We start from the raw sequence: 144179 nt of genomic DNA on the forward strand, positions 1-144179 counted from the left end.
CATTAGAGGGTCGGCTCAAGTTGGACGGTTGGGAGACAAAATCAGAGAGGCGAGACTGCGTTGGTTTGGACATGTGCAGAGCAGAGATGCTGAGTATATTGGGAGAAGGATGCTAAGGATAGAGCTGCCAGGGAAGAGAAAAAGAGGAAGGCCTAAGAGAAGGTTTATGGATGTGGTGAGAGAGGACATGCAGGTAATGGGTGTAACAGAGCAAGATGCAGAGGACAGGAAGATATGGAAGAAGATGATCCGCTGTGGCGACCCCTGATGGGAGCAACCGAAAGAAGAAGAAGAAGTAACTTAACTCAATAATGAGAAAAACTATACATAATAATAGATTGAAATAGCACAATATGAGCAAATATGAAATATTTACGAATAAACAAACATCACAGTTACCATTTATTTGTTGCAAAAACACTAGTAATCCTATGTAAGTTTGTTTAGGATCTGAATACTTTGAGGAAAGACGCTGCTGAGATGGTATGTAGTATGGGTCAGGATAGACCTGTTCCTCCTCTGTGTTGGCAATTTTTTTAATGTTGGGAGATAACAGCCAATAATTTTCTCAGCTGAACAAATCACCTGCTGTAACTGAGTCCTAATAAGAGAAGAGTAAAACGGAAACCAAACGGTGACAAAGGTGGTCACAGTACTCGCAATGATGGCTAAGCAAAAAGTTAACAATATCTAGCATATCAAGATATGGTAAGGTTTTTAAGTTTGCAAAGGAAGAACAATCTCTGCTTGGGTTTTTTGATGATGGAGGTAATGTGCTTGTCCCATCTTAATGTATTAGTGAAAGCACTTCCCAAAAATGTAAGCAACTGAACCACAGACACAGTCTGGCCGTTAAATTGCAAAGGTGGACAGTTAGTGACTTATCAGTGGAAATCAGTCCTCTTTTCCACTGTCTTAATAGCAAGTTGTTACAAGAAGACCATTCCACAATCCACTGTATAAAGGTCGGCACATGCATCCCTTAATTATCCAATATCTAAATCTTGAGAATTTTCAGAGCAATATTCTGTTGAACTAAATCTGGTGTTCAAAAACGTAGTTTTGTTAAAAGGATTCTGATATTTTTTAGCTTAGCATTTAGGATTTGTTGAAAGGTTGTTTTGAGTTTCCGGTTAAGAACTTGATCATTGAAAAGTCATTCTGTCCCTCTGCAGACAGAACAATGGGTTTATTTTGGGTTTGGCATCAAACAGGATTATTTCCCATTGCATGTTTTTAATAAAATAAGTATTAAGAAAGTTATTTTTAGTTAGCCAAATTGCATAGCCAAGATGATCAGGGCCATGGCATCATCCAATGTGATGTATAAATAGGGTTACAAGTTTAATTTATTTTCATCCCCCAGTGAATGCAGTAACCTGTGCTTTTTATTTTAGTTAATTTGAATTCTAAGTAGTGTCCTTGTGGTAGAACTGATTTCTGACTTTCAACTTGGCTCTTTTTGACTCACAAATGCGTCATCTTGCCCTTTGTACTTCAGTTTTCTGGTTTAGTTTGGATTCTTTAGTTGTCTTGCCTGCCCCTGACCACGTCTTGCTTTGCGTTTATCATCTCATACTGATTTTCAACCTTACAATAATCTTTGGACATTTCTCAGTGTCCTTAACAACCTTTAGTTATCACTGCAACAGCTATCCCTCTCACATCTCTTATTATGATATCATGTCCTTCCTGCCGTCCTCATACCAAGCAGCTTTTGTTTCTACCTTCTGCTGTAAATTCAATAAATAGTCAAGATACGAACCTTTGCTGCCATCATGGAAGTGTCTACTGTATACCTTTTTAGGCAGATATTTACAATGAAGGTTCAGGCCATGCCCCTGGTATACTGATAAACAGGCACAAACAGATATAGTAAAGCAGTGTTTCCCAACCTTTGTTTTGTGGTGGCACACTTTTTGTGACTAAAAACATCCCAAGGCACACCACTGTTCTACTAACCCAAAAACACAATGTATCTCATACACATGCTCAACAGAGAAGCCAGTAATAAAATCAGCTCTGAGATCAATGTTCTATGACCTGGTACTTATTGAGCACTTTGGGGGAATCTCCCAGATGCTTCAAACCTTTCCCACCCCTCTCTACCCTTAGAGGCAACTTGTATGCCTATAATCCACCTGCCTTGTGAGATTCACATTTGACCAAAAACCCAAGAGACATGTCCGAAGTGCTCTAACATAGCAATCGTGGAGCTACTTTAATGCCAGCTTCTCTAGGTAGTCCTGTCATTCTCAGACAGGTCTCAACCACCTGCAGACCTTGTCCTTCTCAGCGCTACATAATTATTTCCACAGCACACTTGGGCAGCTCTCACAGTGGCACACTGATTGAAAAACACTACTGTAAAGCAACTGGGGCATCCTGTATCTGGAGTAGATTTTTGTGAGTACAGTATGTTTCTTTCAGCAACAGAGAAAGATGATTTTCTGTCTTTTGTTCATTTTATTAATACTCTTTTAAAGAAAAACAGTCACAAAGTGCTTTATGTATTCCACAGCTTGATGTTCACAATACAATGTGCCAGAGCTAATCCATCCATCCATTATCCATCCCACTACATCCTATCAACAGGGTCACTGGGGTCTGCTGGAGCCAATCCCAGTCAACATAGGGTGCAAGGCAGGGTGCCAGCTCACTGCAGGCCACAGCTAATGTCACCTATAAAGTGCAGAGAGATTCACTTGAAAGAGGCCCCAAATATTCTGTAATAACTCTCGCTAGAACAAAGCAATCTGAACGAAACAACGTGCAATGTGCTTCTCAGTATATGGAGGTTCGAACAAGCTGGGATAGCGATGAGGTAGGCACCGGACAGCCGTTGCAATGTCTAACCTCCATTTGTAACTAATGGGTGCATACTGCCCATACCCCTTCACTCAGTCACTCAACTTCTCATCAGTATGGTGGTGTACAGTATTGAGCTGCGCGTCTTCATGGAGTGAACCTGTTGGGTCACCAGTTCGTTTAAGTGATGTCAGAATCAACTGGATGATTGTGAGTTCATGGAAGGTTACTTCCAGCAAGATGGAGCAACATGTCACACATCGGCAAAGAGCATGGAAGAAATTGAGTCCTTCTTCAGCAACAGGGTAATTTCAAAGGCCACCACGGTCACCGGATCTGATACCACCAGACTTCTTGCTTTGGGGTATGCTGAAAGGAAAAGTCTATCAGAACAAGCTTCGCATTGTGAAATATTTGAAGGAAAACATCCAACGCAAAATTTCTGCTATTCCACCTGAGACACTTGCCGATACGTTCAGGAAAATGGAGCGCCATGTCAAAATGTGTCTGGCAGAAAACGGAAACCACTTCCAGCAACACATGTAATGCAATCGATTACACATACGTCAAGGTATATAAGACGTATTGTTTTGGTTCAGATTGCTTCATCCTAACAGGAGTTACAACAAAATATTCGGGACCTCTTTCAAGTGAATCTCCCTGTACTTCATAGCAGGAACAAATAATGCAACGCAATAAAACAAAGTGGTGCAAATGTATTGTATTTATTGTCATTTAGGAACTTAATGGGAAGAAGACAATCCTTAACTTCATGTAAATGTTATGACTGAAGGAGCCTCACAGATGGACCATGGGAAGGGGTCAGACATAGTGAGGGAGTCCCATAATGCTGCCAAAAAACTCAATGAAGGGAGCGTAGTGGACCGGTGGTCTAATAGGCTTACAAGAGGCAGGCAGTTTATAATCTGCAGTCGTTTATTTTTCAGAGCTTTGGGAGCGAGTCACATTAACTTGATTATTCTGAAGTAGATTAAGTGATTATACATTTTTTATATATGTGAGAAGCAAGAATATTACATTTCATGTACATTTAGTTTTATACAGTGAAGTGCAAAGAAGCTGAGTATCTGCAACAGCTTAAAAAATGTAGGCAAGAGGAATGGTAATTATGTCTAAGGTCATTTAATAAACTCTTTTAATAATATGGTGCTACAACCAAGAATCAATTGGGTAAATATCACAAGTTTCTTAATGTATAAACTTAAAGGGTCATTATTGTCACTTATTTATATATATTTTATATAAAAATTGAGTAAGAGTTAATTCTGCAGAATGGAGTATTTGAACATAACAAATTCAATGTAACCTAAGTACAGCACCGTCACCATCTTTTAGTCATTGTATTTTTCTTTTCACATTATCTAACGTAATAACATAAGGAGGGCAACAATTTGATGAACATTCATCTCAGCCCATGAAGCGTTTTTCAACACTTCTTCTGCATCCATTAATGTCCAGACATGGAGGGGGCTCTTGTGCAAGAGGTAGGCAGGCAGAATGAGGGAGGACTGAAGCACCAACTGTCAAGATCTGGATGAAATTAAGTTTAATTAAAGAAAGTCTTTTTTACTCTGTAGAAGTCTTATTGATTTTCTGTGACCAGCAGTGAGTGGTGCAGCACCCCAAACCTTAGAAACAATCTCACCAACACAAGTCCTGGTTTGAATACGAAGTCTATTTGCCCAAATACCTTACAAAAAGGCTTCAAATGTGACATAAACACAAGTATTCTTTCTTCTCTTCCCTTTCCTCCCATCTGAGCCTTATACCTGGTCCACCGAACTCCAGTTCATCTGAATGAGGTCAAGCGGCTACTTTTATGTTGAAGCCAGAAGTTCTTCTGGTGCCATAGCACTGAATGGCAGAAGCGCTTCCAGGACTTACGGAAGCCCCATGAATCAGGGAGTTCTTCTCCTTGCAGCATCCACTGCCAGCACCCAAGGACACCAATAGGGTTGTCCAACAGGATTACAAATCCCATGGATCCCAGTATGATTGCATACTGGGGCCATACCAGAGGAGCACTGCCATCTGTTGTATTGGGAAAGGAACTGATCTTGACAAACAACCTCCCCAATTCTATCCATTAATCTTTCACCCCATGTTGTTGATGAACTCATTAAACTTATTAAAACAACAGCCTCGATCCACTAATTCCCTTCATAATTTTAAACACTTCAATCATGTCACCTCTTAATTTTCTTTTGCTTAAACTGAAAATACTCAGCTCTTTTAATCTTTCTACAAAATTTACCTGGAGCCATGGAATGAGCATAGTTGCTATTCTCTGGACCTTTACTAGCACTGCTATGTCCTTTTTGTAACCTGAAGACCAAAACTGCACAAAGTACTCCAGATGAGGTCTCACCAGTGCATTATAAAGCTTCATCATGACCTCCCTGGACTTCTACTCCACACACTATGCTATATAAACTAACAGTCTGTTAACCTACTTAATGGCTTCTGAACACTGTCTAGAAGTTGATAGCATAGAGTGGACTACATCTAAATCCTTCTCATATGGTTTACACTCAGTTTTCAGACCTCCACTTGTGTATTCAAGCCTAACATTTTTACTTCATATATGTAAATGTATACATTTATTGACATTATAATCTTCTTCTGCCACAAATCTGCCTAAGCCTGTAGGTGGTCAGTCTCTTTGTAATGATTTAACGGATTCGAGATTATCTGCCAATCCACCTATTTTGGTATTACTGTATCTGCATTTGTTACTTATATTCCTATCCAAATTATTTAAATATATTAAAAATAGCAGCAGCCCTAGCACTGCCCCTGTGGAACATCACGCTTAACATCAGCCAATTCTGATAAGGTTCCTTGCACCATCACCCTCTGCTTCCTGTACCTGAGCCAATTTTTCACCTCTCTCTACACCACACCCTGAACTCCCATTTCTTTTAGTTTGATTCCCCACTTCTTATGTGGCACCTTATCAAAAGCCTTCTGAAAGCCCAGATAAATAATATCATATGGTCAACTTTAATCATACCCTTTTGTTGCTTCCTCATAGAATTCCAGCATGTTAGTAAAACATGTCCTCCTTCTTCTGAACCAGTGCTGACTGCTCAGAAAAACTCTTGTATTTGCCATGTGCTGCTCAATCTTATCCTTAATGAAAACTTCCTTTCATTTTCCTGTGATTCACGTTAAGCTTACTGGCCTATAGTTGCTTGGATCTGCCCAGTCACCCTTTTTATATAACAGAATAATATTTGCGATTTTCCAGTCCTTCAGAATTTCCCCTGTGTGCAGTGACTTTGTAAAAATCTATTCCATAAATTATTTCATCTAGCTCCCATGTTTAATACATGCTTTAATGCATTTCATCATGAAAATAATATCAAATACTATTCTAAAATCCCCAGAGAACTGTAATATCATGAATGTAATGTATTCTGGGTGGAGATCAGTGTCTGTGTGCTCCTGTCGGCGTAAGAGAAAGTCCATTTAGTGATTCATGTACATAGAACACATAGAATACGAAGAATTTAATGTGCTACTTTAGTTACAATGAGATTTTAGAAATTAAACATCGATTTTACAATGAAGTTTATGACATTCTACTTTAATGACAAAATAAACTACAAGATTAAAGTGTAAATTTTGAGATTAAAATCAACATTTCAACCTTTTGTCCCTATTTTTTTCTTTTCTCTGCACCCTAATACACTTCCGTATGACACTCAGATGGTGGGCTACGACTTGCCTTTTCACAGTGACTTTGATATCTGACCACTTCTTTTTTTATTTTGGGCACTTGTGTGACTTTCTGAACTTAAACATTCAATCAACTTCTTTTTGTTGCTTATACCACTACTTAAGCCAAAAAATAGTAGGTTTTTCCTTGCCTTCATTTTGCATTTGCTGAAATTCTTTTTTCTCCGTGCTTTTGCCATTGTCTTTCACAAAATGCTGAACTTAAAGGGCTATTTATATTGATTTTTATATTTAAAGTGGCAAAATTCCAGGAAGAGTCAGGGTGGGGTGGCAGGCGCGTGCATTAATGTTACATTTCATGCTGACCAGGATTTATGGAGCAGTAGTGTGTGGAAGATGGCTTACGCACAGTTTTATGCATCTGAATATTTTTTCCATATGCCCATTTCCACTTTTACCCCTATGCCATGTTTTAGTGTGAATTCTAAACACGGCATTATACATGAGGCCTCAGGAGACTGAGATTGAGTCTTATCCTAATCACTTTCTGTCATGGCCTCCATGTTTTTGTAAGGAGTTTTTATAATAATAATAATAATACATTTTATTTATATAGTACCTTTCCCATAATCAAGGTGCTTCACAGAGTCTCAGAAAGAAATAGCAGATATAAGTAATATTGGATAGAAGTGTTTCCTGAACAGAACACTAAAACAGATAGATACAGGATATACCAAGCATTAAATAGAATAAAAGACAATAACCCAGAGTAAAATACTAAAATAAAGCCTAACAAATAACATAATTTGTGATATAACACATAAATAAATTATATTGAACATCTGAACAGAGAGGCAGAATGGTAGGTTAAGTTTAAAGCCTTCCTGAACAGGTGAGTTTCAAGTTGTTTAAAGAATGAATTGAGTCAGCAGGGCGGCACGGTGGCGCAGTGGGTGAGCGCTGCTGCCTCGCAGTTAGGAGACCCGGGTTCGCTTCCTGGGTCCTCCCTGCACGGAGTTTGCATGTTCTCTGTCTGTGTCGGTTTCCTCCGGGTGCTCCGGTTTCCTCCCACAGTCCAAAGACATGCAGATTAGGTGCATTGGCCATACTAAATTGTCCCTAGTGTGTGCTGGGTATGTGTGTATGTGTTTGCGCCCTGCAGTGGGCTGGTGCCCTGAGATTGGCTCCAGCAGACCCCCGTGACCCTGTGTTAGGATTTAGCGGGTTGGATAATGGATGAATTGAGTCAGCTGATCTAATTAGTTTAGGGAAGTTGTTCCAGAGTCTGGGTGATATAAAGCTGAAGGTCCTGTCACCCACAGAGTACGGAATAGTGTGGGAAACAACAAGATTGCCAGAATTAGAGGACCTCAGTGGGTGAACAGGAGCATAGTGATGGAGAAGGTCACTGATGTAGTCCAGTGCGAGGCCTTTAAAGCTTTTTAGGTTAATAATAGAATTTATAGAGAATAGAACAGAATTTACATGGAATCAATGGAGGGTCTGATCGGGGCTCTCAAGAGACTGAGAGAGTAGTCTGAGTGTCAGGGCTTGTGAATGTCCTGGATAAAAACCAAGATCCAGGCCTTTAATTACCTCTTAGGCGTAGCTATCAGCAGTGTCTCTGTCTGTGGAGAGAGTGTTTCCTTGTCAAGAGGTTTACTTACCTCGGCAGTGACATTTGTGTCTCTGGTGAATCTTCCTATGAAGTCAGTAAATGGATTGGGAGAGCATGGGGGGGTTCATGAGGTCGCTGGAAAGGGGTGTGTGGAGCTCCCAATATCTATGCAAAAGGACAAAGGTCCAAGTCTTTAGCGTCCTGATGCTTCCTGTCTTGCTATTTGGTTGCGAGACATGGACGTTCTCCCATGACCAGAGATGAAGACTGGACTCCTTTGGAACTGTGTCTCTTTGGAGAGTCCTTGGGTACTGCTGGTTTGACTTTGTGTCGAATGAGCAGTTGCTCATGGAGTCCCGAATGAGGCACATTACCTACCTTGTGAGGGAGCGTCAGTTATGGCAGTACAGCCATGTGGTGCGATTCCCCAAGGGTGATCCAGCTTGTAGGATCCTCATTGTTGAGGACCCGAGTGACTGGACCAGGTCAAGGAGACACCCACATAACACCTGGTTGCTGCAGATAGAGGGTCATTTTCAGAGGGTGGTACTGGACTGTGTCTGCCTGGGGGGTTGCTGAGCTGGTTCGTTGTGTGCTGGTTGCAGCAACGCACTGTATTAGTGCATGCTCCCCAGCCTGACCTGACCTGACCTGACCTGACCTGTAAAACACATGGAGTTAGTGGAGGTGAAGCAGGTTGGATGTTATATGCTCGCTGTTGCTGGTCTGTGTTTGGACTGTTGTAGCAGAGTTTTGAATCAAGGGAGTTGTGATATAAGATTAGAAGCAACATCTGCCAGTAGGGAGTTACAATAATCAATGTAGGATGTCTTGTTTTAATCTCAAATATATCCGTGTTTAATTAATAGAAAGTTCTAAATTGGCATCATGTGTGAGTGTGGATGATTCCTGTAATAGACTGGTTGACGGTTCCAAGGTTTGAATAGGATTTGGCCTCTCATGACCACATATTTTGTTATGTGGGTTTGAATATGTTGTGTTTATTTTGTGATTATTTTGTGATTCTAAATTTCCTCAGTTTAAATAGGCGTGTCATGCTACTGATGCTGGCCAGAAGAGACTGTGGCTCTGCACAACACTAATATTGAGTGGGTAAGGTTAGACCATGGATGGATTGATGCGAAGATGGCAACTTTAACCTAATTATTGTATTAGTAACATCATCTAAAAGGAAGATGAAATACACAGGACATGTAATGTATGGGTCAAGAAGAAAAGAAGGGAAGAATGGATGGAAGTAGAGGAAGAAGAAGAACCTGGATCGAGGACATCATGAAGAGGTCATAATTAAGGAATTAGGGCAAAGTCATAGATAGATAGATAGATAGATAGATAGATAGATAGATAGATAGATAGATAGATAGATAGATAGATAGATAGATAGATAGATAGATAGATAGATAGATAGATGAAAATAAATAATAATCTATAATGAAACCCAGGATGGGATTGGTTGTTAAAATGTATTCTTAGAGTATAGAAGAGGTGTGTTAAATAGTTTGGTGAAGGTCAACTAGAGCATTGGTGGCTGGGTACCTGTTCTACCACATTTAATTTTAGATATTACATAACATGATTTAAAAAATTAGGCAGCCCTTTTCAATAATTAAAACTGAATTTTGTTCTTCAACTATAATTAGAAACATGGCTTTAAAAATAGTTTTATAGTACACAGCAGAAATATCATAATTAAAGAATGATTACTTGGGTCTTTTCATCCCACCACTTTTTTTATTGAACAGGTAGGTTGTGTCTGCTACTTAAGGTCCCCAGAGGTTTGTCTCCTTTATTCAAATCATTCTGCAGGTTTTGTTGTCCTAATCTCTTCATCCACCATGTCTTCATTCACTAACATGTAAAATATGTTATTATTTACTTTTCTCTTGCATTTGATTGACTTTTTCTATTGGTTAATGGTTTTGCACATGGCAGTCTGCAAAGTGGTCTTCATCAGTTTTCTTTTTTTCCAAGATTCTTCCAACCATCCTCTTCAGAGTTCTGAGTGTCTAAAATCTGTCACATAAACTTTTGTTGTGGTGTTGTGTAGGGTTCATTTTAATACTTGTTGCACAAGCTTGAAACAAGTAATCATATGCAGAATGCATATTCGGAAATATCATCTAAAGAAAACAGTTCAGTTTACAAGGATTACACTCTGAAATGCTTTAATTAAACAAAGCATTAATTTAAGTTTTGAGTAGGTCTTTATCTGATTATTTTAAGCTCATTAATATACAGTCCTTGAAAAAGTAACAACATGCCAGCATATTTGTAACCACAGCCAGGACAAAAGAGTTTCACTGACTGGCAACTCGGAATTCACTCAGTATGAGTGAGTATGAAGATATGCATGTGTATGCCCTGTAAGTTGCTTGTGTCCCACTTGGGATTTGTCTTCTGCCTTGAGCCTTTTGCCAGCACGACAAACTCTGGCTACTGCACCCCTGGAATGAATTAGGCAGAAAGGATGGATGTGACTGAAAATAAATTGAGAAGTAGATAGTTGCTACTGTATCTATGCACTGTTTCCATGAAGCATGTTCAAATGGAATTCACTTTACAAAATTGTAATTACACATAAAATTTTCATAGCTACTGCTACTGCAGAATCACAGTGTTTTTATGAGGGTTGATGGACAGGACTAAACTAAGCTCTGATGATCTAATTAAACCATTAAGTTTTGCATTTCTTGAAATTTGATCAGATTTTTACTTATAAATTTTGTTAAAGCTGGAATGCATTTTCACTGTCCTCCAGAAATGTACACTCTTGCATGCCTTACATGTTTAACTAGGCGCAGACATAATGCACAAGTGTTTGATTATATAATACCATCCCACCCCCTATTCAGTTTAGTCTTTCTGAAGGCAGAGAAGAAATAAAGTGCGCTTGTTGCCTGGATATCACTGAATAGTCAGGGTTCACATACTTGAGATTCTCTTCTTCATTGCCATGGAGACAGATGATGCCTCATCTCCTGTGTTTTATTAAGAGGAAAATCAATCTTATGATGCTGTAAGATACGTTTCTTACTTTATAGGTTTATAGGGTTATTACTGTCACATGTACAGGATACAGTAAAATTCTTACTTGTATGTGCTAATCAATATGCAACACATCAGCACTTTCCAATGCCATGATTAGTGAGTATAACTACCTTACTTTGAAAGTTTGGCTTTTCTTGGAAAATCTCAGAACAGAGTTTATATCACAATTTACAGTTAGGACACATGACTTCATTCCCTACAACTTCAACATGCATGGCAATGAGATTGCAGACTCTGTGGTGAAGGAAGGCACCACAAAGGAGCAGGTGGACAGATTAACCATCTACTCTGAAGTCAAGACTATCATTAAGGTCAAATATCACAGCAAGTGGTAGCAGCACTCTCCATACCCCAGTTTTGCCCCCTACCATCTGCTGGCCAGATGAGAGCAGTAACAATATTCAAGCTGCGGACAGGTCACAACCGCCTGAATTATTAACTCTACATAAATCTCCACATCGACCACATAGACGAGTGCCCTTGCAAGACTGGCAGCCAGACAACAGGACATACTAAGAGTAGTTAATTATAATTTTATAGCATTTTTGTAAATCACTTTAAGTGCCTTACATAGACAGTGGGGAACTACTTCAACCACCACCAAGGTGTAGCATCCATCTGAATGATGCCATGGTTGGCATTCTCGAGTGCAGTATACTTAACACACATTAGATGTTAGGTGGAGAAGGGGAGAGAGAAAGATAGATAGCCAATAAGGGACAGAGGATTATTAGGGGGCCAGACTGACCAGACTGTGGTGGGTAAATTAACCAGTACATCATCAAACACTCCACTGTTTTTGAAGGATGCCCACAGAGAGATAAGACCTCGGTTTTATGTCTCATCCGAAGGAAGGCACCAATTTTTACAGCACATTGTCCCTGTTACTGCACTGGAGCATTGGAATCCACACACAGACCACAGGGTAAGTACCCCTTGATGGCTCACCAACACCTCTTCCATCAGCAAAGAAAGCTTTTCCTAGATGGTCTCCCATTCAAGTACTGGCTAGGCCCAAACATTCTTAGCTTCAGGTGGATTACCTATTCTAAATTATGGCTGCTGGTATCTGCTGCAGTCCTGCCCGCTTAATGAGGCACTGAGGTGTCTACCTCGCTGGTCCAAAAACTCCATGATTGCCTGGAGGACTAGCAGCACACTGTGGCCCTCACATGGGAGGCACCATCTAGATGATTAAAAAAGAAGAAGAGATGCTGATGATATTAAGTTGTATTTCTCAAAAGGACTGATTAGCACTTCTTCAGTGCTTCTGTTATTACACAGCACAATAGGAGCTTGCATTTCCTCTGCTAAGGATTACTGTTAATATTAAAATAGTAATACTTATTTTTCTCTGTCTTCAATCCATCTTAGTTTACTGTTAACTATTAAACTCAATTAGCTTGTTTAATGCAAAGCACCAAACGGATGATTTTAATTGGTTCAAATACAATATTGTATCATTTAAATTTCAGATTATCAGGAAGAATGACAGAGGATCAATATCCATTCCATCCACCCAACCATCTATTAATTTTCTGATCCTGTGAATACTGTGTACATTATGATATTACATAGATCATGAGGAGATTCTGTAGTCTACCCAGCAGCTTTTGGTGCAATGAAAGAACCATCTTTGGATGGAATGCTTTCAAATCACAGAGCACACCTTTGCACACTCACTTATACTGAGTTGATTTAGAGTTGCTGACTAGCATTAAATGTACATCTTTGGAAAATGGGAGGAAACCAATAAACCTGTAGGAGAATCCCATGTGAACATGTGGAGAACATGCAAACTCCACAATGAGTGACTAAGTCACTGTTATGTTCCTGGAACCATATGCAGACTTTCCTAGCCGTTGTCCTACTCAAAACCCCATTGTGAGAGGGAAAGGGGATTTACCTGATCAGAACCAACTTTAGATATGCAATGGTGTTCAAATGTTGGCCCAGCACCATAGGCCAGCACAGTCAAACCCCAGAAAGAAAGAAAGAGACATTGACTTATTGGGCATTGCCACATGCAAGTTCTTTCAACTGTGCCAATCAACACAAACCAAGGTTGACCAGGTCATATTTTTCTAGTCCTACATGTCAACAGAATTCACTCCGTGATTTATTGTTTTTATGTGGAATGGGACATGGTTGTGTCTTTAGCTGCCGTAATCCCTCAATCACTATGAATTTGTGTTTTCTGCTGTGCCTCCTTCAGCACTACTATTGTACTCAAACAGGCACTTGTGCCACACAACTACATCACCATTGACTTGGTTCCCAGTCTGGCCACCGTTTTTCTTTGAATATTCCAGTTTTTTCCCACATCTCAAAGATGTGCATGTAAGGTTAAGTGATGACACTAAACCAGCCTGGAGTGGATGTGTACACTAGGTCATGGTTTTGTTCCAACATTGCTGAAATAGGCCCCGGCTTCCAATGACCCAATATAGTATTATACAAATTTAAAAAATGGATTGAAATTATATGTTAGTATTTGTGCAGATTGCACTGGGTGACACCATCAGAGGGAGAAACACCGAAATGACTGCCTATTCAATTTTTGTGCAGCATTTCAGACTGAAATCAACAAGGGGAACAACCTACATACACCTCACCAGAGCTGCATATCATTAATAGTGGAAATTACCATGCTGAATTAAACGGCCAAGCATCTGCGTATTGCATCGTTTAAAGTAAAATTAAATCTATTCGTCAAGTCCCCCGGGTGCCTGTGAGCGTCTTAATCTGGTCTTGGTACCACATTAGGTATCACCACCCCTTGTGACACCACTGCTTGTACTCATCTGGTTGCTGACTGTTACACTGCTTAAGGTATGTCTGTCCATCTACTCTATAGGTTTATTATTGATACGTGCAGAATGCAGTGAAGTTCTTTCTTGCATGCAACACTCTGGTGACTGGACTAGTATATAAACACCTTACCTCGAAACTTCTGTCTTCCTGTTAATTAACAGCATTATAGACAGCAAAGCTTCTGTTAGCTGGATGGGCATTGTTTTCCATTCTGTGCACATGCAGGTACTCAAGAATTATTGAATTATTGTGAGATACAATGGGAAGAGGAGATGATACCATAAAAATAGTCAGACAGGCAGAGATCACAACAGGAAAGACAAAATAATACAAAGTTACAAGTTAAAGGGAAAAAGCGATAAAGAGAGAACTCCTGAAAATTAAACTAAAGTCAAAAAAATCTAAAACAAAACTCTACTTGTTTTATAAGCTAAACTACTGAGAAATACAAAGATGGTTTTCTTTACAAACTGAGAGATAACTCCATGAGTTGACTCCACCATATTTATACATAAGCCATTGTTATGTCATTGATGCAATTGGAGAGATCACATAATGACTAGTCAGCAACACATACTGTAAACACAAAGGAACATTAAATTAATAAAAATTAACATGAATAAACCAGGTAGTCTGCCACTTGCTCTGATGAAATCAAAGAGGTTGTCGTAAGGGTGTGCTCTGCATGCATGAGAGCTAACAACCAGAGAAAAATGCATGCTTGAGTGGTACAAAAGATTTTGAAAAGGTCGAGACGATCTTGAAGATTATGAACACCCTGGATGCCCACGCATCTCAAAAAATGACCAGAACTTGCAAAAAATGAAAAATTTGTTTGAAATCGTGGGATGACACAGCACCAAAATAATAGCAGAAATGGTCCACATCGACAAAGACAATGACAATCTGAAAATGACAAAAGTTTGTGGCAAAGTTGTCCCAAGGCTTCTGACCACCATCCCAAAAGAAAATTGCAAGTGAGTCAGTGCCAACATTCTGGGGCAAAATGAAGCAAACCCAAACTTTTTGTAAAAAGTCATTATTTGCAACAACACTTAGATCTTTGAGCATGATCCAGGGATGAAATGGCATTAAGTGCGCTGGAAAACATCATTGTCACAAAGTACAAAGGAAATCACAACTTTTAAATGTATTCACTTTGAGAAGTTTTTTTTTTCTGTTAAAACAAATTTTTTTTAGAACAATAAGATACATGGGAATATGGGTTGTTTTTTCTGTATAACTTTTCTGTGTGGTTCCAGACATTATAATGTTTCCTGAATATAGTGATTAATTCATTCATGTAGCCACATCATTATTTTGTTTTGCAATTGAGAGCCGCCATGTTATAATTCCCATTACTGGCGCTTTGCTTTCAGCTGCCATGGAAAATTGGTTCAGATGTCACCATGCGTTGCGTCATGAGAGTAACCTTTTAAGTCAAACACAAAGATTCATTCCTTATCCGCGATTTAGGCAAAAATACTATCAAAGTTAGTTACGTAATTCCTTCTCCAATTTCTGGCTGCAATCTTACTGTTTTCTCTCTGACTTTGATTTCTGATTAGAAATTAGGCTTTGGTATAAAAAGGTCTGGTTATTAAGGTTTTGACTTGTTTCTGATTTTGACTACGTTTTATCTCCAACTCCTCTTCTCGACCTCAAGCAGAACAATGACAAAGCAAGTCCAAATGCTTTTTTTGACATTAAGAGTGTAATTTTGGAACAATGGGTTCCAAATGGAATACCAGGGAACCAACACTGCTACAAACAAGTTCTGTAAACGTTAGAAGAAAGTGTCATAAGAAAGAGGCCAAAGTTGCAGGAAAACAGTTTCATCCTTCATCAGGACAGTACACCAGCCCACTAAATGAGCTAAGTGAAGCAGTTTCAAGCCAAAAAATGCATCTCACTGCTTGAGATGTATCGTATGATTTCTTCATTAAAATTAATTAACAGCATCTATATATTTTGTCACACACATGTGTTTGGGAGTCAGCTTTAGGGCTTGTTAAATGGTAATTCCACCTCAAGACAAAGGTTGGCACCATTTCATAATGCCTCTCCTCTGCTTTCTCCCCCAGATATGAAAACCGGCAATGGAAAGACAGATGACATCACTTCCAGGTTCTGGACTCCTGAGCCCGTCTCTTCTGCTTTGCATGCCCCTTAACTGGCTTTTCCACTCTCTTGACTTCAGTCTAGTTGTAGACTTGCATCTGTGAAGACATTTCAAAGATACATGTTAAAAACTGTGTTTGTTATTTTAATTCAATTATACAAGGTTTGCCCAATGGCGTTACAAAACTTTCATTTACTATATATATATATATATATATATATACAGAGTCAGGTCTATAAGTATATGAACAGAGACGCAGTTTTCAGAATTTTGGCTCTGTATGCCACCACAATGGATTTGAAATAAAACAATCATTATGTGATTGAAGTGCAGACATTCGGCTTTAATTTAAGGAGTTTACCAGAGATATCATATGAGCCATTTAGGAATGACAGACATTACTTTGCCCCTCCATTTCTAGGGTCTCAAAAGTATTTGGAGAGACTAACTTAATCATAAATATAATGATCATTTTCAAAATCTGGTTGATAATCCTTTACAGTCAATGACTGCCTGAAGTCTGGAACCCATGGCCTTCTCCAAGTGCCAGGTTTCCACCCTAGTGATACTTTGCCAGGCCTTTACTGCAGCTGTCTTCCATTATTGCTTGTGTGTTGGACATTCAGCCATCAGTTTTGTCTTCAGTTATGAAAACTGAGTCACTGTCCAAATACTTATGGATCTCCTACATACTGTATATACATACAATTATGTGTATATATATATATATATCTACTGTATATACATATATACAGATATGCTGCATTCTATTTATGCTTTTCAGTATGTGTATACAGTACATGTGTTTTTGTTCATACTGTGTTATATCACCGTCACCTTATCGGGGTGGAGGGGTTTGCGTGTCCCAATGATCCTAGGAGCTATGTTGTCCGGGGCTTTATGCCCCTGGTAGGGCCACCCAAGGCAAACTGGTCCTAGGTGAGGGATGAGACAAAGAGCGGTTCAACAAACCTCCAATGAAGAATAAAAACCTTGGACGACGCTTTCCCTTGCCCGACGCTGGTCACCGGGGCCCCTCTGGAGCCAGGCCTGGAGGTGGGTGGGGCTCGATGGCGAGCGCCTGGTGGCCGGGCCTGCACCCATGGGGCTGCCGGGCACAGCCCAAGAGGTAACGTGGGTCCTCCTCCCCATGGGCTCACCACCTATGGGAGGGGCCAAGGAGGTTGGGTGCAGTGTGAGTTGGGTGGTGGCGGAAGGCGGGACCTTGGTGGTCTGATCCTCGGCTACAGAAACTGGCTCTTGGGACGTGGAATGTCACCTCGAAGGAAGGGGAAGGAGCCTGAACTAGTGCGCGAGGTCGAGAGGTTCCGGCTAGATATAGTCGCACTCACCTCGACGCACAGCTTGGACTCTGGAACCAATCTCCTTGAGAGGGGCTGGACTCTCTACCACTCTGGAGTTGCCCCCGGTGAGAGGCGCCGAGCAGGTGTGGGCATACTTATTGCCCCCACTGGAGCCTGTGCATTGGGGTTTACCCCGTGGACGAGAGGGTGGCCTCCCTCCGCCTTCGGGTGGGGAAGGGTCCTGACTGTTGTTTGTGCGTATGCACCGAACAGCAGTTTGGAGTATCCACCCTTTTGGAGTCTCTGAGGGGTGCTAGAGGGCATACCTTCTGGGATTCCCTCGTTTTGCTGGGAGACTTCAATGCTCACGTGGGCAATGACAGTGAGACCTGGAAGGGCGTGATTGGGAGGAATGGCCCCGATCTGAACCCAGCGGTGTTTTGTTATTGGACTTCTGTGCTCGCCACGGATTGTCCATAACGAACACCATGTTCAAGCATAAGGGTGTTCATATGTGCACTTGGCACCAGGACACCCTAGGCCTCAGGTCGATGATCGACTTTGTGGTCGTGTCGGACTTGCGCCATATGTCTTGGACACTCGGGTGAAGAGAGGGGCGGAGCTGGCAACTGATCACCACCTGGTGGTGAGTTGGCTTCGATGGTGGGGGAAGATGCCGGTCAGACCTGGTAGGCCCAAACGTGTTGTGAGGGTCTGCTGGGAACGGCTGGCAGAGTCCCCTGTCAGAAGTAGCTTCAACTCCCACCTCCGCAGAACTTCAACCACGCCCCGAGGGAGGTGGGGACATTGAGTCCGAATGGGCCATGTTCCGTGCCTCTATTGTTGAGGCGGCTGACCGGAGCTGTGGCCGCAAGGTGGTCGGTGCCTGTCGTGGCGGCAATCCCCAACCCGTTGGTGGACACCGCGGTGAGGGATGCCCAAGCTGAAGAAGGAGTCCTATAGGACTTTTTGTCCTGTGGGTCTCTGGAGGCAGCTGATAGGTACCGCAGGCCAAGCGAACGGCTTGGTTGTTGCTGAGGCAAAACTCGGGCATGGGAGGAGTTTGAGAGGCCATGGAGAACACTTTGGACGGCTTCGAGGAGATTCTGGTCCACCGTCCGCGCCTCAGGAGGGGAAGCAGTGCAGTGTCAACACCGTATATGGTGGGGATGGTGCCTGCTGACCTGACTCGACGTTGTGGGTCGGTGGGAGGAGTACTTCAAGACCTCCTCAATCCCACTAACATGCCTTCCACGAGGAAGCAGAGCCTGGGGACTCTGAGGTGGGCTCTCCCATCTCTGGGACTGAAGTCACCGAGGTGGTCAAAAACTCCTTGGTGGCAGGGCCCCGGGTGGATGAGATACCGAGTTCCTTAAGGCTCTGGATGTTGTAGGACTGTCTTGGTTGACACGCCTCTGCAACATCGCATGGACATCGGGACAGTGCCTCTGGATTGGCAGACGGGGTGGTGGTCCCCTCTTTAAAAGGGGACCGGAGGGTGTGTTCCAACTATAGAGGGATCACACTCCTCAGCCTCCCTGGAAAAGTCTATTCGGGGTTCTGGAGAGGAGGGTCCGTCGGATAGTCAACCTCGGATTCAGGAGGAACAGTGTGGTTTTCGCCCTGGTCGCGGAACAGTGGACCAGCTCTTCACCCTTAGCAGAGTCCTGGAGGGTGCATGGGAGTTTGCCCGACCGGTCTACATGTGTTTTGTGGACTTGGAAAAGGCATTCGACCGTGTCCTTCGGGGAATCCTGTGGGGGGTGCTCCGGGAGTATGGGGTACCGGACCCCCTGATAAGAGCTGTTCGGTCTCTGTACAACCGTGTCAGAGCTTGGTCCGCATTGCCGCAGTAAGTCGAGCCCGTTTCCAGTGAGAGTTGGACTCCGCCAGGGCTGCCCTTTGTCACCGATTCTGTTCATAACTTTTATGGACAGAATTTCTAGGCGCAGCCAGGGTGTTGAAGGGGTCCGGTTTGGTGGACTCAGGATTGGGTCACTGCTTTTGCAGATGATGTTGTCCTGTTTGCTTCATCAGGCCGTGATCTTCAGCTCTCTGGATCGGTTCGCAGCTGAGTGTGAAGCGGCTGGGATGAGAATCAGCACCTCCAAATCCGAGAGCATGGTCCTCAGCTGGAAAAGGGTGGAGTGCCCTCTCAAGGTTGGGTGAGAGATCCTGCCCCAAGTGGAGGAGTTCAAGTATCTCGGGTCTTGTTCACGAGTGAGGGAAGAATGGAGCGTGAGATCGACAGGCGGATCGGTGCGGCATCCGCAGTGATGCGGGCTCTGCATCGGTCTGTCGTGGTGAAAAAGGAGCTGAGCCGTAAGGCAAAGCTCTCAATTTACCAGTCGATCTACGCTCCTACCCTCACCTATGGTCATGAGCTATGGGTAGTGACCGAAAGAACGAGATCGCGAATACAAGCGCTGAAATGAGTTTCCTCCGCAGGGTGTCTGGGCTTTCCCTTAAAGATAGGGTGAGAAGCTCAGTCATCCGGGAGGGGCTCAGAGTAGAGCCGCTGCTCCTCCGCATCGAGAGGAGTCAGATGAGGTGGCTCGGGCATCTGATCAGGATGCCTCCTGGACGCCTCCCTGGTGAAGTGTTCCGGCACGCCCAACCGGGAGGAGGCCCCGGGGAAGACCCAGGACACGCTGGAGGGACTATGTCTCCGGCTGGCCTGGGAACGCCTTTGGGATTCTCCCGAAGAGCTGGAAGAAGTGGCCGGGAGAGGGAAGTCTGGGCCTCTCTGCTTAAGCTGCTGCCCCCGCGACGACCTCGGATAAGCGGAAGAGGATGGATGGATGGATGGGTGTTATATCATTGTCACTGTATTGAAGAGAATATGCACATGCACTTGCTTAAATAATGTATTTAAAAACCACAGCTTCCAGATGAATCTGATAAGCACCACTTAAAAAACATCCCCCTTTAGGTATGTAATGACTTTACAGTTTTTATTGATTAGTTCCGTCCTCTTTGGACTCATTTTGTTCTTATTCAAATGGTTATCGTTTTTGGCAATGCTGTTTTGTTTCTTGTCATAATATGGTTGATGCCGTTTTGTATTGTTCTTTCACTGAACAGTATCATCTCCAGGCAGAGGAGTAGCTTCAGTGACAGACTTTTGTCACTGTCCTGTTCCACTGACAGACTGAGGAGATCGTTCCTCCCCCACACTATGCGACTCTTCAATTCCACCCGGGGGAGTAAATGCGAACATTAATTTTATTTTAATTCTTTTCATTTTTATTACTATTTAATTTAATATTGTTTCTTTGTATCAGTATACTGCTGCTGGATTATGTGAATTTCCCCTTGGGATTAATAAAGTATCTATCTATCTATCTATCTATCTATCTATCTATCTATCTATCTATCTATCTATCTATCTATCTATCTATCTATCTATCTATCTATCTATCTATCTATCTATCTTTTACGTGGCAGCAGATTTATTGTTTACTTGTTGCTATGCCTATTTCCAGTCATGTGACATGGAGGTAAGCTCATCTCATTCTGCCTATAAAAGTTCACAGCACATAGCTTAGACCAGTGGTCCTCAAACTGTGGGGTGGGCCACCCTAGCAGGGCGCGAAGTAACAAAAAGGGGGCACGAAGATGTGAAAAAAAGAAAACAAGAATCAAAAATATGAAAAATACATCTATTGAAACCAAAACAAATTAACTTAAACTACATTCTGATACTAGAAAAATAAATATAGAGTTAGATAAATGCCAATAAAAGTTAAGTAGGTATAATAAAATATGCATCTATGATATATCATTAATTAAAAAAGAACAAATTGGTATTGGTGGGCTCCTTTCAAAAAAACATTAGGGGGGCGCGATAAAAACTGTTATGAAAACTTGGGTCGCAAATACTTAAAGGCTGAGAAACGCTGGCTTAGACCACCCAAGTTTTGGATCCCGTTCTAAAAAGTTTGGGCTTTTGTATTTTGAACAGATAACCTAAAGTGCACTTCTAAGAAGTAATTTGTGTCAGAACCTTTGTTTTCTTTCATATATGTGTTTTCTTGCTTTGGGCTTATAATCTGGCCGTTGATTTCTTTCACGACTCCCTGTGTTTAGTCAATTTGCCTCTCCCTAACCATGATTTTGCTTATTCCTGTCAGTAAGTTTTCCCTGATTTTAATATTTTTCTGACCTTGCCTCCTGGCATTCTTGCATTCACAAAAACTCATGTCATAAGTGCCTCCAGCCAACCTTGGATTTGCTGTGTTCCTAAAATGCTGTAAACAAAGTGAAGTGGAGACAGTCACAATTTGTGTTTTTCTTTTTTAATTGCTAATGAGCATAAGAAACCCAGACAAAAATGCTTGTGATTGCATAAACATATCACACTCCTTCACTAATCAGTTTTTCTAATTCCTAGCCCTGCTGTGCTGCCCAAGATCAGTGGATGTAATGGTGCCACTCATCTATCATTTATATAAACTAAAGCTTTGTGAGTTTTGTCCTGTTTTACAAATTGAAAAACTGAATATACTGAAATCATATTGAAATGATGTCCATCATTATCTTTTATCATAGGAGCCTCAAATTCCAATCCTGGAGGGTCACAATATTTGCAGATTTTTATTTCAGCCATTTTCTCAATTAGTGGTAAATTACTTTAAATACTCATTGATAAGGTCTCCCGTGGATAAGTAAGGAGTTGATTTTAACGTATAATTTCTGGAATTTTATAATGTCGTCGTTCATCCCTGATGGAGGATCACAGGAATCGTGGGAAAGAGGGGTCTTTCATCGGATTGGCTGGCCCAGCACTGTTTCAGCCATGGAATGGCCAAATGAGGGAAGCAGCTTGATGGATGAGGTCTCCAGGACTCTAAACAAATCCAAATCATATTATGTGATGTTATCCATTGTTAAATTCTGCTACGTACTTCTAAAATTTTTATTTGTATACTGTATTAAGGATTTGTTCTGTTCTGTGTATTGTACTGTATTGTATTGACCCCCTTCTTTTTGACACCCACTGCATGCTCAACCTACCTGTTAAGGGGTCTCTCTTTGACCTGCCTTTCCCAAGGTTTCTTCCATTTTTTCCCTACTAGATTTTTTTTTGGGAGTTTTTCCTTGTCTTCTTAGAGAGTCAAGGCTGCGGGGCTGTCAAGAGGCAGGGCCTATTAAAGCCCATTGCGGGACTTCTTGTGTGATTTTGGGCTATACAAAAATAAACTGTATTGTATTGTATAAGTCGAATGTGGAAAACTCATGCTATTGGTCCAAGAGATATGCTAACGCCCACCTGAGAGCGTAACCACGGAGCACACAGCCTTTTTTTTCTATATATTGCGCCTACATGACCACACGGTAATACTTGAACTATTCTGAAGCGACATTTGCACTGTTTTGTGTATTTGGTATCTAACCCTAACCCTAACCCTAACCCTCATACACCTTTATTGTAAGAGCATCCCTTATGTACAATTTGATCCGAAGAAAATATGAAGCTGGTTTTAAATTAAAAATCATTGAAGTGGTGAAAGAAATTGGTAACTGTGCTGCTGCAACAAACTTCGATGTGCCAGAGAAACTGGTGTGAGACTGGAGGAAGCAAAAAAAAATGTAATTGTCGCATTTTTGAACTGGCGCATAAGTCGGGGTCAGATTTTATGATCGATTTTTTTGGGTTTCAAGATCCGACTTATATGTGAGTATATATGGTACTTCCACTGAAGTAACTGGAAATTATAACTTTTGCATTAAATTTACTTGGCTTGCTTTTTAGATTCAGAACCCTTAATTGTTTCTTTTTTTCTTTGAACAGAAGCCAAATGATAATAAGTAAAGCAAACCAGTAGATCACCCATCCCATTTTGTCTATCATATCTGACTACTGAACATCTGAAAAGAAAATAGAGAAGGCCTGAAAAATACGGATGTGTTTTGGTCCACGAAACCTTTTGATGGTGCTCTGGTGTGGCAGAATGTGAGTATTTATAAGCCATTAAAATAATCAATATTTTTCATCAACTGCAAGAATTTGCTTCCAATTAAGAAGTTGGCTAGAATGAAAATGATGGCCCTCCAGGAACTGAATGTGAGATCCACATATTGGTTAACAGAAAAAAACTGTTTGTGGCCAGTTGCAGGAATGACTGGTCTCAAAAATAAAAGTGGGGCGTCAACCTGGTCATCCCATTTAATTTAACAGAAAATTTCAACAAAAAATTGATGCCTTTTGCTGTTTAGGTGTCTTGCTGTCAATCCTTTGAATAAACAAAAAGGCTCAGCTTTAGCCACAGGTTCATGGTCTGCTTCCACCGAAGCACTGTGTGACGGGCTGCTCTTGCTAAAAGATGTCTCCTTCCAGGCAGTCGGGGCTCTTATAGTTGGGGGGAACTGGAAGGTGTTGGGCTAAGTGCCCTCACTGGGCAGTTTCTCAATGCTGCAGGGACAGAAGGAGAAGACAATGTTAGTGACAGCGCCCCATCTTGTCTCGGTGGGTTATTACATACCTTGATCAAGCCCATGAGGAGATCTTCCGACACACGTGTGACAAGTCCTATTTCTTTAAAATGAAAGTCAATTAAAATGAAGGCAAAATGCATATTTTATTTAACAGCAGTAATTGGTTTCTAACTGAGAAAGTGGCAGAATGAAAACCTGCAGCGACTGTGGCCCACTAGGATCTGAGTTTGATACATCTATTTTACAGTATTTAATGGAGAGCCTTCATCCAAAACAAGTTACAAAATCAACATCTAAAAAATACTGTATATTTGAATGATTATAAAGAAAAAAACAAAGTACTGATGAGCATAGGTTGCAGCAATTTTGACAGCTAAATAAAAGCAAATCATATGGCTGTTTGACAGCCTCGGTCATATGTAACATGTAGAGATACTATAAATACAAAATTGAATGAAATTTTCTGAAAAAAATGTTTGTTTTCTTATCAATTATTACACAATTACATTTTTACATATTAATACATGTAACATGAATCATTATTTAAATTATACACTTCAACAAAAGTTAACGCTCATATCACTCAGAAAGCTCTACCTAGAATATTATGATACTGTGAAACAGCAAAAATGAGAGCATTGCTGATGTCCCAAAGACTCTATAAAGATATTGATACCAAAGTCATTAAAAATACAAAAGCAAAATCAGGCAAATGCATGTCATTCACTACTGTCATTGCTTAGAAAGGAGTCCAGCTGCCATTGGCTTGATGCAATGGATGTTTAAAAGTTCCAGAATCCAACAACAATAGTGTAGGCACCCATAGGTTCAACAGCCTGTGGGGCAGGAACATATTTTTAGGGGGTCATAGAGGAATATTTAAAAATCAGGCCAGGGCAACCCTTTAACTGTACATGCAGGAAGAGAGAAAACAAACCAAGCTACGGTATATAAATACAACAATAATGGGCCATGTTTGGAGTAACACAAGACCGAAATTAATGTAGACTGCTGCTCTTATACATTCCACTTTTAAAACAGTCCAATTACATTCAACAAGTTCAATTTGATCTGACAGCCGTAGGTTGAGTGAGCCCTGCAATGGACTGGCGCCTGTCCTGGGCTCATTCCCGCTGGGATAGGAACCAGTTTCTTACAAACATGAACTGGATAAATAGGTTGGAAAATTAATGAATTGATGGTTTATTGCAGTGATTTTACAGAGCCACATTCCCAGTGATTGTTTATAAGGATACTTTCCATTTTAATCTGATAAGTGAGGGCAGTAAAACATTAAAATCTTCTCAAACGTAAAAAAAAAAAAAAAAGTTTCTCTTACAAAAGCAAACTAGAAAAGTTTTATTAAGTGACTGTGCAGATGTCAGAAGAAAACAAAAAAGACAGAATGTAGTTGTATACTTGTGTATGGCAGGCTTCACCAGACAACATAAAATTGTTCATAGATTCTAATGAGCTAAAGTAAGGCTCCAGTTGTGACATGTCGTGATCACACAGCACTCTTAATCAGTATAAAAGGCAAGCATTGAAATTAAAGTTACGGATGAGTGCACATGACTGTTGGGGTCTTAACTGTAATTGTAAAACAACTTTTAATTGGCGTTATGAAACGATTTTGGAAATGAGTGTAGGTATATCTGAAATAAAACTACAAGAAATGGTTTTAAGGGTCCATAATCAAAATTATAGTGAAAGAAAATTAACTAACCATTCATTTTCACATTCTAATGTTGTCACTCAGGTTAATTAGGGAAGCTTAATTAACTGAAAAAGTATGAATATGTGATATGTGTTAATGTTGTCATCTTGCAAAGAAATAGTTCCCGGTTTAGATAGATAGATAGATAGATAGATAGATAGATAGATAGATAGATAGATAGATAGATAGATAGATAGATAGATAGATAGACAAAGCCATTATGCTTCAGCCCAAAAAAATTGTGTAAAAGTAATGGTTTAGATCGGGGGTCTCCAACCTTTTTCCCCCTGAGAGGTGCTTTTACAAAATGAAAATGGCAGCGAGCTCCTCATGTTTTCTAACATTTCTTCTCATAGCTTATTTTACCCCAAACAAACTGAATAAGCTTGTTTTGCCTGAACATTTACAAAATGTTGGTGTCCACAACTCACATTTTGTGTTAAAAAATATTTAGTTCACCTGCAAGTGCATTTTGTATGTCTGTATGCATTTTCTAGTGTATCTCACACTATTGAGTTAAAACATGAATGCCGTCAAAACAAAACAATGCGATTACAAGTACACACATATTACTTGCTCATTTGTCATTTTGTTAGATGTCGCTGTTTCACTTCACATGTCCAGTTGCATGTGTGATCTGTTTTTTTAGTTAGTGAGATGACTGGCACTGCATGGAGTCAACAAGAGAGGTGTATGGTGGAGTGTAGCCACTTAGGTTCACTCTTATGGAGTCATTTCAATGTTCATCTGTCAGACTTGTTCTGAACTTTGATTTCATGACATTCGTGTTAGAAAAGACAGACTCACAGAGGTATGTAGACCCAAACAAAGCAGACATTTTCAGAGCTGCTTGGTGAAGATGCTTATAGTTATCTGGCTCTGCTAAGCTCCAGAAATGCTGAGAATGCTGTTGAGACTTTCACTGCACATTTTTTTGAAGGTTTACTAATATATAAAATCCAGTGTCTGTCTGTCTTTATGTCTGTCTGCTTTAAACAAGAGAACCACTTAACGGACTTAGATTGGATTTTTTTCCATAATTTGTTTGAACATTCTGGTTGATTTTGTGACTTCTCTCATTTCGCTATGTATCATAGTCCACTTGCGGTAGCGATTTATTTGCGTGGATCTGATACATGCAATGGGCCAGGGGCTGGGGCCTTCCTCACTCACTCGCCAGCTTCGGGGTGTGTTCCATAACCCTGCTTAGCTAATGAACAAGAGAACAATTGAATTCAACTTTGTTTGATATTCAAAGTAAATTGTTACTTAGGTCTTGATGAGTTTGAGTCCGGATATTCTCTTAAGTGTATGCCACATTGAAAAGATAGATTGCAATTCAGATTGTGGATCGTGATTTTGTGTTAAATGGATCGTCATATGAGTTTTTGGAAAGATCGATGTTACAGACGGCTGGGGGTGGAGCCAAGCCGGGACGCCCGAGGGGACCGGAGGAGGGCTGGTGCCTCCTCATGACCACGAGGGGCCAACCACCTTGGTTTTGTTGGTTTTTCTTGGAAGCCCAACCCTGTAGGGGCCCGTGGCCACCGCCAGGCGATGCCCCGGTGCCTGAAGAAACCTGGAGCCCAGCACTTCTGCCACACCAGGAAGTGCTGGGGGGAAGAAGACAGGGGACACCTGGAGGGCTTCCGGGTGCACAGCCGGCACTTCTGCCACACTGGGGCGTGTCTGCGGAGGAATGCCGGGAAGTAGCTGGAGCCCATCCGGGGTGTGATAAAAGAGGCTGCCTCCCTTCATTCGAGTTGGGAACTCGGGTGGAAGAAGACGGAGCTGGAGAGAGAACTGGAGGCGGCCTGTAGGAAGCCATAAAAGGGATTGTGAAAGGCCCGGACTTTGGGGGATCGGTGCTGGAGGCACTGGGTTTGTGCACTGACTTTTGTAAATATTGTACATAATAAACATGTGTTGGGTGGTCAAATGATGTCCGTCTGTCTGGGTCCGGGTCCCGTTCACATCGCCCACCCCTATATTGACTAATCAAGTTTTCAAATTTATGTAGGATTCATTAACCCTTTGGCGAGCTACTTGGAAAGGGGAAAAACAAAATAAATATATCTAATTGTATCTCTTAAATGATAAATGTTACCAAGTAATAAAAATAACAGCTTGGTCTCAGGTCTGATACAAATGCACATTACCATTAGTTTGTTACAGATGAAACTGATCATATTGCTTTTTTATATTTTTTTTTTATTAATTGATTAATAAAATGTATTCCATTTCTTTCTTCTCTCAGTGTCCATTGTGGTATTTGGTTTGCTTTGGAATGGATGTTTTGTCACAAGTGATAAACTGTTTTCAGATATTTTGCATTCCATTGAATTTTATTTTTTATTGCAGAGTAGCCCTTTTTAGAATCAGGCTGACACAGAACAAATGAATGTCCCATTTGCACACACACACACACATACATATATATATATATATATATATATACAGTCATATGAGAAAGTTTGGGAACCCCTGTCAGCCTGCATAATAATTGACTCTACTTTCAACAAAAAAGATAACAGTGGTATGTCTTTCATTTCCTAGGAACATCTGAGTACTGGGGTGTTTTCCGAACAAAGATTTTTAGTGAAGCAGTATTTAGTTGTATGAAATTAAATCAAACTAGCCAACCCGCAGCGTAGCATACGCTGCATAATCAGGCCGCTTTTTAAATGATTTTTAAGCACAGAGGAAAAAATAAACATTTGAAAAATCCATAATTTAATAAACCACCAAGAAAAGTAACATTGCAACAATGCACGGTACGAACCAACATACAATTGTCCGTGACTGAAAACCGGAGGAGCGCCGTCACGCTTTCTCCTTCCAAAGCGAAGGACGGGGTTGAACGGCGCTCGTTCAGTACGCACTGCCCGCTTACATGCCTGCCCCCAACTCCCTACCTGAGTCACTTTCGTCTGTGTACAGTCCACACGCACCTGTGAGTCACGTTGACTGTTAATTTTCCAAACACCGCCTCAGTCGGTATCCACGTTGATTTTTCATTGTTCTTTGCGGTTCTGGCTGCTTTTTTTTATATATATAATCCACCAAGTCACCCGACCATGGGGGGCTTTACAAAGGGCAGGGACGTAATCAGTGCGAGCGTATGACCCGCACGTACTGCGAATTTCTCGTTCGTGGGGAACAATTGGAAGCCATGGTCTCCATCACGAATGGGGTTCAAAGGCCTCCCTGCACCGGGGTAGACACACGTTGATCCATTCAGTGTAGTGCGCGTGCAGTACCGGACATACAAGTGCATCACAGACCTGTTAATGCTCAATCTCACGTGGCTGAAAGCCACTTGTCCCTCTAAGAATTTGGACGCCGACCGCTGTTGGGTCGTGTAACTATTTAGCAGGCGGGAGTCTCGTTCGTTTTTGGAAATAACCAGCCAAATCACTCCACCAACTAAGAACTGCCATGCACCACCACCCACAGAATCGAGAAAGAGCTATCAATCTGTCAATCCTGTCCGTGTCCGGGCCGGGTGAGGTTTCCTATGTTGAGTCAAATGAAGCGAAAGGCTCCACACCTGGTGGTGCCCTTCCGTCAATTCCTTTAAGTTTCAGCTTTGTAACCATACTCCCCCCTGAACCCAAAGACTTTGGTTACCCGGTTGGCTGCCGGATCGCCTGTTGCGGGGCCTGCATTGGTGAAGCAGGTGAGATGGTAATGAAACAGAGGCACGGGGCTTATTGGTTTTTAAAGACTGCTTCCTTCATTGGATTTTAACCAATGCACAAAACGAACCAACACACAATCGTGCGTGCGGCGCTCAGGGTGGAATGGGAGGAGAGGAGAAGGACATCCACTCCACTCCCTCCGTCATGCTAGTCTGCTAGTTTCTCGTTCAGCATACACTGCCTGCTCATGTGCCCACCTCCAACTCGTCACTCGAGTCTTTGTACAGTCCAGATGCACCTGTGACTCACGTAGACTTTTCATTGCTCTGTGCGGTTTTGGCTGCCTTTCTATATATAATCCACCAAGACACCCAACCACAGTGGGAGGGGTGTGTGTACAAAGTGCAGGAGTATCTAAGAAGACGCATGTTTGTCGTGGATGCGAATTGCTGTATGTAGCGTGTAAAACAGTTTGCTATAGTGCACGCGGTCGTGCATCGTAACCAAAAACTCGTTTTTTAAAGACTGCTCACTTCATTGTGTTTTAACCTCAGTTGTAAAGGAACATTTTAGGGTTCCAATGGGATACCCCTCGTAAACAGTTTTACACGCCGCATATGGCGATTCACCTCCGCGAGAAACATACCTCTATTAACAGTCAACGTGGATCGGAGCTGCATGTGACCTCTATGACAGACGAATATAAATGACACCGGTTTTTCTGTGTCGTCGCGTCCGAGTTGGTGGGCGTGGCTCTGTGAGTTGTCGTCGTATCCAATAGTCTTGGAGTTGGTGGGCATGGCTCCTTCCTGCGTGCGCCATAGGTGTCTCACTTGTCGCCACTTAGTGAATCCACGCCCCTTTCGGCGTGCTTTCCATGGTTGTCTTGCCTTAGAGAATTATATATATAGATGTGAAAAACTGGCTGTGCAAAAATTTGGGTACCCTTGTAATTTTGCTGATTTGAAGGCATGTAACTGCTCAATACTGATTATTGCAACACCAAATTGGTTAGATTAGCTCCTTAAGCCTTGAACTTCATAGACAGGTGTGTCCAATCATGAGAAAAGGTATTTAAGGTGGTCAATTGCAAGGTGTGCTTCCTTTGACTCTCCTCTGAAGAGTGACAGCATCGGATCCTCAAAGCAACTCTCAAAAGATCTGAAAACAAAGATTGTTCGGTATCATGGTATTAGGGGAAGGCTACAAAAAGCTATCTCAGAGGTTTAAACTGTCAGTTTCAAATGTAAGGAATGTAATCAGGAAATGGAAGGCCACAGGCACAGTTACTGTTAAACCCAGGTCTGGCAGGCCAAGAAAAATACAGGAGCAGCATATGCGCAGGATTGTGAGAATGGTTACAGACAACCCACAGATCACCTCCAAAGACCTGCAAGAACATCTCGCTGCAGATGGTGTATCAGTACATCGTTCTACAATTCAGCGCAATTTGCACAAAGAACATCTGTATGGCAGGGTGATGAGAAAGAGGCTGTTTCTGCACTCACGCCACAAACAGAGTCGCTTGTTGTATGCAAATGCTCATTTAGACAAGCCAGATTCATTTTGGAACAAAGTGCTTTGAACTGATGAGACAAAAATTGAGTTATTTGGTCATAACAAAAAGCGCTTTGCATGGCGGAAGAAAAACATTGCATTCCAAGAAAAACACCTGCTACCTCCTGTCAAATTTGCAAAATGAGGCTCAACTAAGTATTGATGTATTATCTCTGTTCCCCAAATGTATTATCTCTGTTGCCCAAATGTATGCACCTGTCTAATTTTATGATGCATATTGCATATTTTCTGTTAATCCAATAAACTTAATGTCACTGCTGAAATACTACTGCTTCCATAAGGCATGTCATATATTAAAAGGATGTTGCTACTTTGAAAGCTCAGCCAAAGATAAAGAAAAATCCGAAGAATTAAGAGGGTTCCCAAACTTTTTCATATGATTGTATATGTGCATATATATATATATATATATATATATATATATATATATATATATATATAGTGGAGCCGACCTGGACACAGACAGGCAGACATGTTGTTTGATGCCACCACACGTATTTTATTTAAAAATATATGCAATAAATGGTCACTCAGACCCAGTCCAAATAGTGCACAAACCCCAAGACACACAGTCCTGGCCACACAATGCCTTCTTCTTGGGCCGCCTCCACACTCTCTCTCGTGCCTCGTCCGTCTTCCACCTGACTCCAGCCTCGAATGAAGGGAGACGGCCCCTTTTATACGCTCCCGGATGAGCCCCAGGTGGTTCCCGGCATTCCCTCGTTGGCCACGCCCCAACGGAGTGGGTCCTACTGCCAGCCCGGGGTCCGGTCCTGAAAGAAACAGAAAGAGAGGGGCAGAACCACTGCCTGGACACACTTCCCTGGCGTCCATTCGTGCCACGCACTGGCAGTGTTCCCCCCTCCATCTGACACCCCGGCACTTGCCTTTTCGGCACCCTCTCCACGGGTCCCATGTCCCTCCTGGTGTTGGAACCGCCTGCAGTCTTTTCCTCTCCACCGGCCTCAGGGATTCCCTCTGCCCCCGCAGAGGGTGGCCAGCACCCATACGCGTGCACCCAGCACCACGTCCCTTCTTATCGGAGGAAGCGGCACTCAGCCTCGCATTCCTCCTCTCACTCTGGGACGCCCTGACGGTCTGAGACTCCTTATCAGAAAGAAAGAGCCCCTTTCCCGTCTGCATCCCTACAGTGCGGCACGAGACCGCGGCCGACTCGGGGCGGAAGGCGCTAGGACCCGGGGCACTCAGCAGCCCGTGTCCAGGCAGCGTCCTCACGGACTCCCCCCTCACCGCGCGCACAGCCCGTTGCGCCACACCTACTGTTGGAAGGCTGCTTACTTAAAGCTGATCTTTAGAATCACAGCCATGTTCAGCAGATCCTCCCTCATGCTGTACGGGGACGGCGAAACCTACCTTCCTCGCCGTGCCGCTCCGGCAGGAGAATCCAGCGCCGCACCATCGGATCGCCATCCGTAGGTCCTCTATGGACGCGACTGCCTTTCTCTTCAGTACCCGCATCTCTGCCCGGAGGGCACGTAGCACCTGGAATAAACGCTGCTCCGCGGGCTGAAAGCACGCCTCCAGCTCCGACAGAGCAGCCGGCAAAGACATGAAGTTAACCGACGCAGAGCCTACCTGTCTGTCAGCCTCCGACGCCGGCAACTTCCTGTGGGCCTCCTCCTCTGGCCCAATCGGGTCTCCCCCCTGCATGCGATGGACATTCCTTGGTCCCGCCTCTCTTCAGTCATTGGCGGACACCCAAGACACACCATCCAATCGCGTGCCTGTCAGGGGGAGGGACTTCTGGTCCGCGGCCATCTTGCCTCCCCCTCTGCGGCGGCGACGTGCTTGCCGGCAGCCTTGTTGTTGCTGGCACCTCTCGAGCTGCAGCGTCTCCTCCTCCGCAGCCCTCGCGGCTGCCGCCGTGCTGCCAAAGCCCCGCAGACTGGCATGCGTCCGCCACTGATGCGGACCCGGGAAGTCCCTACCTGTAAAAGAAAACACACGCCGGCCGGCTGCCGATAGGCAGAGAACTCACCTCCCCGGACTCGTCCAACCGAGGAAACCTCCTCGGTGTGGCCTCTCTGGACGCCATGCCATCCCGGGCGCCTCCAGCAACGGCGCGCTCTTTGGAGCCCGCTGCACTCCTTCCATGCACACCGCCCGCCCGTGGCAGGGGAAAACGGCCCTCCTGCGGACCCCTGGCGGTCCGTGGGGTTTTTTTACCCCGCAGGGCTGTGTGCACGCAGCACCCGCGGCACGTAGGTGGAGACCCCTGCTGTGCCGGGCCGTTCACAACAATATTTGTTTTTCCAGGTCCCCGCCTTGAAACAGGCGGAGCATCCGGCTGGCTACGCCAGATGTGGAGCCGACCCGGACACAGACAGGCGGACATGTTGTTTGTCACCACCACACGTATTTTATTTACAAATATATACAATTAATGGTCTCTCAGACCCAGTCCAAATAGTGCACAAACCCCAACACACACAGTCCTGGCCACACAATGCCTTCTTCTTGGGCCGCTTCCACACTCTCTCTCATGCCTCGTCCATCTTCCACCCGACTCCAGCCTCGAATGAAGGGAGACGGCCTCTTTTATACTCTCCCGAATGAGCCCCAGGTGGTTCCTGGCATTCACTCGTTGGCCACGCCCCAGCGTAGCGGAAGTGCCGGCTGTTCTCCCGGCAGCTCTCCGGGTGCCCTTCTAAATCTTCCCCCTAGCACTTCCTGGTGTGGCGGAAGTGCTGAGGTCACAAGCCCCCAAGGCATTGGGGAGCCTCCTGGCGGTACAATTCACAAACTACCAACACTATTGCTCAGTCTCATCTTTCTTCTTCTCTCTTTTTCTTTCTCTTCTCTGCCTCTTCCACTCGTCTCCCCCCTAAGCTCGGCCCTCTGCCTCCCGACTCATGACTCCTCGAATGGAGTGAGGTGGCCCCTTTTATATTGTACTCGGATGTGCTCCAGGTTCTTTTTGACGACCTTCCTGCAGCACTTCCTGGTGTGGTTTATGCATCCTGAGGAAGATATTGCCTCTCTCCCGGTTCTTCCATTCTCCAGGTGTCCCAGTGGGGCAAGGTCTCTAGTCGACTGCCACAATATATATTACCAACAAGCCCTGAGGTGAGTAAGTTATGCGAGAGGAAGGGTTGGTTAAGGGTACTAACGTCTCTCTCTCTCTCTGTCTCTCTTCAGACCCAAAGAAGAAAAATAAAACATCGACGTTTACACCTACCTCCATTACAGTAATTCAAAACGGCCACTCTCCACTTCCACTTCCATCTCCCAAGTTGATGACGTCATTTCCGGTCTCGCTAATTTGACATTTCCGACTCCCTGTATTTGATGTCACATCCTGTTATATCATTTCCTGTCATTATTTTTATTTGTTATAAAAGCACCTGCAACTACTGTAAACTGTACTGTTTGAAAATGTTTATTTTGATTTGTGTGCAATGCAATTTGCATCTGTCCACTGGACATTATATGGGGCTATTCTCCAACTCTTTTTGATGTGTTGGCGGCAGGTTATTGCTTATTACTATATATATATATATATATATATATATATATATATTTCTTTGTATATACAGTATTGTGTTATATTTATTTGTTTATGTTAAAGCCTTATGATTTGTGCTAATGTTGCATGTCCTTTTCGTATTACCAAATTTTTAATTATTGTAGGAAGCCAGGCTCTTATGTGGAAGACTGCCCAATAAAAATAAATGTAATTTAAATTGAAAAAATAACTACCTGTGAACATCTATAAATCTTTTCAACTGTTGCACATGGTTTATACCACAGTAAAGACTATATTTTTTTTTTTTTTTTTTTAAGATGATACTCTAAGCCATCTGCTGTAATCTGACATTAACCCCTTTAGGTCTGAGATAGTTATTGGGCTTGAGGTCACGGTTTGTCTTTTCTTTAAATATTGATTTTGTATTAGGCAAGTGAAGCGTGTCCTAACAGCCAACATTTGGTGCACCCTTGTAACATAAGAACTTCAGCATTAGAAGGCAGATAATGGCCACATGCCCAACAGGGGAAGTCAGAGGTCAACATTTATCATTTGTCCTTTTGTGCCACCAAGCACATGTTCAACACAAATTACTCGGTCACTGTAGACTGATGGGAACAACACTAAAACCTTCATATTCCTGTCCTGGACTCTGAAGGCCTCCACAAACATTAGTTTTGTAGCAATTCTACTGTATTGTAGATGACCCAGATAATACAGCATTTTTTCAAAAGTTAATAAAGATAAATGTAGTGTGATTTACAAAAGCATTAAAAACTTTTCAATCACTGCAGTCATTCTGTTGCTGTTAAAATGTGGTGCTGTATATTATCAGTAAATGTGAGAGGCTCAGACAACCCAGTAACCTCAATCACGCCATAACTGAGGAGCTCACAAAGACCTTGATTAGATTATAACAGGAACTGCCTGACACATTACTACCAGAAAAAAGCAGACACAGATAAATGCTGATCAGCGTAACCTATTACAAAATGACATTGTCTTTGAGATGAGAACTGATATTTTACTATAAATGGTGTGTGATAAGAGTTAACCCATCCTTTAAAGTGGAACGCAACATCTTTCATGTCTTCTATAACACTGTGATGGCCAGAGCGGTTTTATATACTGTGGCCCACCAAATTAACAAGCTAATTAAAAGAGCAAGCTCAGTTATAGGGCGCATGTTGGACACCTTGAAGGTAGTAGTAAAGGAGAGAATTAAAACAAAACTGAGTGCTGTTATGAACAATACCACACATCCTCTCCTTGTAGATGCCACAGAGGACAGCTGGGTGTCCCACCCAGGACAGAGATGGAGTTCTTACCCGGCCAGGATGCCATAATGGAAGAATGGACTAAATAGGGGCAATAACCAGTCCAGACGCCTTATCATCCTTGTCCTGGGTAGGATATCCAAAGAATACAAAAACTGCCAGGAGAGCATGGCAGGGAATAGTTCATCCCCCAATTTAATAGGTGACAGTGTCCCTCATATACTGTCCCAGTTTGGACACCTGCAGGGTTGCATGGGAGTTGGAGTATGGAGGAGCAGCCCTGTAGGGAGTTCTGGCGGATGATAGAGGGTGCTGCCAGGTGAAAAGTGTTTCCAACTGGCTACGTCATGTCACCGCAAGTACTCCTCAATAAACGTCCAGGTTAGTCGGAGCTGGGAGCACAGATGGGCAACACTTGACTTGAGGAGTAGTAATGCGGTGATGTAAGAGGCAGAGAGATAGAGGAAGAAGAAGAAGAAATACAGGGTTTAAATTGTTTATACAAGATTTTTTGTAATAAATGCCCCTTTGATTTGAAACCGGGACTGTGTTTGTGCTTGAGGAGTGGGGGCACCAGCCTTCACAATACATATATATATTGTGATCACCTGAGAGCACCTCAGTGCAGTTCCAAGTTTTTTTAAATAAAGATTTAATAATAATACCTTTTCCAGGATTCAAATCAATAATACAGCTCACACTAATGTGTTCATCTTCCGTCCTCCTCTGCAAGTCTTGTCTCACTCCCTCCCAACTCTAGCTCACCTTTCAGGAACAAGATGTCTTCTTTTATGTTGGACCCGGGAGTACTTCCAGAGCTACATTGTTAAATAATGAAATCACTTCCAGGTCAGATAGAAGTCCTCTAAAGCAGGGAGAGTTATTCTTAATTGTGCCCCTTGGTAGCACCCAAGGACTCCAATAAGGTTGGCCTTCAAAACTCCAATACGGAGACCACCCTGATACTGGGGCCTAGAGAATTAGAGAAGCGCTGCCCCCTTTTATAGTGGGGAATGAATTGTCCATCCATTATTTGTTTGTCCTGACGAGGATAGGAATCTATCATAAACCTGGCTGGATTGCACCCTCTTTGATTTAGTCCTTCCATTATGGCCTACCAGAGATATATAGATATATACTGTATATATTTATTTATGTATTTAAAGAGCTTCTGTAAAAAGCCAAATTTCCTCCTGGGGACAAATAAAGTTCTTATCTATCTGTTATCAGTAAATCTCTATAATCCATTTATTCCACTGCCTGGTTCTATAGTACCAGAAACTATTACAGTAGCATCAGGCATAGAAGCAGAACCAAACCCACAAAGGAGCATTCAGTCTAGGGCAATTTAGAGTAACTGATTAACCTAAACTGAACCAGACAGAGGCTATCTATTCAAAAGACGTGCAAATGCCACAGATGTAGCATCCTGGCTGGTGTCAGATCTATCCTAAATCCATAGTGTGTCAACAACTTGAAACTGATACTGAAGCTTTTGCAAAACATAGAATAGTTAAACCTGCAGTGGACACAAAACTGGGTGGAATGGCAGCTAGAATCAGGTGAATGGTTACAGAGTGAGTTGGGCAGAATCCATGCTTGGAAAGGAGAAACGTCAATGTAATAAATGTAAAATGTTAGATTTGAATACACAGTGGGAGATCTGAATACTAAAAGTATACCTGTGAGTCATATTGGCCTCCTCACTATCTGCATCAAAACAATTTACAGAAGTAATTAAAAAGGCTACAGATCAAGGGAGGTTAAGCCATAAAACTCACTAGTGATGTCATTTCTCAGGCAGGGTTCCTTCCTTGTCTGGGGATCAAATTCATGTTTAATGTCACTTCTGTTAATTTTTGATACTTTGATTTATTTGTTTATGTGCATTATTCTTTGGTTAAGATAATTCATTCATTCAATTTAATTAAACTCATTTTGTATTTATTTTTATATTCCTTTGCTGTATACATTTGTAAATATTATTCTATATTATTTTTAGGGTCTATATATTTAAGCTGCATTTGTTTATTCCATGTGTTCTGTTGGTGCTACCTCAAAAGGTAGGGCTGCCTGCCAATCACTACCAGGAACTACCCTGTGCCCTATAAATTCAGAAAGTCTCCCACAGCCCCTGGCAGTTCACTTTAAATGTGCTGAGGTCTGGTGAGTTTACTTGTGTTTACTGTTATTTCCCTCACTTATCGGATCTCTGGATTTTCAACCCTCTGCTCTGTTTTTCACAATTTGCAATACAGGGTGGTCCAGATCTAATTATGCAGATCCAGATCGTCTGAATGACACTGATCTATGTAGGGACGATTCCAGTTCGGCACGAAGATGATTCTTCATGTCATCAGTTCGCACACTTCTCGATGGTCTGGGATTTTTCAGGTGATTTTCTATGTAATAAACTTGGTAAATTATAGCATAATGAAAATTCCATAATTAGATCTGGACCACCCGATACAATTATGCTTCAGGCAATTCATTTGGTCTTTTGTACTCTATGGAGCTTGCTTTTGTTACTGGGCAATGTGCTAAAAAACATCTATAATCTTAAAAAGATCCTGTGTATGCCTTTATTACTATCTGGGGTTTAGTGTGCATTTATGGAAATGTTTTTGGAACTTTTAAGAATTCTTTAGTGCTTTGGGACTCCTAGTCAACTAGTGAGGCCACACTTGGAGTATTGTGTACAATTTTGATCACTATATTATGAAAAAAGATATAGTAACGCTAGTAAAAGAAAGACTGAAAGAGGGTGAACCTTTTGGTTCAAAGTAAAATGACATCAAGATGTGACATGATTGAACTGTGAAAAATTATGAAGACAATTAATACTGTATGTTGGAATACAGCTGTTACTTTAAAATAAGTTCTTCAACAAAAAGATAGGAAATATTAATTTGGATAAGTTAGGTAAATACGACTGGCAAGCTTGTTTGGCTGAATAGCCTATACTTGTCAAAATTGTTCTAATGTAATATTTCCGGGTATCAAAAGGTTTACATTATAAACCTACATACTGCACTGTGGTTTTGATTTTTAATGATGTTGCATTATAAACAGTATGCTTTAAAATCCAGACCACAACTTTCTAATAGTTCTTCCAAGGGAACAAATGCAGTGCATGGTTTGGATAGAGGTAAGGACTCAAGTAATCATGTATGCAAAAATAAAAAGTATACATCTGCTTTTTACTTTCTTGTATATGAAGTATAGGGAAAGTATTGTAATCATCCAAAGATTCGATGTCGAGATTTTTATGAATCTCGACGTTTTATACCTCCCTGAATTTCTCATATATGAAGTATAGGGAAAGTATTGTAATCTTTCAAAGATTCGATGTCGAGATTTTTATGAATCTCGACGTTTTATACCTCCCTGAATTTCTCATATATGAAGTATAGGGAAAGTATTGGAATCGTCCAAAAATTCCATTTCGAAATTTTGATGACCTCCCTGAGTCCGAAAATACAATTTTTGGAATTGTCTGTGTGTCTGTTTGTGTATGTAAACAGGATAACTTGAGTACGCTTTCACTTAGGTTAACCAAATTTTGCATACAAGTATTAGGTACAAAACGTAGATTTCTATCAACTTTTCGGCTATTTCTGTTAACCGGAAGTGTTACTTTACCTTTTATTCATGCATCTGCAGAGTCCGATTAATTTGATTTGATTTGTTGTTGATGGTTCTTTAATGTACATAATTTAAAAATATAATCATTGTCTTGCGGTTTACTTCTCAAATATTCAAGAGCATTTAGATGAAAAGTTTGGACAACATACAATGGCTTGCCAACACTCTCTATAACCTGCTGATGCATAGTTTACTACAGATACAAAAAATCCTAGTTAGAATGGTTCTATGAGTTTTTTTTGTAATCTGCAGTAGTATCCGAGTCTTGCAGTCTATTTGACCTGAAGTTCACAAGTGTATCTCTTGTCAAGCACTTTCCATTCAGAAAAGAGCAAATATTTGAATATGTTAGGATGACAGATCAATTCAAAAACTGTATTTTACCTTACTTGGAAGGGCTTTGATATCCAGATCACTGCTCCAAAAAAAAAGTTAAATTTAAAGGGCAGTGAGAGTTACACATGAAATCAATAAACATTTTAATATATAACCTTTGGCAAAGATGACCCTGGAAGCTGGCACTACTTATTGCTTAAGAAGATAGCCTGCATTTATTTGAAATTTTTAATATGGGGGCATCAAACAAAATATTAAAATGGTCACTATTAACATAATACTGTGACCGTTTCATTGTAATTTAAATTGTCATACTAACTTGGCACTAGCACTTTCAGTTGCTGTTTCCTAGGTTCAATTCCAAAACCAACCTGTACTCTGTTAGTTGTTCATCCTTTCTAATGTTTGCTTAAGTTTTCAGTGATGGCTCAGGCTTCCTCCTAAACCTGTTCTGTTAGTTCAAAGGCAGACTGTCCTAGGCAGCTTTTTACTTTTCACCTGTAGCTGCTGTGTAAAGCTAAATCATCTCGCAACCCTCAGTAGGATTCAGCAGGCTTAAAAACTATAGACAAGAAATATGAAATAGAACATTAATTACCTTATATGCATTTTATTTTCTAGTCAAGTTAATAGGATTCTGTTGTAATACTTTTTAATTAAAGAGTGATCTAAATACCTTTTCTATCAAATGTAGCAAGGTAAAAGCACTATGCTATACTGGTAAATATAGCAGAAAACTGGTTTTGCCAATATTTCAGGGATTCATTTCTGAAGATTACAGTTAGTTCATATATTTCAAACTTCTATACAATGAAGTACTGGTTTAAGTAAAGAGGACATATCATTTGCTTTTGTAACACAGCAAAATAAAAGGGTTTCCAGAATAATAATCTACTGTAATCTATCTTTCAACTTTATAAGAGACTGTCGAGGGTTCGTTGGATAGTCGAACCTCAGATTCAGGAGGAACAGTGTGGTTTTCGTCCTGGTCAGGGAACAGTGGACCAGCTCTACACCCTTAACAGGGTCCTGGAGGATGCATGACAGTTTGCTCAACCAGTCTACATGTGTTTTGTGGACTTGGAAAAGGCGTTCGACCGTGTCCCACTGGGAATCCTGTAGGGGGTGCTCTGGGAGTATGGGGTACCGGACCCCCTAATAAGAGCTGTTCGGTCTCTGTACAACCGGTGTCAGAGCTTGGTCCGCATTGCCGGCAGTAAGTCGAACCCGTTTCCACTGAGAGTTGGACTCCGCCAGGGCTGCCCTTTGTCACCGATTCTGTTCATAACTTTTATGGACAGAATTTCTAGGCGCAGCCAGGGTGTTGAGGGGGTCCAGTTTGGTGGACTCAAGATTGGGTCACTGCTTTTTGCAGATGATGTTGTCCTGTTTGCTTCATCAGGCCGTGATCTTCAGCTCTCTCTGAATCGGTTCGCAGCTGAGTGTGAAGTGGCTGGGATGGGAATCAGCACTTCCAAATCCGAGACCATAGTCCTCAGCCAGAAAACGGTCGAGTGCCCTCTCAGGTTTGGGAGCGAGATCCAGCTCCAAGTGGAGGAGTTCAAGTATCTCAGGGTCTTGTTCACGGGTGAGGGAAGAATGGAGCCTGAGATCGACAGGCAGATTGGTGCGGCATCCATAGTGATGCGGGCTCTGCATCGGTCTGTCGTGGTGAAAAAGGAGCTGAGCCATAAGGCAAAGCTCTCAGTTTACCAGTCGATCTATGTTCCTACCCTCACCTATGGTCATGAGCTATGGGTAGTGACCGAACGAACGAGATCGCGAATACAAGCAGCTGAAATGAGTTTCCTCCGCAGGGTGTCTGGGCTTTCCCTTTAAGATAGAGTGAGAAGCTCAGTCATCCGGGAGGGGCTCAGAGTAGAGCCGCTACTCCTCCGCATCGAGAGGAGTCAGATGAGGTGGCTCGGGCATCTGATCAGGATGCCTCCTGGACGCCTCCCTGGTGGCACGTCCAACTGGGAGGAGGCCCCGGGGAAGACCCAAGACAAGCTGGAGGAACTATGTCTCCCAGCTGGCCTGGGAACGCCTCGGGATTCCCCCGGAAGAGCTAGAAGAAGTGTTCTGGGAGTGGGAAGACTGCTCAAGCTGCTGCCCCCACAGCCCGACCTCGAATAAGCTCAAGAGGATGGATGGATGGAAGAGACCATTCATATCTGACTTCATTTTTGTCAAAATGTATATAATTTTAAACGTCAGGTAATCCTATTGAATTATTATTAGCATGCTATAATTGGTATTGTTGGGTTTCAGTCAGGGTTTTTCCCGTGACTCATACTTCCTGCTTTTCTGCTATTTTGAATTATTATTTCTCTTGTTTTATGTTACATATTTGGCTGATGCCTTTATCCAAGGCAACCAACAACATTTATGATAATTGGTTAAATTTCTTTTTGCTTTCCAATTTGAGCACAGGCAGGTAAAGTGAGTTGCTCATTGTCACACAGTGTCAGTGGCAGCATTTGAACTCACAACCTCAGGGTTTCAAGTTCAAAGTCTTAACCGCTACACCACACTGCAACACTAGTTTACTGTTACTTCTGTTAATTTGGTTTATTACTTGTTTATTATGTACTGTCACACACGTGCGAATAGGAGGACGTTGTGTGAACCAAGCAATGGTAATTCCACGCCAGGCCAGGGGAGGTAGGGGTGCATTAATCCTTCTCTTGCTATCTCTGCAGACCAGTCGCGGGAAAACCTATCTGAATCAGGAACGTCACTTCCAGTTCCGGCGCCCAGAAGATTGTCACTTCCGGTCCCAGCTCCCCGACTGATGTCAGAGAAACATCACTTCCGGCCAACCTACATCACTTCCAGTTAACATACGTCACTTCCTGTTTGACCGTTTAAAACCGCCATCTTTTCAAACCTTGATCAGTTCTGTTTTGGACTCCATACTGGCAACATCATTGCATGAACTTAAAAGAATCCTTTGCAGCTAGGAATATTATACGGGTGGCTGCCCCAAACCTTTTATACGTGTGTCGAGTTGTTTCATTTCACAGTACTATCTCTAAAGTGTTGTCCATTCCTTGTGTCCTGAGACCCAGGAGGTGGGGCCACCCTGACGTCACTTTTGCCGAGTCCTACTTCTGGCTTTACATTCTTAGTCAGAAGCAAGACTCAACAGTGGAGCATGGACTTTATATAAGGAGTGTAAAAGTAGTGTTATTTCTTGATTTGACTGTTTTTGTGGATTTTGTGTGCTTGTGTTTATTGGATTTTGATCTTATTGTTTGTTCTCCTTTGTTCCTTGTGATTTGTGGGTAGGGCCACCACCACAAAAGAGTTGCCCTTAGTCTATACACAGTATTTGAAGCTGGAAAACAGATCCTTTAGCGGTTCTTTGATTCTTGTCCTGGAGTGCATAATTGTGTGAACTGATTTTTCTGGTTGTCATTTAATTTACTGTTGTTCTTGGGTTTTGAATTTTGGATTACATATTGGAACTTGCGTTAATGAAAACCCTTTTCACCATTTTTTTTTGTTCCTTTGCGACCTTCAGATAAATCCCTTTCATTTCAAAGATTCTGCTTTGGCCTTATCCTTCTAAGCCAGAAGGGCATTTTTAATATTTTCATGTATTTTATGACATTTTTGTTATTTGGACTTTAAAAGCCAGCTTTCCCATTTTGGGCCTACTTATTCTGAAGCCTGCCTGTGAAGTTGGGAGGTTAGGGTACCTTTGGAGGGAACCTCTTCTGAGCAGGCCAGTAACTGGTCTGCTTCTGTGGCTTATTTCAAAGATGTTAACTCCTTTTTTCTATGTTTGCAACGCCTAGACATAACAGAGTGTGGCCAATTTGCATACAGTTGCTAGGGGGAGTGGTCAAGGAAATCAAACATGATGACTTCATTTAGTCCACAATTGTGGATTTCATTTACAAAGCCTCTTTATGCATTTCTGTAGATACCTTTTATAACAAACATCTTGTAACAACGGTTGACTTTGTCTTTTTATTAGAGTTTTGGGTTTGATGAGAGATTAGTTTTGAACACCCTTTGTTTTTTTTAACTTTTTGACATTGCTTCTCCATCTTTTTGTCATAACATTAATTATCTGACTTTTGGACAGATTCCAAAAATTTGTTACGGGTAAAATACGGATGTATTTGACAGTTTTTCATTTAAGTGTTTTGTGTTTTTTTATTGGAAGTTATTTTGTAAATTAATTATACTTATAAATGTATATAGCAAAGAAACATAACAATTGAATCAGTGATTTACTTTAACCAAGCTGAAACCTATTTGCACTCCTAATAGTGTTTTATTCACTATAAAGCATGCATTTTACTTTCAAATTTGAAGTGATATATCCTTTTTAAATTATGTAAAAAAAATAGCAAATTTGAAATGACTGACTCAGCTTTTCCAGTTTTCAAGAAAGCTGGTAGTTCTCCTTCATAAAATCTAAAGGCAAGATTAGTCATTGTGTTTGTGCATTATTAAGAAGGTAATGTCAATGAATATGTTCCATCAAATTACATTTTCAGGCATGTAATACCAATAATGTCAAGTGTTTAAGAAATAAATAAATGTATCTGTACAGGCAGGTAGAAATAACAAAAATGGTCCCAGATAATTATTAAATATTACTATTCTGTGAATATATTGTGACTGAAAAATATTTAAATGCACAGACAAAAGCATAAGAATGTAGATCTTAAGTTCTCATTCAATGATTATTTGGATATATTTGTTGCCCAGACTATGTGTTTCTTCTCACCAAGTATTCAGTGCATTGGCAGAGGCTGCTGAACAGTAGTCATTGTTCCAAACATACACTCATTCACCTCCTGAATGTTAATGACATTGGGGTTCCTGACTGCAAAGATATTCTCTTTAAATGAAGAAAGCACTCTGGCAGCCGACAGGAGCTTTTAGGAAATGTTACATGGCTAATGATAGGGGGCTGTGGCACAGTCTGACTTAGTAGGCAAACCCTGCAGCGATGTGCTCCGCTTCTCACTAACATTTCTGTGCTTTGTCTTTTGTCATGAAGGTCAGGAGCTAACCTCTCTCACAATTCATTCTTTAAGCAGTCCAGACAAAGGAAACACTGATAAGAATATAAATTAACAACTGAGGACACATGAAAAGAAAATTTTGTTACCAGTAGCCTGACTTTACAATTAAGATTTAAATTCACATTTTTATTTCATACAGTTAGTAGTTGCTTTTGTGGCTCTTGATTTTATATTTAACTTGTATATATATACAAGTACACTTTGTAACATTTTCACCTTGTTCATTTTTGGCTTTAATAAATAAGTTTCATTTAACTATTTAAATTTAGATTTTCAATGTAAAGGATCATGGGGAACATCTCTTTCAGATAAGCTGAGTAATTTAATTATGTATATCATATTTCATTATGGGATTTTCAATACATCTTCTTTTAGCATTTGGTTTTACATGGCATGGCAGTTTGTTTCTTTAACAATCAAAAAAAAATAATAATAATAATCATTCACATTATTTTATTAAATTTTCAACACCTTTAAACCACAAATAAAAATCAGATTTAATAATAAATTCATTTACTAAAAGAATTCCAGGAATAAAAATATATATGTTTCTCAAATACTGCACAGCCATTGACTGCAGATTTTGCAGATTTGAAAAGTCTGCTTTTAATGCTGAGCAGGAAGTAAATCCATTAATGACAGACCTAATTATATAACTAATGTGTTCAGGAAATCCTACAATTTACAGTACCTGAGATAATAACAGCATTTAAACCCAGGCAGTCAAACTATAATTTTTAAGATGTTACAAATCTGAAATATTCTTTTTTTCACATTTTACAGTCTTACAATATAGAATCTAAAATTAATTGTGATTTTATTGTCTCTGCCCAGTAGAAAAAATAATCGACAATGTCAAAGAAAAAATAACTAATGAATTATCAATATAAAACCAGAAATGACTGTGAAGTAATCAGATCCTTTAGATGGTGCCAGTTATCTTTAGACATTGCATACTTTTATTCCATGAGCTCAGTTTAAATGTATTAGCAAGTGATAAATCCCCTAAATGTCCAGCAATTAATTCATCAATAAGTGCATCATTAAGACAAAAGGAAGTTCAAACCAAATCTGGGGAGAATGTTACTAACATTTTCAAGTGCCCTCGCCCAAGATTAACTCCGGCTTTGGACACAATGCTGCTTGGACAGGCTCTGGAATCGTGACACCCTGACTTACTGGCAAAGAGTAAAGATAATGGACAGATGGATGAATGGTAAGTGAAAATTTACTTTGAGTTCAAAACATTTGTGTTTTCTACATTGTCAATTGTTTTCTTATATAGTCTATTTAAAATTTGTATATTTACTAAATCTTTTATGTTTGTTACCTTTTCTATTATAACTTGGGTTTAATTGTTGAATCATTGTTTTATTAGTTGTGAAACACCATAGAATGCATTTTTTGTACAAGTTACTACTATTATGTTTCTTTAAAAGAACCTCTCAGGAGATGAGTATGAAATATTTTGAAAATACTGAATATCTCTCAGTGCACAATAAGGCCCATTACAAAACATTACAGAAATATGGCACAACTTTGAATGCATGTAAAATAAAGCTAGACATTCTCCAAAAAAATGTGGTGTGAGGGAAACTAGCTAGAGAAGAGCATTTTAAATGAGTTATTTAGTTTAGAAAATGTGTGAACAATACAATAATTGAAATTTTCCAACATTTAAAAGTAAAAATTACACAAAAATCTGTCTTTACACTGTAGCGTCATAGTATGCTGGAGAGTTTAGTAAGGTTGTAATGTTTAAATTCCTACGGTTAATAAGAACATGTTGAAGCAAGAACTTTCATTGACTACATTAATGTAAATGACAAAATGCCATTTACAGGAGCTCTTTTTTGGGGGGGGGAGGGGGGCTTTCCGTTTGTGATTATTAACAAATTTACTTAATTATTATTAACATTAAGATTAAGATTTAAACTGTGGCTTATTTCTATTATCTTAAATTAATTTTTAAATTGGTAAATATTCTGTTGGCATGGTATCAAACATCTTTCAAATGAACTGGGAGAGCAGAGGATCGAAAGAATCTGATGAGTACCTACTGTATAACACTGGAGAATGTAAGAGTCTCTGAGAACATAAAGCGAGAGATATTAAATGTTCCCATAATCACCTAGTAGCACTGTGATCAAGGCTGCCTGTTGCACATTACCACAGGAGCAACTCAACCAAAGATGGAAAGAATATGGAGCAAAGACAAAAGTGAAGTGGAAAGTATCACTTTGAAATAAGTTGGATGAACTTTCACATGTCATGGTGAGTCACGATGAGTTCGGAACTGTGGCATTTGCTCATTGCAGATAACTAGTCTAAACTTCTTCTTTCAGACTGTATTTTAATGCTGGACGGTTATCACTTGATACAGTCAAACGGACTGCAAAAGGCAGGGGGACCAAAAATGAGTAAATAAGCAATGCTGAAAAGGAGAGTGCATTACAATTTAAACTATAATGTGATCTAGTCATTGAAATAGTGACAATCTGTCTATGTTACTGCTTAGGGAGTTAAGTTATGTTATCCTGAATAATGTTTATTAACTCAGGCACAGAAATTATTCATGCTGTACTCATATTCTAATGAATTAATAATTCTGATCCTAGAATGCTGTTAGGAAATCAGAATGAACAAACTTCAGTTAGCATGTTGGAGTTGTGGACACAACCAGCTGGACTTGCTTTATTCGAATGTCAATGCCTTTAAATGTAAACCTGTAGTACAACTGAACAGATCTGACCGCATCCTACTCCCACCTATAAGCCTGAGATTGACAGAAACAGCTCTTTTTCAAGCCAGAAGTTCTTATGTGGGGGTGTGTGTGTATATATATATATATATATATATATATATATATATATAAAGAGAGAGAGAGAGATTTTACTCATTGTAACACTGTAATATATCTCTGCATCCTTTTTCTACTACAAAGACCTACTGCAGATCAGCTTAATGTATGCATAATGCTTATGTGTAGATGCTAACTATGCTCAGATTTGTTTCAGAGTTTTATCCACAAGTTTTCAGATAATAGTAAGTTAAGTATTTTGATACATTGTTGTTTAACATGGCACCAGAGAGTGGTAACATGTTACAAATTAGTCATACAGTACATGCAAGTCAGAATTTCACTGTACTCTGTACACACTACTACAATCCTACTACTGCAGATTAATGAAACAGAACCTTTGTTTTGAGTTTTTGGTTGAGAATTAATCCAGACAGTTATAAAATGTATAAATTAGGAGACAGGCAAACTAAGAGAGCACAAAACTGTAAAGGCAGGACAGAATATGATTGCTTTGAGATGTCAATTTCACACATCCTCCATTTAGTACTCCCTGCGTAAGTGCATGAGGGATAAAAACTAAAGATAAATTAATTCTTTGAATTTTACTTTGACTTCCCTTAAAGATTTGCTTTATTTTCAAAATTCCTCTTGTGATTATATAGTTGTTGTACCATCAAATGATTAACTATACTATCTAAAACAATTAGTATAAGATTCTTGGTCTAAAAACTGTATAGCACACACCTGCTCTCTCTTACAAATCCCCTCACAAACAATATGTTGATCATAGCTTACAATAAAATTACGATAATATTTTTGAAATTCCTGACTTTGTGGTTCTTCAAAATTTTTTACAAGGTCATGGAGACTTTTTGGCTGGAGGTCATTTATGTTGAAATCTTTGGTCATGATGTACTCCAGTTTCCAGTCAGCCTTTTTTTGCTCATTGGCTTCCGTGAGGTTCATGTAGTACTGCCAGATGTCCTTCAAACAGACAAATAAACAAGAATAATGTGTCAGGAGATGATTGTGAAATGACAAATAATACAAGTGAGTAGCTGAACAGAAAGCTATCACAGCAATCTGTGTTTACTATATAAAGTAAAGATTGATTAGCTATTGGGTGGCATGGCAGCAAAGCAGCTGGAATTGCAGCTTTAAAACTCCCAGGACCTGGGTCCAGATCTTGACCCAGCGACTACCTGTCTTGAATTTGCACAGTATCCACTTATCCATGTCAGTCTTCTGAGGTTACTTCAGCTCATCCCACAATCCATGTGCATGTCTGTCTAGTTCATCTATTGTATGTTTGTGTTAATATAAATGGTTATTTATCAGAGACTCACTCTGGGTCCCTGCTTTGCAGAAAGGGAGGTGAAGGAAGTATCCATTGCATATGAGGGATGTAGTGGTACATAGGAGACAGCAAGCAAGTAAGCAATGCTGCTGGGTGGACAGGTCACCTGTATTAGGTAGGACCACAGAGGCAAAATGTGTTTATTTTACTTCTGTTTGCTTTGTATCTTGGTTTTTTTTTTTTACACAACATATAATAAATGGCTTAAGTACAAGTACAAGCAATATTGATATGCAACAACTGACATAGACTTAAGTATACAGGATAAAGCCTAATATTTTTCAGCGTTTCACTAAAGTAATATACTGTACAGAGATTTTTATAGTTAGATTAGCTTTCACCTGATGAGTTAAAATATGTTGTCAATTTAATAAACCCGAGTGAATTGCAAATTATTACAAAGGTCTTTAAGTGATGGCTTACAGTAACATACTTAATTATTTGAAGCATTCTAGGCTTCACAGCACAGGAAGATCTAGGCATAATAAAACTCAATAAAATTTAATTACATTCTCAGGAATATTTGACTATCTGCTCTTATTATACTAAACTTGAAATGTGCATGAATATACTGCCAACGTTGGGTTTGGAAACAAATCAACTACTGTTTACAAAATCTCTCTATATTTATGTAATGTTATTTAGAATAAAACATTTACACACATGAACAGTATTTTAGTATTATGAAAATATACTGTTTTAATACATTTTGAAAATGGCTTACATAAAACACAACTTCGTCCAAAAAACACAAGGTAGGGTAACAAAAGCTTTGGTACAAAAATGAAAAACCGTGTTACATGAACAGAGGCATCAAAATGCACATAGATCTTGCATTACAAGTTGATGGAGAGCTAGCATGGCCTTCTTTTCTGTGAATACACAGCAATTTGGCGCACTGCCAGTCTCAGCAGATCAGATCTGAGCAACACAAGGAATACTCTGATTAGTACTGGGACTTGCAAACCTGTCCCGGTGACAAGCAAACAGTATTTGGTGAATCACAGAGTCACCTTAACAGAGAATACATCAAGTATGAAAAGGTGACAGTGAATATAGAGCACTGGATGGATCAATGATCTCTGTACACCATCTGTGCACTGTACAAAAGCAGCACTGAGTCTGTTAATTAAAGGCTTGTGACATTTGCCAGAAGGTGAATGAATGTATAAACTTAGTGATGTGTTGCCGATAGCATAACTTATTCAAAATTAAATGAGAATGAAAACAGTGGGGCTTTGTGCTCACATTCAAGCATTTTTATAAATATTCATAAAATAATCTGTTTTAATTCTTACTTAATAATTACTACTCATTCTACAACAATTTGAATAGCAACCAGTTTGTTCTGAGCACACTGAAACTTAAAACTGTTTAAAAAACTCATCACTGTATAAAGGCTACTTTTCTTTTCAGACATTTTCAAGTAAACTTACTAGTAAAGTGTAGTCTGCAAGATTGTACTTGTACAGCCGAAAGCCTGGATTATTTGTCTGAAGTTCATAAAAGTCTTTGATTGGCGTTACAGCTGGTGCAACAAACAAGGAATTGACAGGATTACCTGTAAAATAAAAAAATAAAAAACAATACAGAGCATACAGTGGTGTGAAAAACTATTTGCCCCCTTCCTGATTTCTTATTCTTTTGCATGTTTGTCACACAAAATGTTTCTGATCATCAAACACATTTAACCATTAGTCAAATATAACACAAGTAAACACAAAATGCAATTTTTAAATGATGGTTTTTATTATTTAGGGAGAAAAAAAATCCAAACCTACATGGCCCTGTGTGAAAAAGTAATTGCCCCCTGAACCTAATAACTGGTTGGGCCACCCTTAGCAGCAATAACTGCAATCAAGTGTTTGCAATAACTTGCAGTGAGTCTTTTACAGAGCTCTGGAGGAATTTTGGCCCACTCATCTTTGCAGAATTGTTGTAATTCAGCTTTATTTGAGGGTTTTCTAGCATGAACGGCCTTTTTAAGGTCATGCCATAGCATCTCAATTGGATTTAGGTCAGGACTTTGACTAGGCCACTCCAAAGTCTTCATTTTGTTTTTCTTCAGCAATTCGGAGGTGGATTTGCTGGTGTGTTTTGGGTCATTGTCCTGTTGCAGCACCCAAGATCGCTTCAGCTTGAGTTGACGAACAGATGGCCGGACATTCTCCTTCAGGATATTTTGGTAGACAGTAGAATTCATGGTTCCATCTATCACAGCAAGCCTTCCAGGTCCTGAAGCAGCAAAAGAACCCCAGACCATCACACTACCACCACCATATTTTACTGTTGGTATGATGTTCTTTTTCTGAAATGCTGTGTTCCTTTCACGCCAGATGTAATGGGACATTTGCCTTCCAAAAAGTTCAACTTTTGTCTCATCAGTCCACAAGGTATTTTCCCAAAAGTCTTGGCAATCATTGAGATGTTTCTTAGCAAAATTGAGATGAGCCCTAATGTTCACTTTGCTTAACAGTGGTTTGCGTCTTGGAAATCTGCCATGCAGGCCGTTTTTGCCCAGTCTTTTTCTTATGGTGGAGTCGTGAACACTGACCTTAATTGAGGCAAGTGAGGCCTGCAGTTCTTTAGATGGTTGTCCTGGGGTCTTTTGTGACCTCTCGGATGAGTCGTCTCTGCGCTCTTGGGGTAATTTTGGTTGGCCGGCCACTCCTGGGAAGGTTCACCACTGTTCCATGTTTTTGCCATTTGTGGATAATGGCTCTCACTGTGGTTCGCTGGAGTCCCAAAGCTTTAGAAATGGCTTTATAACCTTTACCAGACTGATAGATCTCAATTACTTCTGTTCTCATTTGTTCCTGAATTTCTTTGGATCTTGGCATGATGTCTAGCTTTTGAGGTGCTTTTGGTCGACTTCTCTGTGTCAGGCAGCTCCTATTTAAGTGATTTCTTGATTGAAACAGGTGTGGCACTAATCAGGCCTGGGGGTGGCTACGGAAATTGAACTCAGGTGTGATACACCACAGTTAGGTTATTTTTTAACAAGGGGGCAATTACTTTTTCACACAGGGCCATGTAGGTTTGGATTTTTTCTCCCTAAATAATAAAAACCATCATTTAAAAACTGCATTTTGTGTTTACTTGTGTTATATTTGACTAATGGTTAAATGTGTTTGATGATCGGAAACATTTTGTGTGACAAACATGCAAAAGAATAAGAAATCAGGAAGGGGGCAAATAGTTTTTCACACCACTGTATATTAATGAAATATAAAGAGATGAATTTATAACAGAATCATTATTATTTAATAAATGCAATATGTGGAAAAATGTACCAGTAAAATTATTTTGTTTGGTGATTCTTGTAAATGCTGGTAGGAAGTGTCAGTAATAGTTAAGAGTGTGGTGTTTACATTATGGGATCTAACAGAGATACTTTTCATTTATTTAGCACTAGCGACAAGTGAACACTGCCAAGTTTGCTTGGCTGTGAGTTTGGTGAAATCATTGAAATATTTGGGAACTTGGTTGACCTCCATGAAATGCACTGAAGTCAATGGTGAAGGAGGACCTGAACTACTATTACGTGGATTATAATGGTGCAATGGTGTTTTCATTGTCCCTATGAGATAGATAGAACTATGCTAGACAAATTATTGTGCCAAAAAATGTGATCTGTGCTAACCACTGTGCCACCTTGTCCCAAACAACAAAAAATGCAGAAGGAATGAATATCACAAACAAAATAAAAAAGATGGCCACAAAATAGTAATAAGTAAAAAATAAATAAATAAATGAAAATAAATAAATATATATGCTATGAAGTGGCGGAGTTAGACTGGCTCGTTCCATTGTTTGAAGCTGTGGCTCTGGGCGCAGCTGGAATGTCTTTTTTGTTTCTAACTTCTGTGCAGATGTTTTGCACATTTTTCTTCCAAGAAGAAGATATAAACATCCTGTAAACAGTAATAAATCGTTTGTTATTATTAATATTATTATTTCACAGTCTTCCGTGTTTTTTTTCTTTCTATCCCTCCTTTAAGTCCATTTTAGATGGTGGCTTCAGAAAATGGCTAATTAAATATTGGCCATGCAGTGTAGCACACAGGTTGTAGTACTCATAACACTGCCTTTATCACTTACAGTATACATGTATGAAACTTTTTTTTGTTTGTTTTTTAATGTGTTTTTTTAATGTTCTGGTCTGTGCTGGCACAATGACTTTGCAAAGCATCATGCAATACTAAGAAAAAATGTTACTCTAAGCCAACTACAAGGCAGATTTCTAGGAAAATATTCAGCGAACATGTTCACTAGCCAACACAGCATATTCGCTGTGAGAAACACTGACAAATTTTGCCTTTCAACTCTATTTTGGACACAGCATTATGAAAAGCAGCCTACAAAAACTGGTGTGCATATACATATCATGCTAATCATCTATACATAATAAACTAACTGAACATATGTTTCCTTAACTAAGTGTCATCCATCATTAGGAACATCATGTGAACACTAGTCCCACTGTTAAATCACTAAACCGAGAGAACAGTGTAAGAAAATATTCATTTCTATCAATTTCAAAACTGAATAGCTATGTTAGACATGGAAGACAGCAGCTATTGTTGTTTTCTTAATGGGAGGACCCTTCCCAGATTTAATAAATTAGTCTGGGAAAATCAAGGTAATCCCAATAAGACTTAAGCAGTAGAGGTGTGTGTAATGTACCACATCAGAAAAGTGGTCAGTGCCTGACATAGAAACAGCCATATGATTTATTGTGACCATCAAAAATAAGAAGACAGCCAGCTGTCAATGTCAGCAGGAGGAGGTGTGAATTTAAATGGCCGGTTTGGCAAACCAAACAATGACTCATACGGTGTAACCCACACTGTTCTTGACACTGGTCAAGTAGTGTTAAACATTACTCAGGATATAGTTGCTGTGGTGATAGGATTCATTGAAGAACACCTGAACAGGACTGATAGTCCCACTATAAACAGGGAATTCCAGATATGTCTGACTTGATTTAATCTAATTCTGTAGCTGGTCAACTATAGTAGTAGATAATATCTGTCAGAAATTCTGAATTTGCTGAATATTCATTTGGTAGTTTTGTGTATTGAAAAAGAGGTCAAAGCAAATAACACCAGCTGCGGCCTGAAAAGAAAGAGTGGTTTTCCGAAATAAAGGGTAGTCTAGGGTCCTGAATTGGAGCCTTGCAAACCGTAATCCATTAAATTCAAGACTGGCTATAGAGATTACAATACAGCCTTTACTTCAATCTCTGAGAGGAGAGTTTGAAAAGCTTTTCCATATGAGCTTTTAACTGAAGAATTAAATATGACAAAAGGGAATCCTGTGGCATATGCTGTACCAGTGGATTCGAGAGCAACTGTGAGAATAACTGAAAGCCTAATAAGAAAAGAATAAGAAAAATAACTAAAAGACAAATAATGTAACCTGTAAGTACTGGATTTATATTGTACATTTCAGTTGCATCCTCTTCTTTGTCCATGGTCATGAAATTTGGATGATGACCAAAATATATAAAGTTGGGACACTATACAAATCGTGAATAAAAACTGAATGCAATGATGTGGAGGTGCCAACTTCTAATATTTTATTCAGAATAGAACATAAATCACGGAACAAAAGTTTAAACTGAGAAAATGTATCATTTTAAGGGAAAAATATGTTGATTCAGAATTTCATGGTGTCAACAAATCCCACAAAAGTTGGGACAAGGCCATTTTCACCACTGTGTGGCATCTCCCCTTCTTCTTACAACACTCAACAGACGTCTGGGGACTGAGGAGACCAGTTTCTCAAGTTTAGAAATAGGAATGCTCTCCCATTCTTGTCTAATACAGGCCTCTAACTGTTCAATCGTCTTGGGCCTTCTTTGTCGCACCTTCTTCGTTATGATGTGCCAAATGTTCTCTATAGGTGAAAGATCTGGACTGCAGACTGGCTATTTCAGTACTCGGATCCTTCTCCTACGCAGCCATGATGTTGTGATTGATGCAGAATGTGGTCTGGCATTATCTTGTTGAAAAATGCAGGGTCTTCCCTGAAAGAGATGACGTCTGGATGGGAGCATATGTTGTTCTAGAACCTGAATATATTTTTCTGCATTGATGGTGCCTTTCCAGACATGCAAGCTGCCCATGCCACACGCACTCATGCAACCCCATACCATCAGAGATGCAGGCTTCTGAACTGAGCGCTGATAACAACTTGGGTTGTCCTTGTCCTCTTTGGTCCGGATGACATGGCGCCCCAGATTTCCAAAAAGAACTTGAATCGCGGACTCGCCTGACCACAGAACAGTCTTCCATTTTGCCACACTCCATTTTAAATGATCCCTGGCCCAGTGAAACGCCTGAGCTTGTGGATCTTGCTTAGAAATGGCTTCTTCTTTGCACTGTAGAGTTTCAGCTGGCAACGGCGGATGGCACGGTGGATTGTGTTCACTGACAATGGTTTCTGGAAGTATTCCTGAGCCCATTCTGTGATTTCCTTTACAGTAGCATTCCTGTTTGTGGTGCAGTGTCGTTTAAGGGCCCGGAGATCACGGGCATCCAGTATGGTTTTACGGCCTTGACCCTTACGCACAGAGATTGTTCCAGATTCTCTGAATCTTCGGATGATGTTATGCACAGTTGATGATGATAAATGCAAAGTCTTTGCAATTTTTCGCTGGCTAACACCTTTCTGATATTGCTCCACTATCTTTCTGCGCAACATTGTGGGAATTGGTGATCCTCTACCCATCTTGGCTTCTGAGAGACACTGCCACTCTGAGAAGCTCTTTTTATACCCAATCATGTTGCCAATTGACCTAATTAGTGTTAATTGGTCTTCCAGCTCTTCGTTATGCTCAAATTTACTTTTTCCAGCCTCTTATTGCTACTTGTCCCAACTTTTTTGGGATTTGTTGACACCGTGAAATTTTGAATCAACACATTTTTCCTTTAAAATGATACATTTACTCGGATTAAAAATTTGATCTGTCATCTACGTTCTATTACAAATAAAATATTGACATTTGCCATCTCCACATCATTGCATTCAGTTTTTATTCACAATTTGTTTAGTGTCCCAACTTTTTTGGAATCCGGTTTGTATTTTCAAGTGAACTTAACACAGTTTCTCCATAGAAAGGTTATGTTCACCCTCTTTAACAGAGTGAAAAGTTTGGCAAACCAGGAGAGCTTCTAAGTGGAGTTACTGCTCAGCTAAACTGAGAGGTGAGGTGATATGACCAGGTATTCTTACATGATGAATTGAAGGCAGTTTCTTGGGAAAGTGAAATCTGATCTGCACCTCACTTAGTTGCAATTCTAACATAGCCCTCACCAGGACAAGAAGCACTGTAAAAGTAAGGAGTTAATGCAAATTTACACATTTTAATTTACCTTTCGTATCATGGAGAACCATTATGCTGTCTCTGTGAGTATGGCCAAAGAATTGACCAACAATAATACTACTGTAATTACGAAATATTTCCACAAGCTTTTCATTGAAGTTCTCTCTCATTGCAGTGGTATTTATTGTAAAGGGCAAGTATCCAACAGGAACATGAGCAATGATATATACCTATTAGAGAGCACATATAAAGAATATAAAGTCAAAATTAATTAAGTGGTGTATTTCAAACAATCACTCACTTTAAACTATATAAACTTTCACCTAGCAATGACACACTTGTCTAATAACAATAAAATAACTTACATAGGTGCACAATTTTCCACAAGAAACCCAATTATTTTTTAATAAATTTTCTTTTACTTGCACTTAATTTTTTTTTGACCTGTCATGTGTTTATGTATATGCAAAGGAATGTTGATATGATAAATGGTCACAAGGCACACTCCTGTATGCATCCACACTTACACAAATGGGGCCAGTTTAGTGTCAATTAATGTAACCTACATGTCTTTAGGAAATAGGAGAGCAAACAGAATACCAGGAGAAAACCCTCAGCATAGATGAAAAGAATGTGTAATCTCTGCCAGGACAGTATCTGAATTGGGAACAAATGCAGGCTTTTATAACTGTGAGGCACCAGTACAAACCACAGTCCCACTCTACTGTCTCTAATTAGATAATCAATAACATTAGTCTGATTAACCATGTAAAACATAATACAGTGAAACAGGTATTTTATGAATGTTCATTTAAACAGGTTGGCTATAAAGGGCAGCATTATTATAAAAATGATGACATTCATCAAGTCACATTACATTAAATACATTGTTCAGAAGTTCTCTAATGTAATATTTCTACAACAAAGAAATATTTTCCATATATAGTTTAACAGTGAGGCATAGCTATGCACGTAGCATCATTTCACTTTTTTATTAAGTTGGAAGTTAGTTTATATCATCACTATAGTGTAGTACAAATGTGCTGCATTATTCAAAAAATAAGCAGGCTCTTATCCAACATGACTTACAATTTAGATGACTAGATGTTCCTGGAACCAATTTGAGACAAGAGACAAGAGATGGGGTCCTTGTTTGGGAGTCGATATTTGGAGTGATTTTGCTTGATTGGATGGTTTATAATGATTCATAAGTATAATTGCACTTTTTTATATTTTCAAATCTCTGCTATAAGACCGATAACAAAACACATGCATTCATATTGCATCATTATACCAACAAAACCCTTTCACTAGATTTTTAGAACTGAAACCGACTAAAGCATTATCTCATTCTAAAACTACAGAAAGACATACACACAACTAAACTGGGCAAGATTCTACAGCTTAACATTTTTTATTGCACTAGACTGTGGTAGTGAAGTGAGAGATAAGGCACTGAAGTAAACTCTTGATTAACTTGCTAGTCTCCATCCTCATCGGTCCTCACTAGCTCTCAGTAGTGACTGTGGGAATAAAGTAACAGTACAAGTGGCTGAAATAAGGTTGCTTGCTCACTCTCTGTAATAGAATGAGGAGCTTGAAACAGGGAAGGACCATGGAGAAGAAAAACTGCTTGTCTGTAATGACAAGAGCCAGAAGAGTTGGCTTGGGAAAGCAGTAACAATAGCCCCCTGGATGTTCTCTGGCATAACATGTGTACCAGACATGGCCTGCTTTGAGGGTCATGTACAGGACATGCTGGAAGGGTTGAATTTGCCAGGAGGAACTGTGGCCTGACTTGCTCATCTTGGCATGTTGCCACAACAGCCTTTATCAGGAAATCAGCTCAAACGTGAATGTGATCATAAGACAAATGTATTTTTACAGAAAGTATTACAAGTGCTTTCAATAGTGATTTCAATATTACTATATTACCTTCTCTTTGTTCTTTAAGGATGCTTGTAACACTTCTTCCAGCCACTCAAATTGTCCAGCTGGGTCTGGCAAACCTAAAGTCTCATGGTTTGGACTGTAGTACAGGTTAGTGTTAAGACTTATTATTCTAAGGTTTTGGTCAATCATTTGTGAGTAAAAGCCACCTGCAGTGAAACAGAAAAACATTTACATGAATTTTTAATAGTTTGAACAATTCTATCTCTGAAAAGGACCAAGTAAATATACATGTAATGGTTGAAATGTTAGAAAATCCTGTCTTGATCAGAGGATATGCTGTATGTCAGTGGTTCTCATTGTGTGGTCCGCAAGTGTGTAAGCTGACACTCATCAGGGCAAAGTGAGTTTAAAATTGCTCAGATATGTTAGTTTGCTATGTACTTATGGAAGCGTTTACTGTATTTGTAACAATCAAGGTGGCTATCCAACACTGGAGATACTTAACCAATATATCTACATACATAAGAAATTTCTCTAAAACTACTACCACAAAGCACACCTTCTGGCTTCCTTGCAGATGCTTAACAGCATTTACTTCAATTCCATACCTTCCTGCTCAGCACCTATTTGCTCCATTGTAAAGTCAGAAGTTGTGTTTGCATATATATAAAATTTCAAGATAAGACATCGTTGAGCGCAGTCTCTGTATTTATATGGATTTACTTCAGATACCCCAGTTTCTTTTGATTTAAAAAAATATTTTTATGTTGATTTTCCTGATGGTTGCATTCTGAGTATATAACCTGTCTAATTCAGACCTGTTTCTAATGACATACCACAGCTGCTGACGGACAGTAAACTGGATAAGTAGGTTGGCAAAAGAATTGATAATATATTTAAATATTTTATTTTTGTTAATTATTCCTCTGTATAGACCTTACTGTACCCATGACTTGCGCCTTTGGTTAGGCAAGGAAGACATATCACTATGTACACAGTGACCACGTTTATCATCAGCATGGACATGCCTCTTTTACATTTATATTTATTTTCTTCACTTCTTGGATATACAGTATGTGGTGTTAAAAATACTGACTAAACTTTGGGACCACCTGAAAGACTGAAAATCAGACTTATAGAGATCTTTGAGAATACATTTTAAAATCAGTTTGTGACATTATAAAATAAAAAGGTCAAATACAAATTCATAATAGGGGGATTGTTAGGGTGGGCCTTTTTATTTTAGTTTGTTTAATCCTCAAAATAGCGCATTTCTGCCCTTTGTGCTCTTAACTAACTAGAATCGCAGCACTAGTCTGTGGAACGGTGGCCCTAATGATGATTCATTTAGACAAACTCTGTTCAGAACAGTACAAAAGCAAACAAAGTTCTCTACTTGTAAATTTATTTAGAAAAAAATCAAACTGAATAATGAAAACATACAAAAGCAATACATTTCAACTGAAACTTCTTTGCTGTTAAAGAGGACATCAATAATGGTACACCAAATGAGCTGGTAGCTTCTCCTGTCCTGTTCTGTGTGTGTCATAAAAACTGGTTGTTTTCATGATGCTGATCAGATGTCCAAGATGGAATGGCTTTCATTTACAGATTGTGCATTCATGTATGATGTGCTTAGTCTATTTTAAGATAGTCATAAGTGATAGTAGGTTATATTACTACTTAAATGTTCTTCAATGCCAATACTAAAGCACTAAGAGACACCCCGGATACCAGAGGGTATTTTACACCCTAAGCCTAAGAAACACATATTATTAATGAAATGAAGGGTACTAAATACTAATACAAATACACTATATCATTGATGACATTAATGAAAATAAAATGTATTGATAAAACAAACAGAAATGTTTTGATGAATACAGAAATTACTAAGAATATACAATCTAGACAGAAACATTGATTTAAAAGAAAGAAATACTGCATATTCTATTATCACAGGACACCATACTGGAGGCAACCCTGGACAGGGTGCCAATCAATGGTAGACAACACATACACACCCAAACTCACTTACTATGGGGCCAACTAAAACATGCCTTTGAACCTAACCTAACCCACATATCTTTGAGAAGTGGGAGGAAAAATGTAGTACCAAAAGAAAACCCCATGCAGAGAACCTCCAGGCCTGGGATTCCAAAAGAAAGTAACACCTAGTTATAAAAAGTAATTAACAGGGTAAAGGTAAACCTGGAACAAAATAGTGTAAAGGAACCAAAGATTAACAGTTAATATTTCTTCTGGAAAAGAAAAAATACATATTCAGCTAAATGGATAAACAAACCACATACAGAAGTTCTTTTCACTGAAGAAAAAATCTATATACTTTAGATTATAAAAAATCTTTTTTTGTTAAATTATTATTATTATATTTTTATTAATTTTATTGCAATCCATACAAATCAATCAAGTTTTTACAAAAAGAAAAATTGAGTTAAGGACAAATCGATCCCCACCCCTGAGAGAGAGAGCAAGGCAAACAGCGTGAAATTTAAGGCTTGTAAACATACCTAAATTAATAAATTCTCTGTGCTTTATGAGCTTATTTTAAAATATTACTGATTAGATCCTGCAATGTTTTGAAAAAAGTCTGTACGGATCCTCTAACTGAGTATTTGATTTTTTCCAATTTCAAATAGTATAACACAGCGGTTTCCCACTGACTTAAAAGAGGAGAGTTTGGGTTCTTCCAGTTTATCAGAATAAGTCTGCATGACAAAAGTGTAGTGAATGCAATCACAATTTGTTTGTCTTTCTCAACTTTAAACCCCTCTGGAAGAACCCCAAACACAGCTGTTAATGGGTTAGGAGGGATTGTGAGTCCAAGGCTGTCTGAAAGGTAATTAAAAATTTTGGTCCAGAATAATGTTAATTTGGTGCAGGCCCAGAACATGTGACCCAGTGAGGCTGGGACTTGGTTGCAGCGTTCGTAGGTTGGATCATGCCCTGGAAACATTTTGGAGAGTTTTAGACGAGACAAATGTGCTCGATATATAATTTTGAGTTGTATAATTGTATGCTTTGCGCATATGGAGCTCGAGTGAATTCTCTGCATTGCTACTTTCCACTCCTTCCACTCAATATATTAATTGAGAGATCTTTTTTCCAGTGTCCTCTTGGATCTTTGAAAGGGAGGGATTGTAAAATGATTTTATATATTGTAGAGATGGTGTCTAAGTCTTTGAGATTGAGCAGTATTTTTTTCTAGCATGGATGAGGGTGCAAGATGAGGAAAATCAGGAAGGTTCTGTTTAACAAAGTTCCTGATTTGAAGATAGTGAAAGAAATGTGTAGCTGGAATGTTAAATTTGGAATGTAGTTGTTCATAGGATACAAAGACGTTGTCTATATAAAGATCTCTAAGCAAGTTAATTCCAAATTTTTTCCAGATATTAAAAACTGCATATGTTTGCGAAGGTTGAAAGAGGTTGTTCTCTTGCAGGGGTGCCACAAATAGAAGCTTCTCCATCTTAAAATGCTTTCTACATTGGTTCCATATTCTAAGTGAGTGAAGCACAATTGGGTTATTAGTATACTGCCGATAACATGTGTTTATTGAAGCACAGAGCAGGGAATACAAAGAAGTAGTGCTGGGCGATATGATGATATATATCGTGGGGACGATAGAAAAGCGTCTATCGTCCTATTTCTCTTCTATCGTTTCTATCGTTTCTAACCTAATTTTATCAATTACTAAAGAAAATATTGCATTAAATAGGCTATGACAAATGAATGATAATGTCTTGTCGCTATGCAATGCATACTCTACCCTTTATATAAGTGATAATCAAAAATAAAAATGAACTTTTTCGCAAAGAAACTCCATCTTGTGGTTTTGTGACAGTTCAGTTAAATGTCACTTCAAAATAAAGTTGCAAAAAAAAGTATGCAATGATATTTTTGTCAAACTTTTAAGAGAATAACTGGAAACGTACTTTATTGTGGGTGGTTTATCGTGATATATATCGTTATTGTGATATAAAATAATCCATATCGTGATATATGATTTTTCCATATCGCCCAGCACTACAAAGAAGTACTGCAGGATTTTACTTCTATTGCGGACCAAGCCTGTGCATGTTCTTCTATTTGGGTCCAGGTTCTTATCGCCTGTATATTTGCTGCCCAGTAATAAAACTCGAAGTTAGGTAGAGCCATGCCGCCTTCTGCCTTTTGTCTTTGTAGGGTTGCTCTTTGGATGCGTAAATGTTTTGAATTCCAAATAAATTAGGTTATTATTGAATCTAATTGCTTAAAGAATGATTTATTAATGTATATTGGAATGTTTTGAAATAAAAAAAGGATCTTAGGAAGAATATTAATCTTAACAGTGTTAATTCTTCCAGCTAGTGTGAGATGAAGGGTTGACCATCTATGCAAGTCTTGCTTAATTTTTTCCATGTAGACGGCGAAATTTTGTTGATAAAGAGCTTTATGTTTACTTGTGATGTTTACCCCTAGGTATTTAAACTGTTCTGCAATGATAAAAAGTAGGGTATTTAATCTAATATTATATGCTTGAGAATTCACTGGAAAGAGTACACTTTTATTCAGATTAATTCTGAGACCAGAGATCTTTTGAAATTCTGTGAAGTGCTGTTAAGACTGCAGGCACAGAATTTTCTGGGTCTGATATATACAGTACCATATCATCTGCATATAATGAAATTTTCTGTTCCAGTCCTTCTCTGATAATCCCCTTTATCTGATCAGTATTTCGACAATGTATTGCCAGTGGTTCAATGGCAATTACAAACAGTAGCGGTTTCAGACAAAATTCTGAACAAATTTTGAACTAACTGACTAAACAAATAAAGTGGCAAACACATTACAATACAAACCCTAAGCACATTACAAATCAACACAATTTCTGATTTTGTTGACCTATTCCAGTAATGTTGAAATAGATAAAAGAAGTTATCAAAACTTAATAGATATCTTTAAGAACTTGTTCAAGATAACAGTAGAGTTGTGCAAATAATAAACCACTGCAAATAGGTAAATTTATATTGGTTATAGTATCAATGGGTTCATAATTGTTATCAGAGGAATCTTGAAACAGAAAACAAGATAAATTATAAGAAGGCAGTCTACCCATACAATCTAATTCTCCAGCTGCACAAGAGGACAAAGGATTTCACCAAAAGAAAAAAAAAAACTCACACAGTTAGTTATGCAAAATTTTTTTAGAAAATACACATCAGTTCATTGTTGTAATAAAGGCCAGGGCTATACTTCCTGCTAAGAACTGATACTGACATCAAGGGTTATGTACGTAAAGAGATAATCAAACTACAAAGCACAAGGCCACAGCCTTTAAACTTATTTGTTAGTGATTGGAACACAGAAGGGAGTCTCTAAAAATGTAACTTTTTTACTTTGTTAATTTTTTGTTTTTGTATATAATTTAATGTTATATGTGAAGGTTTATATATTATTTAATATTTTCAATGTTAATTGTGATGTAGTAATGATGGAAAATAAGCTACAATTCAAATATCTGTGAAAATTGTTTTCCACAACAAAATGTCAATATTACTCAAATTTAGGTGTTGTGGCATACGGCCGGGGCCCTTGCCTGGCTGAGATGCCTCTACGCTGGAAGGACCCAGGGAGGGAACGTGTCCAGAGTATTACCTCCCCCAGAGCGCTAGATGCCAGTCCCCATGTGTTGCAGTGGTGTCTCTGACTCCCACAGGGCTCCATGGGAGCTGGAATTTGGTGCAGCCCTGTTGGGTTCTGTGGGCGCCACCAGGGGGTGCTGCATCTGCTGCTGAACCCTTGATGGCAGCACTTCCACCACACTTGGAAGTGCTGCCAAAAGTAGACCAACAAGCACATGGAGCACTTCCGGGTGCCTTATAAAAGGAGCCAGCAGCCACTACACCGGGAGCCAGAGTAGGATGGGAGAAGATGAAGCTGGCCAGGAGGAGTGGAGGCAAAATGCGAGAAAAAAACAGAGAAGGAAGAGTGTTTGGTGCTGGACTGTCCTTGTGCTGTGACTGTCCTGTATATGTGGGAAACAGGGAAGGTGTTTCCTACAGGAAAAGAAAGAAAAATAAAAAGCGTGTGTGTTGAACTTGTGTCCCACATCTTTCTGTGCCGGGTCAGGGTGGCTGGTGTGCCCCCTGGTGGTCCACAGTGTACAATACTTTTGATGACTGAATAACTTGCAAATGAAGTCCAATAAGTGAGCATGTTAAAACAAATTCCCTGATCTGCAATGCATTTTAAAATGCATTACCTCTATACCTTGAAAGCAAAAGAAGTCTAAAGCAACAAGAAAGTGTATACTGTAAAGCATTATTTTATAGAAATGTAACTGTAAATGTAAACTGCATGGATTTAAGTACTGACCCTGACAAAAAAGTGAAAGCTTATTTAATATCTAAAAGGGATGTAAGTTGTGAAGCCAGAAGCTATTCGTGTAACTATTACCCACTCCAAAAAAAAAAATCTAAGCTGTGTTTGTCAGTGCAATCTGAGAGCCATTAGAGATCTCTATTATAACCACTGTTTTTCTAAATGTCTCAGTAATTAAACTAGATTTACAAATAACACTATAAAACAGACATATCCAACACAGAGCCAAAGTAAATTGATTACTTGCTGAAATAAATATCTACCTGAAATGTTATTACATGGTAGGGAGAGTTGTATGAACTTTGCTATTTACATACTGTTTCACTAATAAAATATATAAAACAGTATCTAAAGATACATTTTAAACATTTGTATACTTCTACATCATAAAACTTGCTATTACTTTTCCATTAAATATAACTGAGTTTTCAAATATTTTTTGTTTACTACTAAAAGTGCCTAATTTTTTGATTCTAAAAGCACCAATCATTTTTCATCTACCTGATATGTTGCAACCTAAGAAAATGTTATTCAGAAATATTTTTGAAAAATTGAAAAGCAATAAAAATATAAAAATAGAGCAGCAATGTTAACACCCACTACCTAGAATCAGACATGCATTATTAAAGTTTGAGAGCTGTTCGTTAATCCGCTTAACCCGAATACGGGCCTTCTATAATTAAACTAAAATCTTTTCTAAGAGTGACATTCCTTTAAAATACCAGTAATTACAGCAGTATTTCTTTTTAATCCATACACATTATTAATTTAAAGTACATGAAAGAAAGAGAGAAATATCAAGCTTTTGAAAATTCCATTGTAAAGTCAGAAGTTGTGTTTGCATATATATAAAATTTCAAGATAAGACATGTTTGAGTGCAGTCTCTGTATTTATATGGATTTACTTCAGATACTCCAGTTTCTTTTGATTTAAAAAATATTTTTATGTTGATTTCCCTGATGGTTGCATTCTGAGTATGAACAGTCTAATTCAGACCTGTTTCTAATGACATACCACAGCTGCTAACAGACAGTAAACTGGACAAGTAGGTTGGCAAAAGAATTAATAATATATTAAAATATTTTACTTTTGTTAATTATTCCTCTGTATAGACCTTACTGCACCCATGACTTGCACCTTTGGTTAGGCAAGGAAGACATATCACTATTTACACAGTGCCCACATTTATCATCAGCATGCACATGCCCTCTTTTACATGTGTATTTATTTTCTTCACTGACGCTTTTATCCAAAGCAACTTTCAAATGAGGCCACCATAACATCAGTTTAGGGACTGTTTTGAACATAGATATCAGGCCAGGTTACAAAAGTTTCTCACCACAAGTGAAGAGCTATAAATCTAGCATAACAAAAAAAAAAAAAAGATCAATTAACAATACGACAGATATCCACAGAGCAAAAAACATTCATTAACAATTTGACAGATTTTCACAGAACAGTAGAATTTTCAGTCATTACTTAAACACATTTAGGGTGTCACCAGTTCGGATAGAAGTGGGCAGCTTGTTCCACCAATTAGGAATTACTGTACTTATGAACAGTCTGGATTGTTACAGGACTTCATTTTTGAGATGCCCCACAACAGGGATTTTGGTTATCAGCTATAGGAAAATAACAGATGGAATAAAAGAAATCCTACAATTTAAAACCATAACACTATGGCTTAAATGGTGTAATGATTAGTTAGGATAATATCTGTCTGGAAAAAAACAGGCCTTTCCCAAAAAAATTATACCAATTATTAACAATGGCTATGATTGTATAGGCACACTTCATCTGTAACAATTAGTGAATGGGCCACATTCTGCAGTAGTCCACATCCCTTTGTTAAATGGTGCGACTCAAACCACCTACAACTGAACACCAGCAAAACCAAGGAGATGGTGGTGGATTTTAGGAGTCCCAGGCCCCTCCCAGACCCTGTGGTTATCAGAGGTGACTGTGTGCAGAGATTACAGACCTATAAATACCTGGGAGTGCAACTGGATGATAAATTGGAGTGGACTGCCAATACTGATGCTCTGTGCAAGACAGGACAGAATCGACTATACTTCCTTAGAAGGCTGGCGTTCTTCAACAGCTGCAATAAGATGCTGCAGGTGTTCTATCAGACGGTTGTGGCGAGCGCCCTCTTCTATGCGGTAGTGTGCTGGGAAGGCAGCATAAAGAAGAGGGACACCTCACGTCTGGATAAACTGGTGAGGAAGGCAGGCTCTATTGTAGGCATGGAGCTGGATAGTTTGATATCTGTGGCAGAGCGAAGGGCACTGAGCAGGCTCCTGTCAATCATGAAGAATCCAATGCATCCACTGAACAGTATCATCTCCAGACAGAGGAGCAGCTTCAGCGACAGACTGAGGAGATTGTTCCTCCCTCACACTATGCGACACTTCATTCCACCCGGGGGGGAAAACGTTAACATTATACAAGATTATAGACTGTTATACCTGCCTCACACTCTCCACCTTGCATTTTTTAACTTGCACTGTGCTTTTATTGCTCTTTAATTAATATTGTTTTTATCAGTAAGCTGCTGCTGGAGTATGTGAATTTCTTGGGGATTAATAAAGTATCTATCTATCTATCTATCTATCTATCTACAGTATCTAATCTAATCTAATCTTGGAAAGGTGACACAATTACATCTCAGACATTAGCTCTTTAATACCTCACATTTGTTCAAATTTATAGAAATAATGTGCATACTTTTTTGCCATATAGGAAGTCCATTTCAGCCTTAGTGTCATAAATCTTCACACCTGAGAGGCATTTTATATACTTAAACTTCTGGGTTTAATTAGTTTTGGAATTCAGACATTCTGTATTTTGGAATCACCATTTTGGAATCACAAAGTGGGGGACCCTGCAAATAAAATTTTTCTGAGCTGCCCAGGACCTCAGTCAGCCATGCACATGCACCGTGGACGTTCCGCAAATCACCATGAGGCCTGTCAGAGATTCTCCGAAGTGCCGTCTTCCACCCGAGGGGGGTGAGGGAGGCCAGCCGAGGCTGAGGAGAAGGGGATTCCCCAGCGTTCATCGTCTCCGGAGGTAATGAGGTAGGCACAGCCACTGACGCGTCCGAAGGAGCCTACCTGAAATCGCGTCACTGGCTGGGGTATGCCGATCCTATCAGCGAAGCCGGGACGGTGTCGCTAGAGGAAGTGAAAGATCCGCCACGTCTCCAGAAGCCAAGGCAGAGTGGCTGCAACGAGTCTCACAGACCCCTCTGGGGAAAGGAGAAGATGGCGACAGACCGGAAGTCCCTCCCTGTGACAGGCATGGGATTGGACGATGTGTGCCGTGCTCCCGTTGGTGATTGGTTGACGATGGGACAGGCGAACGTCCATCTCGAGCGAGGGAAGGGTCCGGTGAATCCTGGAAGAAGGCCCTAGAAAGAACAGTCGGTGAGTAGGAACGATTTAAAATTAAGTCCTCCACTGGCTGATGAGTATTTTCTACCTGCAGATCAGGATGTTTCGGAGAAGGTGCTTTGATTAATGCAGAGGATCAAGCAGGTAGAACACGACCTCCAAGTCTGTGTGGACGAGCTGAAGGGAAAGGCGGTCGTGCCACGTCAGACGGGACGTCACAGGGCAGAAGAGCGCAACACTGAAATCTTTGGCCGGGGGTTCGTGGCGGTAAAGGTGCGTAAAACCGATACCGTAAAGCAAAGAGGAGAAGCATGTGAATGTTTCCCGGTATTGTGCAGTTCCGGAGAACGAGTAGCCGCTTCTCAGACAGTGGAAGTGACACGAAGTGCTGATCGCTTGGACGGGGTGGAGCGAAGACACGGCTGATGAGTGCCGTGGGTCTTTGTGCTCTACTGCCGGAGCCAGCATCAGTCTTGCATCATTCTGCAGGGGCGTAGATGGCAAGGGGTCTTTTCCTTTCCCGTAGGAAGACCCAAGCCATCAGAATGCCCCATAGAAATAGGAAGAATTGTTGGAGGAAAACCGGTTCTTCCTACAAAGGGAGACGTGAGCCCGTGAGCTCACGTAACGTGACAGGACACCCTCTGTGAGTGTAGAGGGAAGCCCCAAAGTCAGCGGAGATGTTGCAGAAAAGGGAGGCCCCTGTTGTCAACCCAAAGGCAGGGGAACGAGAGGCACGGAGCGGGTACCAAGGTTTTGGCGACCAGGGTGCTGGTCAAAGGGGGGAGCGTTGGCCTTATTCTAGCGCCCCTAGGTCTTTCTTTTTTATAGGACCAGGCCATGGGAGATGTCAGGTTATGCCCGCTTCAGACAAAATATACCCTCGCGGGACTGGCCGCTTCAACCGACAAGTCTTCACTGGCGGAGGGGCATTGTGGCAGATTGCCGGGGTCATTACCTGGAGGGACCGGAAAGGGACAGTAATAGCATCCGGGTCATGAGGGGGCAACCGCCCTGGGCAAAGAGAGGACCAAAGGAAAGGGACAAAGAGGTTCTGGTCTGTTGGGAACTGTGGCCACCAGCAGGGGGCGCCTTAACCCTCGTTGGACCCAGGGAACTGTCACTTTCGCCACACCAGGAAAGATGGCGGATAAACCTGCCAGGGACGCCCGGAGTGCTTCCGGTGCAAAGGGCAGCACTTCCACCACACCAGGAAGTGCTGCCGGAAGATCATCACCACCCACCTAGAGCACATCCGGGCGGGAATAAAAGGCGCCGCCTCCTTAGTACAGTCGGGGAGCCAGAGTCAGGAGTGGGAGTAGGACAAAGCTCCCAAGAGGAGAATAGAGGCGGCTAAGGACTGTGAGAAGGAAGAGTTCATTGTGGGGATTATTGCTGTATGCTTTGTGTGGTGTTTGGAACTGAAACCTGTGTTTATTTGTGAGAAATAAACGTGTGCTTTTGATAAAGATGGGGTTTCCGACTGGTGGTGTCCGGGTGAGTCTCACACCATCAATTAAGCATAAGACACTACCGTGAATTGAATCTGTGCATGTAAATAATCTTTTTCAACCATAGTTAACTTAAACAGTGTCTGTTAGTTTCTCAGCGCTTGATGATTTATTTAAATTCTTCGTTTATACCTCAAATTTAATCTGCTAACAAACACATCACTTCTGATATATATAAGTCAAACATTTTGTTTAAAGATAATTGCCAGCTGTTCTTAGTCATCCTTCAATATTACAGGGGGAAGGTATTTCCATACTCTTATCACTCTCTTTGAAAAACTTCACCCCAGATAATCTGAGATTGTGTAATGGACCTTTCAATCAGAACCTTAGATAAACAACATCTGTGAACTGCAAAACATGGTGTAATTCAAAGAAACATTACACGCTCCACACCCTTATTAGTGATAAAATTAATTTCAAGGTGTTCGCTTCACGTTGAGTTTGGAGAAATCATGGACATTTTCACTGAAATATCGCCAAACTCAGGAGTAACTGAACTAGATTTGACTGGATTATAAAGATGCAATCATCTTTAAAGTGTACCTGAGTGGTATGGTAAAGTCTCTTAACTATACTGAACTGATTATTGTGCCCAAAAAGATGACCTGAGCTGTGCAGCAGCAGTTCCAACCACTGCACCACCATGCTTCTCTGAGATCAAAGAAGAAAGAATGCAGTTGGAGATGTGCATACATACTGTACATTTTGTCAAAATAAAGCAGAAATGCCAAAACTGCAGTCAAAAGTTAAAAAAACATATGTAGATCTTTCAAAGGCAGAAATTTTAAAGTGGCGTGTCATGATTGTCTTATATTTTTTGAATCGCGCTGAAGGCACTCCAAACTGTCTATGCTAACGCTTTGCATTTTTTCTCCAATCAAAAAGATAGAAATGTCTTGTACATAGTAATAAATCTTTTGTTATTATTATTATCTAATATAGTCTCCTTTGTTTGGGGGTGGGAGCGAAAGGTGCCTTCAGGGTTTGTTTTTTATCTATACGTGGCAAATTATGCATGCATAGGGCACACACCTCTTTCTCTAATACTGACATAGAAGTCAAAGATCGACCTGCACATTTGGCAACAACCAGAGATAATTTATTATTTACGCTGTATGTTTCATAAAAATAAAATTTTGATAACATGCATTATTTACTTATCTGTTCTACCACTAACTAAGTCTGTAATATGATGATATGAACTGGTACAACGGGTTGCCGCATCCACAGCATGACAAAACAACTTGGTATCCTGGTTGGCAACACCCCCAGGCAGACATGCAGTCCAGTCCCATCCCCCACAGCCAGGTGTTACGTAGACATGAACCGGATCACCCTCAGGGAATCGCGGCACATGACCGCAGTGCCATAACTGATGCTCCTACAATGCAGGTAGTGTACCTCATTCGGGACTCCATAAGCAACTGCTCATTTGGCATAAAGTTAAACCAACAGTACCCAAGGATTCTCCAAAGAGATACAGTGGCAAAGGAGTCTAGTCTTCACCTCAGGTTACTGGATAGTGTCCATGTCTCGCAACCATATAGCAGAACAGGAAACACAAGGACTCTAAAGACTTGCACCTTTGTCCTTTTAAAAAAATATAGTGAGCGCCACACACAACTTTCCAGCGACCTCATGACCCCTCATGCTATCCCAATCCATCTAATGACTTCATAGGAAGAGTTACCAGAGACATAAATGTCACTGCCAAGGTAAGTAAATCTCTCAACAAGGTCAACACACCCTCCGCAAACAGACACATTGCTGATGACTGTGCCCAAGAGGTCATTAAAGGTCTGGATCTTGGTTTTTATCCAGGACACTTGCAAGCCGAGACGCTCAGACTTCTCACTCAGTCTCTCGAGAGCCCCGATCAGAGCCTCCATTGACTCTGCGAACATGACAGCATCGTCAGCAAAGTCAAGTTCAGTGAATCTCTCTTCACCAACAGATGCCTACAGCCATTGGTCCCCACGAACCTGCCCATCACCCAGTCCATGCAAGCACTGAATAAAGCAGGAGCAAGAACACACCCCTGACAGACCCCAGAATCAACTGGGAAAAATGCAGAGGTTCTGCCACTTTGCACAGCACTCACAGTACCAATGTACAGGTCCGCTATGATATCCAGCAACATTAAGGGGATTCCACAAAGTCTCAGGATGTCCCACAGGGCAGCTCAATCTACCGAGTTGACTGCTTTACGAAAATCAACAAAAGCTGCCAAGACATTCTGCTGATATTTGAGATTGCGCTCCATGAGAACCCATGGTGCCAGAATGCAGTCGATGGTAGACTTCTTAGGCGTAAAACAAGACTGCTCTGGTCACTGGTAGGTGAGCAAGTGAACAAGGATCCTATGGACGATGACCTTATTAAGGACCTTACTTGGCACTGAGAACAGTGATATTCCCATGAAGTTGCAATCCAGGCGATCACTCTTCCCTTTCCAGATAGGGACAACAAGTCCCACTTTTCAGTCAGTTGGGATGATGCCCATATCCCAAACAGAAGTAAAGATTGCCTTAATATCAAGAAATGTTCACCTCAGATCACTGCAGCCTTCCCTACTCTCAGCTGGTACACTGCCTGTGCAATCTCAGTGAGATTGGGTAGTTCAAAGCTAATTGGAGGATCAGCCTCAAGAACTGTGGACCCAGAGATATCCAACATCCTAGCCAGAGGATCAGCTTTAAACAGCTGCTCAAAGTAACCAGCCAGCAGGTAACAACTGCGGTGTCATCTATTAGGACCGTTCCATCAGCTGCCCTGCCTGTGATTCTCCAAGAAACAAATTTGGATGTGCATAATCCTCTGTAAGCAGGATGTGAGTCACTAGGCCACAGATGGTGTGTCACATGCTCTTAGATTCCTCTAACAAACACCTTGTTATCTGCCTTCAGAGCTCTCATAGATGTCCTTCTCAGTTCCCAGTGCAGACCAGAGTTGCCATCAAGCCATGCATTGTGACTTCTCTCAATGGTATCCAAGGTGCCCTGTGAAATGACACAAATCCTTCTGGAAACACTGGTAACACCAACACAACCCTCAGCATCCTGCAGGGTTTTGTCATGGAAGGTCTCCCACATCACATTAGGAAACCACTCGCACCCAAGTCTGTAAGTTCCTCATACAAACTGCGCACAGACTCATTAGAAACAGCCTAATCTTGGAGTCTAACCAGGTAGCCTCCTGGACCTAAGCTGGATCTTCAGAGTAACAAAAACAAGTCTGTGGTCAGAATTCACAAACTGGGCACTTCTGTAGATGCTACAATTTTGTAAGATCCTCCAGTGTGTACCCAAGATGATGTGATTGATGTCCTTCACTGCACCACCAGTACTGGAGTATCAAGTCCAATGATGCAGCTCAGGGAGCTGGAACCAGCATCCAGCGATCTGCAGCCCCTGACCTTTTGCAAAGTCAAGGAACATGGAGCCACTTTCACTACAGTTACCAGATCCATGGGAACTGAGACAATCCTCATAGCCTACCCAGTCAGTGACAGTGGTCACACCGAAGTCACCCATGACCACAGGAGTTTCACTTCATGGTCAGCCATCAACCGCCAAGTGAAGCTGCGAATAAAATGTCTCCCTCATCCAGACATCACTCACCACAGTTGGAGCATACACTGAGACAACACCCAGAGAGTACCTTATAATATGCTTGTTGAAAGGAGTGAAATTGGACACAATCAGAAGGAGCTGATCCGTCACAGCAACAGCTACTCCCTGAGTATGACAGCCATCAGAGCTAATCAGGATCAATACAAGGTATACATACCTACAGAGATCTGGCCAGTCCCAGGTCTGCACACCTCAGAGAGTGCCGTCACTGAAATGTGGAGTTTGCAAAGCTCCTCCAACAACAGAGGAAGATGATCATCATGCCAGAGAGACAAGATGTTCCACGTGCCTACCCAGATGGGCCACCTCAAATAGGGAACCAAGTGCTGCAATGCAGAGGGTGACCCATCAGCACCAAACCAGTTCCAATCCCCAACAGACCTGATCCCAGTGGTTCTCTGACGGTTTTAACTCTTCCAAGGATGAGGGTACACGTGGCTTTCCCCCATCCCTACATAAAGTGAGCAGCCACCCACAGCTACTCCTGTGGAGAGCAGTAAAGAGTCCTGTCTGTCGTCTCAGAGCTGCATGAAGTTTTTTCACGGTGGCTGCAGTGCCAATCCTGCCACCAACCCCCATGATTTCCATGCAAGTTGGAGAACCGCTTGCAGGACCGGAAGCAGTTTAATGTCATACCCAGGACCATGCAGATGATAAGCATTATATACCCGGGGGGCAGTCCCATCCAATGTTGGTTGTTACAGCTCCAGGGGATGTTGCACTGGCCTTGGAAAGCATAATGGGGCGCTGAGGAGAAACATTTTTGTGAACTGGCAGAACTATCAGTAAATAACTCAACGATCAAGGGCGAACAATACTTTGGCGAAATCACTGATCAACACTGATCCTTATCAGATTATCTAAAATGTTCTCAGACTAACACCCTGATTGTGAGCAACTTCATTATTAATATGTTTTGTGATTGTCCCCGATTTAAACTATGCTGGGAATAAATATTTGTTTTAACAGATGACTATTACTCCTTATACACTTGAGGGATTGGATAAAATTTCAGTATGCAAACCATGTGACAATATTTTGTTTTATTGAGTTGGGACTGAATCTTGTTTTGTTTTCTTTGTATTTTGATTTTCATTTGTTTTCTTCTGTATTGATTTTGAAGTAAAGTTGTATTTGTTATGTTATTATTTTTTTAATTGAGAAGCATATTATTGTAATGTTCTGGCTTTCAAAAAAATAAAATAAAATATTCATCCATCCATCCATCCATTATCCAACCTGCTATATCCTAACTACAGGGTCACGGGGGTCTGCTGCAGCCAATCCCAGCCAACACAGGATGCAAGGCAGGAAACAAACCCTGGACAGGGTACCAGCCCAACCCAGTAAAATAAAATATAAATAATTCAAATAAAACTAATAAATAAAGTATCTTTAAATATACGGTTTGCTTTTCACCTTGCTTTACGTAATTAAGGCACTGTAGCACATTTGGAATGTCCTATTATATTTAAAACATGAAAAATATTACAATTTTGAGGACCTGTCCAAAGCTTCTTTAGAATCTGGCAAAGATGTATTAATGTTGTTCTTAAGTAAACATGCGGGCCTGTTTTAGATATTTCAATATCCTTGATTGACAACTACATTTTGGGCTCTCTGATTTCAGCGCTCTCCAGATGGGATTTGGATGGTGTAGAATTTAATATGAAATATGATATTACTTATTGTATGCTCAGTTGTTCTGCATCATACCTACTGAAATATCATTTTATAAATCTAATAAAGGAACAAAAGAAAAATTGTCTGTCACTCAGAGTGTCTTCTGGATAGAATTACAATCCACAAAAGGTTTGATCAAACTCACTGTGAGAAATATACAATCATAAATCAGAAAGCAAGACAGAGTCAAAAGTTTTTCTCATTATAGTATTTTTCTGAATAGGCAATAGCACCAGCTGTACATACTTTGTATCTTGCTCCTTAAACATTCTCATTACTACTTAAAAGGAAAATAATGCAAATGACAACCATCAAAGTTATTTCTGCAACGTTAGATGACAATGGGAAAGGAGTTTCTTCAAATCTGTGTTCTCCTTCCCCATCTGTTGCCATCTTTCACCTGCCTCAGCAAAGAACCAGATGGTCTCAAGGTGAACTGCCATTTACTGATGTATGCAGCACCATAAGACATGTTTCACAATTTTCAACTAGTGAGGATGATCTGGCTTTTTGCAAGATAGGTCCTGAGGGCATCATTGAACAGCTTCTCATGGACACTTTGGATTCTGCAGCTTTGGCTCATCTAAGAGTAGAGGGTTTTTCAGAGAGATTAAATTTCTTTTTTTTATTTTATTAATTTTATTAAAACCAAATAACATTCCATACAAATAAATCAAGTTTTACAAAAATAGGTTAGAAACAAATCAACCCACACCCCTGAGAAAGACAGCTAGGCCAGCAGAGTAAAACTTTAAGCTAGTAAAAATAAGTAAATAGATAATTTTATAAATGAATAAAGATAAATAGAGTAAAAGATGGGAGAAAACCTGCTTCCTCAATTTAAATGCTTATTCTAAAATGTTGATTAGATCCTACCAGGTTTTGAAAAAGTTTTGTACAGATCCTCTAAGTGCAAATTTGACTTTTTCCAATTTCAAATAGTTTATAACAGTTACAGTTATAATAGTTACCCACTGACTTATAATAGAAGAGTTAGGATTCTTCCAGTTGAGCAAGATAAGTCTACGTGCCAATAGTGTAGTAAAGACAATTACAGTTTGTTTGTCCTTCTTCACTTTAAGGCCATCTGGAAGTACACCAAACACAACTGTTAATGGGTTTCGAGATTGAGGCTGTCTGAAAGGCATTTAAAGATTTTGGTCCAGAATTATGTTAATTTGGTACAGACCCAAAACATGTGGTCCAGTGAGGCTGGAACTTGATTGCAGTGTTCGCAGGTTGGATCTTTCCCTGGAAACATTTTGGATAATTTTAAGCGAGATAGGTGTGCTTAATATATCATTTTGAGTTGAATAATTCTATGCTTTACGCAGATGGAGCTCGAGTTAATTCTGTGCATTGCTACCTTCCACTCCTTTTCTGAGATGTTGAGTGAGAGATCCTTTACCCACTGTACTCTGAGATCTTTGAAAGGGAGGGACTGTAAAATGGTTTTATATATTATGGAAATGCAGTCTGAGTCCTCAGGACTGATCAATATTTTTTCCGGCATAGAGGTAGGTGGGAGGTGAGGAAAATTGGGCAGTTTCTGTTTAACAAAGTTTCTAATTTGAAGGTAATGAAAGAAATGTGTTGCTGGAAAGTTAAATTTGGAGTGTAATTGCTTGTAGGATGCAAAGACGTTGTCTATGTACAGATCTCTAAGTGATTTAATCCTGAATATTTTCCTGACATTAAAAACTACGTACATTTGAGAAGGTGCAAAAAGGTGGTTGTTGTGCAGAGGAGCCACAGATAAAAGCTTCTCTATCTTAAAATACTTCCTACATTGGTTCGATATTCTGAGTGAGTGAAGCATACTGGCGTTAACTTGTATTTAGTGGTGTATAAAGCAAGAAATATAAAGAAGTACTGCAGGAATTTATTTCTATTGTGGACCAAGCCTGTGTATGTTCATCTATTTGTGTCCATGTCCAGGTTTATATAGCTTGTATATTTGCTGCCCAGTAATAAAATTGAAACTTAGGTAGAGCCATGCTGTCTTCTGCCTTAGGTCTTTGTAGGGTCGCCCTTTGGATTCATGGATGTTTTGAATTCCAAATAAAGGTTATGGTTGATTCTAATTTCTTAAAAAATGATTTATTGATGTATATTGAAATGTTTGGAAATAAAAAGAGAAGCTTATGAAGAATATTCATCTTAACGATGTTAATTCTTTCAGCTAAAGTGAGACAAAGGGTTGACCATCTATGCAAGTCTTGCTTAATTTTTTCCATACAGACGGCAAAATTTTGTTGATAAAGAGCTTTATGTCTACTTGTGATGTTTACCCCTAGGTATTTAAACTGATTTTCGATGATAAAAGGGAAGGTGTCCAATCTAACATTGTGTGCTTGAGAGTTCACTGGAAAGAGCACACTTTTATTCAAATAAAAAAGATCAGAAATATTTTCTTTGAAATTCTGTTAGTGGTGTTAGGACTGCAGGCACAGCATTTTGTGGGTCTGATATATATATATAGTACCATATCATCTGCATATAGAGAAATTTTCTGTTCCACTTCTTCTTTGATAATCCCTTTTATCTCATGAGCATTTTAACAGTGAACTGCCAGTGGCTCAATGGCGATTGCAAACAGCAGTGGTGACAAGGGGCATCCTTGTCTGGTACCACGTTCTAGTTTAAAGTAGTCTGAATTACTGTTGTTAATACAAACTGAAGCTTCTGGATTGGTATACAGTAGTTTGAGCTATGCTGAAATGTTCGGACCAAACCCAAATTTCTCTAATGAAATGAAATGGTAGTTCCATTCAACCATATCAAATGCTTTTTCTGCATCCAACAATAATAATATCTCTGGGGTGTTTGACTTTATGGGTGAACACATTACATTAAACAGGCATCGAAGATTGGAAACTAAGTGTCTGCCATTAATAAATCCAGTTTGGTCTTGTGATATTACCGAGGGGAGCACTTTCTCCATCCTTCTAGGAAAGATGGTAATTAATGCTTGGTGAAAAGTTTGAGGTAGAATTTTATTGTCTCTAGCTTCCGTAAATGTTGCAAATAAAAGGGGAGCTAGCTGAGTTGAGAATTTCTTATAAAATTTGGCAGGGAAAAGGTTAAATTTCTGATGAATTGCTCCTTTTAGCACAATTGGTACTACAGGATTATAGCTTTGATAATAGTCATCGTTCCCTCAGTGAGGAGCACAGAATGCAAGCACCGATCCAATCACTTGATATGAAGAATCTTTCAGAGACAGCATTAATAGAATCTTTCATGATCTTTCGTGGGACAACAGTAAATAACTCAGGTCTTCCTATTTATAGGAGAGTAATAATGCAGATAACTGCAGATAACGTATAGACCATTAGCTTGACTTCCTTCTGAAAACACAACAGTTTAGTTTCCTGAAGATGGTGTTAGAATAGTTGATGTGATGCTGATCTTTCATCACAATGGCTACCTTTTGGGGCATTTGGCTGTCATGGCATGGAAAGCGATAACATCTTCCAGAGTACTTTCATAGTCAGTGATTTCTGAGTACTAGTCAGAGATATTTTGGTAAATGATATATTGGTAGGCTCTTTTGGGCCTAGCTAAAAAAGTTCAGAGTAGTCTTGAGATCTTTCATGGAGTAGGTCAAAACAACAGAAACTACATTTGCATATTAGAGGTGGAAAGGTTAGAACAGCTACAGTGGTGTGAAAAACTATTTGCCCCCTTCCTGATTTCTTATTCTTTTGCATGTTTGTCACACAAAATGTTTCTGATCATCAAACACATTTAACCATTAGTCAAATATAACACAAGTAAACACAAAATGCAGTTTTTAAATGATGGTTTTTATTATTTAGGGAGAAAAAAATCCAAACCTACATGGCCCTGTGTGAAAAGTAATTGCCCCTTGTTAAAAATAACCTAACTGTGGTGTATCACACCTGAGTTCAATTTCCGTAGCCACCCCCAGGCCTGATTACTGCCACACCTGTTTCAATCAAGAAATCTCTTAAATAGGAGCTGCCTGACACAGAGAAGTAGACCAAAAGCACCTCAAAAGCTAGACATCATGCCAAGATCCAAAGAAATTCAGGAACAAATGAGAACAGAAGTAATTGAGATCTATCAGTCTGGTAAAGGTTACAAAGCCATTTCTAAAGCTTTGGGACTCCAGCGAACCACAGTAAGAGCCATTATCCACAAATGGCAAAAACATGGAACAGTGGTGAACCTTCCCAGGAGTGGCTGGCAGACCAAAATTACCCCAAGAGCGCAGAGACGACTCATCCGAGAGGTCACAAAAGACCCCAGGACAACATCTAAAGAACTGCAGGCCTCAATTAAGGTCAGTGTTCACGACTCCACCATAAGAAAGAGACTGAGCAAAAACGGCCTGCATGGCAGATTTCCAAGATGCAAACCACTGTTAAGCAAAAAGAACATTAGCGCTTGTCTCAATTTTGCTAAGAAACATCTAAATGATTGCCAAGACTTTTGGGAAAATACCTTGTGGACTGATGAGACAAAAGTTGAACTTTTTGGAAGGCAAATATCCCGTAACATCTGGCGTAAAAGGAACACAGCATTTCAGAAAAAGAACATCATACCAACAGTAAAATATGGTGGTAGTAGTGTGATGGTCTGGGGTTGGTTTGCTGCTTCAGGACCTGGAAGGCTTGCTGTGATAGATGGAACCATGAATTCTACTGTCTACCAAAAAATTCTGAAAGAGAATGTCTGGCCATCTGTTCGTCAACTCAAGCTGAAGCGATCTTGGGTGCTGCAACAGGACAATGACCCAAAACACACCAGCAAATCCACCTCTGAATGGCTGAAGAAAAACAAAATGAAGACTTTGGAGTGGCCTAGTCAAAGTCCTGACCTGAATCCAATTGAGATGCTATGGCATGACCTTAAAAAGGCGGTTCATGCTAGAAAACCCTCAAATAAAGCTGAATTACAACAATTCTGCAAAGATGAGTGAGCCAAAATTCCTCCAGAGCGCTGTAAAAGACTCACTGCAAGTTATCGCAAACGCTTGATTGCAGTTATTGCTGCTAAGGGTGGCCCAACCAGTTATTAGGTTCAGGGAGCAATTACTTTTTCACACAGGGCCATGTAGGTTTGGATTTTTTTTCTCCCTAAATAATAAAAACCATCATTTAAAAACTGCATTTTGTGTTTACTTGTGTTATATTTGACTAATGGTTAAATGTGTTTGATAATCAGAAACATTTTGTGTGACAAACATGCAAAAGAATAAGAAATCAGGAAGGGGGCAAATAGCTTTTCACACCACTCTATATATCTTCTGCTACATTTACAGTTGTAACAGTCTGCGTAAGAATAATCTCTGTTGAACACCAAAAATATGATGAATACAATCTATAAAAGGGGATTGTGGGTGGTCATTTTATGCCCTCTTTAGCTTACTTACTGGTCACACCTGTTTTCTTACTAATTAAACTAAGATAAAGATTTACCTATAAAAGAAATGCAGTGTCATTGTTATTTCAAGACTTTTACACCATCTGAAACAAGATAAGTGATAAACTGCTATGACTCTGGATTCATTTTTATATAGTATATTTTGTGATTTACACTAAATGTTTTTTAGGTAGGGTATCCATCCACCACCAACAACCCTGGCCCCAGCCATTTTCAAGCCTTATTATAGAATTCTTTGTTATGGTATCCTGAAGCCTATCCTGAGAGAAATCAGAAACTAGCACAACATTACACACTGGCTCCACTAATGGATAGATAGATAGATGCATATACAGCCACAGTGTTTTATAGTTGGACATTTGATATACTTCTGTTAAACATTTAAGTATTGATGTACTACATTTTCCTCCAGCTATATGCTTATGCCAATGGACTTAATAATCAGCCATGTTCTTTCTTATCAAATTGCCAGGAGCGTGCACATAGGGGACAGCTGAAGGGCTCTAGTGATTGTAATTCTACCACCACACCAGGGGTTGGTGCTATTTCTTAATGCCTTTCTCTCTCCCTCTTTCTGCAGATCGGCTAATTGATAGCTAGAACATTGCTGTCATCACTTCCAGTGTCCATCTGCCTGGACATGCCTCTACCTGCCAGGAGGACTGAAAACTGGAAGCTCTGCCATCTTTGCCAGTTCTGCCATAAACTTAAAACTCTCTGCCATCATTTGCTTGTTTTTTTTTTTGTTTTTTTTTCCGAACTAATCATATAGGATTACTGGGTAGGCACTCCAAATCTTTATCATTGTCCTTTCATTCTTTTACAGTTGCGTAGTTGGCAGGATTTGTTGCTATGATGGAGCAACATAACATGACAGCCCTTCTTCAAACCCTGGCAACAGAACTCCAGATATTAAAAGTCCAAATGGGGGAACACAGACTTACACAATCAAACAGTGAGACTCTCCAATAGAACAATTGATGGGTCAGTCTCAGGTATTGTTGCAATTACACGCTCCTGACAATATTGAGACTCATTTTTTGATTTTGTTGGTCGAAATAATAACCTGTGACGTCCTGGTAAATACCCACCCCAATTACCTCGCCCACTGGTCTGGCGGCTAGTATATAAATCCATCAATTATCTCATTGTTGAGCACTTGAAATAGCCTGTTGATCGCCACAAGTCCCAGATGAGGCCTCTGCTCTACAACATTGAGTCATCAGAGGAACCAAAGAAGGAGCACACATTACCTTCCCTACTGTTGCAAGTGTGGGGAGGTGAACCACAACATCACAACTTATCCAGGTTGTTCTGATAGGTGGACAATAAAACATCATATCTTATGCCACCGAGTCTGGACTTTGTGCTTGAGAATGATTTATTATACCGTGTTGCTGAGCATAAGGGTGAGGTGAGGTCATTGCTGTTAGTTCCACAAACTTACTGGCGACAGGTTAGCGAATGAGCACATGCCCATAACCTAGTCACTCATTTGGGAGCCGAAAAGACCTTAAGAGTTGATTAACCTCAGTTTTTATTGGCCTTGGATCAATGAAGAGGTCTGCCACTTTTGTGTTTCCAGTCTGCTGCAGCAGATTTCCTTGAAAGGACCGCACTCTTCTCATACTTGTACCATTCAAGCGCATAGGGACAGATATTGTAGGACCCCCTTGAATCCTCCACTCATGCCATTAAATACATATTAGTAAAGTCTGACTATGCTGCATGATATCCAGATGCTATATCTCTGGAGTACCCAGTTCCAAAAACATTGCATGGGAACTGATAGGGGTCTTTGCACGTATTGGCACCCCTAAAAAAGTCCTAATGGACCAAGACATGCCTTTCACCTCTGAGACATTCAGGGAGGTTGCCAAATTACTCAGAATTAAGCACTTAAAAGCCTCAGTATATCATCCTCAGACTGATGGTTTAGTAAAGCGGTTTAATCAAACACTCAAGCAGATGCTGTGCAAGGTGTTCAGAGAGGATGGGAGGAACTGGGATTAGCTACTCCCCATCCCGTTATTTACACACCAGGAGGTCCCACAAGCCTCCACTGGCCGCTCCCCATTTGAGTTATTGTATGGAGAAGAACACCAGGGATTATTGGATATTCTAACATAGGGTTGGAAGGAAGAGGCACTCCCACTGATATTCTAAAATATATCACAAAGTTACATGATAGATTTGAAAACATTACACCTATTTTAAAAAAGAACATGAAATATGCGCAAACACCACAGGCTCGCTATTATCATTATGGCTCAACACTTCGTGAATTCCATCCCAGAGACTGAGTCATGGTTCTCATTCCCACGTTGCATTCCAAAATATTATTAGTAAGGCCCTTATGAAATTAAGGAAAGTAAAGGACTGGTTGATTATTTGGTGAAACAACCAAATCTTTAACCAGTGGAACAAGTCTACCATGTGAATATGCTAAAACCATGGAAAGACAGAGATCCCAAACCTTCCTCAGGGCAGCCTCATTCCTACTTTGCCCAGAAAATGACTCTTAAACGGATTTGTTGCCCAAACAGCGACAAGTGCTTGAAACAGCCATTTTGTCTGTTCAGGAAATGAATGAACAACCCCAAAACACCAGGGGTTTGTCATCCAAGAATGCCCATACCACTTCTTGGAAGCAAAACAAGCTGAAGTGGTCAGGTGGATAGAGTGATGTGTCCCCACAATACCTACAGTGCCACTTATCTGGATGACATTGTCATCTATTCTGGTACCTGGGATGAACACATATGGTAGGTGTGCCTCAGATTTGGTGTTAATTCTCTTCCCAACCACATTACATTTAGCTGTGAACCATTCCAGTGTGTGCCACTATTTAATGAGGCCAAGAGAACACTTTAATCTAGCTCAGAATAGAGACGTTTTTACCTAGTCATGGAGCTAGGCTTTGGAGTGCATAATGGACAGTTAATCCATGTAGACCAGTTTGGCGGAGGACAAAAAAGATTAGTGGGGCTGTTATTTGAACTCACTATTCACAAGATTTTTTTTAGATCAAAATTTTATTATGATCAATAATCATAACCTGCACAAGTTTAAACTGTACACTTTGATGGTTAGGATTTTTGGAACACAGTACAATATTTTTGAATATACATATGTTAAGGACCTCGTGACCCTGTAGTTATAATATAGTGGGTTGGATAATGGATGGATGTTAAGGAAAGCAGGCACGTTTCAATCTGCATACAGTTTAACAAAACTGACATTAAAAATTGTTAAATGTAAATCTCACATAAAACAGTTATTGTGGGGTTTTAAGGGGTGGAAAAGAAGGAAATTTGGCTCCAAAGCCTTTTTCACACTGCCACATTTACTTGTATATTTTTCCACAGCAGCATAACACAGGAAATCCTTAGCATACCAATAAAATGTATTCCTCCTAACCCTTTCATTAACATCACTGTGGATGAGTGCAGTGTACTTTTAAAAATGTGATATGCTGCATATTTACCACACATATACACAACAAAACACATTATCATCCACAGGAAAACGCATTACACTGGTAAAGACTAGCAGGAAGATGCACAAAACAATATAGAGCACATAGAAAACACACTAGTCTTGAAATGAGAGTTAATGAGGAGAAGAAACTATGGAGTGAAAAAAACGGAAGTGGGGAGGATAAAAGAACACCACCTACTGTTACAACAACCATTCACAAGATGATGGATGAGGGCAGGGTGCCTATGCCAATTGGACACTATGCAAGAGTGAGATGGTGTGGTATAGCGGGTCCACAGCTCTCTCAGCAAAGGCCCGTTTTAAATAAATAATCATCACACTCACGGCTTATCGAGGGGGCATGGTGGTTGTGGCTGCAGCAGTTCTCGGGGCGATTTGCAATGTGGGCGTTTCTCATCTAAGTGCACAGGTGAGAGACTGCCCACATCCGTGATTGTTCCTGGGGCTGCTAATTGCTGCAGCTGCCATGCCCTCTCTCGATATACAGAAGCACGAGTTGGCTAGGAAGAAAAAAATGAAAAAGAAAGAGAAAGAAAGACAGAGGTGGCTGGAGAAAGCAGGACGCAAGAGAGAGAGGGAGAGAGAGCTGGAGTGGGTGAGGGAGCGAGCGAGTGAATTTTCGCAGGCAGCTGTACGGAAGCCTGGGTGTTATGCCAACACCCGGGAGTTGTAGTAGTGGTCGCTCCCGCTGAGTGATCGAGTAGCGGGAGTGACCAGTGAAGGGCGACTGACCGCAGGAGTCGGGAGTCTTGGGAGGATAATCTCCAGCTTGAGAGTCCCAGCCGTTGGAGAGAAGCTAAGTCTCGAGTCTGGGATGAGTGCACGACCGAAGCCAGGATCAGGAGGCCTCCAGACCTGTTTGAAATGGAGTGAAAGACAGTTGCAGAGAAAGCGTCTCACATGCTGCGGGGCCCAGACGGGTGAAGCAGGAGAGACGCTAGGGTAAAAGCACCGGGCTCTGAATGGAATTTTAAAGGATTACTTAATTTTTTTTAACCTCGTTTTTAAGAATTGTTTTTTCTATTTATTGATTTTTACCTCCACGTTTGTTTTATGGATTATTTATTTATTGAAGACTGTTTTTTAAGACACTGCACTTTACTTTGAACACTTTGTTTTGATTGTTTATAAATAAAAGCACTTTTGCACTTTGTACCATCCCCTTGCTATGTTGTTGCCTCACTGTCTAGCTCATCAGTAACATTACCAATGGTGCTGGGTTCAAGGGCTCCCGAACAGCAGATGGAAGCATGGAGCAGAACCCGCATCGTCACAGATGGATCCAGGCATAACAGAGTAATGTAACCAGTAGGCTGAAATTCTTATACACATTTGTGTGCTTAGTAATTAAAAGTCAACTTAACATAAAAAATGTGTAGTGCAATAGTTATATTTGACAAACCTAAACTTAATGTAATCATATAATCAAAATGTCCCAGTTTTTCATAACATATGGGTAGAAACTTTTTTGTGCATTCTCATCTGAAATGTATTGCTAGTATCTCCTGCCAGATAATAGGGCTAAAGGCAGTATATATACATTCTAATTGCAATTCGTCTAATTTTTATTCTCCAAGTATTATGATTAATCCCAACCTATTAACAAAAAATGCATTTTTGATTGTGCATGTTGTATTTATATTATAGATATTCCTTTAGCAAAAAATCACATTCAACCAACTTTTTGTAATTCTGTGAATTAAAAAGTCCAAACATACTTAAAATTGCATGATTATTTCTGAAAATGAAACAGGTTTAGAGGATAGCACAAGTCTTAGTTCACAGTGCTTAGACTTTACTTCATCTTCCAAAGCCACATCTTAGCATGGCAGTACCATACTCTCCACATAGTATCTTGTGGTTGCTCCAAGAACACCAGTTTCTTTCCATGAGCTAAATACTGTATATGCTTATATGAAAGACTGATTTGTCTTTCTAAAAGGCTTCAGTGTAAATGAATGCAAGTGTTCAATTAAAAGTGGCAGTTACTCTGTGTATAGTCGTTTCCCACTTCATGTCAAACTGTCCCAGGTGAAACTCTAATTATTGACATTCCTGACTAAGTACAGACATAGATACATAGATGAATACCAAGTGAAATCTAAGATGTAAAGTTATATTAATTAAAACTCAAACTTTTAGTAAAAAAATACGAGAACAGAGAATTTTGCTGAAAATCAGAAAATACCTAGCTATATACCACCAACAGTAAAATATTATAAACATTGTATAACCACTAGATATTCACAATATTACAATTTGAATTATTAACATTTCCTAATAATCAAAAACTGACTACTGTTAGATGTAAAAAAGTTACTGGTTTACCTTTAATCAAAGTGTTTAGAGCTTCAGGTGCTAGCCAAGGTTTCCAAAGTTCAGCAACAGCTTCATATATTTTATTTGTTGAAACTGGTAGCTGATCCTAATGTAAAATAAATGAGATGTTAAAGAGAAAAACTGTATGCTGTATTTATATTTTTACAAAATGGTGAAAATATTCTTTGCATTCCAAAACTGGAACCATACAGTATATAAAAATCTTTAATTACAGTATTTTAATATTATACATGTTATATAGTTTTTGTTCCTAAATTACTACCACTACTATTTATTAAAATGAAAACACAAGCCTGGTCAATAATTACCAGTTTTCCAACAGTGATATAGTTTCAGTTTTTAAAGAAAACATACATGTGAATAAAAAAGACTTAAGTGAAGATATCTGTTTGTATATGCTGGTGAGATCTTTTTCTTGTTTAAGCATATCATCATTATTTTCACATAAAAGATTATGACACAAGGTCAGGATTAGCATAATAAATATGCAGAGTTAACCCAGCTACAGGGGATGCACAATCCAGTATGTTTCTTTGTGCCGGTTCCAAGCCTGGATAAAGGGGAGGGTTACGTCAGGAAGGGCATGCAGTGTAAACCTTTGCCAGACCAATATGCGGAAAACAATGCAAATTTCCATACCGGATCGGTCGAGGCCCGGGTTAACAACGGCCACCACCAGTACTGTTAGCCAACAGGGTGCTGGCGGAAATTGGGCTACTGCTGGATGAAGTAGGAGAAGAAGAGGGGGAAGAGGTGTCCGTAGGAAGAAGGAAAGGAGAAAAGTAAAGAGAGTGGAACTGAGGGTAGGAACTTTGAATGTTGGCAGTATGACTGGTAAAGGAAGAGAGTTAGCCGATATGATGGAGAGAAGGTAGGCTGATATATTGTGTGTGCAAGAGACTAAATGAAAGGGGAGTAAGGCCATGTGGATTGGAGGTGGATTCAAATTGTTCTATCATGGTGTGGATGGAAGGAGAAATAGGGTAAGGGTTATTCTGAAGGAACAGCAAGTCAAGAGTGTTTTGGAGGTGAAAAGAGTGTCAGACATTGTGTCAGAGATTATGAAGCTGGAAATTGGAAGTGTGATGATAAATGTTGTTGGTGCATATGCCCCGCAAGTTGGGTGTGAGATGGATGAGAAAGAAGATTTCTGGATTGCGTTGGATAAAGTGCTGGACAGTATACCCAAGGGATAGAAAGTGGTCATTGGAGCGGATTTCATTGGACATGTTGGTGAAGGGAACACAGGAGATGAGGAGGTAATGGGTAGGTATGGTGTCAAGGAGAGGAATGAAGAAGGTCAGATGATAGTGGATTTTGTGAAAAGGATGGACATGGCTGTGGTGAATACGTATTTTAAGAAGAGGGAGCAACATAGGGTGACGTACAAGAGTGGAAGAAGATGCACACAGGTACATTATATCCTATGCAGGAGGGTCAGTCTAAAGGAGATTGTAGACTGCAAAGTGGTGGCAGGGTAAAGCGTAATTAGGCAGCATAGGATAGTGGTCTTTAGGATGACATTGGTGATCAAGAAGAAGAGGAGAGTGAGGGCAGTGCCAAGGATCAAAATGTGAAAGTTGAAAAGGAATGACTTTAAGGCTGAGTTCAGGGAGGAGGTAAGACAGGCACTGGATAGCAGTGAAGATTACCAGACAGCCGGGCAACTATGGCAGAAGTAGTAAGGGTGAGAGCAAGAAGGGTGCTTGGCATGACATCTGGGCAGAGGAAGGAGGAAAAGGAAACCTGGTGGTGGAATGGGGAATTACAGGAGAGTATACAGAGGAAGATATTGGCGAAGAAGAAGTGGGATAGTCAGAGAGATGCAGAAAGTAGACAGTAGTACAAGGAGATAAGGCATAAGGTGAATAGATAGGTTAAAGAAATGGTATATAATGAGCTGTATTGGAGGTTGGACACTAAGGAGGGAGAAAAGGACCTGTAGCGATTGGCTAGACAGAGGGGCCAAGTTGGGCACTAAAGAAAACACAGCTGGAGGTGGCAGAGTTAAAGATGTTAAGATTTGCATTGGGTGTGACAAGGATGGAGAGGATTAGAAATTAGTACATTAGAGGGTCAGCTCAGGTTGGACGGTTTGGAGACAAAGTCAGAGAGGCAAGATTGTATTGGTTTGGACATGTGCAGAGGTGAGATGCTGGATATATTGGGAAAAGGATGTTAAGGATGGAGCTGCCAGGTAAGAGGAAATGAGGAAGGCCTAAGAGGAGGTTTATGGATGTGGTGGGTGTAACAGAGCAAGATGCAGAGGATGGGAGGTTATGGTAAAAGATGATCCACTTTGGTGACCCCTAACGGGAGATGCCTAAAGAAGAAGAAGAAGAAGAAATATACAGAGTTATTAATTATCTTACTGATAAAATATATTCATAATAAATGAATAATGAATCTAAAAACTAGAAAGCCACAGATAATTTGACTGAGGGACAGATAAATATAACAATACAAAATAAACTGCTCTGCTTCCAAGATGTTTTCCTACCCATGGGAAAGACACCACAGATATACTGACAACCATGGATTCAAATGATGGAAAGATTCTAACCACATATTAGATGGTCAGCACAGACTGTGAAAAAAGTAAATACTCCCCATGACGTGTTTCTTTAACATAATGTGGAGATGATCATCTCCACATTATGATCATTTTAACAATATCTTTAGGGAAAGGTGATTCTTCTTCACCTTCTTCACCTTTTCCAACTTATATGTGGGGCTGATGTGCCTAATTAACCTTCTTCATATAGCTCGGTTCTGCACTCACCCTATTATCTATGTGTGGCCCTGTGTAACTACTAACTGTACTTCAGTCTGATGGGCTACCTCCATTAGTGGCACTATACCAGTGATGATGACACCAAGTAAGTTACACAAGAGTGGTTATAAAAGCAAGACAAACATTTTATCGGAGTGGCACAGGAAGCTTTGTGAACAGCTATTAATTACTATTAATTGTTGCATAGCAGAATTATAAAAAGTGCATTAGTTTTGCCGGGTTAACGTTCAATAATAAAACTTGTTTATTTTTTTACTGGTGTTTGATCACACTTCATACTGTGAATTTCAGATTGACAGTAAAATTATGACAATGAAATAACCAGGAATTCAATTAATAAAACTGTCCATCCAATAATTTTCTGAACCGACTTTATCCATTACTTTGTCCAAAGCAAAATCTGTCAGGTGAACAGACAAAATACAATCATTAGTGTCCAACCTTCACAGGGCAATGAACAAATTAAATCCCTAATTAGTTTCACTGACATTTTTATTACTTTCAATGATATCATTATAACACATAAGCTAAATAACAGTTGGTTCCAGTTGTTGTGTGAAATTTGAAAACATGCTGACTTAACAAATTTGACCTCAAGCTTACGAATGCCTAAGTATACTCATGTATCAGATATGCCTAAGATCTAGCTAAAGGTATCAACACAATGGAAGAATCAACATAGTATATAGTTTTAGACTTAATAAAATTCAAGTTTTTGTAACACTAGACACATGTCTTAATGACTGATAAAAGATCAAATTAACTGTAATCTTTGCTTTTTGAGATGTGCTAATTACTTTTGATTCCCACACTAAAAAGACTCAGTGTCTAAGTTTTTAAAATCTAATACTTACAGTAGAAGAGACGTACCTTTTGTGTTTGGACCTCCTAGGTTTTTCTTTAAATACAAGAAATTAACAACTCCATTTCAAAGTCTGTTTTATTGTTACTTTTAATTTGTAATTACTGCAAACAACATTCACACAAGTACTCAAATAGTAAATTCAGATGTTTACAAATAATAGTTTTACACCCTGCACTTATATTATATGACTTAATTATAATTGTCAAGAGATGAAATGAGACCAAAGCAAACAGGTAGGATGCTAAGCACACAATAGGCAAACATTCTACTGTAAACTAAGTGTGAGCAATAAGGCCAGGGTAGTAAGATTCCCAGGGAATGGTCTGAAATTGTTGCGTCACAAGGGGGCACTCCCCAAATTGACATGTGTCAAGCAGAGGAAGAGAGTCTCCCCGTGGCCTGTTGGAGATAGTGCCAGGTGGTGTTAATCCTATGTTTACCAGGGAGTGTCTTTAAGGATGGACCATTTGAGAGTCATGCTCAGTAGGGGCATGTTGTTGTTGTCCGGGTAGATCAGACTGTGGGCACCATGTTGTTAGGCATTAATAGGAAAGAACATAGTCCATAGCCACTAGTAAGTACTCTGACATAGTTATAAAAAATTATAACTTTAAAAGAGGCAAAGTACCAGACCAATTGGATGTAAAGCTGAGAATACATAGTAAATACAGTGAGGTGCAACTCTTTTATTTAGCTTGTACCTAAAAAAAATAAATATGCAATGCATAAAAGTAAAGAGCTTACTTGAGGCCAGTAATCGTGGTTTCCTAATGCTGGATAGACCTGAAGATCTGGGAAGAATTCTTGAATAGTGTTAGTCATGTTGCGTATAACATTTATCACAATATCAGTGGAAAGCTCCTTTGGAGGAACATGTGGTGGACTGTCTCTAAAATATAAAACAGATAACAGCCAGTTAAACTAGTTGAAGGAGAAAAAATAAACATAAACTATTAAGATTAAGTATCTGCTTGGGGTTGCCAGTTGTATTTATTTTTCTGTAATCTTCCAAACAGATAAGAATGGCAATACCCTAACAGTTTATATACAGTGGTGTGAAAAACTATTTGCCCCCTTCCTGATTTCTTATTCTTTTGCATGTTTGTCACACAAAATGTTTCTGATCATCAAACACATTTAACCATTAGTCAAATATAACACAAGTAAACACAAAATGCAGTTTTTAAATGATGGTTTTTATTATTTAGGGAGAAAAAAAAATCCAAACCTACATGGCCCTGTGTGAAAAAGTAATTGCCCCCTGAACCTAATAACTGGTTGGGCCACCCTTAGCAGCAATAACTGCAATCAAGCGTTTGCGTTAACTTGCAATGAGTCTTCTACAGCGGTCTGGAGGAATTTTGGCCCACTCATCTTTGCAGAATTGTTGTAATTCAGCTTTATTTGAAGGTTTTCTAGCATGAACCGCCTTTTTAAGGTCATGCCATAGCATCTCAATTGGATTCAGGTCAGGACTTTGACTAGGCCACTCCAAAGTCTTCATTTTGTTTTTCTACAGCCATTCAGAGGTGGATTTGCTGGTGTGTTTTGGGTCATTGTCCTGTTGCAGCACCCAAGATCGCTTCAGCTTGAGTTGACGAACAGATGGCCGGACATTCTCCTTCAGGATTTTTTGGTAGACAGTAGAATTCATGGTTCCATCTATCACAGCAAGCCTTCCAGGTCCTGAAGCAGCAAAACAACCCCAGACCATCACACCACCACCACCATATTTTACTGTTGGTATGATGTTCTTTTTCTGAAATGCTGTGTTCCTTTTACGCCAGATGTAACGGGACATTTGCCTTCCAAAAAAGTTCAACTTTTGTCTCATCAGTCCACAAGGTATTTTCCCAAAAGTCTTGGCAATCATTGAGATGTTTCTTAGCAAAATTGAGACGAGTCCTAATGTTCTTTTTGCTTAACAGTGGTTTGCGTCTTGGAAATCTGCCATGCAGGCCGTTTTTGCCCAGTCTCTTTCTTATGGTGGAGTCGTGAACACTGACCTTAATTGAGGCAAGTGAGGTCTGCATTTCTTTGGACGTTGTCCTGGGGTCTTTTGTGACCTCTCGGATGAGTCGTCTCTGCGCTCTTGGGGTAATTTTGGTCGACAGGCCACTCCTGGGAAGGTTCACCACTATTCCATGTTTTTCCCATTTGTGGATAATGGCTCTCACTGTGGTTCGCTGGAGTCCCAAAGCTTTAGAAATGGCTTTATAACCTTTACCAGACTGATAGGTCTCAATTACTTCTGTTCTCATTTGTTCCTGAATTTCTTTGGATCTTGGCATGATGTCTAGCTTTTGAGGTGCTTTTGGTTTACTTCCCTGTGTCAGGCAGCTCCTATTTAAGTGATTTCTTGATTGAAACAGGTGTGGCAGTAATCAGGCCTGGGGGTGGCTACGGAAATTGAACTCAGGTGTGATACACCACAGTTAGGTTATTTTTTTAACAAGGGGGCAATTACTTTTTCACACAGGGCCATGTAGGTTTGGATTTTTTCTCCCTAAATAATAAAACCATCATTTAAAAACTGCATTTTGTGTTTACTTGTGTTATATTTGACTAATGGTTAAATGTGTTTGATGATCAGAAACATTTTGTGTGACAAACATGCAAAAGAATAAGAAATCAGGAAGAGGGCAAATAGTTTTTCACACCACTGTAACATAGAAAAAACAAAAAAACTAATTTAAAACAGCTTTAAGGATTAAATATATATATATATATATAGGAATACATTTTAAATATAACAAACTTCCTGTCAAATTTATTGACTTAAAATAAATAGCTAAAGAGAGCTACAGAAATGATGAAGTATCACGCAAGGTCTATAATCTGATTACTTGTTATTAAATAAATGTTACCTATTATAAAAACATCAATCCTATATGAAGACAAAAATTAAAAACAAGCATCAGCTATGCAGGTAATGAACAAAATGTTACATGGACTAGTTTTAAAATGAAAATTGACAACTACCTAGTTGGACATACCATATAATCCTTAAACAATAAACAGCCAAGAGTGACACACAGGCTTGAATATCAGGAAAAAATGCAGTCCAGCTCTGGAAGTACTAAATGTTCAATCAACTGGTAATAATTTACAATTAATGATCTTTGAGAAGGTGGCACAGTGGCGCAATGGGTAGCACAGCTGCCTCGCAGTTAGGAGACCCGGTTCACTTGCGTGCAGTTTGCATGTTCTCCCCATGTCTGTGTGGGTTTCCTCTGGGTGCTCCAGTTTCCTCCCACAGTCCAAAGACATGCAGGTTAGGTGCATTAGCAATCCTAAATTGTCCCTATGTGTATGTGTATGGGTGTGTGTGTGACCATGTAGTTAGGATATAGCAGGTTAACTGGTAGAATGTTATTACTACTTATTAGTACATCCTAACCTTTAATATTCCCTAGCATGATTTTGTTCCATCTTGGCAATGTTTTTAAAATATTTTCTTTAGAAATTTACCACTTAAAACCACCAATAATATAATTAAATGTGAACATATACACATTATTGGGACATTTCACTTAATCCTTTAGTGCTATACTATTTGTTTATTAGAAAATTATTATGCAGATCATTTTAGCTATTTATTATCTTTAGTCTAAAAGTGTTTTGATTTTTTATTTCGAGGTCCCAAAGAACTGCACTGACACACACATCATACACAGAACAATGGAAGTTCAATCAAAATGAAAAAGAATGTGTTATATTAAATGCCAGAACAAATAATGAACGCAAATGCAGGGACCCACCCAAATAATCCCATAATAAATAAACTAATTGATACAAATGAAACACAACAAAATGATAAATGGTACACAGTCACAACAAAATTAAAATACAGTTCAGTTTCCTAAATGCAGATAACAGTGAAAAATGAAATGAGATCCCCAGCGAACAGCCTCCTGAATGTTATGTAAAGTTTTGCCCTACCATGATGCAGTTATAAGTGAAGATTTCTAGAAGTTCTCCTAGAACAAAGATGTTTTCTAACCCAGAGGAAATCACATAAACAGGAAGGCGCAGGTCTAAAATTCAGTGATAACTGTAGCTGATCCTTGGTAAATGGAGCTGTATTCCAATTGTGGGGTGAAAATAGTAAAACAAGTCAAAAGATCCTACATCGTACGACTGCCTTTTAAATTCTTCTTTTTCCCAGCAACCTCTGTGGCAGTAGCCCAAGCTACCCAATGGCACAGAAGCTCTAGGGCTGCTGGGAACTGCTGTGCATTTTAAGCAGTGCTGCTAAAAGCTTTTTAACTAAACAGGAAACAGTGTTTTTGTTAATGATTGAGTGAGTGAGTAAATAAGTGAGTGATTGGTTGAGTGAGTGACTGAGTGAGTCAGTTAGCCATCCACTACAATATGCAGTATATGTATATAGATAGATAGATAGATAGATAGATAGATAGATAGATAGATAGATAGATAGATAGATAGATAGATAGATAGATAGATAGATAGATAGATAGATAGATAGATAGATAGATAGATAGATAGATAGATAGATAGATAGATAGATAGATAGATAGATAGATATTCATTGCAATTAAATCATTAAAATTAAAAAAGAAAGAAAATGAAAAAATGCATACATGGATGGGTAAACAACTAACAGATGCATGGATACAGGAACAGATAGATGAAAATGGAATATGTAAATAGATGGAAGGAGTTTTCAAATGGGTTGATGTGCTGAATTCCACTATATTCACATCCAGTAAGTCATTATTCAGTCAATAAACAGGTGCTATTAATATTGGGAGGTGTCTACTTTATAAATTTGATTTCAATTCATCACATAATGCCCTAAAAAAAAGGAAAAAGTCTTTATGTTAGCTATGTTTAATGAGTGTAAAATAGGAATCACACCTCACCACACATAAGACATCATAAATATTCTTACAGTCCAAGAAGCTTAAAGTGGAGCCACTAAAGCCTATTTTATCTTTTCCAAATTGATTACTCTACTTCTAATTTCACAATTTAATGGAATAATAACAAATGAAGTAATTTTACTGCCAAGGAATCACATTGGACTACTTCTTGCCTATAAAATGAATATGTAATTAAGAACATAAACAAAAATATGCAGAAATGCTTAACAAAATGCCTGACTTTGTTAATCTATACCTAAACATTTTGCTGCTTAAAGGAACCATTTTAACTATGCCTTAATATTCTGACTTAATTTATAGGGTTAGACGTGACCAAAGTCTATCCCAGAAGTATTCAATGCAAGGAACAGACCACCACTGGATGGGTTTCTATTAACCTAGTACGCAAATGTTTCATATATGGAAAGAAAGCTAGACTTATACAGTTAATACACATAGATTCAAACATAGTCTTCTGAAGCTCTGAGCACTAGTAACTATAGTGCTACAGTGCCTCTCCCATACTAGTTATAGCCGGTTGAATTCACCAGGGGCCTCATGTATAAAGCCGTGCGTAGAACTCACACTATAACATGGCGTAAGCACAAAAGTGGGAATGTGCGCACGCACAGAAAAATCCAGATGCAGGAATCTGTGTGTAAGAAAACTTCTACGTTCTTCCACTACATAAATCCCAATCAGCCTGAAAAGTAAGGCATGTGCCTGCTGTCCCACCCCTTCTCCTCCCAGAATTATGCCTCTTTGAATATGCAAATCAAAATAAATAGCCCTTAAGCTCAGCATTCTGTGAAAAGACAATAGCAAAGCCACGAGGAAAAATAGAACAATTTCAGCGAATACCAAGTGGAGGCAATGAAAAACGTACTATTTATTGGTTTAAACAGTGGTATAATCAACAAAAGGAAGCTGATCGAGTGACACAGCGTGTCGGAGAAACTCAAAAGCTCAAGTTCACAAAGTCGCACAGTGCCCGAAATAAAAAAGTCGCATATCAAAGTCGTCGTGACAAGGCGAGTCGTAGCCCACCGTCTGAGTGTCATATGAAAGTTTATTAGGGTACACGAGAAATAAAAAGGCACACAGTGGGGAAAAAGTACGGAATGTCAACTTTAATCTCGAAATTTCCACTTTAATCACGTAGTTTATTTTGTTATTAAAGTAGAACATCATAAACTTCATCCTAAAATCGTTTAAAATGCTAGTTTCTCAAATCCCATCGTAACTAAAGTAGTACATTAAATGCTTTGTTTTGTATTTGATCTTCTATGTGCTCTATGTGTGTGAATCACTGCGTGCTTCTTAAATGGACTTTCTCTACCTCCGACAGGACACAGAATCCATTACATTCATGAAATACTGAGATGTATATGTACGTGATATCATTTTCATGATGATAGGAGTTAAAGCATGTTATTAAACATGGGAACATGGTGGTGCAGTGATTGTATGAGACCTTCGATAAAATAATTTATTGCAGCAGTACTGTCTCTTTCAAACGTACTAACCTCCAATTCCTTTCCTTCCTTTTCTTTCTCCAAATACCCAATCGCCACACAATCTTGTAATAGACGTTAAGCCATCTGTAAGTTTATAACGCCGATTCTTCAAAACTTTTAAGGAACATTGAAATATCTTCATAGTACATGTTTAATTATTCTATCCTTCACGCCAGTCCCAGTGAAGCATACAGTGCAAGACAGGAGCAATCCATGAACAGAGTGCCAGATTTTTTCTAGCGTAGCGACACCGTGTCCTTTAATTATTAACAATATAGATTATTTAAATAAAGTTAAAGTTTTATCTGTATAATATAATAAACATATTTTGCTGCATTTCATCTTAAAAATTATATTGTCATCATATGTAAATACGCGCTTTATAAAGTGGCTCAGGTTGTGCAATATTATAACTGTATCGCAAGTTTACAGTGAGGTAATTGTACTTATAAGTACAAACAGTTCTACAAGGAGCAGTTGATGGAGTGATTGATTGCATTTATAGTTCTTGGCATGAATGTTTCTGAACCACGAGGTCCGTACAGTAAAGGTTTTGAAGAGTTTGCCGTGGAGAAACAGTTCAAATAGGAAGCGTGGCTGAGACAGTGTGTGCTTGATGCTGTATGCCAATAATTCTCTTTCCGATCAGCCGCTCCAAGTTGTGCGGTGAGAGTAACATGGAAAAAGATGATCCGCTGTGGCAACCCCTAACGGGAGCAGCTGAAAGAAGAAGGTGCAGTGAGAGTAACAACGCTAAAGCAGCTATGGTATTTAGAATAGTTTGACCATTCTATGGACCATTATATTGTTACAGGTTAATTACAATCAGATGCATTAAACTAATAAACAATATACGGTTAATTTCAGTGTATTTATAAAGCCGCGTCAGTAATGTGGATCTGAAAAAGAAAGATAAACCACACAGGAACAGTAGCATTGCTTTCACGCTGGGTGCCGCCAGACTGCAAAACCGAGCGGAGAACTTGCGTACAACAGGGTATGAGGTACTATGGAAATGTGCGTGGCTTTACGCCAAGTTTAGGTTTTACACAAAGCAATTTGAACGTGGAAAAGTTCTTACGCAACATTTCTGTGCGTACGCACCGTTTATACATGAGGCCCCAGATGTTTTAGAGTTTGGGTCCTCATGAAACACAGTGTCTCAAGCTTTCATTTGAACTTTTGTAATTAGAGAATAAATAGCTTTGTTGAAGTCTTAATGGGTGTTAATCAGATTTTATCTTTGATTCATGTCTATTGCCCTTTACATTTGATATTATTACTGCATATTATTATACAAAATCAATTTTACTTCTTACTTTATTAGAGGCAGTAATTAATTATAGTGGTGATCTTACACAATATTTTTCAACATCACCAAAGCTTTTTTCCTTTAATCACTTCCAATAAATTGTTAAATCAAAGTGATTATAATTTCAGCTGAGACCATGCTTATTAAAAATGCATCATTAGGTAAACAATGAAAGGAACAAGTCGTGTGTGTATATAGCTATTTAGCTAAAATATAAAACAAAGAAGTAAGTCTCCACATAAACACAACCATGTCCAACTTACACAGATATGATTAGCAATATGTGGTTTAACACATTTTAGACCATTCAGACTTGCAGAACAACATCTCAGACAATCTTCAGAAAATGACTGATGCTCAAAGGGAGACAACTGGTACACAATAGTAGGTGGGCCTAACAATGCCCATACTTTCAAAACCTGAACCGAAACTGGAAAATAGAGAACTCAGTAAAGTTCCAGTGATAGGAGGTACTTCACCATAGTTTTGAAGACTGTCCCAGAGATAATTAATCTATGGGCAGTGAAGTAAGCAAGAGCCCATTGGGATGACTGGCAGAAGGCCAGAACAAAGTCTCCTATGCAGACAGACGGTAATAAGGGTTTTCATATTGGAATATACTGCTGCATACTATGGAGGACAGACAGGCATTTGCAAGGATGCCATATTAGCTTTTAGTTAGAAATTATAGCTCAGAGTTGAAGATTACCTAACAGTGAGGCAAGGGAACATTGGCGGAGCCCTACTTGTGAGACATGTATTTAAGATTCGACCCACCTGTGTCATTTGTCTTGAGGATGTCTCCTGCTTAAACCACCCATCCATTGGAATAAAATGTCATCTTATTATTTAAAAATCTAACAAGTGACCTTGGGAACATAGTAGCCTCTAATCCTTTAAAAACTCCATCTGTAGTAATAACTAGTTAAGAGTTAGTTCATCCATCCATCCATTATCCAACCTGCTATATCCTAACTACAGGGTCACGGGATCTGCTCCCAGCCAACACAGGGCGCACACACACACATAAACACCAAGCATACACTACGGACAATTTTGGAATCGCCAATGCACCTAACCTGCCTGGCTTTGGACTGTGGGAGGAAACTGGAGCACCCGGAGGAAACCCACACAGACATGGGGAGAACATGCAAACTCCACGCAGGGAAAGACCCGGGAAGAGAACCCGGGTCTCCTAACTGCGAGGCAGCAGCACTACCACTGTGCCACCGTGCCGCCCAAGAGTTATTTAAGTATGTCCTATTTTACTTAAAATTAGAGAACACTCATTCATTTTATGAGGAGAAACTCAAAAGCTTTTCAGAATTAGACAGAAATTTACCAATCTTGTCTGCAAAATTGAAAATGCAGAACCTTTTCTAAAACTGTTTATATTTGATTATCTCTGAATGATTACTTAATATTAAATTGTTCCCTTTTTTGTATCTAAATAAAATATAATACTGTTGGTTTAGTGATCTACAACATGTACATTATATTAAAACCTTGAAATTAATAAACTTAAAAAGTTATAAAAAAAAGCATTAAATGATTAATAGTACTTCCATAATGCAGTTTGTTTCGGCAATAAAAGTTCATTTCAATAAGAAAGATGAAAGGTTCTTACAGGAGTGTAGTAAATTTACTGAATATTTAAAAGACTAATACAGTTAAGAGCTTGCTAATGGACAGAGAAATGGCAAGAACTGCTGGAGAATGGAATGTTATTTTAAAGCTGAGAGGTGTCAGTTCTGTTTAATCACACACAGTAGGTTGTTACACCTTACTGTCAGTAATATATACTGATGTGCCTATTTCTAAATGCCTGTAAGCTCAATTGGAAACTTTGACAGTTTAGATTATCCGTTTTTGTTTAATTTTCCATTGTGCCACAAAACCTTAAAAGACAAGTGCTACATTTTTTTAAGTCACACACTGACATTGTGTAATATAAATGCAAGTTAATCACAAATAGGCATATTTATCAATACAAAACAACCATTCTGTTTCCTTACTGTTGTATATTTTACAGTAAAGAAAACAACAGAAAGCAATATAAATGCAAGTGTAGTATAAAAGTTCCAACAGTATGCAAAAACAACACATCAGCTGTGTATTGTGTGACTGGATGTTGCAATACATTAAGCCACTGATTCACCCTACCCTAAGCAGATATTGTTTAATGCTGCCACATGTCAATGCCTAAAATACAGTCTTTCATTTCCTCTATTCTTAAATAATACAGTACCACCACTAGCACTAAGAAGTTTCAAAAAAGTTAAAACTTTTAAACTAATCAACTAATTGCCTACTATATAATACACTTTGAAACAAGTCACCAAAAATTCAAAAGAGAAGCTCAGTTTTAATATATAATTACAGTCATGCAGAATTTCAAGGGTTTTGGTATAATTCTGTAAAAATAGAGTAAAAATACAAATGAAATAAAATAAAACAAAGAAAAAAATCAATTTGTGTCCAAATATATCACTTCACCTAATAAAGATGAAAAGCTCATATTACTGAAGTATACCTTCAGTATTTAGTTTTACTTCACCTTAAAAATCTAAGGTATTGGGTATGTATTACTTAGTGATAGCAAACATAGATGCACTCATAAAAATTATCCATAAAATGTAAATGCAATATATTTTTGAAAAGCATACCCAGTCCAAATTATAAATTTTGGCTGTGGATCTACATTTTTCATATAATCAAAGGCAGACTGGATGAGTAAATAAGGTGAGTCACACATATAGTCACCAAAGACCCCTGGATTTTTGGCTGGAAACCCCTTGGAGGAGAAGCACACTTTTGTATGGTCATCAGTGATGTGGTAGGTTGGATCCAGATGCAGGTCAGTTATATGCCAAAATTGTCCTAAAATAAATTAAATGTAAAAAGAATTATTGATATTTTACATGCCAGAGCCACAAAAGCAACTGCCAGATTCAAACAGAGTAACAGAAAAACTGATTAGCACAAGATCCTCTCATAGTCAAAAGGTATTTGAAGATGCTTTGGTGTATAAATAAAAGTTACAAATATGCCTAATATTTAATTTAAAAACTGAATAATAACTTATTCCATGACAAAAATAACTCTGTTCAGATCATCGATTTCATATTAAATGACAAATCTACAAAAGTATGTAGGTGGTTTTGGGTGCTGTCTTTTAGGATATCCATGCTATGTTTAGCCCTTTATTCTCAAACCCACTTAATCCAAGGAAAGAACCAAACTGAGACATGGTCCAAATACATCAGAGGATAGACATATCTACATATATCATGTAAGTCATGTACAAATCCACATCAACTTATACTGGGTTGATATAGAGACTTTACATAGAGTTACAGCAGGGAAAATAAGTATTGAATGCGTCAACGTTTTTCTCAGTAAATATATTTCTAATGGGGCTATTGACATGAAATGTTCACCAGAAGTCAATAACAACCCAAGTAAACCTTACATACAAAGAAATCAAAACAAGTAAGTCCATAAATGATGTATACTAAAGTGGAATGACACAGGAAAAAATATTGAACACATGAAGAAAAGGAGGTGCAAAAGGGCATGGAAAGCCAAGAAACCAGCTGAAACCTGTTAGTATTTAAAAAGCAATCCTGCCCCCTAACAGTGCAAATTAATATCAGCTGGATTAGTCCTAATTGATGGCCTATAAAAAGGTTTCTTATTACCAAGGTGTCACACAAGAAGCATCTCATGATGGGTAAAAGCAAAAGGCTCTCTTAAGACTTTCACAGCCTTATTGTTGCAAAAGATACTGAACGGCATTAGTTACAGATGTATTTCTAAACTTCTCAATGTTCCACTGAGCACCGCTGGGGTCATAATCCGGAAGTGTAAAGAACATCATTTCATTATAAACCGGCCACGACCAGGGCTCCTTGCAAGATTTCTGACAGAGAAGTCAAAAGAATCAAATAAGTTGCCCAAGAGCCCAGGACCACTTGCGGAGAGCTTCAGAAAGACCTGGAATTAGCAGGTACAGTTGCTTCAAAGAAAACAATAAGTAATGCACTCAACCTCCATGGCCTCCATGCACACTCACCGCTCAAGACTCCACTGCTAAAGAAAAAGCATGTTGAAGCTTGTTTAAAATTTGCTGCACAATATTTGGACAAGCCAATGAAATACTGGGAGAATATAGTTTGGTCAGATGAGACCAAAATTTAACTCTTTGGATGTCATTGTACACACCATGTTTGGAGGAGAAATGGCACTGCACATCACCCCAAAAACACCACACCAACAGCGAAGTTTGGAGGTGGGAACATCATGGTGTGGGGCTGTTTTTCAGCATATGGTACTGGCAGACTTCTTATAACTGAAGGAAGGATGAATGGAGAAATGTACCAAGACATTATTGATAAGAATCTGCTGCCATCTTCCAGAATGCTGAAGATGAAAAAGATGGTGGACATTTCAGCAAGACAATGATCCCAAACACATAGCCAAGGAAACTCACAATTCATTTCAAAGAAAGAAAATAAAGCTGCTAAAATGGCCCAGTCAGTCACCCGACTTGAATCCAATTGAAAATCTATGGAAAGAACTGAAGATCAGAATTCATAGAAGAGGCCCCAGAACCTCCACGATTTGAAGACAGTTAGTGTGGAAGAATGGGCTAAAATCATACCTGAGCAATATAGGGTGACTAGTTTCTCCATACAGGAGGCATCTTGAAGCTGTCATTACCAACAAAGGCTTTTCTACTAAGTATTAAATTTCAGTAACATGTCCAATACTTATTCCCTGTGTCATTCCACTTTATTGCACATAATGTAATTTTTAGACTTATTTGTTGTGAATTCTTTGTATGTGTGGATTACTTGGCTTGTTACCAATATCTGGTGAAATATATTTACTGAGAAATACATTGACACGTTCAATACTTATTTTCCCTGCTGTATGTGGGAGGAAATTCAGAGTACCAGAAGTGAATACAATTGCAAATTAAAAAAAAACAGTAATATGAAATGAAAGTCATAACTTGTAAATGGTTCTCAAGTCTACAAGACAAAGCGAGGATGGTAACTAGTACAAGAGTAACACAAGACTGGTTGAAAGACCCAACAAGGCTAGGATGAGCAGGGTAAACTGTCACAGGAGTGTATCACCAGTTAAAAATGATGGTATGGAAAGTACAATAAAAAAATGTAGTGATTATTGAATTTACTTTGACTTTTATTTAATTACAGACAGTATGAACCCAAGATATTTCATGTTTTGTCTGGTCAACTTCATTCAATTTGTTAATATACATCCATTCCTGCATTTCAGGGCATTTTTTGATTAGGGGTTATACTATGTAACTAAGTACTTTTCTGTGCACAATATTTGTAGATTTTATACAAAGGTTAATATTACTGGCAGGCAGTGTATTCTGTATGTTTTTTTTAATAAAACAGGTAATCACTATGAATAATGTGATATTTGAGTATATATTATTATCATTATTAGATGTTTAAAATTCCATTTGTTTGCATCATTCACTTGAGTATTTCTTTTCATGTTTTTTCATCAGTTGCATGTGATCCCCCTTTCAATTCTACAGTACATTCTACAGAAAATATATATGTAAAAAGCTGGGGGGGTTGATGCATTACTGTTTAAAGTAAGCAGATAAAAATGTAAATGTCAACAATTTCAAAGGTCAGGAGTGAGGGTCTCCTTTCAAAGTCTATAGATGCAAATCTATACATATAAAGGAGAGTTGGGATCCGAGAGACTGTGTTTGTGTGTTTGTGGAGGGATTGAGAGTTAAGGTGGGTGGAGGAGTCACGTGATCATCTCCCCTCCCATTCACCTCATTTCATTCACTTCATTTCGCTCCGCTGAGCTCCGCAGCTGACGCGGTCTTATCGTTCTTTTTCCTTAGTGTTTAGTCCTCTCTCCTTTACCAATTTACTTTTTAACTAGACGCAGTACTTACTGAATAGTATTTTTTCCTTTAGTGTTTCTACTTAGTGTTTCTTAGTGTTTAGTAGACGCGGTGTGCCAGTGTTCCCGGCGGTGTTGCAGTTTACTGTTACTTTCTACTTCGTTTTTGTACTTTAGTGTTTAGTAGACTTTTACTTTATCTCATTTACTGTTGTTTTTTACTGTTGTTCCCGGCGTTGTTGCCATTTATCCCGTTTCTATTTTTCATGTAGCATGTTCACGAATTAGTCATAGAGAAAATTTAAATATTTTGGCTCCAGGAGGACAAACCAAAAATGTTGTATATAAAGAAGCTCTATAAGTATGTAAATACATAATTATTCCAGCTACAGCGACTGCAGCGAAGCGCACAAGGTCTGCTAGTATATATATATATATATATATATATATATTACAAGCTCCTGGAAGACCCATTAAGTTTAAACTGATGCCATCAATCCAGGAACATTTCTAGGATTTGCAGGCATCAGCGTCTTAGCCCTCTCTATGATTGTCGTGCACAGTCTTAAATGTAGATAAAACTAAAGAGCAGTTAGGGTGGGGGCAAATTCCTTTGTACATTCATGCACATTCATATAGTGGTGTATGATTGATCTGGGACTATATTGCATTTGATGAACAAAAAGAACAGAGGCTTACCACTATTGATCATATATATCACATATATAATCAAGAAAAGCATCAGGGGCTGGGCACAATAGACTGGGGGGCAAACTGCTGAAGCCCCTACGCCCTTTCCGATGGCACTGTATCAGACCAGGTTTGTCTAGGATCAGAGAATATCACTTTCATCTCTGTTTCTATTTCCCTTACTTTTTGCTTCTAGCGAAGCAACTCCTACTCTTACAGCAACAGTGCCTGGCACTGGGCACTGGGTTATAGTATTCTTGCTAACCATTAAGCTTTGCATCTTCCTCGAGCTTCTCCAAACTTTACTTTCCAAACAATTTTACACCTGGCTCTACATGCCAAACATAATCATGTCTCTTTTTTCCTGTCCAGGAAATTGCAGTTTTTTTCAGTTGTCTGTTCACGTTATTGGTTATTGGTACTGTACTGTGGGTGAGTGAGTCTAAGTGCGAGTCCCGTCTAGATTTTCTTCCCTTCAATACTGTAGAAATAGGCTCCACCCAGCCTCCACCTCTTATTCAATCCTAATCTGGATTGAGCAGCTCTGGAAATACAAAAATGATCTAACCCTAATTCAGCCTCCAATGAACTTTAACAAATGGGCACAGCATCAGATATTGTGTTACAGAGTCCTCATTTGCATGAGTGAAGTTTCACCTTTTCTTGACTAAGCTTCTAACATTCTTTAATCTGCCTATCTATAATTTTCATCAGTTGTACTGCGCCTATAGGAATTATATTCACAATGAATGGGTCCTATTAAAAGCTTATTGATTGTTTCATACAATGCAAATTAAGACAACAGCTAACATCAGTTTAGAAAGTCTGGTTCAAAATACCAAGCAAATCTGAGTAGATGAGGAGAAGTCATCGGCCTACAGATTTTTACCACCGTGACATTTCCTAGCAAATAAAAGAAGTAGCTGATCTTTCTCTGTAAAGTGTGACAGTAAAGTTGTACCTTTTGGAGACTATATGTTGTGTTTTGGCACTTTTCCACTGCATAGTACGGCACAACACGGTTCAGTTCAGCTCACTTTTGGGGGGTTTTCCACTGGGAACAGTACCTGGTACCTGGTCCTTTTTTTAGTACCACCTCAGCCAAGGTTCCAAGCGCGAACCGTTACAAAGCGTGGCGTGTAAACTCTGCTGGTCACTGATTGGCCGGAGAAAATCGTCATTACTGCGTCACTGAACTTGCGACACGAGACACAACAGACCCGCTAGATTTTTAGCACAGCCAGCAAAGGTTCAGACGCACCATTTTGTTTTAACCAAAAATGGCTGTTTCGTGGTCTATTGAGGAAGTACAGATGTTCCTCTCGTTGGTAGCCGAGGAGCGGATCCAGTGAGAGCTGGATGGGGCGACGTGGAATGAAAAAGTTTTTCAGGAGGTTGGCGCAACTATAACGACACATGAATAATCCCGCCCACTCTAAAGCGGTACTAAACTGCAGTCGAAACGCAAAACCGAGCCAAACTGAGCCGAACCAAGGTGAGCTGTACTGAACTGTGCTGTGCCGTACTATGCAGTGGAAAAGCGCCATTAGAAGGAGGGCTCCAGGCTAGATCCCTCACCTAAATTTGCTTTCTGGATTATCTCAGTAAACGCCAGGCAACAAAATTATTTTTCTTCTCTTTTTCACTAACACCTTAAGAATCTTCTTATGGTCACATTATGCGGCATTTTTACAAGATGTATGCAATACAAAATTAGTTTTGGCCTATCCAGAAATGGGTATTTTTTTAGAAAAACCCAAGACACTGGAGGGAGACACAGAAACTTGCAACGATCTAATTTCTTTAGGTTCATGCAGTAAAATGCAAAAGTGATGCAAAATTGAAATTGTTCATTTGCTGAGCATAACACAATGGGAGACTCAAATGAAGAACCTGTGGTTTGGTTATCATAATAAAAACCATTGGTAAAAAACTGAAGTTATTGAAGGCTCCACAGAAAGGTTACCTTAAAAAAAGCAATATTTTCATCAAAACATTAAGTTTTTCAGGTAATATACAACAAAACATAAACAAAAACAATGTTCACAAAGGAAGTCATAGTAACGTTTAATGATTCTGTGGTTATATGTATACTGCAGTAATGAAAGGATGTAATACTAGGAAGTTATACTCTGAAAGTTAAAAGCACATTTTAACTCTTTATACTTGTTTTTCTTTTACAGCTGCATTCCTGATCTACAGTATCTTCACTTATTACTGGACATAAACATTCATCCTTTAATTTTCTGAATGCATGCAGCCCAACTGGGGGTCAAAAGGTGTTGGGGCCTTTACCAGCAACGTAAGGGGCCAGACCATTGCAGAAGTGACTTACATACATTAATTCATACACATGAGGCTTATGAAAGATCATCAATCAGCTTATGAAGATATTTCAAATATATGCAAACTCCAAATAAACAGCCAAAGCTTGGCACTTGTACCCTGTCTCATTGAGATTTTAGGTAGCACTACAAACAAAAGTGCCACTATACATATTATATGCATGTAAATGTATACTGTATTATCAATACTCACATATTTAACATGCATGTATATTTAGCAATCACTTACATGTATGTCCATTCATTAATTTTTCAACCCACTTAAACCAATTCACAGGTCCCAGAGCCTATCCTGACAGCACTAGGTAAACTATCTAATTTTACACAGCAGGAAGCAGCCAAGACAGAACACTACCTGTAGTCCATTACAGGGCACCCTTACATATACAGTACACCTACATTCACTCACAATGGTTCATTTTAAAGTTTCTTATGTGTACTCTACACTGTATACAATGATATCTAATAAAAGTGCTTTGGATTCTATTAACATAACCATTATTTTCAACTACCACATAAATCTATCAGCCATTTTCTAACCCACTGTTCTAGTCCAAGATTAAAGTGAGCCGGTGAATATCTTGTCATCACAAAACAAGTAAAAAAAATGTGTGGGTTTGTCAGTTTAAAGTTTTAGCACAAAGTTTTGGTTCCAACTGGTGTTTTCACGCAACCGTCCATGCACGTTACAATGTAGGATGGGAGGATGGTGTGACTGGCGTCTTGAAGATCATTTGGATGGGGGTCCCAAAGATTAGGATTTGGACACCTGACATCATGGGACAGATTGTGGTGGCGGAGTGAGTTCCCGAAAATCACGGGCATGGACTCCTGGAAGCCCTCCCTTTCACATTTCACGTATGTACTCTTGGGCAAATATAAAAACTGGAAATATATCAAGTTAAAGTTATACCTGTTGACATTCTTCATTAATCAGTGTTAACTTCGTCGTAGGACTCTTTGTAATCTAAACAAGAGCAGTTTAGCAAAAAGATTAAAAAATATTCAACTTGCTCAGAAAACAACGAGTGTATGTAGATGCACTAATGTGTTCTACTACTAAATAGAAAGATGAACAAACTTAATTATTGTGCAACGGGATATCTATAAATAAACAATCAGTCTCCACTTACAAGCCATTAACTGCCGGGCCTGCAAATCTCACAGTTATGTACATATTAAAACAAACGCATAAAAAAAGTTGTCATCGTGACAGTTACCACAGGACGGACCGTTTGTCCGAGGGACTCACCTTCTTGCTCTGGAAAGGATCGAAGATATAACGCCTCTGCTAATGACAAGCAAACGACACTTAAAGCCAAATGCATGGCCACAAAATTAAACGCACAGGACTCTAGTCCCTTCATCGTGTCATTCGTACTAAGGCTACTTCTACGCAGAATTGTTGTCAGTTCAGTTTGTTGTCATTTGCAATATCACATGACCAAACGGGAGCCCACGTGACGGGGAAACGCCGCTTGTTTCCGAAGTCGCCGCGCTAGCTCTGCCGGTAAGTTCTCCCTCAGGTCCCTTCCAGTAAACTCATGTCAATGCTGAATGGTCGACACTGACATTCGAGCCGGGCTGACAATTAGCAGAAGTACTTCTCTCAGCTTTGTTTCTTTCTACGCAGTCCAATTGTTCAATCGTACAATCGTGTGCAGACGTATTAGGCACATATAACGAAATGAAGATGTTTTCAAAAATAATGAAATGAAGAAAAAAATATCTAAATATCAAAAAATATACTCTAAAGAACAGTAAGTCCCAAAGGCCTAGCAAGGGGTGTTATTCTATTGTAATTCCTGTCTGAATAGCTTGCGTTTCCCTTTAAACAGTTTATTTTGTATTTCAATAAAAATATAACAATGCATAAAGTCAATATCTGTTGTGTTACCATCTCTCTGCCTTAAAAACTTCATTAATTCTCTTTGTAATGCAGTTCTGTAAGAAAAAGAAAATTGGTAGTAGTTTGTTTCAAGTATTTTGAAGAACTTGCCCCAGATCTTTAACTGACTCTGTCTGTCCTGCTAGCTTTTGTCTCTCTAGGTAACCCCAGACAGCTTCAGTGATGTCATACTATCTGTTTCAGAACTCCTTCTTTTGGCTGAAGATACAGTAGTTCTTTATGAATTTGGCTAAGCGTTTAGGATCATTGCTCAGCATCAGATGTTTTGAGTAATCAGACACCTCACTGAAGGTACTAAATGATACATGACAACATGCTTGTACGTCTTAGCACTGGGTGTACCTATCATTTTGACCATGGCACAAATTCAGTTTTTCAGAAATGTAGTCCCAGACTTGCAGAAAGCCTCCACAGTGCATCACTATTGGCTGCAGACATTCACCCATGTAGCACTCCGCGGCTACAGACAAACTGCCTCCTTTTTGAGCCATAAATTGATTCATTAGTCCAAAGCACTTGTTGCTATTGTAAAGCACCCCAATCCTTATGATTTGGTGCAGTAATTGAGTCTTGCATCCAATCATGTAGGTATTAGTGAATAACGAACCTGTAAACATTTTAATGCAAATGCAGAACGGCAGTATTTTCAAATACTGGAGGCAATACAGGGTAAGCATCCTTTCAGTTATCCTTTTAAAAACTGTGATATGATGGTTAAAACCAGTCCACGATGTTGGATGCTTCTTCCTTGTTCTCTGCTTGCATACAAAACAGGTAGGCTCATTTAAAACCAAGAAAAATATTTTGTATATGCTTATTGTTTGCTATATTATTAGTTAGAGATAATGTAGTTATATTCATTAATCATGGTCTGTCTAATTATAGTAGTATTTTTAGATAGTTATCATAAAGTGTAAGGTCATAGTCAACTCCTAGTACATTTGAGACAAATCCATCCATTAACAAACCCATTTAATCCTGATCAGGGTTGTGGTGGCAAGAATATACTGCACCCTGTCAATATCTGACACATGCCAGGGAACAGCCCTATTATGGAGCCAATCCATCCCGGACCACATTTGCTCTTACCCAGACTAACTCACAGGGTAAGTTTAGCATTGTCATTTAATTTAATATGCATGTCTATGGGATTTCAAAGGAAAACCAGAACACCTGCAGGATGTAAACCAAGAGTCTGGAGTTATTAAATGGCAGCCATACCCAAAGTCCTGCATTGCAAAAACCACTACCCCCCACCTCGCCCCATTTTTTTGGTCTTGCACTACTGTAGATTTGTTGTTTTTTTTTCCTATTTGTGCTAAGACCTATTATCTTCAGGATAAACAATAAGTTAAAGTTACATAGAGGCTGTTATTAATATCTTTAAGGTCACTTTGGGCAGTCTTATGTTTTCTTCTTGTAACATCTTCCATCTCCTTCATGTGTCAGTATGGGTTTTTCTGGAGCATCCTCCATATTAGGATGATCACTGTGACTGTGACTGATCAGTGTGACTAAACAGGCCCTTTTTGAATGAAATCGTGTTTGTGTGTGAGTATTCTCAGTAGTGGTCTGGAGCTCCATTCAGGACTTGTCTCCACATTCTGCCCTTTGTTGCTAGGGTTGTTAGAAAATTAAATGATAGATTTTATTTTTCAATACAGCACATAAATGTTGTAAGTCCACAAAGCGTTAGTACTAGCAGTAGTAGTAATAATGTCAAATATCCAAAGTTTAGTGAACTTCTTACTTACTTGTCTGATAAACATGCAACAAATCACCACCCTCCAGCACCATAATATACAAAATATATAACTTACAGTAATATTATCTTCACTAACCATAACTAGGGCAAATGTACAATACAAACATGTGCATATTCAATCCTAAAACAAAATTCTGGCCCTGTGTAAATCTTTCCTCAGGCAATCTACTCTCATACCTAATTTAATAGTGAACGGAGTTATTGGCGTCTAACTCACCATTTAATTAAAGGCACTAGGAGGCATCAACATCCCATCATTTAATTTTGCTGATTTATAGATTTCTTTCTGGCACCCGTAAAATGTTTACTATATCAAAAAAAATCATACTCCATTACTAAACACCTTTCATTTCCTTCATATGTTTAAAGAATTCTTTTTGTCTTAGTCCAGGCTTCTGTGAGTTACATTAAGTAACAACGTTCAATTGGCCTGGAATGAGGAGGCACACTTTATGATGGACTAACATCCTGGGATCCATGGGATCTTGCCTTCTGCCTGATGCTCCCAGAGTGGGTTCTGGCTTCAAAAAATTGAATTAAGCTGGTTCAGTAAATGGATGGACAGCACAGGATAAAACAGTGCTTTTCATACTCAGTTCCAGGCCCCCAGTGACTTCATGTTTTCATTCCAACCTCCTTCTAATATTAATTGGTCTCCAAACGCAAACTGTTTTGTTGTCAATCCAGATTTCTCTTGAAATGTAGCAAGCATTTATGTAAAATCCACAAAGATAATGTTGTGCATTATTATCTTGGTTTTTAAGATTCTGATGATGATAATCATTATTTATGCTTTTATTCTGTTTTTCCTTGTGTTCTGGTTATTACCCTTTGAGACAAACAAAATACTATCTAGTCAATTAAATTCAATGCAGCAAAGTAGCAGCAGTAGTGACATTATCAGCAGTAATTGGTTGTTAATTAAGAAAGTGCCTGGCTCTCCTGGACCTGAACTTGAGACAATGATATAATGCCAGCTCCCATTGTCTACCAAGTTCACCTTGACAGCTATGATGGACACTTTGCAAGGGAAAATACGTCTTTATATCGATCAATGAAACTATACATTTGATCCTTATTTCATATTCATAAATGTGAAATCGTTTTTCACATTTATATAATAGTTTGTTTTTCATTGTTTTTTTTTTTACTGTTGCTTCTCTTGCAGCTGCTGAAGAAAGTGGTCAAAAAATAATGTGTATCAATCTATTATTTATAGCTCCTTTTCCTATCTATCTATCTATTATTTACTAACGAACACACTAGTTGGTATGGCACTCAAATACCTGAAATATTTCAGTATTTAGTTGTCATGTGCTTGTGTCTGCTCCACTCATCATTAATTGTCATTATTAAGATATATTTAAGGGAGCAAATCCCACAGAAAAGGTGAATTAATAGGGCAATGACAAAAGTGAGTTAAGTATTTAAGGCTACTGAAAAAAATGCATATATTTCTACATTTGTACAATCTTACATTACTGCACTTTTCTAAATGCAGAATAAGAAAATAAAAGATCAGCTAATTAAACAATGCAACTTTCTGTTAAACTGGTTGAAAAAAAACAAGCAGCTACAGGGAACACCCTGGATTGAACTTGAAAACTTATGTGATAAAGTGTAGTTCCGATTGACTTTGCCATTTTACACTTCTTCAACCCCACTAGGATGCCTCCTGTGTGGAGTTTTCATGATCCCCCTGTGTTTGCCTGGCTTTTCTTCAGGGATTCATACAAATACTGTATACCATAAGTTAATCGACTGTTGTAAATTCATTGCATTAATGTGAGTGAGCTTGATTTTGTGTGTGTGAGCAAATGCATTGCTGTTAAATACCATCCTGTCTAGAACTGTTTCTTGCATTATGCCCATTGGAGCCAGGATAGGCTTAAGCAACCCTGTCCCACTAAAAGCTGCCTCTGAAAGGAGATGTATGGATCAGCAGCATATTTCAGTTGACTGTGCAGAATGTCAGCTTGTGCAGGTGGTAAAACTAAATGCACCTTTCAAGGCAGTCAGCAAAATAATTTAAGAACTTGTGGACAAAAATGTAAAAATATAAAACCTGTAAATATGTGCACGTACAGTACATAATAAGAATAACTGGCAGGAACCAGCACTGAACAGTCTAAAGCAGGACACACATGCATACCACCACACTCACTCACATGAGATCAGTTTAGAATGGAATATTAACTTTACCTGCATGCCTTTCAGATGTAAAAAAGCTTACTACTCTGATCAGTTTAAAGCATGGGTTTCAAATATGGCTCTTGGAAGGCCTCAGTTGCTGCTGCCAATTGAACATCCTTATTTTTATTTTTATTTTTTTTAAATTGGCAATGGGCAAGTGCATACATGCTTGTACAGGAGATGGATGCCCCCACCCTCCACTAGTCTTAGACAGATGACGCCTGTTAATCTTGGGTGGCAGCATATCTGGGAGAAGGAAATACTGAAGTCAACCCTGACTGCTTTGCTGGTATACTTGAACAATACATGTGAGAAGGCTTTGGGAGTAAATCCTGTGTAAAAATCCAGAGTTGGAGTCTTTAAGGCAGTTTGTTGTTCATAACCACATTCTGGCAACTCCTGCAGCTTCACTGGTGCCAGGTTGTTTTGGCACTTGCCATTCCCATGTACAATGGCAGCAATATGGAAGTGGGGAACCTGTTGCATGGGCCACAGCTTGTTCTTCGAATTTTCTTTCCCAGGCTTGTGCCCTGGAGAGGGCATTCCAGCATCTATTCATAACACTGACACAACACAGGACGCAGCAGTCTGCTGATACAGAACTTTGCAATTAATTGGTGTAGAGTGAGGTGCCAGGGGCTGCTGCAGTGGTGGAAGAGATTCTAGAATCCCATTCATCATTTACTGTCTTCCTCAAACTAGGCAGTCTCCAGACAGATAGCTGGTACCTCTCCATGGTCCTTTTGCTCCAATGCGTGTGTAGGGCTTAGGAAAACCCCGAAAGGTGGATCGATAACCCCTACACCAGGTAAAACATACAAACCTCAAAAGCATCAAGCTGTCAAGGTTGGCACTTGGAATGTGAGGACTATGTCTCCAGGCTTCACAGAAGTCCTGCACGATATCAGTGTCACTCACAATCCTACAGTAATCTACAAAGAACTGTATAAACTACTGAGTAACATTGTTGCCCTTCAAGAAATTAGGGTCTCTTCCACTGGGAGCCTTGAAAGAAAGAGTTATGTTTATTCAGGCATGGAAAGTAACCAGAAGTGACTAGGGAACATGGTGTTGCCTTTGCTATAAGATATACTGCTCAAAAAATACTGCACTGAAAGAATGCTCAAAACCCATCTTCAAGCATCAGTGAGTCTGGTTAATGTCTTCAGTGCCTACATGCCTACTTTAAATTCTATGCAGAAAGTCAGGGACAAGTTATCTGATGAACTTAATGTAGCCATTAGCAAAGGTCCACTCTTCATTCTTGACAATTTCAGTGCCAGAGCTGACAGCGACCACCTGCCTTGGACACTTCAGAATAGGAAGGATGAATTGGAATAGCCAATGCTTCCTTGAACTCTGCTGCCAGCATGAACTTTGTATCACGAACACGTTCATCAGGACCAAGATTCAGCGCACCAAGTGTCATGGAAACACCCACGGTCCAAGCACTAGTACCAATTCTGACTTATTCTGAAAAAATGCAGCAGCTTTAGTTACATCAAGACGACAATTAGTTACCAGAGCGCAGACTATGACAGTCCCTCATGTGTAGCAGAGACGACAGCACAGTTGCAGGAAGCAGGTAAGGCCAAACATTGATGTCACCAAGACTCAGGACCCTGAAAAGTTAGCTGAGTTTGTACAAGCCCTGGGGGAAACCTTGCCTGGCCCATTTGACACCAATATAAACAACAGATGGAAATGCCTGAGTGACAGTATTTACAACATTGCAGTGTTCACCTTTGGGAAGAAGGCAGCCAAGTCTGCCATTTGGTTCAAGGCTTACTCCTTGGAGCTGCTACCTCTGATTGAGAAGAAGAGGAAAGCATTGCCAGCACATAAGTTCTCTCCTAGTGAGAAGAACTTGCAGATGCTGCAGGCTGCATGGAGCAAGTTCTTGCAGGCAGCCAGGCAGTATGTCAATGACTACCAGCTCAGATTCTATTCCATTATCTAGCAGGCTTTCAACACTGGGGAGGGATAGGCAATGAAATCATCACAGAATAAGACTGAAGTCAGCAACAGGAGAGATCATCAAGGATCAAACAAAGTAGATGGAATACTGGATCAGATATTACTTGGAGCTGTATGCTGGACAATTTGTCTTCACTGAGAAAGCCCTGAAGACCATCAGGCCCTTGCCTACCAAGACTGAACTCGATGCAGAGTCCACTTTGGTGAAACTTAGTAAAGCACTGCTAGTCCTTTCCTCTGGGAGGGCACCTGGAAAAGACAGCATTCAACCAAAGCTCCTGAATGTTGCAGAGCAACTTTTCTTGCTGTTCCAAAGTCTAACTACTCACCTGTCTTGAACACCCATTCACATTTATAAAGCTCACAGTTTGAAAATTATTTCCCATGTCAGAATCTGAATAATCTTCAGTCTTATAATATGCCATTTAGTCTGTAAAGTCTTATTTCTTTTCCACCTGGTGCTCTTCTTGTGACTTCATTGTTTTGATTTTATCTGCTCTTATGTAAATTCAGCGCCTCGTTTGATTAATGTTTTAGTTCAATTTTACTCACTTTATAAAGGAATTTGTAGTAGTGTCTACTATAAAAGACGCAAGACGATTGAATAATCTTGTGAATCCCAGGTACCTACAGCTAGGGATTTCCATTCATCCATATTCTAGTCCGGTGTTTCCCAACCTCGGTCCTGGGGACCCACTGTGGCTGCAGGTTTTTGTTCCAACCAGCTTCTGTTTTTAATTGGACTCTTGGGCTAATAAGTGATGTGTTTGGGAACAATATAGAAATTAGAAAGTTAGGTAAAAGTTTGGTAAAAAAAAAAAAAACATGTATATTAAAATGTACCAAGCAGTTATATGGGAATTATGTCTTTTTTTCTTTTTAACAATATTTTCATCTTGATTTTCATTGTACATTTCTAGGTGTTGTGATTGTTTAATTAATCCATTATTTACTAATTATTGGGTCTGATGCTAAAGTAGTTGCAGCCTTTGATTATTCAGTGTTGTTTGCCAGCGTGTTGTCTCTGCTCATTTTTAATTGTCATTAATAACATACAATGAAGGGGGAAAACTGCACAGAGAAAGGGAAAAATATAATGAAATCAACAAAAAAGAGTTCAGCATTTAAATCTCTAGCAAAAGCAGAAATTCTTCTAAATGTCTTATAAAGGTAAAAATCATGCTGCTGTGCTTTTCTGAATATACCGTTGTGCTTGAAAGTTTGTGAACCCTTTAGAATTTTCTATATTTCTGCATAAATATGACCTAAAACATCATCAGATTTTCACTCAAGTCTTAAAAGTAGATAAAGTGAAACCAGTTAAACAAATGAGACAAAATATTATACTTGGTCATTTATTTATTGAGGAAAATGATTGAATATTACATATTTGTGAGTGGCAAAAGTATGTGAACCTCTAGGATTAGCAGTTAGTTTGAAGGTGAAATTAGAATTAGGTGTTTTCAATCAATGGGATGACAATCAGGTGTGAGTGGGCACCCTGTGTTATTTAAAGAACAGGGATTTATCAAAGTCTGCTCTTCACAACATGTTTGTGGAAGTGTATCATGGCACGAACAAAGGAGATTTCTGAGGACCTCATAAAAAGAGTTATTGATGCTCATCATGCTGGAAAAGGTTACAAAACCATCTCTAAAGAGTTTGGACTCCAGCAATTCACAGTCAGACAGATTGATGATCACTCCAAGAGCAAGGCGTGTAATAGTCGGCGAGGTCACAAAGGACCAAAGGGTAACTTCTAAGCACTGAAGACCTCTCTCACATTGGCTAATGTTCATGTTCATGAGTCCACCATCAGGAGAACACTGAACAACAATGGTGTGTATGGCAGGGTTGCAAGGAGAAAGCCACTGCTCTCCAAAAAAAAAACATTGCTGCTTATCTGCAGTTTGCTAAATATCACATGGACAAACCAGAAGGCCATTGGAAGAATGTTTTGTGGACAGATGAGACCAAAATAGAACTTTTTGGTTTAAATGAAAAGCGTGTTTGGAGAAAGGAAAACACTGCATTCCAGCATACTGTCACAATCTGTGAAACATGGTGGTGGTAGTATCATGGTTTGGGCCTGTTTTACTGCATCTGGGCCAGGACGGCTTGCCTTCATTGATGGAACAATGAATTCTGAATTATATCAGAGAATTCTTTTTTTTTTTTTTTTTTTTATTAATTTTATTACAATCAATACATAGCAATCAAGTTTTACAAAAAAAAGAATTATGCTAAGAACAGATCGATCCCCACCCTTGAGAGAGAGAGCAAGCCAAACGGTGTAAAATTTAAGGCTTTTAAAAATACCTAAATCAACAAATTCTCTGTGCTTTATAAAATCATTTCAAAATATTACTGATTAGATCCTGCCATGTTTTGAAAAAAGTCTGCACAGATCCTCTAACTGAGTATTTGATTTTTCCAATTTTAAATAATATAACACATCAGTTTCCCACTGACTTAAAAGAGGAGAGTTTGGGTTCTTCCAGTTTATCAGAATAAGTCTGCGTGCCAAAAGTGTAGTGAATGCAATCACAATTTGTTTGTCTTTCTCCACTTTAAGACCCTCTGGAAGAACCCCAAACACAGCTGTTAATGGGTTAGGAGGGATTGTGAGTCCAAGACTGTCTGAGAGGTAATTAAAAATTTTTGTCCAGAATAATGTTAATTTGGTGCAGGCCCAGAACATGTGACCTAGTGAGGCTGGAGCTAATTTGCAGCGTTCACAGGTTGGATCATGCCCTGGAAACATTTTGAGAGTTTTAGTCGAGACAGATGTGCTCGATATATAATTTTGAGTTGTATAATTGTATGCTTTGCATATGGAGCTTGAGTGAATTCTCTGCATTGCTACTTTCCACTCCTTTTCTGATATATTAATTGAGAGGTCATTTTCCCAGTGTCCTCTTGGATCTTTGAAAGGAAGGGATTGTAAAAGGATTTTATATATTGTAGAGATGGAGTCTAACTCCTTGAAATTGAGCAATAATTTTTCCAGCGTGGATGAGGGTGCAAGATGAGGAAAATCTGGAAGGTTCTGTTTAACAAAGTTCCTGATTTGAAGATAGTGAAAGAAATTTGTAGCTGGAATGTTAAATTTGGAATGTAATTGTTCATAGGATGCAAAGGCGTTGTCTATATAAAGATCTCTAAGCAAGTTAATTCCAAATTTTTCCAGATATTAAAACTGCATATGTTTGTGAGGGTTGAAAGAGGTGGTTCTTTTGCAGGGTGCCACAGAAAGAAGCTTCTCCGTCTTAAAATGCTTTCTACATTGGTTCCAGATTCTAAGTGAGTGGAGCACAATTGGGTTATTAGTGTATTGCCGATAACGTGTGTTTATTGGAGCACAAAGCAAGGAATACAAAGAAGTACTGCAGGATTTTACTTCTATTGCGGTCCATGCCTGTGTATGTTCTTCTATTTGTGTCCAGGTTCTTATCGACTGTATATTTTGCCCAGTAATAAAACTGGAAGTTAGGTAGAGCCATGCCGCCTTCTGCCTTTTGTCTTTGTAGGGTCGCTCTTTTGATGCGTGGATGTTTAGAATTCCAAATAAATGAGGTTATTGTTGAATCTAATTGCTTAAAGAACGATTTATTAATGTATATTGGTATGTTTTGAAATAAAAAAAGGAGCTTAGGAAGAATATTCATCTTAACAGTGTTAATTCTTCCAGCTAGTGTGAGATGAAGGGTTGACCATCTATGCAAGTCTTGTTTAATTTTTTCCATGCAGACGACGAAATTTTGTTGATAAAGAGCTTTATGTTTACTTGTGATGTTTACCCCGAGGTATTTAAACTGTTCTGCAATGATAAAAGGAAGGGTGTCTAATCTAATATTATATGCTTGCGAATTCACCGGAAAGAGTACACTTTTATTCAGATTAATTCTGAGACCAGAGAGCTTTTGAAATTCTGTGAGTGCTGCTAAGACTGCAGGCACAGAATTTTCTGGGTCCGATATATACAGTACCATGTCATCTGCATATAATGAGATTTTCTGTTCCAGTCCTTCTCTGCTAATCCCCTTTATCTGATCAGTATTTCGACAATGTATTGCCAGTGGTTCAATGGCAATTGCAAACAGCAGTGGTGACAAAGGGCATCCTTGTCTTGTGCCACGTTCTAGTTTAAAGTAGTCTGAGCAAATGTTATTGATGCAAACTGAAGCTTCTGGGTTAGTATACAGTAATTTAATCCATGCACAAATGTTGGGCCAAACCCAAACTTCTCCAAAATAGTAAAAGGTATTTCCATTCAATCATGTCGAATGCTTTTTCTGCATCCAATGATAATAATATTTCTGGGGTGTTTGATTTAGTTGGAGAGTATATTACATTAAACAGGTCGAAGATTTGAAGATAAGTGTCGGCCCCTAATAAATCCAGTTTGGTCTTGTGATATTACTGAGGGGAGCACTTTCTCCATCCTTCTAGCTATGATTTTAGAGAGTATTTTAACGTCGTTATTCAGAAGTGAAATTGGTCTGTATGATGCACATTGTAATAAGTCCTTATTTTGTTTTGGAAAGACAGTGATTAGTGCTTGGCGAAAGGTTTGTGGAAGAGATTGGTTATCTCTGGCTTCTGTAAATGTTGCTAATAGGAGGGAGCTAGCTGAGCGGAGAATTTCTTGTAAAACTCTGCAGGGTAGCCGTCAGGGCCTGCTGCTTTTCCACCTTGGAGTGACTTTATAGCATCCAGTAATTCTGATAATGACAGAGGTTTATCGAGCTCCTCCACACTAATAGCGTCAATTTGTGGTATCTGTAATTTATCCAGAAATGCATTAGATTGTATATTGTCTTCTTTAAACTCAGTAGTATATAGGGATTTATAGTAGTCTCTAAAAGTGTACATTATATTTTTGTGTTCGATGATTTTATCTCCGTTCGTGTTAGTAATTACGAGATTGCGTATGCGTACATCTTGCTTGTGAATTTGTTGCTAAAAGCTTATTAGCTTTCTCTCCATGTTCATAATAATGATGTCTGGATTTGTAAATTAGTTGTTCGGTTTCTTTAGTTGTCAAGAGGTTTAATTCTGAATGTAGAGCCTGCCTCCTCTTATGTAGAGTCTCGCTTGGTAGTCTGGCATGTTCTTCATCTATTTTAGTAATTTCGCTTTTTATCTCTGCTACTTTCTTCGCTCGGATTTATTTCTGTGGGAAAGATATGAGATAATCTGTCCTCTTAAGAAGGCCTTAAGAGTTTCCCAGAGTATTCCTGCAGAGATCTCAGGGGATGTATTTGTCTCTAGAAAGAATTCAATTTGTTTGGATATAAATTCAGTACAATTCTCGTCAGCTAATAGAAGCGGATTGAGACGCCATCTGCTGGGTGAGTGTATGGGGCTTAGTAATTTCAGCTCCAAGATCATCGGAGCATGGTCTGAAATAACAATAGCATCGTATTTACAAGATTTAATCTTAGGCAAGAAGTTATTATCTATAAAGAAGTAATCAATCCTTGAGTAGCAATGATGTACTGGTGAGTAGAAAGAATATGTTCTTGAATTTGGGTTTAAAACCTCCAGGGATCTGATAAGTTGTGATCAGTTATAAACTTTGTAATTATCTTTGCGGTGTTAGTTGCGTTCCCCTGTGGAGGAAGTCTTATCTAAAAGTGGATTTAGAACACAATTAAAGTCCCCAGCCATTATAAGTTTATGAGTGTTCAGATTGGGAATGGATGCAAATAAATTTTGTATAAATTCCTTATCATCAACATTAGGTGCATAAACATTTATCAAAATCATTTTACAGTTAGATAAGTCTCCCATGACCATCACATATCTCCCTTCAGGATCCAATACTACATCTGATGCTACAAATGGTACTGTTCTATGTATGAGAATTCCCACCCCTCTAGTTTTCTTTGTAAAACTAGAATGGAACATTTGGCCAGTCCAGTCTTTTGCAGCCGGAACTGATCCTTACTTAGTAAGTGGGTTTCCTGTAAAAATACTATTTTAGCATTTAGACCTGTTAGGTGAGAAAGTACTTTCTTTCTCTTTAATTCGTGATTCAGGCCTTTAACATTCCAGCTTACGAAGTTAACTGTCCCATCATGGAGACACTGATTCTGAGTTTTTGGTGTCATATTATAGTCTTAACTGGAAGTGAAATAGTTTAGGTCTTAATTTCCTATTCCCCCAAGAGTTGTTGCCATGCAGCTTATTATTACGTTGATAGTTATAATTATAAAGATTGAGATGATAGATTAGATATAGATCAAGCCTGCTCTCTTTCTCTTCCCCTTAACCCCCACCCTCCCTTTTTGCCTCCCCAGGTGAGGCTAAAACCCACTTCATGCAGTCCCAGTCCTCTGACATACCCAGAGACAGAGCACGTCCAAAGCACATCAAGCCCCCATGCAGTGGCGCTTTAAGGTTAAAAGATAGAGATATCTGTTACCAATATAGTCTTTAAAAAAAAAAAAAAAAAAAGAAAAGAATTTTGCACTTAATATATATATATATATATATATATACATATATATATATATATATATATATATATATATATATATATATATATATATATATATATATACATACATATACATACATATACACATACATATATACATAAATCTTCATCAATTTTAGTGCATTAAGATGATATCCCCAGATAATAAACCCAGGTGATGGTGTTAAAGATGTGTCCAAAACAAGCATAACAAGTCTTAATGCAGTAATAGCAATAACAGTAAACCAAGGGTATGATATTGAACAGTCTCATTTAGGGTACACATGAAATAATTAGAAAAAAAAAAGAGGAGGAAAACGTAATTAAGCACAATAAAACATAAACATTTAGCGCCCTAGTAATACTAAGTAATGATAAGTAATAAGTAAGTAATAATAATATAAGAATATGAGAATATATGCTGATAAAAACCCGTATTTTAAAACAAATAGATCAGACAGTAGATTATTAATCCTAGCTTTATCATTTACCGCCATGACTCACAATTATGTATCAGAATAGTCCCGGATCAGCTTTCTTAACTCATTTTCTGCCTCTTCCTTGCTAGCGAAGACATAGAAATGACCCTGCCATTCCACTTTCAGTTTTGCCGGATACAGGAGGCCGTATTTGACATTGGCTTGCCGTAGCCGCTGTTTAATATTATAGAAGGCGGCGCGTTTAATAGCTGTTGCTGGAGAGAAGTCAGGAAGACGCGAATGTGGCAATCTTCATATATAATATCTTCCTTTTTTTTCCTGAGGAGTTCCATCACCTCTAACTTAAATGATAATCGTTCAAAACGAACTATAAAAGATCTTGGTCGGGGTCTGACGGTGTTTGATCCGCGTACGCGGTAAGCCGCTGCTATCTCAGATTCTGATATCAGAGAATTCTAAAGGAAAATGTTAGGACATCTGTCCATGAACTGAATCTCAGGAGAAGGTGGGTCATACAGCAAGACAACGACCCTAAGCACACAAGTCGTTCTACCAAAGAAGAATAAAGTTAATATTTTGGAATGGCCAAGTCAAAGTCCTGACCTTAATCTAATCAAAATGTTGTGGAAGGACCTGAAGCGAGCAGTTATTGCGAAGAAAACCACCACCATCCCAGAGTTGAAACTGTTCTGTACGGAGGAATGGGCTAAAATTCCTCCAAGCCAGTGTGCAGGAATGATCAAAAGTTACCGGAAACGTTTAGTTGCAGTTACTGCTGCAAAGGTGAGTTACACCAGATACTAAAAGCAAAGGTTCACATACTTTTGCCACTCACAAATATGTAATATTTGATCATTTTCCTCAATAAATAAATGACCAAGTATAATATTTTTTCTCATTTGTTTAACTGGTTTCTCATTATCTACTTTTAGGACTTGAGTGAAAATCTCATGATGTTTTAGGTCATATTTATGCAGAAATATAGAAAATTCTAAAGGGTTCACAAACTTTTAAGCACAACTGTAGAATAAAAGAAAAATAATTACAGCTAATTAAATGAGATCAGTGTTATCAGGTGTTGTCACTGATTAGGAATATGGTTGGAACAAAAACCTGCAGCCACAGGGGGTCCCCAGGACTGAGGTTGGGAAACACTGTTCTAGTCTACTTTTGCAGGTTCACAGTAAAAATGTATAGAAAAAAGGAAGCAGCCTGTAGTGGAATGCCAGTGTGCTCATCCAATCACCAGCTCGTCCAATAAGTTAGCAGTGTGAGTCTGGACTGTAGAGAGAACACCAGAGGGAACAAATCTGAAGATCGAGACATTGTGAAAAATCCATAGAGAAGGACCCTGAGGCATTGATTATTGCTGGCCTTAAACTTTGTGAGTCCTCTTCTACTTGCCTTTCCATACTGACATCCTCATTATGGTTTCATGTTGGTTTATGTGTTGGATGCCATTCCTTCTGTATCTGCTGCACCTCTGTTTTCTGAGGGATTTATTTTTCTGCCTGGTCCCTCTTACATTTTGTTACCTTTAGGTTTTATTACTTTGTTTTATACTATTGTATCTGTTTTGGTAACAGAGTGTGTGTGCTTTTATTTTTTACTAAAAAATCTGTATTATTTGATCATTTAAAAATAAAAAAACTATATAACATGGTTTAAACACATAAAGAGATACTAAATTCTACATTACAGCCAGGTATTATATGTGTGCAGTTTGCATGATTTTTCCATGTCCGCTTGCTCTCCATGGTCAATGTAACATAGGTATTACATCAGTTATTCCATCCTTCTTTCCTCATCCAAAATACATGAGTTTCTGGTTATTGGGTGAGGGTGAGTGCATAGGTGTGCCATCCAATGGACCTGCACCTGATCCAGGGTTCCAGGTAGGTGTCTTGTGCCCAGTACTGTTGATATGGGCTTCATACTGTTGCAATCCTGATCTGGATTAAGTGGGTTTGGTAGTAAATGGGTGGATGTTGCACGTGTCTTAACCTTACAGTGCAGAATATTCAACTTTCTGTGAGGCAGTTTTTCATGTCCTTGTCTAGGGATATTATGTCTGAATGCCATAAAGAAAGTTTATTTTATGTTTTTTTGGCTCAGAAACATGCTTTTCTGAATTGCTCCTGAAAGTATTTTATTGTGTGCCACTGTATACATCCATCCATCCATTTTCCAACCCGCTGAATCCAAACACAGGGTCACGGGGGTCTGCTGGAGCCAATCCCAGCCAACACAGGGCACAAAGCAGGAACCAATCCCAGGCAGGGTGCCAACCCACCACAGCCACTGTATACAAGTTTTCAAATATCATAATATTGAAGAAATATAACTCTGTTTTCTATTTTAACTATTCTTTAAGTGAATTAATTTTGTTATGTCTTTAATGATTTTTGACAATTCTTTCCCAAAGGTTTTTATTATGTGTATTGTGCTGCAGATACAGTTGCTTCCTCACAGCCCCAGAGCTCTAGGTCCGATCATCACCCACTGCCTTTGTGTTCTCCCTGTTTTATCATGGATATACTCCTTATATTCTGGTTTCCTTCCAGACATGTGCATGTTAGCTTAATCAGTGGATCCAAACTGCTCTGGCCTGATATGACTGAGTGTGAATTGTGTGTGCCTGTTGGAAGGCTGAATACTCCTCCAAGGTTGGACTCGGCTTCAAACCCAGTACTACCACTTATGCTCTGGTCCCTGGTATTATATAATAGGAAAACAAGCTCAGATATTAAAATAATAATAATCATAATAATAATAATTATTATTATTATTACTATGCATGCTAATAAATCTGCATATAGTTATTTTTGTGTCAAAATGTGCTTTTAGCAAAAACACGTTGCTGGTGTACATACTATACATATAGTATAGTGTTTTCCCAGACCTTAGTGTTGTGCATAATGTCAAGGTTTTTATGATTTTGAGTTTCATTTATAAAATACTTTGATTATTTTATTTTTTATTGATTACTTTTTAAATTTATTTTTGTATTTGAGCAAGTTTTGTAAAGTTGACCTATGATGAATCAGTGTCCTTTTCAAGCATACATTTTGTGCCTGTTGCTTTTTTTAAAACCTTTAACTGCATGCGGCAAAAAGGAAAAACTCCTAAAAAGAAAGGGTGTCGTAAAAGATGATGCAGTAAAATGATGAATGAAGCCATCCATTTTCAAAACCAGCTTACCATAGCCGTAGTTTTGTAGGGGCAATGTTAACACTGAGTGGAGTAATAGACCATTGCAGGTTACACACAGGCACTGCCTGCACTGGGTTAATTTAAAGTGCCAATGAACATGACCTGCAAATATTGGAACACTATTGGAAAAGTATTCAAACTAGATTTTAAAAAGTAAACAAAATAAAAGTATTAATTTAGTTTTTTTATTATTCTTTAGCATTTTCTATTTGCGTTTACCCTAATAAATGTAAATTAAATATTGTAGCAACTTGTCATTTGGCTAGTGACACTGGCAGACACTTCATATATAATACCTTTGTTACAAAATATTGAAACACATGTATATTCATTCACCCACTTTGGTTCAGTTGCATGGTTTATGAACCAAACTTTTTCGCATGAGTTTTTTTAGAAAGTCTTATTAAATTTAGGTAGATGCTTAATGCAGCACTATTTAAATATTTTTTCAATTATATTTGTGGGGGGATACGAAAAAGGGAACTCAGAGAAAATAATTTTATTTGTACACCTTTTTGAAAGTCTTTAATCTTGATACACCCTAAATGCGGCAGAGGTTAAATATTGTTTTTATTATAGTTATTTACAGTGGTGATTATAGGGGAAAAATACAAAAAGAGACCACAGAGAAAATAGTGTAGTTGCAGATCAAAGGTGTTTATTTAGGTCTGTTTTGCACAGGTTCACAAGGGATGATTTCATACAAAACTGCATAAAGTCATTTGGAAAAAATACTTTCAAATGTGCTTAACAGAGTCTGTCCTTTCTTTCATTTTAATGTTGAGCTTATAAAAAAAAAAATCTACTTTTTTTCAAATGGGTTTTACAAAAAAATATTTAGAGTGTTGAAGTGCAAATCTATGCAAACAGTAAAAACACTGCTGGTAATCTGTAGTCCAGTAAACAGGACTGAATGGTCCAATGAGACACAGGGCTCTGAGCAGAACATGATCTGGGGCTTAGGCCTTCTCATAGGTGCGGACAGCTTGGACATCACCAAAGCATAGAGTCTAAAAGGAAAAGAAGACAGAAAGAACGAAAGGTTCAAAAGCTTGTATCATCAAAGAAACATTAAGCATATTTTTGAAGTAAGTCATTGATTATATGCAGACATCCTTCAATGTATTTTTTATAACCATGCTGATTTATTTATCACAGCATTTACTGGAGCACCACTTCACAGCAAATTAATGACATCTTCAAAGCAGTAAAAAAAAAAATATGAATGAATCCTAATTTTTCATGCATGCACAAAGTGAAATATATATAACTGCCAAGTATTTAAAAGTTCAACTAAAATTATAACAATCATTGTGTTTCTCATCAGATTCATTCATTTTATGCAGAACATCACAAAGACAGTGAGCAACAAAAAGACTGTTCTTCCTGTTCCATGACCGGTGGGAACTGACAAAGTTCCATTGTGTAAGATCCCAACTAACTTATCTAGTAACGGGACACTGAGATCCTTTCTTTGGCTGTGAAAGACTCAGGAATGTATAGTAATGGATATTTGTTAAATCAGAAAAGATCCACAGAGGTAGGATTTAGGTTGAAAACAGAATGTGTGTACTTAAACAGCAGTATAGAGGCCGTAAAAATAACTTACCATGACCATTTTGCCATCTTTAATCTCTCTGGTAAACTTGGTCTCCTTGCCGTCCCATTTCTGGACATGAACAAGTTTGTCACCATCAAGAGTCACCGTAGACTAAAAAACAAAAAGCACATTTTCTTTGTTAAAATACACGTTTATTCTTTATTTGGTACAAGCAAATTCATTCATTCATCCATACTTCTTTTTTTAATGAGCTGTGCTTAATCCATTGCAGGATTGTGGCAAGTTTCAATCTCCAGCAGCAGCTCCAAGCACAAGGCTGGCACCGCCTGTAGACTGGATGACAAGGCATTGCAGTGCACACACGCACACTCGCTCTTCATGGACCAAGTTGGAGACGTAAAGGTAAATAAATGCTTCATATAACTATAATTAATTCTCTATGTATTATATATGTAAAAGGTTCATTTAAGTAAAAATGAAAATGAGTGGTATAAACTATGTTAGCTTCGCAAACTAGCATAATGGCCTCTTCTGTTTTGTAAAATGCCTTATGCTGTTATGTTACACCATTCTTCTTTGATATGAAATTGCATTTTGATACCATCGGTTCCTTTGTTCTTTTTAACTTTAAGATAAAATGTTACAAAATGTCTCTATGTGTTCTATACTCATTATTTATTGTACAAACAACCTAGATCCAGCAGACAAACTCCCATTTGCTAAAAAAGCACGTGTGTAAATACAAACAATCTTTTATTTTATATAACACTTGTCTTTAAATAACATCATCCAATGACAACTTACAAAGACTAAACTATAGTTTAGTTTGCATATATTTTTGCATTTGTATCACCTGCAGATAGCCTTGCTTGGGACTCTTCAAGCAGTTTTAAAGTGTGCATTCCTACATTATATATAAACTAAGAAACAATCACCCTAATGTAAAAGGCAAGAGCAATGATGTACATCATCATTAGCAATCAAAAAGTTTTGAGATTCGTGCTTTTTTGTTTTTTGCCGCACGTTCCAAGTCAGAAACGCGCAATATAACTGTAAAGAAGTATTATTATTAATGTAAAATTATAGTTTTGTTAAAGTTCCAAACATCAAACTAAAGCACTTTTTAAAGGTGCGGTATTATGACATATGTCTGGTTATTTAATATAATGTTCTCGTTAAAAGTCACAATGTCAAATCCCACAAAGAAGCATGTACCAGTGTCGCTTTAACACCTGGAAATCTATTACCGCTGAAAGAAAAAAAAAAACAAAAAAAAAACATGCGTGTTGATCAGAGTTAATATCACTGGAAAAAAATACCCTTTGATGTCCTCATCAAAATACAAATTTAGCTATTCATTCGCTGACTGGTTCTTTCAGATGCTATGAATGTATCTTTGTGTGCCAAAGCTGCCGCTGCAAGTATAAAGTTCAACGACTTGATTTCATCGCCCGGGGCGGTGTGGTGGAGCGGCGATTACTTACTTTACAGTGCCTGTCGTCTGGGGTGTTCTCGTCAAACTCATCCCCCAATTTAAAGGAGATCTCCGTGTTCTTAAAGGTGCTCTGAGTCTTAATCACAACTTTGTCTCCTTCCTGGCTAATAATGACTGTTGGCTTTGTAACGTTTCCGACTTGCCTGGTTGCAAAGCCCACACCTGTCATTAAAACAGAAAAAAAGAGTTAGATTCTTGTTTATCACTCGCTTACAGGGAAATGTGCTGTACTTAAAGCCTTCAACGATCTACAAACTTACAAAGCATCGCTCTTCGCAAAACCTCGGCATGCACCAGATAACATTAAAATGAATGTATTGAGGTTAAAGAAACGCAAGTAACGCTCTATCAAATATGCATGTAAGCTGTACTAATTTAAATGATTCGTTGTGCTCAATCTAAATTGATTTTGTCAAAAAAGTTCTATATTCTGTAAACGTACACACTATAAGGATTACTATGTTTATTCTTAGATAGACAGACAGACGCAGATATTTACGAGGGCTCGCAGGGGGGTCGAGAATACTTTTATTGTATCATACTTTTCGGACCCCGTTCATTGGTTTTTGTCCCTCTCATTTTAACGTGGGTGACACCGGTTTCCAAAGAGACCCGCGTAGTACCTGGAATCGCTACCGAGACTGAATATGGCTCACTTTGACACTCTAATAAAGAAAAAAAAATCATGCCCCAAATGTTTATGGAAGCAGTTTTCGCATGCTCTATTACCGAGTTGAACTACTGCCGTGCCTTAACCGCAACAGGATTTGCAATGGCTAGCAACATAAATTATCCAGCCTTGCATCTATCCATCCATACATTTGAGGGCCCACGTAATCCAATAAGCAACATTTGTAAGAAAATGTAAAAAGCATATGTATATGCATTGGTATACGTATATTTGCATGCACAAAACAGGTCAACTATATCCTCTTACGCTTTACTATATTTAGCCGCACGTAGTCACATTACACATCAGTATGAAAACGTGTAATGTTCTAAATTGCCCAATCTCAATTTTTATATGCAACATCTTGCGATTTTTGTGAAACATGTAATTGCAGCCACTAATTCCATACACCTTATTTTTCCAAGTAAGTTTTTTTTTCAGCTTACCGAGTGCTTTCATGTACTCATCAAAATTCTGACTGTCAATCAGTTTCCAGGTGCTGCAAAACGCATCAACCATGTTGTGATTGTAAAAAAAAATCAAACCAAACAAGATTAAAAAAGAAATGAGAATTGAAAAGAAAACAAATCCAGGAATAGATGGAAGCGGAGAATGATGGAAGAGCTCGATTCTGCCAGAACCCTGTGCAGCCCGAATAATTACCAAGCCGACATTAATACCCGACCTAGTGGGCGGTGCTGCTATCGCTAAACAAAACGATTGGTCAGTTGTGAACAGGCTGCTCCGAAATCATTGGTTCTGGAACATGAGGCGAACGGAGCGTTGGCAAGTTCACTATGAAAATAACGGGACCTGGCACTTTCTAATGATTACCGTTAAGAATGATACAATATACAAAATGCCAGTTCTTTCAATCTGTATTTGATTATCCCTTATATAAAGAAAGATCCTGTAAAAGAAATAAAAACGGGAGTAGGGAGTGCTCATTAAGTTGCTGGGTAATTCAATATTCAGTTCAAATGTTGATATATGAAAATATGTTCGGTAAAGGACCTACTTCGGAAACAAATGCTTAAATCGCGTAGAAACACCCAAATGTTTTAAACAGTAAACGCTTTATTTGGCGTTTATAGTGTCAAAAAATCTTTAACCCTGCAACTGAAACCAGATATGGCTTACTGTGAATACTGAAGTAGTTTAATTTTTTTTTTCACACTCCACATTAAAAATGTAATGTGTTATCTAAGCTGCAGTGCAGGTATTCAGTGAATAAAATTCCGACGCGTGTATCGTGCGACATCTAGTGGCCCAATAAGAATATCGCAGGACAGCTCTTCCACTGCCCTCTTGTGACTGAGTTCATATAAAATGCTTTAATTTTCAGAACCGACTGGACAGTATCGTGTCAGCATCGTACGCAAGACAGCTTTGGTTTTGATTAACATATTGAGCTTTATTATTTTGGATATTTTTTGGTGGTTTTCTTTGATCTCAACAGGTTTATTCTACATTGTTTATTCTATCTTCATCTCCCAGACAATTTCAGTATTTTATCTGCTTTTGTTTACCTCTGGCAAAATATAATCTTTGAATTTGGTGAATTGATGTGCTTCTTGGGGCTCCTTATTTCTACAGAAATTAGACAGAATAATTGAGCTTGGCAGTACAGTACTTTCATTCTGACACAGAAGACATTTCTAATATTGTATATCTTCTTTTCCTTAGGATATCATTCACATTTCTCATGACTTGGGGCAGCTCTGTATTTATTGTTAATAGGCAGATAGTTAAGGAAAAAAATAAACAGTTTTGGTTTTGAAATCTTAAAAAACACTAGTCAATTAAATTCAATGCAGCAAAGCAGCAGCAGTAGTGACATTATCAGCAGTAATTGGTTGTTAATTAAGAAAGTGTCTGGCTCTCCTGGACCTGAACTTGAGACAATGATATAATGCCAGCTCCCATTGTCCCCCAAGTTCACATTGACAGCTATGATGGACACTTTGCAATTGACAATACTTTATATATATTATTAAACTATGCATTTGGTCCTTATTTCATATTCATAAATTTGAAATCTTTTTTCACATTTATGTAATAGTTTGTTTTCACTTTTTTTACTGCTGTTTCTCTTGCTGCTGCTGAACAAAGTGAATCTCTCTTTGTGGTCAAAAAGTAATATCTATCTATCTATCTATCTATCTATCTATCTATCTATCTATCTATCTATCTATCTATTGTGAAATAAGTAAAATATGTGAAAAAAAAGAGTTGGGTCCATAGCAGGAAAAATCCAGTTAAAAGGATGAGAATATGAGTTTTACAGAACAATCAGTATTGATTCAGACAAGGGAGATTTTGTTTTACTAACATGCTGTAATTCTGTTAGGATACAATCAGAGTGGTGCATATGATTGTTTATCTTGATGTTTATTAAGCATTTGATAAGGTCCCACGTGAGAGATTGGGCATTAAACTAAAAGAATTGGGAGTTCAGGGTGTTGTGTGTAAATATGTGCAAAAGTTGCTAAAACACAGCGTGATATACAGTATGGCCAGCAGTTTATCCTGGCCAATACCCCCAAGCCGCCAGATGGAGCCCTCCCTGCAACATGGAGGTGCCCCGAATTCCAGCAGGGCCTCGTGGACCTTGGTGTTTTAATTCACAGCCCTGCTGGATACCATGGGGGCCGCCAGGGAAGACTTAGGGACTTGTATCATCCGTATAGCCTGGAAGTACTTCCCAGTCACGGGGACAGAGGAAATGGAGTACTTCCGGGCTAAATAGAAGAAGGAATTTTTATCTGACCCAGAAGTGCTGGGAAATCACATGGACTGAAGGATAGAAACACTTCCGGGTCAAGGACTATAAAGGACTCTGGGAAACCCCAGCAAGTTGAGCTGAGTTGGGAGGAAGGGTGACGAAGCGTCTGGGTGTGGAGGATTATGATTATTGTTATTATTGTGGATTACTGTGGAGGTGGAGGTGCTTTGTGCACAATTTATGAAATTAAATTCATTTGTGACTTTTATCTGGTGTCTGGCATGTGGTCTGAGGGTTCAAGGGGATGATAGCGCCCCCTATCTGTCACAACAGGAAGCAGAGGACTGTGTTGCAAGGATCCCTATCAGAATTGGGTGAAGTTAAGAGTGGTGTTCAACAGGGGGCAGTGTTGAGGCCGCTGCTATTTTTAATATGTATATTTATATGATTTGGGTAGGAATATAAACACCAAGCGGGTTAAGTTTACAGATGATACCAAACTAGGTGGATTGGCAGATAATCTAGATAATCATTACAGAGGTGACTTGAACAGAATACAAACTTGGGTGGATTTGTAGCAGATGAAATTTAGTGTAAGTGTACAAAATCTTGCGCATTGTGTCATAACGCACACTGGTTATGTGAGAACATATGTGTTAGACTCGAATACCATTGACCCCAGGATACTGACTATCATAAGCGGTTCATTATCAGATGGCACCGTTCCTTCTTTTTTTAAACATAAAGTGGTTCAACCTTTGCTAAAAAGTCCATATTCAAACCCAACACTTCCCAGTAACTATTGCCTAATTTCTAAACTCTGTTTTTTGTCAAAACTCCTGGAAAAAGTAGGGCTTTTGTTCAGCTCTTAGGATATCTCCAGCAGATTAGTATCATTGATAAAAATTCTGGTCTGGCATTAGACTCAGCACAGTACTGAATCAACACTCCTTAAGGTTACAAATAATTTACTGCTCACGATCAGTAGTGGGTGTAACAGTTTTAATCTTACTTGACCTTACTGCTGCTTTTTGATACTGTGGATCACAATATTCTTTTTGATTGGCTTTGCAATGTTGTATTAGACTGGTCTTATCTTATCTTATCTGAAAGGAAGATCTTCTTCAATTGGTATAAATCAGCACACCTCTCCACCGGTACCACAAGGGTCTATTTTTTTAGGCCCACTCCTTTTCCCCTTTCCATGCCTCCCCTTGGCTCAATTTGCAATCACCACAACATTCAATGCCATTGCTGTTCCATTGATACACACCTCAGTCCATTCCATTAAAACCTGCTGATCGATTTTCTCTGACAGCTCCTTCTAATTGTCTTCGGGATATTAAAAATTGGATGGAATTTAACTTCCTTCAGCTTAATGAGAGCAAAACTGAAATATTTTTCGTTCCTCCTGGGTACATTACAAACCTTAAAGATCCATTTTGGCCCCTCTCTGTATATCTCAGCCTACACGTTAAAAATCTTGGTGTTACATTTGACAGTTTACTGAAATTTGAAAAACAAATAAGCGCAGTTGTGAAGAAGAGCATTTTCCAATTAAGGTCTATTGCCAGACTGAAATCATGTCTCCCACCCAACAGCAACATTTATTTATAGAGCACATTTTCATACAAATAATGTAGCTCAGAGCGCTTTACATGATGAAGAAAGAGAAAAGAGACAAAGTAAGAGTTAAAATCAGAGAACACTAATTAACATAGAATAAAAGTAAGGTCTGATGGCCAGGGAGGACAGAAACAACAAAAAAAAAACTCTAGACAGCTGGAAAAAAAAAAAAAAATCTGCAGGGGTTCCAGGCCATGAGACCACCCAGCCCCCTCAAGGCGTTCTACCTAACATAAATGACCTCAATCAGTCCTTACTGTATTCAGGGTTCTCATGGAAGGACTTGAAGATGACGGTCACGGACCCAGAAACCTAGAGACAGTTGTGCATGCATTTCAAATATCACATTCAGACTGGACTATTGGATTTCTCTGTACCTGGTGCTGCTAAAAGTTTCGATACAATGTTTACAGGTAGTTCAAAATGCTGCAGCAAGGCTTTTAACAGGCACAAAGAAAAGGGATCATATTTCCCAGTGTTGGCCACACTGTAAGGCAACCAGTAAAATTTAGAATCCAGTTTAAAGTTTTATCATTTGATTTTAAAGCCCTACATGGTCTGATCAATACATCTCAGATCTTCTCCAGTCTTACTCTCCTAAAAGGTGTCTTTGGTCATCAAACCAACAGTATCTGCTCATTCCCTGGTCACCTCTGACATCCAAAAGTGATTTTTCTGTTGCTGCACCCAGGCTATGGGATGCAATTCCCCGACATGATAGATTATCCCTGTCTGCTGGCACTTTTAAATCTCGCTTGCAGACTTATTTGTATTCATTGGCCTTTGATTCTGCTTAATCTCATATCTTGCCTTGGCTTGTTTTTACTGGTTATTTTATTTATTCTTTCCTAATTGTTTCTGTTGTTATTTTACAGTAGATATAAAAAATGTACACACTCCTGCCAAAATCATAGATTTTTTTCTAATAAAAAAAATGACACCAAGATAAATCCTGTCGGAACTTATTCCACCTTTATCACAAAAAATTGCAATCTGTATAAAACAAAGAAGGTGAAAACAAATCAGAAACTGTTTAGTGAAAAGAAGAAAAAAAATCATACAAAAACCTGGTTTAATTTGTGTGCAGGCCTTTTAATAGTAATAGGACGTGGCCACACTCAGAATGAACCAATCACAACAAGTGATGGTAGACAGTAGGTATATATATATATGGGAACCTTCAAAATAAAACATGACGAATTTTGGAGGAAATACGTGTTTTGGAGGAATTAGGTGGATAGGATTAGCAAGCTTTGTTGGGGCTGAATGACCTGTTTGAGTCAGTTATTTTCGTAATTCTAATATTAGAAGATCTATTGTGAGACAGAAATGTGAAAAATGTAAGGAATAATCCTTCAGCGTGCCCACCACTGAGAAGGGACATTGAAGTGAATCCTGAAATGTCTGCTGGTCAAATGAAGCAGAATTCCTCTTGGGGTCATCCTTGTAATTTTCACCAAACAGAGGGAATGGGGTCAGTAGGCAGGAAGACAGGGCCAACTTAATTTATGGGTACAATGGGCGCTGGCGGGAGGTTCCAGGAGCACAATGTCTCTGATGCTTATGAATGTCTCTGTTTTGCTATCAAAACGGAGGCCCCAGTGCACTACATTGCCTGGGGGTCTATGAGGCTTCAAACAGAAGTGGTGAGGCGGCCTTCTGCTGTTATGCACCTAAAATCTGGAATAGCCTGCCAATATGAATTCGCCAGGCTAATACAGTGGAGCAATTTAAAACACTGCTGAAAACACATTACTTTAACATGGCCTTTTTATAACTTCACTTTAACTTAATCTTGATACTCTGTATGTTCAATTCATCATAATAACTATTCACAGTGGCTCCAAAATCCGTACTGACCCCTACTCTCTCTTCTGTTTCTTTTTCCAGTTTCTTTGTGGTGGCGGCCTGCGCTGGACTGAAAGCCAGAAGTCTATGTGACCATCATCATCAGGTCCTTCCATGAAAACCCTAAATACAAAGAGGACTGTTTGACTTATGTTAGGTAGATTGCCCAGAGGGGACTGTCTCTTGGTCTGGAATCCCTACAGATTTTATTTTTTTCTCCAGCCTTTGGAGTTTTTTTTGTTTTTTCTGTCCACCCTGGCCATCAGACCCTACTCTTATTCTATGTTAATTACCGTTGACTTATGTTTATTTTTTATTGTGTCTTCTATTTTTCTATTCATTTTGTAAAGCACTTTGAGCTACATTTTTTTGTATGAATATGTGCTATATAAATAAATATTGATTGATTGATTGATTGGTCATCAGCTGGGTTTTCTTTGAGCCTGGAAACAGGAGCAGAAAACGGTCTTAAAAACTGCGTAACCTTTTTGGCCACTAGAGGGTGCTGCAGATCCCCAAACCTCAGGCATAATTGCACCAACTACTGTCTCAGGTTCAAAACTGAGCTTTTTATTAACAGAAATACCCTGTACAGGTTCTGTTGATCACAATGCTTTTTTCCTTATTAGTTCTCTTTTTCTCTTCCTCATCCACTCATCCACTTGTGTGCTCCTCCCAGGTGAGCTTCATCTGTTTTCATTCCTGACTTCAACTTCCAGAGCAAGGTGGAGCAGCTTCCTTTATTTGCAGGATCCATTATTACTTTCAATGTCAGGGTTCTGCATGGAGGAAGCACTTCCAGGTTAGGCAGAAGCCCCACAAAGTAGGGACAGCCACTCCTTGCAGGATTTCCTGGTGGCACCCATGGAACCTAGCAAAGCCACCCCATAGGACTATAATTTCCAGCATGCCCTGCAGGTGTTTGTATGGGTGCCCCGGAAATCCTGTCGCTTTGTACCCTGGGGGTGCATGCAGTTTTGAAAGGCATATTTCCAAAAGTTCATCTATCTCTCTGTCCTCCCATCCAGGAAAGAGTCTTCTGTCAAATCCCACCAAGATTCCAGCACATCCAGGTTGGCATAATGTGCCCTCCTACTGGCTGAGACAGCAAAAGCCTTTCGTCTAATTACATATTATGCTGGCCTCTTGGACAGACAAGGGAACGAGATCCATCCCAGCCATGACACTAATCCATTTCGGCTGCCCATCACACCTTGTTTTTCTCCCCCTTTTGCCCATTCAAACATATCTTTGCAAAATACTATGCTTGTGTGTTTGACACTACCTAGCTATCTATAAACTGTATTACTGTAACAAAAATGGTAAACTGCACATCTTAACCAAGCACCCTCATATTCACTCCAAGGCACTTTCATAAAGCCAGACATCCTAACAGCCAAAGGGCTAAATGAGTGTCTGCTGCAAAGTCATTGGCCATGGAGCAGCTTTGTCCTGATCGCTACAATAAGCCTTAATCATGCTTTCAGTTTACACTGATGCCAACTGAATTGTACCATGCCAACATCTCAAGAGGATGTGACAGCAGCCGTTTCGGCGGGGTGCTGGCCACTGGCATAAAGCAACAAAGAAAAAGCAGCAAATTTATATGGAAGCCCCTGTCAGTTATAGGAGCATCAAATTAGCTGGAGCCTCAACAGAAGTGTTTGTGATGTGGAGGAAAGCAGTAGAGTTTGAGGAGGAGCAGCTGAGCAAGTCAGACCACAATAATGCAATGTTACATGTTTACAAATTGCAGGGCATAACAGATGACAAGAGCAAAGGTTAAGCTGTCCTATCTTTATAGCTACTGTCAGCATTTACTAAGTGTACATTGTGCTGAGTTTTGTTCATGCTCCTCAACACTCAGCTCTTACTTTAAACCCACATTCCTTTTCACAGTTTGTCTGTGAAGTGTAGCTGCAAAAGATGGACACATATTAGAAAAAGAGGAATTACAACTTGACATTGTGGCAAAATGTTGAAAGTTTGAAAACTTGATTTTTGGCAGTGTAAGCACAGGATTTTAGCTGATAGACCAAAACCAATGCTCTCCTAATACATGTGTTTCTTAGTGTGGCTAGGAAAATAAAAGATCAAGTCAAAAACTGAATATGCATGTGTGTACATGAGTGGGACCTGTGATGGACTGGCAACACATGCTCTAGATGAAGTCTGTAGCCCCCATGACCTTGAAACTGGATTTAAATGCAACATAATAGACCACCATGCCCACAACTTGCTGACTGTTGTTCATGTTGTTTTCAGTGCAGGACACCTGCAAATTTGACAACTTGTGATGACAAGGAAGAGAAACTAATTATGCAATGAACATGGCTGTTCCTCTGAGAGCAATCTCAACTGCTGTATACTATATGTACCTATAAACCTGTGGACCTGAGAGTAGTCAGGGCTGGTGAGAACAAGATATGGAGGGGTTTGGTGCAAAACTATGAGATATAACAATGAATTCAAGTCATACAGTTACGGTCATGACATTAAATTGATGGCTTAATTTTATTTTACTGCATCTATGTAATGGGGTTTGAAAATGGGATTCTCTTTGTTTATCAAGCTTGTAATATTTAATTTGCTTATTATTAAATATAATGTAGCTGTTAAGTGAATGAACTGAGTGACCAAGACTATAGCCATACTATAGAGCTTATAAGGGCAAACTAGGATTGCTTTTAACTGTGAGCGTTTAACCAAGGGTTTAGCCAAAAGGTATGGAGAAAGTTAAATGTAGGTAAAGGACAAGAACTGCTGACCAAATGACCAATGATTGAGCTCAACGATGAAATCACACTGTCACAGACAGCCAGAAGACGAGGGAGCAGATACAGGTTAATTAAGACAAGTATTCGATGGGCTAGTGGAAAAGATAAAAGCTTCAAGGTTCAAGGACCTTTTATTGTCAGTCTAATATCCATGTGCAGAAACAAAATTCGGTACTCAGGTCCCAGTAATTAAACAGTACCCACGATAATCCCCATAAAAAAAAAAAATCTCTCTCTGTTATAAAAGAAAATCTGGAGATGAGACGAGACTATTGCCAAGAGATTTTTTCAAGTCCCTCCCTCCTCTCAACCATTTCAAGTTAAAGGCCCACGGTCATGGCCCTCTTACCTCTCATTTGTGTGAATGCTTTTGTCAGACACAGATCCTGCCGTCTCAGCTCTTAAGCATTTTTATGTTTTCCTCACTTTAAGTTCCCAATAAAAAGAGACTTATTATGTCCAAATCTTATTGAAGAATTTCATCCCGAAGGGTTTTCAACAGAAGAGATGAGTACACGTGCAATCCTGGCACCAAGAAACGGTGAAGTCAAACAAATTAACGTGAAAATTGTTGATTAGTTACACGGCAAATTGGTTAAATGCGTATCAATAGACTATGCTTAAACAGTAGGTGGTGATGGTGTGAAAGATGAAAATATCAACTTACAATATTCAGTAGAATATCTACAACCGTTAACACCATCCGGTCTTCCACCAGCCAAATTACTGTTAAAAGAAGGATGTATCGTAATGTTATTGCATAATTTATGTATGAGTGATGGGCTACGCAATAGGAGAAGATTAGTCGTATTCAAAAATAGTTGAACAATTCTGACATGTAAAATTTTAACAGGCAACAAGAAAGGTAATGTAGTACATCTTCTGCTGATAACATTAGACACTAAAGGAGATCTTGATATGCCATTCGTATTAAAACGTTTACAGTTTTCTGTTAGAATAGCTTTTGCTATGACAATTAACAAATCACAAGGACAAACATTTATTTTATTAGAGAGAAAGGAATGATATTGGGCGGCACGGTGGCGCAGTGGTAGCGCTGCTGCCTTGCAGTTAGGAGACCCGGGTTCGCTTCCCGGGTCCTCCCTGCGTGGAGTTTGCATGTTCTCCCCGTGCCTGCGTGGGTTTCCTCCGGGCGCTCCGGTTTCCTCCCACAATCCAAAGACATGCAGGTTAGGTGGATTGGCGATTCTACATTGGCCCTAGTGTGTGCTTGGTGTGTGGATGTGTTTGTGTGTGTCCTGCGGTGGGTTGGCACCCTGCCCAGGATTGGTTCCTGCCTTGTGCCCTGTGTTGGCTGGGATTGGCTCCAGCAGACCCCCGTGACCCTGTATTCGGATTCAGCGGGTTAGACAATGGATGGATGGAATGATATTCACTCACGGGCAGTTATACGTTGCGTTGTCATGATGTAACTCTAAACACGGAATCAAAATTCAGTGTGATATTGATGAAAAGTTTATTCCAAATACAGTATTGTTTTTACTGAAGTTTTACAGTAAAAGTGTAAGTTTAAAAAATATTTGCGTGTCAATTTCAAAGCCAAACAGAATGAAAAAGTATAAAACAACGAATACATCTAATGCAACATGAAACGTAATTTTCTTTCATTTTATTACATTTTACTATGCTTAAATTCTTGCTGTAATGTAAAAAAGTTAGGTCTATTATGCATATGTAACAATTCCCATGAAAATAACAATCTGTTTAAATTGCACATCCGCTTTCCCATACACGAGCGGCAGAGCCGCTAAGTGGCTAGCGCGTAGCGCCCACCCGGGGTTGGCAAGTGAAGCTAGCAGGGTTCAGAGCCCTCTAGTAAATAAATAAATAAAAAGTATCCCCTTATCCCCATAGACTGTGTGGAAAAAGGTATTACAGATCAATAATAAATAGAATGAAATAACATTAATACATAAACACAGTAAACTATGGCTAAAATTATTATTGCAGTATGCCAAGTAATTAGCAGTAAACAAAAAAAGGGGTAGCAATAGTTTACTAAATGAAACAAAATGCAAAGTATAGTATAAACAACACAGATTTAGTGATGTCATATTCATTAGTTTAGTAGCATAAAGGAAGAAGCTGTTACTCAACCCACAAGTGCCCAGTTTGTGAATTCTGACCACAGACTTGTTGTTGCTACTCTGAATATAAGCTTAGGTTACCACCTACTAGGAAAATTAGTCTGGACCTGGTCAGACTCCAAGATCAGGCTGTTTCTAACGAGTCTGAATGCAGTTTGTGTGAGGAACTTACAGACTTAGGTGCGACTGCTGATCCTAATGTGATGTGGAAGACCTTCCATGACAAGACCCTGAAGGTTGCTGTGGGTTGTGTTGGTGTTACCAGTGTTCCCAGAAGGAAGCGTATCATCTTACAGGGCACCCTGGATTTCAATGAGAAGAATCACAGCGTACGGCTTGATGTACCAGGAACTGAGAAGTTCAGTTGTGAGGGCTCTGAGGGCAGATAAGGAAGCATTTGTTAGAGGAATCTGTGATCAAGTGACTCACCATCTGTGATCTAGTGACCCATATCCTGCTTACAGAGGAATCGAAGCATTACACACATCCAAATCTGTTCCTCAGAGAGTCGCAGTCAGGGAGGCTGATGGAGCAGTCCTTACGGATGATACTGCTGTTGTGACCCGGTAGTCTAGCTACTTTTAGCAGCTGTTTTAAGCTGATCTTCTGGCTAGGACGTCAGGCATCTCTGAGTCCACGGTTCTTTAGGACGATCCTCCAATTAGCTGTGAACCACCCAATGTCACTGAGATTGCACAGGTGGTGAACCAGCTGCGGGAGGGGAAGGCTGCAAGTATCTGTGGTATCTGTGGTATTGTAATTCTCTCTATTTGGACATTAGTCAACCTGCCTTATCCCATTTGCAGTTGGTTTTTGCAAATAAAAACAGGCCATCATTAGGCAGAGAAAACAAAACAAACCCTTTAGAGAGACAGCAGAAACATGAGGCGTGGTCAAATCAACTTTTGGTACAATTTTATAAAGAAGGAACGTGCTCCTAAACTCAGCAACACCACAAAGTCTGGAAAACCATAGAAGACAACTGTGCTGGATGATTGTGAAATCTGTCCTTGGTAAAGAAGAAGCCCTTCATAACATTTAGCCAAGCCGAGAACACTCTCCAGGAGGTAGACCTATTATTGCCAAAGTCTATAATCAAGAGAACACTTCATTAAGGTAAAGTTGGTGGTGCAAACCACTGGTAGGAAGGACAGATTAGACTTTGCCAGAAAACATTTTTTAAAATCCTGTCCAGTTCTGGGACAATTTTCTTTGCACAAAAGAAAGATCAATATACTGTATGCCAGAATGTTGGAATGAGAAGAGAAGAAATGACTTATGATTAAATGAATATCACCTCATCTGTGAAACATAGTGCAGGCAGTTGTATGGCATGGGGATACCTGAGTGCCAATTGAAGTCAGTCACTAATGTTTATTGATGATACTGGCAGAAGTAGCAAGATGAATTCTGGAGTGTATAGGGCTATACTATCTGTTCAAATTCAGCTAAATGCGGCAAACCTGACAGGACAACGCTTCCCAGTACAGACGGACAGTGAGCCAAAGCATACTGTGAAAGCAAACGAAGTGTTTTTCAAAGCAAAAAAGTGGAATATTCTTCAATGGCAATCAAACTGAACTCAGCACAACTGGACACGCATTTTACTTGCTGAAGACAAAACTGATGTCAAAGTCCAATGAACATGCAGCAACTGAAGACCGCTGCAGTAAAGTCCTGGCAAAGTATGACTAGGGTGGAAAGCCAGCAACTGGAAATGGCTGTGGGTTCCAGACTTCAGGCAGTCATTGACTGTAAAGGACTTTGAACCAAATATTTCAGAATGAGCATTATATTTATGATTATGTTAGTTTGTCCAAACACTTTTGAGCCCCTGAAAATAGAGGGCCCATGTATAAAAATGTGTGTCTTTTCTAAACCGCTCATACAATATTTTTCTTAAACCCCTTGAATTAAAGCTGAAAGTTGATACTTCAGCAACCTCTTGATTGCTTTGTTTCAGATCCATTGTGGTGGTGTACAGAGCCAAAATTATGAAAATTGTGTCACTGTTCAAATACTTATGGTCCTGACTGTATCCGTGAAAAGAAATGTTATATTTTTGAAAAACTGAACCTGAAGGAAGCATATAGAAAGAGAACAAGACAAGTCCCAAAATGGAACCTTGAGGAACTCCATGGGGGGCGGCACGGTGGCGCAGTGGTAGACCAGCTGCCTCACAGTTAGGAGACTCGGGTTCTCCCTGCGTGGAGTTTGCATGTTCTCCCCATGTCTGTGTGGGTTTCCTCCACGTGTTTCCGGTGTTCACAGTTCAAAGAAATGCAGGTTAGGTGCATTGGCGATCCTACATTGTCCCTAGTGTGTGTGTGTGTGCCCTGCCCGGGGTTTGTTTCCTGCTTTGCACCCTATACTGGCTGTGATTGGCTCCAGCAGACCCCCGTGACCCTGTAATTAGGATATAGGGGGTTGGATAATGGATGGATGGAACTCGACGGGTGATAGGTGCTGAAACATGAGAAGCCACAAATCTTCACTGAAAATGTGTTTTCTCTTAGGAAGGAATTAAATAACTCCAAGGAACTGCATTGAATACCAACTATAATCATAAGACGATCCAAGAGGATTGAGTGATCGATGGTTTCAAAGGCTGCATCAAGGTCTAACAAAACCATAACAGCACAACATCTAGAATCGACACCCAACAATAAGTCATTGCACTAACCTTAAGTAGGGCTTGTTCAGTATTATGGTGTGCCCTGAAACCTGCCTGATAAACTTCGAAAATTTTATTTTGGATTAGGGACGAAGCAAGCTGAGAAAAAAACAACCTTTTTCCAATACTTTTGATATAAATGGCAATTTAGATATGGGTCTAACATGATTTGGATGACAAATCTCAAAACTTAGCAATAAGTGTTAATGGTAGGCTATTCAGTGCACCTCAGATCCCACACAGCCACTCCTATGTTTTGGGCCCAGTCTCCTGGAGCTAAACAATATGTCACGGGGCCACCATAATTGTACAGGACAAAGGGAGATGGATGGATGGAGAGCAAATTGCTGTGTCTCTAAATTAAGCATTTAGAATTCTTCTTGAGTGTTGCCAAGGTGCCACTACCTATCATATCAAATGTTTCAATTTTGAAAAATATCCCACCAGCCCATCCACGGTGCCCAATGCTGCCAAGATAGGATTCTCTTCTTAGGACCCTGAATAGGATTAAAAACTGTGATGGATGCCCAGGAGCATTACCCGGCCAGGATGATGGCTGAGTGGAAGGACCAAGGGAAAGACCATACTCGCGACATTATCTGCCCCAAGACACTACACACAATTCACATTGCGACCTGTAGTTTGAAACAGCCCTTTTGGGTTCCTTGGGTGCCACCAAGGGGTGCTGCAGGTCCTGCTGGGTCCTTGGAGGAACCTCTTCCGCCACACCTGGAAGTACAGCCGGAAGAAGGTCGAGAAACACCTGGAGCACTTCCAGGTGTGCTATAAAAGGAGCCACCTCACCACCAATTGCGGAGCCAGAGTCGGGTGGTGGAGAACAAGTCGAGGAAAGGAAGAGAGAGAGAGAAAGAAGAAGAAGAAGAAGAAAGGACTGTATTTATATATCAGTGCTTTATATTGTGCCGTGTAGCAGGGAGTGAAGGAAAAACACTTCCCCTCTGAAGAATAAACGTTCCTGCTTTGTTGAACCAGCATCTTAGCCTGTCTGTGTCAGGGTTGAGGGAGCATTACGCCACCTGGTGGACCACAAAACATTGACAATCCTGTTATGTTAAAAGTTTCATGCAGAATTGTCATGGATATTTATAGAAGAGCAATGTAAGATCATGCCACATTACCTGTCTTTTCCATCAACTTTCAGTTACAGCCATCGCTTACATCAATGTTTCCCAAACTCGGTCCTGGGGACCCCCTGTGGCTGCAGGTTTTCTAACCGGATTCCTAATCAGATAGCACTGATCTCATTTAATTAGCTGCTATTATTTTTTCTTTTATTCGACATTCAGAAAAGCAAAGCAGCATGATTTTTAGACATGCATTTCTAAAGACATTTAGAAATATTTCTGCTTTTGCTATTGATTTAAATGCATTATATTTTGCCCTTTCTCTGTGCAGTTTTCCCCCTTCATTGTATCTTATTAATGACAATTAAAAATGAGCAGAGCAGACACCCAGGCAAACAACACTGAATAATCAAAGGCAGCAACTACTTTAGTGTCAGACCCTCTAATTAGTAAATAATGGATTAATGAAACAATTAGATCACCTAGAAAAGTAGAATGAAAATCAAGATGAAAATACTGTTAAAAAGAAAAAAAAATACATTATTCCCATATAACTGCTTGGTACATTTTAATATATATATATATTTTTTTAGCAAATTTAGTTTTCTAATTTCGATATTGTTCCCTAAACACAGAACTTGGGAAATATCAGTTCACTTAATTAGCCCAGGAGTTCAATTAAAAACAGAACCCGGTTGGAACAAAAACCTGCAGCCACAGGGGGTCCCCAGGGCCGAGTTTGGGAAACACTGGTTTACATAATCTTATCGAGTCGGAGGTTGGCGGTGGCGTGCACCTGTAAAGTCGGACACGTAATATGACAAGCCCCGTGATTCACTCCGATAAAAATGAAACAGAGTTGATTTTGTCTTAAGTCGTAGAGTAATGCTCATCTGGAAGTACAATTTGTATTATGCATTGACAAGGAATAAGGAAAGCTGGGACTTTGGACCTCACAAACAGAAGAGAAGCTCATCTGTCTGATCAGAAGACAGAATGAGGAAAAGATTAACAAAAAGAGGCATCGATATCAGCTGAACTCTCCGTATAGCATTGGCTCTGTCGGGCTACGTGTTATTGGCACTCACAAAAATGGGTGAGCACGACTGTACTGGAAGGTCAGCATGCGATCGCTAAATGTGATTTTCAGTAGTTTAAATCGACATGGTCCAAAGACAAGATCAGCATCGGCAGTCAGCCATTCTAACATACCCCATGACTTAAATTCATCGGCTTTATACACCGCCATACAACAGATGACCAATGTTTTGTGCAGGATTTTGAAAATTAAATCACATACTTCATACAATTATACAGGGTGGTCCAGATCTAATTATGCAGATCCAGATGGTCTGGATGACTTTGATTTATGCGGGGACGATTCCAGTTCGGCACAAAGACGATTCTTCATGTCGTCAGTTCGCACACTTCTCGATGGTCCGGGATTTTTCGGGTGATTTTCTA

General features: G+C 39.3%; 2 protein-coding genes across 2 annotated transcripts; both read right to left on the minus strand.

Moving 5' to 3' along the window:
- Positions 1-44906: 44906 nt before the first annotated feature.
- smpdl3a (sphingomyelin phosphodiesterase acid like 3A) lies at positions 44907-107664 on the minus strand. The gene is made up of 8 exons (XM_039748410.1): positions 107418-107664; positions 99890-100103; positions 90253-90397; positions 85838-85934; positions 58030-58193; positions 56144-56324; positions 50201-50325; positions 44907-48391 (listed from the first exon to the last, which is right to left on the minus strand). The coding sequence occupies exons 1-8, from the start codon at positions 107530-107532 to the stop codon at positions 48098-48100; spliced, it is 1335 nt and encodes a 444-aa protein (XP_039604344.1). The 5' UTR covers positions 107533-107664; the 3' UTR covers positions 44907-48097.
- A 17118-nt stretch (positions 107665-124782) lies between these two features.
- Positions 124783-128530, minus strand: fabp7b (fatty acid binding protein 7, brain, b). The gene is made up of 4 exons (XM_039748411.1): positions 128319-128530; positions 127192-127364; positions 125756-125857; positions 124783-125156 (listed from the first exon to the last, which is right to left on the minus strand). Exons 1-4 carry the CDS (start codon positions 128389-128391, stop codon positions 125106-125108), a joined length of 399 nt encoding a protein of 132 aa, XP_039604345.1. The 5' UTR covers positions 128392-128530; the 3' UTR covers positions 124783-125105.
- Between the last annotated feature and the right edge of the window lie 15649 nt (positions 128531-144179).

This window comes from Polypterus senegalus, chromosome 3, assembly GCF_016835505.1.
Source record: "Polypterus senegalus isolate Bchr_013 chromosome 3, ASM1683550v1, whole genome shotgun sequence".
Classification (NCBI taxonomy): Eukaryota; Metazoa; Chordata; class Cladistia; order Polypteriformes; family Polypteridae; genus Polypterus; species Polypterus senegalus.

Coding starts and splice junctions, on each gene's coding strand:
- smpdl3a (XM_039748410.1), bottom strand. CDS start 107,532: ATGAAGGGACTAGAGTCCTGTGCGTTTAATTTTGTGGCCATGCATTTG. Junction 90,398..99,889: donor AAATTTATAATTTGGACTGG/GTATGCTTTTCA, acceptor TTTATATTTTAG/AGACAGTCCACCACATGTTC. Junction 58,194..85,837: donor TCTAAACACTTTGATTAAAG/GTAAACCAGTAA, acceptor GTTTCACTGCAG/GTGGCTTTTACTCACAAATG.
- fabp7b (XM_039748411.1), bottom strand. CDS start 128,391: ATGGTTGATGCGTTTTGCAGCACCTGGAAACTGATTGACAGTCAGAAT. Junction 127,365..128,318: donor TGAGTACATGAAAGCACTCG/GTAAGCTGAAAA, acceptor TTTTAATGACAG/GTGTGGGCTTTGCAACCAGG. Junction 125,157..125,755: donor AAGATGGCAAAATGGTCATG/GTAAGTTATTTT, acceptor TTTTCCTTTTAG/ACTCTATGCTTTGGTGATGT.